We start from the raw sequence: 124473 nt of genomic DNA, 5'->3' as shown, positions 1-124473 counted from the left end.
CTCGTCTTTACGCACATGAGTGGTTTTCTTGTACACGTGGGTAATCTAAGCACTCGCTCCTTATTAACCTTATTCCACCTTCTTATCAATTAAAAGATGGCGAGCTACTGGATTGGACGTTTGGAACAGATGAATGGATGTAGAGATGGGAGCGCCAGCTGAGAGAATGCGTGAGATGTAAGAGATGCATATAAGAAATTGGAGGATGGCGTCGGCACAAATAATTTTGCGCTTGTGCCGAGATCATACACCTCGCGCGCAGCTTGCAATCAAACATCTCAAAATCGTTTAAGAGTAACATAACTGTAACCACCTCAACGAATGCTGAATAGTTTTTATCTATTTTATTTATTTCTATTTTATTTATTTTTTATTTATTTTGTATTATTTCTTTAATTTCAATTAATTCATTTAATTTATTTACTGAATAAATTGAAAAAACGGTGCCGATGCAGGTAGGCGACCTCCTGACCGAAAGTGGCTACTGCTTTTCAGTTGTGAGCTGATTAGAAACGCGTACATTATTTATTCACAGCTGCTAGCAACAAACAGGTGAGAGCCGGAATGCTGCAAAGGTTGATCACTGTGCTCAGTTCGCTTGAACAGCGTAGGGGCGCGGTCCTGATGCTTATCTTTATTTTCCCGAGCACTTCATAATAGCATGAACATCGCATAATTAAGAAAACTGGTCAAGACCATGATGCTGTTGTCGCTAACACCTTCAAGTTTTCTGTGAAGCTGCAAGCTCAGCAAGCCATTGACACGAATAATGTCACTACTTCCCGTGTGGTGTCGTACACAACCCGCTCGACTCACGCCAACTGGCGGAGTAAGCATAAAAGACCAGTGCGGCCTTCACTGGTTTTGCAGGTAGCGCACTGTGCAGGCGCTGCCGATTCCGCCCGCCACCTCTCTTGCCCGACAGCACGGGATGGCGCCGCCGCAGAAGCCTCTCACTCGAGGTGCTCTGACCGCGCCGAGTCACTCGCCAGATGTGGATCATCAACAGACCGGAGCCGGTCGGCACCAGTCGGCGGCAGCGCATGTAGGCCGACACTACGATTATCGATATAACCACAGGAGCCAGCGATGTTTGACGGACTAACGTCAGCCTCGCTCGGCGCTGGCTGCCGGCTGAGGACTTAATCGGCCCCTGCGCGGCATTCCTGTCTGATCGGCCGGGAGTCGGGGCCGTGAAATAGGTCACGAATCCCGGCCGCCGCCGCCCTTCACCGTCGGCACCAGGCCTGCCCCCAATTACCGGCCGCCGTCCCGGCCGTTGACACCGTGGCACCGGGCGGGTCGGGTCACGGAGATGTCCCGCTCGGGCGGGCGCGGCCCATCTGCTTCACGACGCCATGGACGCCGGAGGAGTCGCCCAACCCTGCCAGCTTCGGAGAACGATACCAAATGTGGGTTCGCAATTCAACAAGCGGTTAAAGTACCGTTGTACGTACTCGTCAGGTTCTGCAGTTTTGCAAAGTGCTGGCAGAGCGCGATACGTTAGTCGTTCATTTCCGCGCACGGTATACTGTAGCAAAAATGATATAAATAGGTTTATAATGGGACTTGCTTGCAAGTTACCAAATTCACTGTAGTTCGTGATGCGATATGTGTCGTCTACTTAAGTTGCTTTGAGCCACGACCACTTGGGGAGTTGAAAGTAAGCCCTTCTTAGTTTCGGAAACCCTTTCGGAACCGTACCATGTCGGTTTACCAAATTGGCTCAAGGAGGTCGAGGAAGCAATTATGTCATTACTACTGCATCGAATAACAACCATTGTTATTTATTGTTTAGCCCTTTGAGTTTCTAATTCGATAACAGTCAGGAGCGTTGTCGCATTTTTGGGGTTATTAATAGATATTGAGTTCTCGGGGATTGAATATTAGTGTAGATTTGAAGCGGGACCAAACAATTTTATTGACTCGGCCAGCCAAATTGGGTGGGGGTGTTTGTTCTTTCTTTAGAATCGATTTGCGTAAAAATTGCACAAAAGAGAAGAGTGTTCAGCATGCACTTTAGCTGGCAGCTTTAGAATCGCCAACACCGACGACGGGCGTTGCTGTCTCCATTGGACATGGCGTGGGCTGCCCCAGCTAACAGCAGACGGCGACTGACGGCTGGGTGGGGGGGTGGGGGGGAGAAACGTCTCAGGAAGAGCGTTTCCATGCATCGAGCAAACCTTGCCTTGCGTTCGTGCTAGTTTCTGCTTCCCGTGCTGTCGGCTGAGAGTACCATTCACAATCATGAGCCTACAGTAAGGGAGTGATGTGGCAACGCGAAGCAAGCTATGTGTTCGATCGACGGTTGATTCGTGACAATCTGTTCTTTGGACAAACAGATAGATAGATAGATAGAGAGAGAGAGAGAGAGAGAGAGAGAGAGAGAGCGAGGAGAGAGAGAGAGAGAGAGAGAGAGAGAGAGAGAGAGAAGAGAAATGATAGATATATATAATATATTCTATTAATATTATATATATATATATATATATATCTTATATATATTTCTATATATTTGTGTGTTGTGTGTTGTGTGTGTGTGTGTGTGTTGTGTGTGTTTGTTTTGTTGTGTGTGTGTGTGTGTGTGGTGTGTGTGTGTGTGTGTGTGTGTGTGTTGTGTTGTTGTTGTGTTTTACAAATTTAACATTTGACAATTAGAAAAAAAAATTCATTAGTCTTGATAATCTTCAACGTTTCACACCCTTTGCATATGAACGGCCCGTTTTGCCGCACAAGTTCTCACGTACAAGACAAAAATACACCGTAACTACAATTTCACTCATTGCTTTCAGTCATTCAGCTGTTAGACAATATCACGAAAAAATCATATTCGGATTCACTTCGTTAGTCGTGACACGGCTCAAGCATCGATTCAGCCCTAGCGTTATGAGGCAGGAGCCCTCCACCGGAGCGGCCAGCGTCACCGCGCGACTATGTCACTCGCAGCGTGGCCGGGCGAGCCCTCCACCGGAGCGGCCAGCGTCACCGCGCGACTATGCCACTCGCAGCGTGGCCGGGCGAGCCCTCCACCGGAGCGGCCAGCGTCACCCGCGGTACGATTTCACTCGCAGCGTGGCCGGGCGAGCCTCTCCACCTGTAGCGGCCAGCGTCACACTCTCGACTATCCACTCGCAGCGTGGCCGGGCGGCCCTCCCCGGAGCGTCCCTCTCCCTCGAGCGCGACTATGCCACTCGCAGCGTGGCCGCGGCGAGCCCTCCACCGGGCGGCCAGCGTCACCGTGCGACTATGTCACTCGCAGCGTGGCCGGGCGAGCCCTCCACCGGAGCGGCCAGCGTCACCGCGCGACTATGCCACTCGCAGCGTGGCCGGCGACCCTCCACCGGACGGCCAGCGTCACCGCGCGACTATGTCACTCGCCGCATGGCGGGCGAGCCACCCACCGGAGCGGCCAGCGTCACCGCGCGACTATGTCACTCGCAGCGTGGCCGGGCCATGACGGCGACATGCAGGCGGCGTCGGCGCGTCTGGGTGTCGTCGTGGCGTGACCAGGTTGATTACAGACAGGAATTGGTACTCAGGGCGCAGCTGCGGTCGGAGCTCACCACGCGACGTAAGTAAGTCCATAAAACGTGGGAACGATTTAGGCTGTCTGAATAGGTAACCCCACTAGTAGTAGGCAACATAATTCTCAAGCAGATTAACATACCTATATGCATGCACCTCTTCTGTGAGAGACACGCTAACAAGTGCTCATGAACAGGGGCAGATACATCATCAGGGTTAGACACATCATCAGGAGCAGGATACATCATCAGGGAAAGATGCATCATCAGGGGCAGACACATCATCAGGGTCAGACACACCATCACGAGCAGATACATAATCAGGGACAGATACATCATCAGGGGCAGGTATATCGTCGAATTTGGGAGGGGACTTAAGTCTTGACCCAGCAGCAAGCTCGGTGACCGAGTCATTGATGAACCATCTCTGGCCTGTTCACAGTCCAGACCTATTGCTGCTGGACTTCTGCTTGAGGTCTGGGGTCCGGGCAGAAGGCCGGCCAGCCTGCCGACTACGACGGAACGGGCTGAGGAGGGCCGTGGAGGAGCGCACCACGGCCCCGGGCCGGAGCAGACGTTATTGGTGCCGTCCGGAGCCTCCACCCTCCCCCGCCGCGCCGAGACGTCCGAACAGTGCAACGGCGCCGCCGTGGACGCTGTGTGCCCACCGCAGGGCGAGTAACCCCAAAAGTAACCCTGTTCCGGCATTGGTTTGAGCTTGTCTGAAAAGGTGCTCACAGCAAGCACAGCACAGTGCTTCCCAACGTTTTTCAAAATGATCAGTTCCAGCGAATAGTCACTGAAGGCGTCGCCTGCGTTTCGCCAGTAGAGGTGGGGGGGGGGGGGGGGGCTGTCTGATGCGTACACACTGCCGGTCACATGGGCGGCGATGACGCGACGTGGCTGATGCCGATCTAACCACGCCACCGGCGCCGCCATTATTCCGAGGCCGCGTGAACTGGGAGGAGGGTCGGCGGACGCTGCCACGGCTGGCCGATGTGCGCGACGGGGAAAGTCTCGCTATTTCCGTCGTGGCTGGACAAGCAGGACTATCAGCCTCATCTGCCGTAAACAGACAAACACGGTGGACTCGCCGCATGCCCCTGGTAAGAACTGGTTTTGCGCTTGCTTGATTGTGCTGGACTCAAGGTAGGTGTGCTGCGAGCTTGGGAGCAAAGGGGGCAAAATGAGCGACATTTGGGAGAGCTTCAGCTCACCCAGCTGTGGAGACGGCACCACCGCCCACGACGCAGCAGATCGGGTTGGCTGCGTGCTGCGGACGCCTCTCGCTCGTCATGTGAGCTCTCCAGTGTGACGCGTCCCCTTCTGAAGCGCGCAGCCCAGCCCCAGCGAAGGGCCGCGAAAGAAAACACGCCATCAAATAAAAACGCCATAGACGCACCTACCCAAGGACGGAGGGGTGTGCTAATGGGACATTCTCGTCCCCGTTCCACATGTGCCGGTTCCAGACCTTGGGCATGGCACGGGTCGACGAGACACCAGCCGAATACCACGCGCAGGCAGAAGACAGCGATATGTGACGTCACGAGCGCAGTACCGTAAAAGCACTGATCGGAACAGTCACACGAGACAGAGGAAACTCAGCACGGGCGCAGAATACTTGCTCGAACCGCATCGCCCTGGCTCGGGAGCTACCGTCAGGATCTCAATACTTGCCCTATGAGATAGCTTGAGATGGAAATCCGCTCAGAGTCGATACACTTTGAACCCAACTTGGCATCTAACCCCAGCAATCATGACTGACTACCATGAAACTCAATCCTTATTGAGGACAGAATTGCTAGAAAGCATGCACTGCAAGCGTGAAAGCATGTATCCCATCTAGCAGATTCTCATTGTTACTCAGCTGTATATTACGTATGAGAACATAACGTGGGTGACGGATGTAGCAGTGCCGGTCGGCAGTGACACCTGCGACCCGCGGTGGCCGCACTGCTGTCCCACAGGCGCGTGGACGCCGTTCCAGTGCCTGTCACCCCACGCCCATGCGGCACCGCGCTGGTGCCAGTAGACGTCCTCACGCATGGAGCCGGCCTCGACAAGCCCAGTCACTCTCACGCCGCCGGAGCGGCGCGGCGAACCGGCGCACCTCACGCACCGGCGCGCCGCTGACGGCGTTTTTGCGCGTGTGAAAACGTGACCTGGTCGCCCATTTGGTGCCGCCAGCTCTCTCCTCCCGCCCGCGAGAATAGTGCGAAACAAACAGAGCGACGGCGAGCGGCCCATTTGTTTGAGCCACGGACGATGGAGAGCGATCCGTTTGTTTGAGACACGAGCGACGGAGAGCGGTCAGTTTGAGCCGCGAGAGCCGTAGAACGGCCCGTTTATTTGAGCCATGACCGACGCAGAACGGCCCGTTCGTTTGAACCACGAGCGACGGAGAGCGGTCAGTTTGTGTGAGCTACGACAGACGTAGAACGGCCCGTTTGTTTGAGCTATGAGCGACGGAGAGCGGTCAGTTTGTTTGAGCCAGGAGCGACGTAGAACGGCCCGTTTATTTGATCCATGGGCGACGCAGAACGGCCCGTTTGTTTGAACCACGAGCGACGGAGAGCGGTCAGTTTGTGTGGGCTACGAGCGACGTAGGACGGCCCGTTTGCTTGAGCTATGAGCGACGGGGAGCGGTCAGTTTGTTTGAGCCACGAGCGACGCTAAGCGCTCCGCTCCTTGTTGCGGCGGCCGCGGACACGCTCTGCGGGCGCAACGTCCAGAAGCAACTGCCCAGCGTCGCTGTATAGGTTGAGCAGTGATGCCCCAGCAATACTCTTGATCGATGATTTCAATGTCATTGTTGCACTGCACCAGTGCTCTCGACGATAGCGCGAACGTGCTCCGTCCCAGTTGCCCTGGATCTGGTATGGAGACTAGGTAAGTGAGGTCCCCGCTGTAGTACCTCCGATCATACTTTTCTTCCATAATCTGAGCCAAAACTATTTTTTCGGGTTGGTGCACTTCGGTAAAAATCTGACAGTGGCGCACTTCACCGGATGTGAGAGCGCGCTCAGGGGCAACCGGCATGCGGTCATTATATTTAGGGGATGCACGATCGAATTAAAACAATGCGAACAGCAAAATCCCGTCGCAGCACGCACAACTACGACAGCCAACGAACGACAGCCGAAACACGCAGGGCCCGTTAATCTCGGAGATGGCTTGCCTCCGCGGACGCACGGAATGTAGGCCCACGTCAATGAAGACAAGGTTAGAACACAGCCACACCGTTTTGCGGGAAGCACAAGTCTCTCAACGGCGACGTTTGGCACAGCACTGAGAACCAACGCCGCAGACAGGCGCAATCCTGCCATGCATGAGAACCGTATTCCTGGCTGCCCCCGACAAGGAAGAAGCTGTCCGGTAGGCGCATCGCACAGGAGGCCGCTGCGCCCTCTAACCCGCTACTGGTTCAGGCCGACAGCGCCTGAGAGGCGAGACTGGCCCCCTCCTGCAGGCCGGTCAGCTGCTCGCTCAGCTGCGCCAGCCGGCGCATGAAACTCCTCCTCGGCCGCCTGAGAGCCGACGGGCGGCGGCCGCCGGCCCTCGTCCCCGCCGCCGCCGCCGCCGCTCGACGGCTGTTGCACACCGCTGCCGTCGCCGGGCGCCCGCTGGTCTCCACCGGCGCCGCCGCTGGCCGGGCGCTGGCAGCCTCTGCCGTCGGCGGGCGCTCGCCGGTCGCCGCCGCCGCCTGCGCCGGCGCCGCTGCTGCCGCTGGGCCGCCGCTCGGCGTCGCTGGCGGCGGGGGGCGGTCGGCGCCGAGCCCGCCAGCGAGCCGAGCGAGATGTCGGGCAGCTCGCGCGGGAACGGCCGCGGCGGCAGCGGCTTCCGTTACGTCCAGGCTGAGCAGGCTGGCCTCGCGGCCGGCCCAGAGCGACGCCGGCCGGCCGCCTCCGTCGCCGGCGCCGTCCGGTCCTGGCCCGTCGGCCCTCGGCAGCGACTGCAGCTTGGACACGAGCGGGCCCAACGCCGGCAGCTCGGCGCTGGCCAGTTGCTGCAGCTGGCGTACGGCCAGGTCGTGCAGCGACCTGCGCACGCGGAGGCGAACCAGTGAGGCTGACGGGGCGCCGGCAGCTGGCCCGGCAGGCCAACGCACAGCTGTGAACGCGACTCGGTTTCAAGAACGCAGCGAACTGAAAATATCAGTTTTCGTATGCAAGTATCCGCTGCAATTAGTACCAAACTTATGTAAGAAATCCAACAGGTCGCATTGTTACTAGTCCCCGCTCGTGTCCTGGCCACCAATCTCCTCGCCCCCGTCCGGTACGCACTGGTTGAGGGCGGCGAGACGCTCCACCTCGGCGTCCCGCTCGGCCAGCGCCCGCCGCAGCTCGGCGTTCTCCTGCGCTCGCTGCGCTAGGCAAAGCTGCACCGCCTCGGCGTCCTGGGTGGGCGAGAAGCGCCGGTCACAGTGGCGCCGCAGGTCGCAGGGAGGGAGGGGCGCCGGCGCAGCGAACCGCCGCCGGCACAGCGGCGCCGCAGGTCACAGGGAGGGAGGGGCGCCGACGCAGAGGACCGCAGCCGGCACAGCGGCGCCACAGGTCACAGGGAGGGAGGGGCGCCGACGCAGAGGACCGCAGCCGGCACAGCGGCGCCACAGGTCACGGGGAGGGAGGGGCGCCGACGCAGAGGACCGCCGCCGGCACAGCGGCGCCACAGGTCACGGGGAGGGAGGGGCGCCGACGCAGCGGACCGCAGCCGGCACAGTGGCGCCACGGATCACAGGGAGGGAGGATCACCGGTCACGACGGACCGCCGCCGGCACAGCGGCGCCACAGATCACAGGGAGGGAGGGGCGCCGGCGCAGCGGACCGCCGCCGGCACAGCGGCGCCGCAGGTCACAGGGAGGGAGGGGCGCCGGCGCAGCAGACCGCCGCCGGCACAGCGGCGCCACAGGTCACAGGGAGGGAGGGGCCCTGCAAGGTCATGCAGCGTGGCCGCAGCGTCGATCGTCACAACACAGACAGGTGGGCAACACACGAGACCTATCTGCGTACTTCATACAATCCCAGGAGATCGGCCTGCAACGGCGGCCGTTTGCCGTCTACTTGTCATGCACTGAGCGCACCAAGACAAGAAAGCATTTGAGATCACATATAGTGAGATGGCAATTGTTCTTTCAAGGGCGCAACAGTCAAACGGCCTAAAAATACTCGCGCACTTTACATCACCCCACATTACACACTTTTGTCTGTGCATTGCGGCTTGTGGACAAGCCACCACAGAGCTCTAAAAATGATGGACTGGAGGAGTCCTTGTGAACAGAGAGACAGCGATGACTTACGGCACGAAAGGTACCCAGGATCTCTGTCTCGCTGGTGACCTGCGCCAGCACCTGGGACAGCTGCGTCTCGTGCTCCTCCCTCAACGCCTTCAGTTCGGCCGCGTGCGTGTCCTCCATCGTCTGGCGGGGGAGGGTCGGTCGTCAACGGAACCACGAAGGCCAGAGAGCCAGATGTCCTAGCAGGTGGACAGCCAGACGTCCTATCAGGCCGACAGCCAGGCGTCCTATCAGGCCGACAGCCAGGCGTTCTATCAGGCCGACAGCCAGGCGTTCTATCAGGCCGACAGCCGGGCGTCCTATATCAGGCGGACACCCAAACATCCCATCAGGCGGACAGCCAGACGTCCTATCAGTCGCACAGCCAGGCGTCCGTCAGGCCGAAAGCCAGGAGTTCTATCAGACAGACAGCCGGGCGTCCTATCAGGCGGACACCCAAACATCCCATCAGGCGGACAGCCAGACGTCCTATCAGTCGCACAGCCAGGCGTCCGTCAGGCAGCCAGCTATCAGACACAGCCGGCGTCCTATCAGGCGGACACCCAAACATCCCATCAGGCGGACAGCCAGACGTCCTATCAGTCGCACAGCCAGGCGTCCGTCAGGCGGACAGCCAGGCGCCCTATCAGGCAGACAGCCAGGCGTCCTATCAGGCGGACAGTCAGGCGTCTCATCAGGCAGACACTCAGGCGTCCTATCAGGCGGACAGTCAGGCGTCTCATCAGGCGGACAATCAGACGTCCCATCAGGCGGACAGCCAGGCGCTCCACGCAAACGCCGACAGAGGCTCCCTACTAACTGGAGATTCGCGACTCCTTCGCCTGCTGAGCGAAGGACATCCTACAAATGTCAGGGGCAGTAGCCAACCGAGTTGTTTCTGCCAGAGGGATAGAATTATTACGTCTATCTGCAAACTATATATGGCTTCACATTAACACCAATTCTTAAATAAGCGGCCAATGGCAGGCACTCATCAGACCAGTAATATTTTCCCCACATCTGGCCACGAGGGGGCGACCTTTGAAAGCCCCACAAATTTTGAAAGTCAGGAATGGTGGAAAGCGACTGTCCAATTGACTTGATTGGTACAACGTGCACTGAAGAACTGATTAGTCCATGACCACATATCCATGCTCATGCTCAGAGCAATCTATACTCATGCTTAGAGCAAGGGAAAGACAAGTCACTGTTTCCCTCATCAATACACATACATCCATGACAGCAGGGACACCAACTGCTCCCAATATCACAAGTAAGCTAACTGCAAGCCTTCTCGGTCAGCCAGCGACCCACCTGTACAGTGGAGAGCAGGTTCTCCTTGGTCTTTTTCAGCTCCTTGGCGTACTTCTTATACTTGGCCAGCTGATGCCGCACGTCGGCCAGCTCTGCCGAGCGCACCTCGGCCGCCGCGTCGCCGTCCGGCTGCGCCTGGCCGGCGTCTCGCTGCGCCTGGCCCAGCGTTTGCCGGTACTCCCGCATGGAGGCGCTCAGCGTCTGAAACTTCCTGGTCCCGGGGGCCAGCCGTCAGTGGCGCGGCGGAACGAGCACAGAACGCGCCTCGGAAGGGCCGGCTGGGCCAGCCGTGTCAGCTGGCCACCACGAGGGAGTCGTGCATAAAGCTCTAGGGTCATCTCACACATAGTTACACCAGTTTGCAAGACTTGAACAATGCCTGCTCCAATCCAAATGAGCGAAGGATGTCGTATTTCAATTGGCGTCAGGAAAACAAAATACGCTAGCAGCTTTGCAAGTAATTCCAGCATTATTTATGTATATTAGTATCCCCTACTGGGTATACACTGCACATCCAATGCCCACAGAAACAGCTATTTCTGCCTTCGAGCGGACCCCACCGGTTCAGGGGTCCCTGGGACCGCGCACGAGCAGCGCTCCCGTTCCGTCGGCGTCACCTCTGCAGCTCCTCGTTCTCCTCCTGGATCTCCTCGAGCCGGCGGCGTAGCAGGCCGTCGTCGCTGGCGTCAGAGGCGGAGGCTGGCACCGGCGGCAGCCGCACCGTCTCCTCCAACCGGCTCAGCAGCGGCCGAAGGTGCGCGATCGCTACCGGGTCAGACCGGACGCGTCAGCGAGCGGACCAGGTGAGAGATGCCGGGTCAGACCGGACGCGTCAGCGGGCGGACCAGGCGAGCACCGTCGCCAGCCCACAGCTTAGACGCTGCCACGTCAGCCGTCCGAGAGTGATGTGGCGCAGCAGCGCGCCACCATCCAGCCAAGGCAGCCGCACTCATCAAGGCGTGAAAGAGCTTGCGGAATGTTAGAAGTGTGGAGCAGTGGATGTATGTAATAAGACAGGTAGCACACAGAGCTGTGCGATGCGGGGAAGACGAAACAGTACTCGATGCTGAGTTGCAGGTGAAACCACACAAAGTGTCTCAGCACCTCCCACATCTCAAAATTACTTGCTGGCCATGTTACTGCGCGAAGTCAGAGATGGTATAAAAACACGCGCCCAAAAAAATCAAGCCGAGAGCTGGCAGTCACACATACCAGGGCGTTTCTTGATCTCCTGCACAAGCCGGTTGAGGTTTTGAGTCCACGTCCTGAACTCATCCGGCGTCACCTGGCGAGCGGGTTCGGCCGGCGGCACGGGCTGCTCCGGGGAGGCGCGGCCCGTCGGCAGCCGGGCCGTCGTCCTGCGCTCGGGCGGCGGCGCCGGCGCCTGGCCCCAGCCCCTCGTCGGACCGCGCGCCGGCGGCGCCGGCGGGCCGCCGCGGCCGCGCCCGGCCTGTGCGGCCCGGGCCGCTGGCGCCTCGGGCGAGCCGGTCCGCAGCTGGCGGCCGTCCACCGGCTCCAGCACCGGCTGCCAGCTGGGCAGCTGGCGGCCGGTGTGCGGCCGGCTGGGCAGCTTCATTGACAGCGGCCGGCCGTCCTTACGGACCGGAATGGCTGCGGGCCAGGCCGGCTCAGTGGTGGCTGATGGGCGCAGGCCGGCACCACGCTGCCGTGGTGCCTTCGACTTGATGAGCACCTCAACCAGTGTGTTAGAGTTCTGGTACACTGACCGGCGGATGATGTTTCCCTCGCCGGGTGGCACAATGGCCGTCATATCTGGAACACATGGTGTTAAAACAACACTGAAATCACACTTGACATCTGGGAAGATAAATTTTAATTTTATTTGCATGTCATCTCCAAGCCATTTGGTTTTAGTTTGAGCTCTGCAGATCATAATCTTGTATAATATTAATAATATGCTACCAAAATCTAGCAGTTTACCAAGGCACTTCATTGATATTTAAACACCAAAGCTTGTTTGCAAGACATGACTAACTTGAATAAAGACCTTATATTTCGAGCAATTTCATGATCACAAGTCAAGTGACGATGACATTACAAAGTCAAGTGATAATTAGCAAGTTACAGGAAGCAGACCCCAATCATGCCTGAAAATTATCACTTATAACATTACACAAGACATGGGATCAAATTCTCTTTGTATCTTCCTCTCCCACTCCTCATCTCCAGAATAGTAGACCTGAGTTAGCTACTGGTATGTCCGTATGCTGGCATTACGGTTACAGGCCGCGTACCCATGCAAGTTCAAACAATCCGAAATCAAATGAATCTAGTAAAAAAACATACAGCAGCAAAGGCACTGCCACTTATTGTACCACGTCTTTCTCACCACTTACCTTCCTTGTCCTCTGTGCAACGTATTAACAGTAAATACTCTTCGCTGACAACAGCCAGGCCCCTCGGTCAGGCCCCCCTTTCGAATCAAGGGACGCCAACATATTTGCTCAGCGGTTGCTAGATGTATGCAACGGTAGTGGAGGCCAAAAACATTTTCAAGTGCAGTGACGTCATAAAACCACAAAGTATTTGTCAGCCAAGTAAGAGTATACTAAACTAAGCAGCTACAGTTTTAAACTGCCTTTCATGCAGTCAAAGTGACAAACACAAGTCACTGATATGCTTGGGTGCGTGGAATTGATTGGGAGACAAATAGAATAAACTAAGCTCATTTCTGTCAAGCCTGCATCGTTCTCCAATGCCGGCTACAAGACCGAGGAAGCTGCAGCTACGCAACAGAAGGATAGGTGCTGAACCTTCTCTGTCACTTGAGCGGCTCATATCACGAAGACGGCCGATTGTGACTGAACCTCACGTACTGTTTAGATTGGCTTGAAGACCCCCTTGCAAGAAGTCAGAGTGGGCTTCCGAATGAGCTACTTCACACATACCACAATATTTAGGCTCTTATTTTATTACTGTAGTGGTATAAAAATTAGCTAACGGCTCGAAACTTTCATTCAGGAGCTCGTCACCCGGCTGGTAGTTTATAATGGTCTTGTGACGTTTCTTGCGATCAGCTGAAAGTGTTAAAGAAACTCACCAGTGCAGCATGATCAGCTGAGAGTCGCGCCGCAACTGGCGTCGGTAATACATACGGTCTTAGTGGGTGAGCGGTTTGGTCGAGGGGGGTATTTACTATTAGCATTGTATGGCACAGACAGGTAAAGCAGGGGGCCAGAGGAACGCATGAATCCTGGGCCATGTTTTATGCAGATGGGGTGTGATCTGCTTACTGGACTCGGTTGATTCGTTACATGTTGAGAGGTGCGAAGCCATACGCCGGGAGCGCGTAATGAACACCCCCCCATGACGTGCAATCATACACGCTTAAAATAGACTCAAGGGGAAATGTTGATGATGACTACAAAAGTTTGTTCTTGGCTTGAACTGCACGTGAAACATCACTCAGCTGCCTGTCATGTACTTAAATTGTACTGTTGTGGCCTGAAGGCCAGGTGATTGTTGGACAATCAGTTATTGTGCTGCTCTCAAGCTTTTGATGTATGCCCTTCCCATTTCAGTGGGTCTTCATTTCCAGATAATTTAAGGAATAATGCCCCAAAAGTATGATGTTGACGATGAGCCAATTGCAAAACAGACCACACCATGCTCAGGATTGAGGGAGGAGCTGAAGACATGCATTCTGGAGAGTCAGTGTGTGAAGGTTAGCTGTGGGGATGTTGACACATTAAGGTGTGAAATTACTAGGATAGCTCACTGATGGCATGTATGTCATGAACTGTTATATAGTGTTGCATAAATATTCCATTAAAATTACTTGTCAGTGTACTCATTGCTATCCAAATATTGTCTGACATATTGTAGGTAGTACTCTGTTCAACCTATGTCAAGGAAGCTGCTTTTAAACACTTGTTTTGCTTTTGCCAGCAATGCAACTTGATGTTTTGATCACTGTGTTGGGTACCAATGGTGGCTTTGCTCCAGGGTGGCAGATTACCAAAGGACTGTCTAACTCATCCAGACCACACTGTTCCTGATGAGTGTCTTCAACTCAAGTGGTCCTTCTTTGAATGCAAAAGGTCATTGGTAAGTAGCAGCTCTGGATAGATCAGGCACAGTGACAGCCTGCCTCACTTGGCACCATGTGGGGTGTGTTTTGCAAATGTATCGGAGTCTTCAAAAGAGCGTGGGAGAAGTTTGATAATGTTTGTGAACTTCCCTACCTGGATAGCAGTCAGTGGGAAACAGACACCCAAAGCTGTCTGCTGTAATACATTTGATGTTTTGATCAGGACCAGTTGGATAAATGTAACAGTAGTTGAACATATTTATTTTTTGACTATTGCAAATAACTGCTCAGATTGTCATAAACTTTATTATTATTATATCACTTATATCACAAGTGCCCTGTGTTTGTCAGTGCTCCTCATGGTATCTAAAGATGAGCTGATTGTTGGCATGTTTTCATTAGCTGTCCTTATTGCCTGAAGTCGTTCAGGTATCTGTTCAGTTGGCAGCTCAGCTGCGCCGCCTGAAGATGTGAGGCACGCTTACCACCTTCCTTCCGCCAAACCGCGCCGGCCGCGCGTGAAACGACCAGCTGATGGCTTATATGTACTGACTGTCATAATTTTGGGCATGAACCGTGGTTATGGTATTTGAAGAGTGTGGGTACTGCGATGTCAGGCGTGTTGGCCGCTTACTGGGCGTGTTGGCCATTTACTGGGCCGGCACCACCGCTGGGTGCCGGCTCTGCTGTTTCCTGGGGCCGGGCCGTTTGCGGTTTCCTGTATAGATGGCGCTGCAGTCGCCAGCACGCAGCAGACTTCGCTGTGGGATTTGTGGTGCGTGTGTGTGCGTGCATGTGTTTAAAATGGGCCCTAGAATGTCACATCAAAACGTTATGGGTGTTTGCTTGTTTTATTGAGATAGATGTCTGTTTCCTGGTGATTCCATAGGGGAACGTCAAAGTTGCCAGACGCGTCGTAGTTTTTAGTATTACGTATTACCAGAACCAGTGGTACTTTTGACTGCCGGTTTTCATGTTTTGACTGGGACGTTATGGTTGGCAAGCCTTGCAGGGACCATAGGCTAATGCAGCGAAATTATCTATTAGTACGCCTTTGAAACACGAATGAAGGATTTACAGTTGTGGTGAAGTGGTGCTCTTTAGATTGTTTATTAATGCGTGAAATTGCCCATTTCATTGGCATATTAGCCACTAGATTGGAGCATCCGTAGCATTTTGTGATAGTCTCTGTGTTTGGTTGGTTTGGATTCCAATCTAGATAGAGTCGAGTAGATTGCAATGCTAGCGGCGAAATGGCGAGATTAGAATAGATTGTAATGTGCGCGGCGAAATGTTGAAGTAGCTATCATCATGCGACGAAACGAAGGACGACTGGTGGAGAACGGACGTATGCGTCGTGCACTCTGTTTCTCTGAAGGAAATGTGGGCACAGACATGGGGTGTCAGTTTTGTAGATCACCGGAAGGAGGCCGAACCGAGGGTCCGACCACCTACCCCTTCCCCCATTTTTGTGTCAAACGGATTTAGCGCAGTTTTTTGTGACAAAAGGTAAGTTATCTCCTAATGTTTCAATAATTAAACTGTCAGAGACATAGGAGTCACGCAGAGAAGGATATGGAGGGGATGGGGGCACCGGAGGCACGTACCCCGTCTGATCAGAAAAGAGAGGCGCCCCTCTAGAGGTCGTACTGAGGCACTGAAGGCACTTCTACGGTGATCATGGGCGGCGACACGTGTTTTTTGTTGTGGGGACGGAGGCAAGGTTAGCCACGAAGGACTAGACATTCCCATACTCCGGAGCTTTTCATTTTAAACTCTCGGACCTTTGTGCGTCTCAGGGCGCTAGATATGTAAATTTGATTGCATCGTTTACCTGTTCAGTAGCGAGATTTTAACCTAGCGGTGAGAGCAAACGCGACTTTTTATTGTCAGAGGAGGGGGTGCTCTAGTATCAGTAGGTGAACTGCTCTGCACGACAAAGATAAGTGTTTTGTGTCTATAAGGCGGCGAACATCTGGTTACATTAGCGGACCCAGTTACGGGCTTCGGGGCTAATCCGTTTGGCCAATTTACATAACCCACTCATTGTTTGTATTGTATGTATTGTACTCATGTATTTTTCCTTGGATGCAGGCCACAGCCCTCTCGTGTAAAACAGTGCTGCTTTACTAAAGTTGTGATTTTTGCGTTGCACGCTTGCGGTGTGCGAAAATGTTGGTCTGAATTTGGCGCCGTAACACATTTTTCAGTTCAACTGTCGTGGCATCAACAATTATGTTCAACAACATAATCATAATGAGCATAACTCAACAATACTCAATTATGTTCAACAAGTGCTTGTTGTATGTATAGGATCGCTATATGCATTTTTATGACTATTTATTTTTGCCTGAGATGCGTGTAAATTTCCGCTCAATGTATATATGTCATATGGTGTAAGCGGTTTTTCATTTGATGTGGGCTGGCTTTTCATCAGCATAACAAAGGGGTACATGACCCCCAGAAATAAGTTTGACTTGGATGCGTAAGACTGCGCGTTATTAAATCGCATCATTATCTGCTCCACACGGCGGTACACCCTTGCAGTCGGAGAGTTTGAGTTAACCCCGAATCGTTAAATTCCTTACAATGGTAAACGAGCACAGATAAAATATTGAAACAAATTGGCCACAGGATTCCAGATTGAGCTGAAGCCCTAATATATTCTCGAAATTTGTCCCTAATATTGTCCCGAAAAGCGTGAGAAATGTCACAAATAATACCACTTTCAGTTAATGGTGGCATGCATTTATCCGCGTTTTCCATGTGTGACTGCTGTCAAAGCCACACGCAATAGCTCTTAACAAAAATAGCTAGTGAATGAGCAGTTATCAGACATGGCCTTTCTCCGAACTTGTTGGCTGCAATGCGAAAAAATGTTCGCAAAAAGAACGTATATTGGCGCGCAGACACCCAATCATCGGTAGAAGCCCTACCTTGGCAAAGCGCTGAGATTATACTGACCGCAGTCGTATTGTGGTGAAAAGCCTGGAAGTCGGTTCAAATTCCACAGTAAGTTCCCGTATGTAGCTGGTCAGAGGGCCGTTTGGCCGTCGGCTTGATAGCGTCAGCTTGGTTACAGGGCGGCCGACCGTCGTGTTGTCGCATGGCACGGTCAAGGTCCTTGCGTGTTAGGATAAGGGAGCGAGGCCTAATGGATTTGTTGAACATGCATTTTAGTAATGGGATGGTTGCTTCGGAGTGATGGGGTGCCGCTAGTGTGTTGGTTAAGCCGTGCGTCTGGGAAACCAGAGTTACGGGGTTCAATTGCCTGCGGTGCCCGTTCTTCTTGCCTGGGTGAAAGACAGGCGATGCCGAAAACCATTAGCAGCTGAATGTTTCTTAAAGCTCCAATGACGCTTACCTGCTGTGCCCATCTTTGTTGTCAGGCTGAAAGGTAGGCGATGCCGTATGGCATCAGCAGCCGAGTGCTTCTCAAACCCCCAATGGCGCGCGGTTCGGAGGGCTAGCAGTAAATTATGTTAAGCATGGAATCAGAATAAAAGTCCGTCTCAGCAGAATTTTCGTTTCCCGTATTTTTTCTCATTTTGTAGCTGAACTGGATCTGTGTTTTCTTAATTTGTTTTCGTACGGGACGTTATAACGAAGCAACTCGGGTCCCGGCTCCAAGTAAAACAATCTAAGGTTCGTAGCCCACCATGGGACAAATCACGTGTCGCTTGGTATAAAAGAGTTTGCAAGATTGGTGAATCAGCTGCGTCAAGATCATGCCTGGGTGTGTGGGGTGGGGCGGGGGCAAAAGGCGTCTCGGCTTACGTGTGAAGGATAAAACAAAACAAAATCCTATGATGTAAATGGTTTGCATCCAACGTGCAAAGGTGTCCCTCACTTGGGGAAACAATTTTGACGTTGCAGGGTCAACTTACCCCGCTGCACTCTCCATGGCAACGTAACTATGATTAAGAATCAAAGAAGATAGTCTTTACGTGATCAGCTTTTTTCCTACGCTTTTGCAATATTTCGGTCAAAAAGGCGGGGGCTCAAGCCAACATTAGGGGCTCTAACTGAACATTGGGGGCCAGGGCCTTTATAACAATACAAGTCGACAACCGTAAGTAGACAGTATATTATACATTTATTTGTATGTTTAAATCATGACCTTTAAAAAATTCATTGAAAGCTCCTGGCAGACTCCATGACAAAGATTCAGAGACAAAAGTTGAGGGACAAAAAGTCAAAAGGAGAAAATTCGAATGCAAAACGGCAAGTACTGTACTCAAAAAGTCAAAATGGATAGGGACCAAATAGACAACGGCAGAACAGGATATCGATTAAAAAAAACACTACTTGGCTGTTCTTGGCATGTTTCAAAAATGAAGGCTACTTAGATGAGTTCCCAAAAAAGCACCTCATGGTAGTCCACCAGACATTGTAAAACCAAAAATACCACATGGCAGTCCAGCAGACATCATTCTAAAACAACAGAAAAGTCCGATTTGAGAAGAATAACTAAGTACACAATTTGGGCTATGGAGATAAGCTTCCACATAGCAGTGCAGGTTAAAGGTGGCCAATGACGGCTACAGGCCATGCCAGAGATGTAACAATCACGAGATTCCTTATGAATGAGGGCGCTTTACAATCCAGCAAAGTGCTTACTTACCCAAAAAGGACACCCTGATCCATAATAAGAACTTCCACATGAAGATTGCTATCTAACTTTACTACATGTTGTTCGTGCCTTACACTTGATCTGTGTTCCGGACTTTTTGTCCAGTTACCGTTCTGGCATGCGAATTTTGCGTATGAAATCAAAGCTGGGGCTCGTGTTGGATAAAGTAACAAAAGTGATGTAGCTTGACAAATGTGGTGCTTTCGCTCCGAGTGGCGTGTAATGCTCTTAAATGTGATGATCAACATGCACGTTTGGGGCGACAAACCTGTTTTAATACGTAAGACATATGTAAGCGTTTTTGTTTTTGTTTTGTTTTTTTGCCGTTCGTTCCGCACTCGCCCTCAACTAGCGATAAATGGCTCGAGCAAAGGTAACGAAGGAGCTGCCCGAATAGCCTGGAAGTGATGGCGGAAGTTGCTTAAGATAGTAAAATACAGGGCGGGGTGCATTCGTATTCGCAGGTTCATGGACAGAGGTCGCATGTAGTAAATGCGGCAACTACTGATGCCTTACTTACTTAATGTCACTGAGCACAGCTAGTAGCATTCGTAGCAGTTACTGCCATGCTTCATCGCCACTATTCTTCTCACGGTCATGTTTGGCTAATAATTCATGATTGACGGTGTTGGTCGAGACTCGGGGAAGACCGCCGACGCTGGACCGGCCTTCCCGGCTCGGCGCGTCCTTTGCCTGGCTCTGCTCAAGGCCCTAGGACCAAGGCCCTGCTCAGTCCTGCTTTCCGACCACTCACCGCGCGCATGGCGTGCTTCTCTTGATTGGCTGGGGTGTTTCGTGTTCCGAAGTTTTGCTGCGGCACGAACGAACGTGTAAACAAGGGCACACAATCAAAACCGTGAATAGTTAAGCACTTGCATTCCGACCTGCCGTTTATCCCTAGATACCGCCATGTTTGGTGGCCAGGCCCTATCCATTGCTAGAGCAAGTCGATCGTTGTTTTGTCCAGGATGCCCTAACTACCAGACACACGGCGGTGCAATAAAACATGGCTGTGTTCATAAACCCACCGTCGTGACCTGGCCCAGTCACCTTGTGCATTAACAACCAGTCTGTTTCCATAAACGTGTATTGGTGATGAGCTGCGTGGCGACCGCCTCGAAGGCTCGGCGGACTGCTCCCGCTGTGCCTCTAATCCGGCCCTGCTGCGAGCGGCCGCTCCGGTGGACGCGTTGATTGTTAATAGCCGGGGGCGGGTGGGCCGGCGGTGCGCGTTGATGTACGGAGTCCCGCCTTCTGACTATAGACTTGGCCGCGAGGAGGCGCGCCGCTGTCCAAAATGAGTCCAGCGAGGGAAGGACATGCGGGGAAGACCCGAACTCTTCATTGCTGGTATCGAAGGGTTTCGGCGCTACGTTTTCTCGCCATTTGTTTTACGCGTGCCGTTCTTGCTTTACGATCGGCAGCCTCACGGGGACTGTGTGCCGCGGAAGGCACCGTTTTCCCGAGCGGGAACTGCCGCTACTGCTCGCTGGGCCTGCTCGGCTGCGGTCAGCGGCGCTCCGTGCGTCACCGGTTGGTTAGTTCCCGCCATCGACTCGCACTGCCAACAGGGCGGCATTGTGTTCTCATTACGAGCCGCCGTCGTCCACACGGCATGTTTGTGCCGGGTGGCGGGCCGTCACGGCGGCGTGTCGCGATCCCGTGGCGTGGCACCGACCTCTTCTGGGAACACGGACGCCCTGAGCCGGCCGCCTCGAACCATCCCCTCCACCCATCCCCTCCACCCATCCCCCCTACCTATTCCTTCGCTGTCTTAATGAATTAATTCGGTGCATGCTGTAGAACCTGAACGTGAGGTTTGAGCATGCAACATTTTGTAAGCGCGATGCCGGCACGAGTCCGGATGTCGTGCACCGGCAGGGCGCCTGTACTGGTACGGGATGCATTCATTCAGCACTGGCCAATGCTGCCCGGTGCCGTCAGGATTCCACTCCAGACAGCGGCGTAAACCGCCGAGCACCAGCTGTCGGTGCTGCCGTACCGAGGGCTTGCATCTCCAGTTTAAGGCTGTGTATGCGCATGTCTGTCGGCTGTCTCGACGTCTGTCACGCGTCTCTCGGCTCTCCCAGTTGGCGTCTGTCACGTGTCTGTGGGCTCTCCCAGTTGGTCTCTGTCATGTGTCTGTCGGCCCCCCCAGTTGGCGTCTGTCACGCGTCTCTCGGGTCTTTCAGTTGGCGTCTGTCACGTGTCTGTGGGCTCTCCCAGTTGGTCTCTGTCACGTGTCTGTCGGCTCTTCTAGTTGGTCTCTGTCACGCGTCTGTCGGCCCTCCCAGTTGGTGTCTGCCACGCGTCTCTCGGGTCTTCCAGTTGGCGTCTGCCACGTGTCTGTCGCCCTCCCAGTTGGTCTCTGTCATTTGTCTGTCGGCCCTCCCAGTTGGCGTTTGCCACGTGTCCCTCGGTTTTCCCAGTTGTCGTCTGTCACGTGCCTCTCACCCCGCAGTTGGACGCGCGGCAGAGGTTCCGCGGCCGGAAGGGCTACTAGCTGCCGCCTCGCGCCTGGCGCCAGATCTCCGTGGTCTGCGCTGGTCGGGGCGCACGGCTGTGCTGGCGGGCCGCTGGACGGCCCGGGACAGCCGCGGGAGACGCTCCGCCAGCCTGTGGACTGGGCAGCCGGCGACCGTCGCCACCAGTCGGAGAACACCCGCATGGATGCGTTGTTGAGTCATTTAGAGCTTGTTTGTTGTGGTCGGAGAATCCGTGCACGCTTGAGTTTTGAGTGCCCGGAACATAGCCACCTGCTGCGTAAGAGAGCTGTGTGATGTGACTGAAATAAAGGCTGCTGTTTGTAGAATTATGTGCTCATTTGCGCCACTCAAGCGTGGTGACTGTGCCTACACTGAAGAATCACGGATCGGCTCAGTTTTAATTCGCCTTAAACCAGACTTCATCGGAACACTTGGCGGAAGTCATCTGTGAGCACGCACGTGACCTTTGAAGGTCAGCCACTTCCCCGAAGCACAGCTGGTTGATCTGATGCTGGCAAACTGAGATTGCCTGCATATGGCCAGTGTGAAGCCAGGGAGCGTTTTCTGATGAATGTGGCGTTATCCTGACTGAGTAGCGGACGGTCATGGGCTGCTGCTCCGCGGGTGTGCTGTATTCCGCTAGCGATAGAACCAGTCATTTGTACCGATCTTACCGCGGTGACGATGCTGGTACATGCATGCATAAGAAGGCGGAGGCCAAACGCTGGGAGTCCAGTATTATGAAAACAGTGGCGCGAGCTTCAGGCTGCCTATGACGTCACCTTCACCGGAGCACCGCGGCGCGGGAGCTAGACCGAAGCGGCCGGCTGTATGCGGCGGTCGGGTTTCGGTTGATCAGCCGGCTTCGCGGTGCAGGTTGGATCGCGTGTAACGCGGATGACTGACTGGCGTAAACTTAAGTCGTGACAGCCCGGTAACGTCGTCGTCTTTGACTGATGACGATGGTGACGTCCGTTGTCGTTTGCGGTTTCCTCTCCCCGCCGTCAAGGTCAGGACCTACGAGCGCCCATGTCTCGCCGGACGCCGTCCCTATCATGTCGCAGTGTCGCTGTGACGCGCCCACCGTCAAGGCCAGGACCTACGAGCGCCCATGTCTCGCCGGACGCTGTCCCTGTCGTGTCGCAGTGTCGCTGTGACGTGCCCGCCGTCAAGGTCAGGACCTACGAGCGCCCATGTCTCGCGGGACGCCGTCCCTATCATGTCGCAATGTTGCTGTGACACGCCAGTTGTCTCCAGAGCCGTCGGTCTGAGCACATGACCATCACAGACGGAGCTTCCTGTTCAGCGACGGCACCTTGTTACTCCCCTCTGGCCAGCAGCGCAGGAGGCGTCTGCCTGACTGATGAAAACGCTCCTGGTTTGGCAGACTGATGGATGCGGCAAGTGCTGGCTCGTTGGCAGTCATTTTCGGGGTCACCGGGGCGTGGGAAAATCCGCAGGCGCGGAACGTCGGCTTCTGCGGCGCCGTTAACGCACGGCATCAGTTGTGCATTACTCAGTTGTCCATGTTCTCGGATGTTGTTTTTGCTGTACGTGGCATTTACGTGGCAGTTGTACGTTATTGCTGTACGTGGCAGTATGCATTTATTTATTCACCAAACGGGGTGGAATAGGTGGGATAATTCAGCATCAGTATGCGAAAACACTGACGGTACTACTGACTTTCTGGGATGGAGGGTTTTCATTGAACCCGGTATTCAGGCTGCGAAATAAACGCGATTCCACCTTTCCTGTTCGATTGATATGGAAACTGCGATAAGCGGCTGGATCTGCGATGTGCTTCTAGTGCGAAACAGTCGTCCTCAGGCTAAGGCCGCAGGGCTCTCCCAATGTGTTATGGCCTGGACTGTAACTATCAATGTTTGGTAATGCCAGGACAGAATTTATGTTTGCATACACTTTGTAGAAACACCCACGATGGGGAAGCTTGTTACATGCTTCGATAGGCAAAGCAACTGTTAGAGCTCGTGACTGATAGCCAACTGTTTTGAAATGAACCTTTTGTGGTTAATAGTTCAAGCATATCAGACCATACAATTCAGTACAATGTCGGCGTCCTTGTATCTCAAAGTCATTCAATACGCCTGAATCCCTAATCCCCCTGACTGAGGCCTCCCCGCGATTAGGACAAGTGCTCCACTCACTCGTGACGAAGGCATTTCCCTGGTCATGAAGGGAATAGTTGCACAGAAGGCCTCCTGCCTCACTACGTAGTGGTGACGAGGGCCTTCTGTCGTACCGCGGACATAGCCAGTCAATATTTCTAGTGTCTCCTATCATTCGTGACAGGGGCCTCCTTTCGGATCTTGGCAGGGGCCTTCTGTCGGGTCATAACAGGGTCTCCTCTCGGTGCATGACGGGCCTCCCCCACGAGTCACGACAGGGGCCTCCTGTCGGGTCACGACAGGGGCTTTCTATCGTGCCGCGAGCCTAAACCACCCACCATGTCTCGGGCCGTCTCTTGGCCATGACATAGGTCTCCTTTTGCAAGTAAATAGGACCTTTTAGTTGGAACACGGGTCATTTATCTGTCCCGGTGGCTCAGTTGGTTACAGCGCCTGCATTCCGATGCACCCACCCGTGGCGGGTGGGGTTCGAGTCGCTTTAGGGCGCTCGCTATTTGCACTTGACAGGTACGGCCTGGGGCCGGTGGCAGCGGTCGCGCTAAAGGTGAGTTGACGTCAGAGGGCAAGACGGACCGTGCCGAGCATCTCGGACGTTAAGCTTTCGCCACCAAATTCTGCCGTTGACATGGAACTGCGCGATCGGATGGTAGGGGTCATGGCTCACACAACAAGCACTGCTTAGCGTGAGCTCTGATCCCGGAAATCCATCCATTCAAAGGGTTCGGATCAAATCTTTAAAAAAATATGTTGAACGGCGACTTAAAACCATCCAACTCGCCTGTGTGACTAAGCTGTCTTCTGTACTGGCTTGTAGATTGCGCCGGCTATGCGGGGCCTTCCATCTGTTGAACGGCGACTTAAAACCATCCAACCCGCCTGTGTGACTAAGCCGTCTTCGGTACTGGTCTGTGGATTACACCGGCTATGCGGGGCCTTCCGACGTTTTCGGCCACAGGTTACGGCAGACCTCCTCGCATTCACGATGGTTGGCTGGAGGCTGTTTGTCACGCGATCATTCGCGACCATATCCGAGCCGTCCATAACTGGAGCACCCTCCCGAACATTACGGCAGGACGTTGTTGCTAATGGACGGACCTCATGACCGCTTAATTGTTGCCGGCCATGGATACAGATGAGAGCTGCTATCACTTGCGGGATCTTCCGAAAATGACAGGATGGCAAAAAGTATATACGTGGCGCTCTGCCTGCCCGCAGGTAAAAGCAGTTTCGGTCAATGAGTCAGCAGTTTAAAACAGTCAAATGCTCAGTGCGCGGGAGCGCGGACAGCCGCCTCAGACGGGTGGCGCGGAACGGCGATTGCCGCTGGATGGTGGTCAGTCGGCACGCGACAGATGTGATCAGCCGGTGCCGCCCAAAGCAGCCCGAGTTGGACGTTGGGAAGACTGCGTGCGTCACGAATACAGCATGCACCGCATTCGAGTATTCGGGGATGTGCAGTGCCCTGCACACAATCCGGCAGACCCGGTGGTGCACATGCTCACGACACCACGCCAGCCGAGGGTTTCCAGAACGGGAGAAATGTGGTCGATGCGACGGCCACCACCCACTAGCCTGGGCGCCAAATACACCATACTGTGCACCTTGTCTACGCCCTAGCTTTATTTTCTTGGGCACACCTACCCTTGTCTCACTGCGTGCATATGGTTTGAGACAACTAGAAAGAATGGCACGGTAATTCGCACGAGTTAGACCATCTGTAAGCCACAAGAGTATCCGTAAGCGTAGCCGTAAGCGGTGCTTTGCTCCACGGGGCGGGATGCTCCCCGCTCCTTGGTAACGGGCGATAGCGGCTCAGCATGGCCCCCTCCCCCGTTACGCAATTAACGCGTGATCACGTAACGTAAATTCGAGGGGCAGTTGGTGTGCGATTTTGGAACCTGCCGACACATTCCTTCGCAACAGGAACTCGGAGCGCGAGTCTGCGAGTTCTGATTAGTTCCGTGTATCTGAATTCAATTAATCCACGGATTAATTCCACCACGTGCCCTCATTCATGGCTGGAATCAATAGCGCCTCATTTCGCGGAAGTAGCGCCAGTAAGGCGCCTTGTGCATCTTGTGACACGCGGCCAATTCACGAATAACATTAACAGATAACGGCTGGCTGTGAGCCTAGTCTTGGTAAGCGATTTCAGTTTCTTTCCGATGGATTCCTAGCGCACCTGCAGGTCAAACAATTTTGAGACGCGTTCTTAAATTGTTTGGGTACATTTGCATACGCAGCGCGGATAGCGCGGATGGCATGTTCTCATCTGTTCTGGCTGCCGACAAACGACATCCATCCTTATGGAAGGTGGGAAGGACCTATCGCTTGCGCATGAGATCGCATGACCGCCCGCACGCACCGGTCCGGAGACGTCGGTCAGTGCGATTGTCCGTTTTCCTCTCGCCAAAACCTGTAATCAAATCGCTGCGGCAAATGTCGCTAAGATCGAGACTGAGCCCAGTTTTTCTTCACGTTTTTTTCTTCAGTTTTTCAGCAAGCTAACGATTTTTTGCTTTTCATGCGAATCGAAAAAGAGAGGTAGAATCCTGGTTATGCTGCGACGATGCAGGAGAAGTATGTCCCGTCAAACAGCTTGCATGTCAATACCAGTAATTCAGACAGCACAATTTCCATGTAAGTGCACTTCAAGTTGTGGAAAACTTCCAAAACCTATCAGTAGTGGCTGCCAAGGCATTAGTTTCCGGAATGCGTGAATGTATGTGTAATGCATATGTGTGCGTGTCTATGTACGGTGTTTTCTTGCACCACCAGGCGCAGAACAACCACCACGTGGATGCGCTTTCAATCAAAATAAATAAAATGAAATGAAAATTCAACAATTCACCTGTCAGCTTGGGTCAAACAAGGTCAACTTACGTTCTTTGCCGTCTTTAGTAACTTTTTTATACGTCCGCTGAACAGATCCGGTGAAATTCAAACCATGTCAAAGTGCGCTCTCAAGGTCACCTGGGGCCATTCAATAACCTCTGTTGATCTCGATCGTATGTGATATTGCATGCATGATCTCCGTGCACGACGGTGATGTCGCCATAATGTGAAAATTCTGCTAAAAATGTTACGTATTTTCTCAGATTTAGCCTGAAGTGACCTTCAGCCTAAATGAACCTTACACTTCACTGGCATAACTGAGCCTCTCCGGTTCGTGATATACCGGGCTCTATGGTAATCTTTTTACGCAGTTGGTAAGGTTTCATTTTGCGCGGTCCTTTACCCCGAATAACACCAGGAAAAGTCACAGCATTTTTGACGTTCACGGTATAACACTTTTACATGTTGAGAATCAATTGGCAAGAAAATATCGTGCGCGCGGCTGAAAATGAAATTTTCACATTTCCGTGATGCAGGCCATTGAGATCTCCCGAACTGGGGCACCATTAAGACTCATGACCTTTTCTTACTCACCTGATATGCACGCCAGGTGCAAATCATAAGGTGCAAACTCAACCGGCCAGAATCGTGTCATGTCACATTGAGCGGTTTCGCGCGATACTCCCGAGCAATCAAAGATGTTGCAAGAATTCAAAGCTTAGGCGAGAGTTAGATCAGAAGAATTACTTATTATCTTTCCCATGCTCTCTTGTCGTCCTTCCCCCACCTTTCTTTTGACCAAAGTCGAATGACCAAATGCACGAAGCGGTGCGCTGTGGAGATGTAGGAGTGAAAAGGTGATGAACCGCAAAAAAGCAGAACGTTAATGTGTCATAAGTACGTGTCTGTCGTGACCACGCCCAATATTCCAACAAGCATCCTGGTCGGTCTGAACAAACGTCACTTGTTATAGAGGCGAGATTGTCGGTCAAACGCTGCAGCGCTGCTGGGAGTAGTTTTAGTGCGAAAGATGCGTTACGTTATGCTTAGACGACCCTTCTGACCCCATCGTCATAGCGTTGGCATGAAATCATCAACTTCAATATGGGTGCTAACAATAGTAACTGCGCTCGACCCCAGCATGGAGGCTGCCGTCGCCTCCGTCTGGGCTCAGGTCAGGGCGTGCGGCCGCGCTTGCCGCCGCCAGTCGGCGCATGCGCAGTGGCCGGCGTCGATCGCGGGGCGGCCAGACCGTCGTCGGAGCCGGGACTAGCCGGTGTTCGCGGCCGATGAGGCGATCCGAGTGAGATTCGGCGGAGTGGGCCGACAAACTTCGCCGCGCGCGAGTGAGCTGCTGACCCGGAGGTGCGCCGGAGAGCACGGCGCTAGCAATGGCGCTCGGCGCGTGCTGGCCGCCGCTGCTGCTGCTGCTGGGAGCGGGGCTGGGCGGCGGTGAGTACGGCGGTATCCGGACTGCGGCTAACGCAGCCAATCGCCGCAATCGAGCTTCAATAGCCGCGCACTCTGCGATAATGTGACGAAAGTGGTACGGCCGTACGGCGACGAGCAAAATACGTCCGGATCGAACGCTGAGCAGCGTTCCATGGGACAGGGTGCGGGTCGCTGATAGGCAGAGGTCAGATATTGAGTGTCACGCAAAACAGCTTCAGAACCAGCCGATTTCCAGTGAAGTTTGGCAACGAACGAATCGTCATAGCTACAGCACCAACATGCATGCTATTTTTGGATGCATATACTAATGTGTGTACGCTTGCAACATACAAACAACAATTTGGCGCACATTGTCTGCTATAAGAACAAGATGACTGCCTCAGCAATCTAAATTCGAAACAATTATCTTTAGCATGGCCTTTAAATGGAAGTGCTATGAGCGGGAGTTGCCGCACGTGAGGAGACCGTACCTCTGAGCCGTCTCAAGTCACGATCTAGGCTTGCCTAGACTGGCTGACAGAAGACGAACCCTCTGCTATCCCCCACTAATCACAAGACAGCAATAGTCTCTGATAGCCCGGTCAGGCGGCCGATAGGACAATGCTGCCCTCGCTGACGGCAAAGCACTGGAGGAGGGCTGTGTCTTGGCGCTCCACGCCAGCCTGTCTGCCTGTCGGAGCGCGGTAAGTGGCGCCTCGTGCCAAAAGGCCCCGAGCGCCCACGACTGCGCGTACTTGGATGCAGTGCCAAACATCCCCTCACCAACGAGAGCAAGTGAATCACTGTTCAGAGGGTTCAGGTGGAAGATTTGTCTCGAAGAGGGCGGAGGCACCTGCTTGGATTTCTTAACGCTGTCCTCTGGTGATGTGGTGGTTTGTTTAGACTCCGATGTGATAGTAAAGAAACATGCCAGCCCGGCCCGACACGTTGGGCGGACGATACTGGGCAGCCTGCCTAGCATAATGGTTACATCGCCGTGCTTAACTGTTCCCGTGTTTATTTACCTGGTTCACAGGACGCAAACGGTTCCTTCCATGTGGCATGTGCTGTCGCTAGAGCGCTGTCCATTGAAATGGGTGCGCGGCTTTCTATTCCTTAATGATCGACTTCGCCTCAGCTTGGCACCGCGGCCTTCATTTGGCAATGGACGACTTGTCTCGAGCGGCCCTTAATATTGATGGCGACTTTTATCTCGTCAACCGCATCGCGAAGCCCGCTCATTTTTCAGCGCCCCAGCAGTCTGGGCCGTCTGATGCCTTTAAGAAGGGCGTTCCGACATTCTCTCGGCCCTGAAGGAGGAGCGGCAGCGGAATATCGACGGCAGCGCGCGTCGCCAGTGACGTCACCGCGTGACGTCATCCGTCATTCTGTGGACGGCGGTGCCGTCATCAGTGATGTATTGCGAGGCTCTTTCGCTTGGGTGCCGCCAGCAGCTGCACAAGCTCACCGCCAACAAAATAAGGGATGCTGTGCGATCTGAGAGACGCTGTCTGCGAGCAGGAGGGTGCGGGATGTGAGGGTGGTTCGGCACTTCACGCAGGAGGGTGCGGGATGCGAGGATGGTTCGGCTGCGAGCAGGAGGGTGCGGGATGTGAGGATGGTACGGCTGCGAGCAGGAGGGTGCGGGACGTGAGGATGGTTCGGCACTTCACGGCGAGCAGGAGGGTGCAGGATGCGAGGATGGTACGGCTGCGAGCAGGAGGGTGCAGGATGCGAGGATGGTTCGGCTGCGAGCAGGAGGTTGCGGGATGTGAAGATGGTTCGGCTGCGAGCAGGAGGGTGCGGGATGTAAGGATGGTACGGCTGCGAGCAGGAGGGTGCAGGATGCGAGGATGGTTCGGCTGCGAGCAGGAGGTTGCGGGATGTGAAGATGGTTCGGCTGCGAGCAGGAGAGTGCGGATGTGAGGATGGTGCGGCACTTCACGGTATGTGGCCCGAATCTGGAAATTTCCGGCGGCTGGGAGAGGACCGTAACAGACTTACGGCGAACGATAGCTTTCTCACAGAAGGAACGTCTGAGTTATTTTATTAGGTAACAATGTTATTGTGCCGGTGCTGACGACCGTGCCAAATCCTGTCTTTTTATGATCCAACATGAAACTGCTGCACCAATTTTTGTCTCGTTTAGCAGTGCCGTCGTGCGACATGCATTCACCTGTCAGGTCAATCTGCCATTGTTTGCGGGTAGCAACACAGCTGTTCCAAAGAAATGGATGATGATACTGTTACAAAACCCTGGAACATGGCTCAGTACCCGATTGGCGTGAATGGCGATCATCATGAATGATTGAGCGGCCCGGGTGACGTACTGACACCTCAGCCTGCCGCTGCACCACCGGCCCACAATGCTGGAGGGCGATCGTCGGCCGGCAAAGCGGCGGTTTCACCGGGTCGTTGGAGGCTTGACGATGTGCCGTTAGGCGGTGACCGGTCCTCGGTGTACACTGCCCGCCGCCGTCCGAATGCATTACACGCTGGCGGAACGAGCCGTGACCGGGCCGTGATCGAGCCGTTTAAATGCGTTACGTCCCGCATGCCACTCGCGCGAAATGGACAACAAAACCAGCAACTCGGTATATTGTGATCTTCCCTTTTCGGCGACGCTGGACTTTCGAGCAACTGGTTGAGGGCAGACACGTGGCCATTGGCCATTTCACCAGCGGCCTTTCTGCGTATGTGTCGTTCGTATCTAGCGCATACTCTGTCGGGAGCTGTAGGCCGTTCCGCCTGGCGCACGCTGAGTCCTCCCCTAATGGGCTGATCAGCCAGAGGTGCCCCCTCCGCCCAGCGAGGCCGCGGTGTTTGACGCACCCCCGGCGGCGGCACGCTCCCCTCCTTTTTCACTGACGCTCGCACGGCACCGAACCTCCGTTAATGGACTCAAGAGGGGTGCCACGAAACTGGGTCTCCGAAGCTAATGATGCGATGGCCCGTTAGCCGGGGGCCGGAGGGGAGCCCGCTGGGGTTGTGAGTCTGGTACTGTGGGTGTGTTTAGTGTCATCACAATCCGACCGACTGCTAGCGGCTGGATGTGCGTGGCGGCGATCCGTCAGCTGCTCTTCCCGTTTGGGAAGGTTGACACTGATGAGCGCTGAATGGTTATGAAGTTACACGCCCTACGAGCAAGCGGAAATTCAATCAAATGTCAGCAACCGTTGCGACAATCTGTGCGGAGTCTTTCGCGACGACACCGTCCAAAGCTGTCAGGCCAGCGGAGCCGGTCGGGGACGGCCGCGGCATCCACACTCATTCGTCATGTCAGGGAGCCGGGGCAGCTGTACTGTCGGGGTTGGCTGTGGTCACCATCCCAGGGAGCCGGGACAGCTGTACTGTCGGGGTTGGCTGTGGCCTCGTCCGCAGGCATTTCCGGCGCGCCCTTTGTGGCTCCGAGGCATGCAGCTTACGCTCGTCGTTTGGTCGCGTTCCAGCGTATGACGCGTGAACACCCGAAGTTTTCCTGTCACATGTCAGGTCGCCTTGGCTCTCGACTCGCGTACTTATCCGTGATCACAGCTTACCGTCCACTTGCTTCTTCAGTTCTCCAACCTGCTTCCGCTCGCAGCCTGTCTCTCAGACGGAAAATTTGTGAAACTCATGGCTCAACAATGGCGTGGCTGTATATGATTTAGCCTGTCGTCAGACTTCTGTTTCTTCGGCCGTAGCTTCGCCGTCGACATGATCACATGATGCTATGGTCCATGTCTACTCCCAGCTTGACCCTGGCTCCTTGCTAGCGCTCAGTCCGACCCCGCCCAACTGCATCCCTCTGTTTGCCGTACCGTTCCCTCCCAGTGCTGCCCTCCCCCAGTTTGCCGTGCAGTTCCCTCCCGGTCCCGTCCTTCCGCGGTCTGCCGTGCAGTTTCCTCCTAGTCCCGCCCTTCCGCGGTCTGTCGTACAGTTCCCTCCCAGCCCTGGGTCGGTGCCGTGCACGTTCCTCCCAGCCCCTCCCTCCCTCGGTGTGCCGTGCCGCTCCCTCCCAGTCCCGCCCTCCCTCGGTGTGCCGCACCGCTCCCTCTCAGTGCCACCCTCTTTCGGTGTGCCGTGCAACTCCCTCCCATCCCTGCCCTCCCTCGGTGTGCCGTACCGTTCCCTCCCAGCCCTGCCCTCCCTCGGTGTGCCGTGCCGCTCCCTCCCAGTCCCGCCCTTCCGCGGCCTGCCGTGCAGTTCCTTCCCAGTCCTGCCCTCCCTCGGTGTGCCGCACCGCTCCCTCCCAGTGCCACCCTCTTTCGGTGTGCCGTACCGTTCCCTCCCAGCCCTGCCCTCCCTCGGTGTGCCTTGCAGCTCCCTCCCAGCCCAGGCTGCGCCCGCTTGTCGGCACGCCCGAGCGGCCGGCGCGGCCGACGGAGCGTCGGTCGGCTGGAGGCGGCAGGTCGATACAGCCGGCGGCGTCGCCCCGGGCGCCGCCGACCTAGGTCGGCCGTCGCCGGCCGCTCGGCCCAGCACGCTGTTGAATGGCGCTGCATCGTCGAATCGGAGCCAATGGGGCTACGGGATGAGAGGAGGCGCCCTGGAGCTGCCGATGAGGCCTGGATGACAACGGCGGGCTGGGAGGTACCCGTGAGGTCTGGATTAGAGCGGCGGGGTGGGAGGTGTCCGGCAGCTGCCGGTGAGGTCTGGATCAGAGCGGCGGGCTGGGAGGTGTCCGGCAGCTGCCGGTGAGGTCTGCGTCAGGGCTGCGTGTGTTGGTTTACATTCACTGACAGCGTGGAAACTTAGTCGGATCTCGTCGTGTAACAGAAGACGGCGGCCGAAGCGATGGGCGAGATGTTTACACCTGCTGAAACAGGTCTCACGAACCTCGTTCAGGAACAGATCGCTCCTACCGTTGGCACTGCCTCCACACGCAAGCTATGCGGCCCACTGTTTGCAATTTAGCCGTGATATCTGGCAGAGCTCCCGCGCCAGGTGCTCACTTCCTCACCGCCGCTCTACAAGTCCGGCAGCCGGACCATCCACAGGAAATGCGATTCCGGCTCCGGCTTCATTACTGCTCCCCTTGCGTAACCTGAATTGGATTAGGTGCCTTGGACGAGACTTGGTCGGAGGAGGCCCAGCGACCCGGCTGGGATTCAGCGTTTAAGCTTGCCGAAGGTTCATTTTCGCTCATCAGCTGGCAAATCGTTCAAGTGTGCGAACTCGTCATGAATGAAAGGGATCATTGCAAACAACTTTTCGCTTCAATTACCTCTGAACCGCCTCAAGTTTTTTCAAATATTCATCCAAACTCTGGCAGGCTGGTTGGAACATTAGAGCTTTAGTGACTTAAAACACCCTTATATAAGAAACCGGATGTCATTGGTTTCTTCAGCTGCATAATGCGTACCGCACTGGTTGCAAGCCAATGGCAGGGCTTCTGTGAGAATGCAGGGCATTTGGCTCGCTGCCCAGGTTCCCGCCCTCACAACTTCCACCGAAGGGACGCGAACCATGGATGGCATCACATTGGAGGAGGAGCTCGAGCCCGGTAGGGTTGTTGTCCTGTGAATAAGACAGACAGCCAAACCGTAGTACTGGTGATCTCACAGCAACACTGATGAGCGACTTCCCTCCGAAACACACATCCGAGGGCCGGGGTGACAAGCATTGCAAACACCACATGACCGACGCCTTTCCGGACTCGCCTCAGTGGTCCGTTTGCCTGGTCAACAGCGGCGCTGTATGTTTGTTTGCCTGCGGGCTCGGCGCGGTCGACACGCCTCTGAGTGCTGGTCCGGGCTCGGCGCGGTCGACACGCCTCTGAGTGCTCTGAGGTCGACACGCCTCTGAGTGCTGGTCCAGGGCTCGGGGGCGAGCTACACTTTGCCACTGGTGCAGGAGGCCTTCAACACCCGGTGTCGGGGGCTCTAGTGTTTTGAGGCCGATCGCCTTCACCCGCACCGAGTCCCGCCAACCAAGATATAATACCACTGACATACTTCCTTAAGCCAGGCAAGGGTGCCCAACATATTTTCAAATGTTACGGTGCCGACCGCATTCTCCCCCTCCTCAGACGCTGCGGCTCCCGCGCCAAAGCACGCGCCCTCTCCGTCATCCGTCAATGGGACGATCGCGACGCTGCCCCTCCTCGCGCATCGCACGCGAGCTGGGCCGCGGCCGGCCCTCGGCCGAGGGTCCGACAGGGTGACTGACACGTGGCAGCGGCGGCACGAGCCGGGCGCGACCGCCGCCGCCGGAAACGGACGCGGGCCGGGCCGCCGCAGGCAGGCGCCATCAGCCAACGCCCGTAGAGCGGGCGGAGGTCGCCACGCGTCCAGAGGACATGGAACGCCATTCGCTGCGCGGACACCCGTCGAATCGGTACCCCTCTTCCGCCGGCCGCCAGGGGGCGTTGTTGGCTTCCGGCCGTCCATCGCGGTGCTAATGTATTCGCGATGATCTGGAGGGGAGGATCGCTTTGTGCCGGGCTGTAGTCCAGCGCCGGGAACAATGGGTACCAGCAGGCGTACGCACGCTCGCGGGGCTTATCCCCGTTATAAGGTCCGTTTGTTTGGCTTCTTCAATGGACGATTGAAGGAGACAAGCGTCGGTTCCGGTCTATTTTTACGCGACTTAGTTGAGTTGGAATGGGATGTGCTGGAGTGGTGTGGGTACGAGTAGTCAAAGATTTTGAGTTGTGTGAATCGCATTCAGCAGTATCTCATGGACCGTTTTTCACTCGTTTTACAATCACCTGCTGCCATAAACAACGAACAATGCAAATTACGATGCTACTTTGGCGAGTGATATTTGACCTGCTGCAGGTGTTTTCTGCGTGTAATCAGCAAGATGATAGCAGGTGGTGGGTGTTATAGCTGCGCAGATGACACCAGAACACCAATAAATGGATCCGGTGGCCTTGGCATGCTTCATACATGCGTTATCAGTGATACAAATACCACTCTCATGTATTCAGCAGGCAAAGGTTCACTGACGTATGATGTCATTGGTCAGGTTGCAAATGAGCGTTGAAAATGGGCTGTAGTCATTTTCGGCAATGCTGAGGGGCTTTGGTCGACGATATTGACGAATCTAGAATGGGCTAAATTTCAGTAGCTCCGGCAGAAAGTTGCAAACACGCATGCTTATTTTGGTCTCAATGAACTAGGCAACACACCCATGTATGTGCTTGGCTCGAGCCGACGCTCCTATGGATCAGACGCTGTCAGGCTCGCTTAGTGTTCTGTATAAATTACCTTCACCTATAGTACACGGTTGGCTCTACATCTTCAGCTTCTCTGGATACCCAGGTCTGGTATCATCCCTTAAAATCGTCCCTGAACGGGCGGCTCCATGATGCGTGTCAGGCGCACGCGACCCTCCCCCTGCATCGGCCCGTGCTCCCGCCAATACTCGGCCCGCACCCGGCCCTGGCCCCCGTCGAAACGTGTCAGCCACACGTCGACACCACGCCGGGTCGGGGAGACCTGGACCTCGTTTTGACTTGTGCCCCTCAGTTCTTACGTTTGTAATTCGAGTAGCCAACAGTTAGCCTGTGAATGGAGTGGTTAGGGCTAACTTTTGGTACGGTGGAAACGTTGCGGGAAATCCCGGTGCTATCAAGCATTTTACATGCAAGTTTCCTGAAACTGTAGCTGCACGGATCTTTCGTGGTTGTGCTACTCGTTGCTGAGAACTTAATGGCGATATAGCCAGCTTCTGCAAAGACAAAAGCCTGTTAAAAGTGTGACTGAACGAGCCCGTTTCATCTACTTGTCCGAGTTGTCGGTTGTTTTGTCTTAAGGCTGAACAGGCCTGTGGTATTATTCAGGGTAGTGTGCTACAGTGAATGGTACCATAGTAGAATTAGATAGCGTTTAGGTGATTTCGTTTTATTTGGAGTGGTGTGGACGTGTTCGGCTTAAACTTAGCTCATGATATCTCAGTTATCATCTTTTCAGCCGAGCTTAGCCGTTTGGGCGCATACGCCATGCCCTTATGCAACATGCACGACCCATTTAACGATCACGGGTATTTAAACGTACGTTACATAATTATTGAGCCTTCCCAGCTCCCTCCGTCCGGCTGACACCGCAGAGACAGGTCGCGTGCGTCGCAGGATGGGCGTCCACGCAGATGGCGTGCCGGCGCCGTGCTCTTAACACAAGTGGCGCACGCTACCCAGCTGACAACGAATACGTGAGTGATAGCGTGGCGATGTCGTAACTCAGGACTATTTAGTTTAACAGGAACGCATGACTTTCTAGGCGACTAGGTTTCTGATTAGCCGTATCTATACATGTATGCGTTCCGGGACAACGTATCCTTAGTGTGAGGAACACGAAAAGATAGGTGAGATTAAGTACCAGGTATAAAACAGAAAGAAAGAGCCAGCAGAGGAAAGAAAGTAAACGAACAAGAGACGAAAAGAAATGGGAAATAGGAAGAGCAGAAAAAACTGCTATTTGAGAGCGCTTCACCCGCTGGGCCCTGTTACAGAAAAGGAGTAAGAGGAGATGAAGATCAATTTTGATAGAAACAGCTTTAAGAAGTCGTTGAATGATTTTAACAAGGCAACATATCTATTACAATTCGACCCTCACCCGAACCTTCACACCACGTCCACCGGTCCGGACCTACCCTCTGCGCCGATGCGAAGCGTCAAAGAGGGGCCTTTGACGCGTAACTTTGACGCCTCCCCGGCGTACCTGACAGCCGCCACCTGAGCTCCGCCGCAGTCGTCCCCGGCCGAGCCAACGCGCTGCCGGGCCACCCCAGTCCGCGCGGCTGCCGTGCCGCCTCGGCCGCAGCTATGCCCCGCGGCTGTCTGCGGTCGTGTCTGAGGGGAGGGGACACCGCGTGGCACGCCGGCGATCTGCGGCCGGGTGCTGACGGTGTCTGCCGGTTAACCCGATACTGGCTGCCGACGCTCGGGGCACGCTGGCTGTCGGCCTAATGATGGAGCCGGACGCACGCGAGCCGGCGCGTCCCGCTGCGCGGCTGGCGATGGCCTGGAACCGCCGACAGACGTTGTTTTGAGCCCGCTGTGTGCTGGTGCGCTTCTGGGACAGACGTCAGAGATGCGCGGCGGCTGCAGGCGGGTGGAGCTCATCACTCATGCTACTCCTCCAGGACAGGTTCTAACCGCCCCCGTCAACGCGCCGCGTTCCGTGACCGTCTCGCCCCTCCCCGTGCGCGCCTGGCGCCGCCCCTGCTCCTCCCCGGGGTGGGTCTCGATCCGCGCCTGTCGCCGTGCCAGCCAGCTGACTGCGCGGTGACCGTGCCAAATCGCCCCGGGCCTCCCGGGCCGCCCCAGAATTACGGCCCGTTGCGACGGCGCGGGAACCGTTCCGGCGTCGGTGCCGCTGCCGTCGGCTCCTATAAACCTTTCCTGCGCTGTAGCAGGCGGGCGACCGCCCGCTGCCGCGTGGATTGTGGGGCGGACTCACTCTCACCGTCTGGTATGCCTGCTGTAAGCTGCAGCCGCACCCGTGACGCACCCTCGCTGTCCGGTGTGCCTGCTGTAAGCCGCAGCCGCACCCGTGACGCACCCTCGCTGTCCGGTGTGCCTGCTGTAAGCTGCAGCCGCACCCGTGACGCACCCTCGCTGTCCGGTGTGCCTGCTGTAAGCTGCAGCCGCACCCGTGACGCACCCTCGCTGTCCGGTGTGCCTGCTGTAAGCCGCAGCCGCACCCTCGACGAACTCTCGCTGTCCGGTGTGCCTGCTGTAAGCCGCAGCCGCACCCTCGACGAACTCTCGCTGTCCGGTGTGCCTGCTGTAAGCCGCAGCCGCACCCTCGACGAACTCTCGCTGTCCGGTGTGCCTGCTGTAAGCCGCAGCCGCACCCGTGACGCACCCTCGCTGTCCGGTGTGCCTGCTGTAAGCCGCAGCCGCACCCGTGACGCACCCTCGCTGTCCGGTGTGCCTGCTGTAAGCCGCAGCCGCACCCGTGACGAACTCTCGCTGTCCGGTGTGCCTGCTGTAAGCTGCAGCCGCACCCGTGACGAACTCTCGCTGTCCGGTGTGCCTGCTGTAAGCTGCAGCCGCACCCGTGACGAACTCTCGCTGTCCGGTGTGCCTGCTGTAAGCCGCAGCCGCACCCGTGACGAACTCTCGCTGTCCGGTGTGCCTGCTGTAAGCCGCAGCCGCACCCGTGACGCACCCTCGCTGTCCGGTGTGCCTGCTGTAAGCTGCAGCCGCACCCGTGACGCACTCTCGCTGTCCGGTGTGCCTGCTGTAGGCCGCAGCCGCACCCGTGCACATAACACTGACACACATTGGACGGGTAAGGCTCTATTTACTTGAAGAGCACAGATTTCGTCGTTGTGCTGTGGGCTGTTGGCAGGGTGTCAGTTTGTATGCTTTCGGGGTGGGCCTTAGCCCGCCTCCTCCCCGCTCCCCTCTCCTCCATGCTGACATGAGCCACTGCGATCCTCTTGAGTCCCCCTCCCCCCCCCCCCCCTAATGCATGTGAACAAAAAAGGGAATGCTTTCGCCAGTTACTGAAAACGTAAACAACTGAACATACATCCACCTTGATTAAAACTGCCCAATTCTGGCAGGCGAAAAACCAACTAGTTTTCTAGTCATGTCCTTTGCTGATGTGTGCAAAAATGCTAAAAGAATATTACACATGTGCCTGGAAAAGTCATCAAAGAATGGCACTCCAAATCGTGGATAGGCCCCTTTTGTGAAAGTTCCAAAACACGGCGGGTTCCATTCACTGATGTTTTCATGTCATCTGCAAAGTGATTACTTTCATGTGGTTTCTTAATCCGCTTGTGCCGTGTCGCAGGAGGATTTTGGTAGAAGATTAAGTAGTTAATGGACCAAATAAGCATTCCTAATTAAGGCATTGCCTTAACCTTCCGATGCGCATTTCGCAAGGTGTGTAACTGCTCAACGTAAGCAAGCCACGCGCCAGGCGCTCTCACTCCCCGTGCCTCTCTGCTACGTATTTGGGACCGAGCTTGGAGGGCTCGGGTCGAGACGGCGACGCTGAAGTGAAGTCCTGTTCCGTTGTCGAGCCTTGGCAGCCTTTGTGGCGCTTCCGACCCTCTTCCGGCGCGGCCAGCGGGGCCCGGGTATGTGTCGCGAGCCGGTGGGAAGCCACTGGGGTGGAAGCGGACCGATGTGTAGAGCTACTGATACTTTGACAGCGTGGTGGATCATTGAGCTGTCTTCCTTCCAGGATGAAACGTTTTGTTGTGGTCACACTCGTGGTTCGCGCCGGACTCCGGGACTCCTGGTAATGAACTCCGGGATCAGGCCAATTTGCATCTAGTTAGTGTGGAATCGATTCTCCTGAGGTCTGTCTTGTGAGTTACGGTCGGAACTGAGGCAACCAAGCGGCTGGTGAATTGACCCGGATGTTTTCTCAACGTGATTTGTTTGTAGCCTGGCGGATACGTGTTCAAGGAATGGAACACAGTTATATGTAACTGTGTTGTTATCAAATGAATGTCCCTTCGGTCTTTTATGAAGGCCGTAGAGCCGGTTATCTTCTGCAATGCTATGATTAGAACCAGCTACATCGGAGTCAATTCTCGAACCGAGCCATATCTCCCTGGGCCGGAATACGAGCTAACTCCAAGCGCGCTAAGCTGCTCAATGTCAGAATTGGAATCAACCCCGTGTGCCGTGAACCAGGGTCGAAATCGATTTCGCTGAAGTGCAATCGAGTACCATTCTGGTTTGGGGAGGTAAGCAGGGGAAAATGGGAACTACACATATTCTACCAGTCGCAGTTGTCGCGTATGTTGGCTTCACTTCCAAGAAAAACGGACCATAGACCCAAGATGTCATGACGTCATAACGTCGTGTTCTCCATCCTACTTTGTCAGTACCGAAGTCGTAAATTTGCATGGTAGCGATTGAAAAGATGGCAGGATTGTAGGAGTATCTTCCACGTATGCTGAAACTCAAACGAGACGCGAAGTGCGTGAAAGTATGTCACTTTAAAGATACCAAAACCCCACTTAATCAGCCTATACATTGTGGACACACAATAAGTGCGTTTTGTGCAAGAAATAGGTAGGGTCGTGTTTTTAACCCTGCTTTGTTACTTCCACCAATCGTTCACGCATAGACAGTGAAAAGTTATTACTCATGACGATAAATTTGGTACTTTCTCGGTATGTAAATCAGACGCCTTCTTGCCTCCGGGCCACTAAATAAAATCGGGGATAAACAGCTATTGTAAACAAAGCTCAGGCATTTGTGCTTCAGTTTGTTAGGAGCTATCGCATCCATAGATATTTGAGGGCCTTCTGGCGTTACGAAGGGCCTTTTGGCGTCATGGGGCTGTCCTCGCCAACAGTTCAAACCGTAACTTTCAATAGCTACATTAACATAATCCACTCCCGCCCGGAGCGTTGTTCGTATCGCGAGTTTCAGGAAACATATAGCGTTCAGGATTTGTTGCTGGTCATTAGATGAGTGGTTGGTGCAGGAGGTGTGTTACACATCTGTCGGCTGCCTTCCTGGACTGATCTGATGCCCAGCGCTATTCGCTCGTCGCTAACGATCGCCAGTCATCGCTAGACCCCGCTGTTCAGGGGCACATGTCTCCTTATTGAGAACCGGGGTCCTCCCATGCGGTGTGGATGGTCCGGGTAGCGCTTCCCTGATATCTCGTAATCTCTGACGGATCGACGTGGACCGAGCGGATGATGACCCATGCACTACCACACGCGCTTATAACGCGGCATTTCAGTCCAGGACGTCCAGCTTCTTTCAACGTAGGCTATTCAGTTTGAAATCCAGATATCAGTTTGTCGATTGCATTCTTCCCGTTCTCCGTAGTCATCGCAGCGTGACAGAGGCAGGTGCGAGCAACGCCTTATTCACGAGCAGTAATCCGGTTCTTCATAAGGGAACCTCCGGCGAGTGGCCTCTCTGACAACACGACGGGGCGCATCCGAGGGTGACGCCCCTCCCCTCCTCCCCGTCACTCCGCGCGGACGCGGAATGATCCGGTAATGTGGAATCAATGCTGCCATGTGGCTTGATCTGTTTCTGTCCATGATCGATGCCGGCTGTCGTCGGCTCCCGTGCAGCGGCGCCGCGCATGTGAGCCCGGTATGGGGCGGCCAAGAGACGAAAATAAACAGCTCGCCTGCGCCCAGTTTTCAAACTTAATCCAACCCTAAACACGACCGGCGAACAAGGGATTGGGATCTTAAGGCGCTTACAGCGTGTTCGTTTGTGAGCCGTTGTCGGCCGGCGCGTGACAGGTCGTTTTTTACCGCGTCAAATTTCAGAAGAGGCTTCTTTCATTCCTCCCATTCCAAATGGAGTTGCGGAGCACAAATGACGCGCCAGGTCTGTCAGCGCAGCCAAGACCCACTTGGCACGCGCCAGCCCTGGCGTCAGACGACGCCGGCGTTCGGCGTGCGGCGTGAGGCGTGACGCCGGCCCGAGCCACGCCGACTCGTGGCGTGCGCCTCCAGCGCTGATCGGGACCGGGTCCCAGCGGTCCCAGCGTCGGACAGGGCCCAGACCCGGCGCATTATCATCGGGAGCGGCGGCGACGGCGGGCGCGGCCCACATTCCGGCGTGCCGTCCAATAAGTTAATGGCTCTCTATCTGGCAGGCTTCGGGCGAGCTGCCATTTGTTGTGGCGCCACTGCCGCGCTGGTTTGGGGTCAATGCTAACTAGAGCCCCGCGGGCGCCCGGGCCCGTCAATACCCGATTGGTGCCGCTCGGTTGTTGTTCTCCGGGGCGGCCGACGGCGGCCGCCCCGGGGATGGCGGCTGGCTTCTGTTCCGCCGCCGTCGCCCTCATCATCGGCAGCGGGCGCTGCGCTGGAGGATTTGGTTAATGCGGGGTAGCCTGCGCGGATGATCGAGACGTGGGGAAGCGGTGGAAGTGGGGCGCTAGTAAATCGGGAGGTGTTGTCGTGCCTGCCGTCTCATTGGCGTCACCTGGTGAGGTATGGGGCTGTTTTGCTGCGCGAGAATAGAAAGAGGTCGTGCTCTCTTTGAGGGTGTGGTGATCACTCTTTTATCGGTTTCAGGCATTGATCTCGTGATAAGAAAACCAGGTTAAGGAGGGCCTCATCCGCATGATAAGTGCAGTGAGGTGCACTTCATTCGCGAGCAGCAATCCGCCACTTCACATGGGAGTGTGGGGTATTGAGCGGCGCCTTTAATTTGAGATGATTCCTAGTCAGAGGCCAGCTGCCGACTCTCGCAAATAAGATTCTGTATCTTGTGATTTGAACTCAAAGCTGTTTGATGGGGTAATATCAACATTCTTATAAACAATGTTCGTAGCCGCTTTTCTAACTCGCCAAAAAAAAAATCAGAGCTATGGCGAAGTGATCCATGAAATGGGCAGGAAGTGCTTTAAGCATAGGCTTTGACGTTTTGTCTGGGTGATTTCAACGTGCCGATGCGTGAAAGTGAATCGGCAAGCTCCTGCACTTTGTCTAATGCGGTACCAGGTCCATAGACGCCATGACGCTGATTGTGACGATTTTCGTCTTTATAAAGATAATGCGATTGGCGCCATCACCCAGTATACATCCGTCGCAGTCTCCAGGTTTGTTCGTAGTAGCGGTGTTAACCAATCAGATCATCCGCCGTCCGAGTCGTGCTACCAAGCCGGTCCGTCCCCATACAGCTGATGTAGCACAAACAAGCGGTTACTGGGTACAGCAATCACTGGGGGGGGGGGGGGGGGGCGTGGAAGAGTACGCATCTGCGGGATCAGTTGGCGTCACTTTGTTGTGTTCCAACATGTGTTAATGAGCATACTGGGGCGTGGAAAATGTGCTTTTTAACACAGCTGATATTGCCCGAAAATGAGAATAAATTGCGATTTGCCGAAGAGTACGGATGAACATGTTGCTAATGCTCTTCGTCCAGGTCAAACTGAAGCTTGTAAGTTAGTTAACTTCGGCCAAGTGTAGCGCACGTATCCGAGATCCGCTTGAATGCCAGGATGGTACCGTTTCCTTAAAACATGCATGGTATGGGTTGACTTCAGATGATGGGCAGCATGGGCACCTGTGACTAGCCTTCTGTTGTGCTGTTTAACGATATCATTTGAAGTATATGCATGTGAGATTTGCTTGATGCTAGCTATCCACCAGAACCCTTTATTGTCGGAAAAACATGCTATGTGCCACGGGAAGCGCGAAGTTGTGTGTTGATCGCAATCATTAACAGCATCAACATGTCACTCGCGCATATTGCATTCATAGCTTAAACGAGCCTGTCCCGCGCAAAGGATAAAACCACGGCGCCACGGGCGATGGTGGAACCCAGAGTCTCATGCTGCGGTCCTCGTTTTGCTGGCGCATGCGACAAACTCGTTAAATGGCAAAATTTGGACACGGGTGAAGTCCGTGACTTAAGCGGATTCGGTTGGTCGTGAAATACGTCATCTATATTCAGACCAAACGCCGTGAACTTTTGCACAAACCGTCCGGCTTTGCTGATCCGCGGCCTACTAAACTGGTCGATTCGGCCAAGGACTCCCTGCTGTGCGCCCGGTGAGGATTACGGACGAAGACCCCTGGTGACCCTCGGCTTCGGCTTCTCCAGGCGGAGCCGATGGAGTGACCGCCCAGAGAGGGGCGAACGTTCACTGATGGAAAGCGCGGCCAGCCTGGTCTGGCTGGGTGCTCGAAGACATGCTGCAGTGGACAGTCGAGAGGCGCGGGGAAGCTTACTCTTTACCAACAGCGGTGACTATTGCACCAATTTGAAGATGCGTAACACGATGAAGAATTCTGGCGTACGTTTATAAAATGAGTTCTATGTGCTGGAATCTGGAGTGCATAAATGCTGGAATGTTAGAAATCCTTGGGAAAAACGGTGGAATCCTCCTTGGATACGCCAGTGCTCCCGGGCACACAATTATTTAGAAGCGGTTTATTATATCTGGAGGCTCTTTGCAAGTAAGGGTGCGATAAGAAGTACGTCTTTGCCTTTGATAACTGCCATGAGATTGTGATTATTTGAAAGATGAAAGAAGAAATGAAATCAGCTGGAAAGCAAGGATGTTCGTCGAATTCGAACAAGCCATTGTGAGGCCGGTTGGACCAGTGACAGATCGTTCCGTTCACGAATCGTGATTATCACTGCAGCTTTCTTTAGATGCAGCTGACGTCACTTTCGACCTCGCAGACCGGAAGTAGGGTGCCCAGTGCCAGCGCGGTGATTAGCTCGCGCATATCCCCGCCTCCACGTCATTTTCATCTTGGAACTTTCAGTCGAGACCAATTAAGGCGAAGTAAATGAAGTGCCACATAATGGGCGATAGCTGCAGTAGGGGAAGATAATGAGCGCAATTTCAGGCTGAAAATGTATTATTAGTGTCTTTGCTCGAGTGTTGACTGTTCCCTTAGGCATAATATCCTATCCCAAACCACAACGAATTTAGTTTATTCTCATTTCAGTCTGTGGCACTGCTGCTGCAGTTTTGCTGAAAACTCGGTTTAAGATCAAGGCCCCAAGGCTGAATGCATTCCATCTCAGACGATTTCAATGCAAGCCATTCTGAGCATCGGGGTGTCTCTATATATACTTTTTATAGAGCTGTGATATTGCTTCTATTCGGGTCCAGAGACAGCGGTTGAAAGGAAATAATCTTACCTTAACGCTTTTAAAATGTAGTTTATACCACAACGTTGAAACGCCGCCCAGGGTAAGCACAAGTCCAGGCCTTCGTCCGTGTTATTATCTAGCCAAGCACAGCTGCGGTAACCAATCATGGATCGTTCATTGATCATGAGGCATAAAGTCGGATGCATTATGGTTTGGGTGTATGTGGCCGTTCGTCTACTACCTGCGTCAGATTGTTGTCCATGAATGATCATGACGTCAGTGATCTTGACCAAAGTGGGATTTCAATCCCTATATGTGATGGAACAATGAAAAGACCTTTTTGGCGTCTCTTCAGCCAAACGATGCTTCTCGTCAATCGGCTCTAGGGGAACTGACAAGAACGTAATCCGAGTTCACGGACTGCATAAACCGCAAGATGCTACCATTGACTTGATTCAGCATTAATGACATTGGGTTACGTATTGAGCACCCCTGCGTAACTTAGACTGAAATTCAAGATTTTTATGATCATCAACGCCAGTCTGAATATTTGTTTAAGCTGATCTGTTTGAGCTGTTCTTTTTAAGCTGGTCTTTTTAAGCTGGTCTTATGACATCATCCCCTCCTTTCACCATTATTAAGTGCTTGGCCAATTTTATACGTTAGTCATCACCGAGTTTTGGTACCCAACGTATGGCGTTTCTAGACGCATTTTATCGTTCAAGCATGGTGCCAATTTTGAGACGGAATTGGGGCTCTTCATCCAATGGAACCCGCTGTCCCCGTACACTTCTTTCGTCAGCCTCCACCCCCATCCCCACCCCCACCCTACCCACACAGGTCCGCGGTCGATTCGCCTTTGACCTCAGGCGCGCGCCGCATTCGGGGCGTGCCAAAAACGACGGCCGGCGCCTCGGACTGCTTCAGAGACGCCGGTGGCGATCACGTGGCTACGTCCCCGCCATCAAGTGACCCCTAGATGGGCAGCTCGGACGACGCTGCACGCTCGATCCGTCATGGGTCGATGGGTGGAGCCGTGGGCAGGGCCTCCCTAAAGAGGCTCTGGCCCTTCCGCTGTTGGTCCCAGGTCGTTATTGGAGGTTCGGGCCATCCAGCAATCACCAAGATACTTTCATGTGCGTGAAAAGATTGCACCAGTAGTGTTTCGCCTGGCTCTGCATGTTGAAAACAGGCTTGGTTCGGCGATTATGACAAGGCATCAAAATAAACGAATGACGTAGAAAAGATGGCCCAGTGGCCCATCTTCAGCGCTGCTTTTGGACGCCTGCCGCGCCCCGGCGGCTGATGTCACCTACGTAAACCGTCTTTCAGCGCGATCCGACTCTGATTACCCGCGCGGATGATCGACCCGCGTGCTGGCAGGCAAACAGACCTCCTCAGCTAAACACGGCGGCGAACAAAGAGGCTAGCTGAGCCGGCCGGCGCTCAATCGCCTGCGGATGACGGTCGAGATGACTCCGCCCGGGTGCTTCTGAAACTCACCAGGGCATGACGCCCGCTTCGACGTCCGAATCGACGCATCTGAGGCGATCGAGTGCTGTCTATCCGCTCCCCGAACGGGCGGGTGCGAGGCCGATTCCACTCAGCACGACGAAACGCTGCGGTAGCGAATTGGAGGCGTGATGGTTTATCTGCGGAGTATTGGCACTAGATCCGCCTGTGATGTGCGTCCCCACGCCAAATGAGAGCCTCAGTGACGACGTAACAGCCCCTACTGCATGTATTGTAGCCAGCTGTCACCGTCAGTAGCTTTACATGCTCCGGGTTCATAGTCAGAACGCTTTTCCTATCGAGTGGTCTAAAATCTGGTGATTGCAATGCATTCCGGTCCTGATCGCTGGCCTGTTCGGCATCACCCTTCGCCACGTGCTCCAGTCTTCACGCAGGGTGTCTCTGGTGCACCTGGGAGGACTGACCGCAGTTCGTAAACAAACCCTGCCGCGGTGCCCCCCCCCCCCCTCCCCGCACCTCCGCGGAGCTCAGATGGCGACCACCTGGGAGATCGGGGTGGGGGTGGGGCACGGCTGGACGGAAATGGTGTCAACGAGACTCCAGCCAGACTGGTTGACCACACGCTGGTCCAAACGCGGCGCGGGGACGGGGAGGGGCAGCTTCAAATCATGGAATCTGAGCGATGGAATATGTTTGGGGTGAGTTCGTGCGGGCCGAATGCATAAACCTCACTTAGAATGTCGGTAAAACCACACATGTTCTTCGCTTTGCCACCGATAGGATAGTAAGCATCAACTAGTGTCAACAAGCTTGTGCGACGTGGTTCGAGCGCGACGCACAATCAAGCAGTCTTCTTCTGATTTGAGATCAGTGTTCGTGTTCCACAGTGTTCGTGTTACACTAGCTACACGCACATACCCAGAAGGCTTTAGGGGTTTACCGATGTCGAAGCAGGCAGGTCGCACTTGGCAACCATTTTACATAAAAACACATCGCGATATCCATTTTGTCCTCCCCAGCAACGCCTTGTCGCGAGCTGGGCAAATCACGGGCGTGCACGTGTAGACCTTGGGCTTGCGAACAATCACAAGGTAACGAATGCAACCCATCGCAATTTGCAGCGACGTTTAGCTTGCTAGTATTAAGTGCACAGGGCCAATGAACCCTGATGTGCAGCTACATATTACATGCATTGGCGCAGTAAGCAGCCCGATAGCATTGGGTTCGAGTGCCGAGCGCATTGGGTTCGCTACTCCCGACACTTCAGTATCACCACGGGTTAAGTGTTAAATTTTACCCACTACTGGGAAAATTAACAGTCATTAACGAGGGAGCATTTGAGGGGGAGGGGCCGGTCAGCTTTCAGCACGTAATGCTATGCATCCGCCTCAGTCCACCTCTACATAGGACAGCTTAGGCTCACCGGAAGCCGATTCGCCCTGTCCCGGCAGATGGGCCGAGATTCTCAGAACTCTCGGCTTGCGGCCCTCACGAGCCGGCCCTTCGTTGCAGATCACGTGGTCGCCGGGCAGCTCCAGCTGTCACCCAGCCGGCGGGAGCACGTGGTGTTCGACGGCAAAGCGTTGTTCGTCAGCTGCAAGGGCCGCGACCCGGTCGGCATGGTCTGGCTCGACCCCGGAAACAAGGACATCGTCGAGAGGAGAGGAGCGTAAGTGGACGGAGGCGTCGGCTGCGGGCGCAGCAACAGAGGTCGAGCGAGACGGAGCGTCTTGTAGGCCTCACGGAACGCACGTTTTCACGTTGGGATTGTGTGTGGACCATTTTACAGATTGTGCGTGTTTCATTGCATTGGACATCAACGAGCCTTTGGAACATTATTTGTATAATCTTGCTTTCTGACAGGTAGCATGTTGTATGTAATTGCGTTATCTGTGGTTGATTTTATGAAATGAGGCGCGTTTGAACGTTGCTGAATGAAATGAAATTCACTTAGGAAGTGATCGGTTAGCTGACAAGCGATGCGTTTCCCATTCAACACAAGTGTGTGAGATGTGCGCAGTTCAGCTGTGTCTTTGATCTAAGAGGTGTGTGATGTAAGATTGGGACGCGTTTCAGTGTGTTTGAGTCTCCTGATGAGGATTTCACCGACTATCATCATATACGGTAACGGGGAAGTGTGGCTTTACCCTATCAACGCAGTGGTGTTCGCTTTAGCTCTAATAGTGACTCAGCCAAAGACCGATACTCACCACATCCGTAACATCTCCCGAGACCGAAAAATAATCCTAGCTTTAGCTTACTGGCTACTCGAACGTCGATCACGCACATTTAGCATCCAGAGCAGACTGAGTGCCGTAATAGTCTGGTAAGGAAGGTGTAGGGAAGTTTGCATTTTACCCTCAGCTACTTTGAGCATAATCCATTGCACCGTTCCACAAAACAGGACAAACCTTCACTCACTGGCTCTGGCACAACCAGATTAAGTTAAGACAGGGCACTGGGCGTTGACAACGCTTGGGTCAACAGTTCCCTGAGGCAGTGAATGCCCTCGCCACGTCCGTGACGGCTGCCCGTTGCCATGACGACCGCAGCGCCTAGTCGAGCCAGTTCACCAGAAGCCGTTACGAGGCGTGCAGCACTCCCGCCGCCAGTGTTCGCCACGGACGGCAGCGGCATTACGAGCCGCTGCTCACCAATGGTGTAGCCCTGTCGTGACTTGCAGCAATCGCAGGCGAAAATGGCCGCCCAGCGACGCCCGATCTGCACGCTGTGACTCTTGCAAGTGAGCTTCCGCTGGAAGGCAGCGTTTCTTTAGAGGCCTGCGCACCCCCTCGTGCCGGTTTGCAAGTTCCCGTGCCAACACCAACCTGACTACTGACTCACGGCTCGAAAGCCCTGAGCGTCGGACGACTGTAAAGTCCGCCCCGGACACTCCTTGGCTGGTGTCTTCCTTGGACTGGCGCCTGCCTTGGGGACTCATCGGACACTGATACTTGTTTCGATAAAGGCATGTAGCCGAAACATGAATCCATCTTTCTTTCCATTCTCCTGGTTATGCTACGAGGAATAAAGCTATTGGTACTGTCTATCTACGCGCATATTGTTCCTCACAAAGGCAATTAACACCTTACGTACGGAAAACCGAGCGTGTGCGCAAAAGCGCCGGCTGGGAACGCCTGCGTTGAATTATTGCACCATTTTGAATCGGTCGTTCATTATGTAGATGAATGGGCCGTCGAAATGTCGGCGGAACATGAGGAACACGGTGTGCGGAATGTGATTGATTAACACTCGAAGGATAGCGTCATGAGTAAAAACCTTGTTTTAGATTTAATCCGAACCATTTGAGTCGAAGGATTTTTGGGATCAGAGCTTACGCTAAGCAGTACTTGTGTGGGTTCTGGCCCCTACTATCCGATCGCAAAATTTCAGGTCAACGGCAGAATTTGGTGGTGGAAGCTTGGCGCACCGCAATGCTCGGTACGGTCCGTCCCACCTTCTGACGTCATCCGACCTTTAGCGCGGCCGCCGCCAAAGGCACCTAAAGCGACTCGAACCCACCCCGCCACGGGTGGGCGGATCGCAAGGTTTGCGCTCTTACCATTTAAGATATTGGGACGGACAGTGATATCACATCACGATGTGATTCTGCTTGCATTTTTTTAAGGTCAGCATGAACTGAATTTTGCTGAAGGCCTGACCTTAGTTCGCTTGGTTATGATGTTCGGCGACGTTGACATTGTATTCTCAATTTACCAAATGCGGTTAGTTTTTGTTATCATGATGCCAAACATTTCCATTACGTTGAATGACGTTTTTTATGATGCGTTCATTTCTGTCAAACTGAAGACAAGTCAAAAGTGTCGCCTTTGTAAGTGACTGTCATCTGTTAGACCGTCTCGTCAGGTGGTTTTCGTGTCTTTATTTTGTTCCAGCCTCAACAGCAAGCTCTCTTTTCTAGAATTGTATCAAACTTGTAACAGTCAACATAGCATGTGATCAAACCATTCTAAAATGCTGGTGAAGACGAGCCTCTCGGGATCCAAATGGGTCTTTGCTGACTTGCGGAAAATGAGCCTGGAATTGGTTCACCCAAGTCATGTGTTAATGCTGACCTTGTGAGCATACTGGGTGAGCATTAGCATGTTCGAAAGTTTTCCTAGACCTCCCACCTCTGTATAACGGCATCACCTTTACGAACCCTGATCACTTGACCTTCATGAGGCCTAACCCTTAATCCATTTTTGAGCGCACATGCACCGGACGACAGCCAGCAGCTGCAGCATCTCGTGCGCGGCATTACTGCGGCCGTGACTAGCGTCAGCGGCTGGGACATCCAATTAGTGAGCGGCGGCTTGAGCCGGGCGCGCCGCGGCCGCTGTTGGGCCGCCCCCGCCCGAGGCGCCGGCCCGCCGCGCGCGGCGCCGCCGGAGTCGGGAGAGCGCCGTATTGATTCGGCCTGTGACGTCACCGTTCAGCCACCGACGCCCGAGGTCTGACCTACTGTCTGAGAGGAGCAGGCTGGTCCACCGGCTGAAGGGTAGGCCAGTCTGCCGGCTGAGGGACAGGCTGGTCCGCCGGCTGAGGGACAGGCCGGTCCGCCGGCTGAGGGACAGGCTGGTCCGCCAGATGAAGGGACACGCTGGTCCGCCGGCTGAGGACAGGCCGGTCCGCCGGCTGAGGGACAGGCTGGTCCGCCAGATGAAGGGACAGGCTGGTCCGCCGGCTGAGGGACAGGCTGATCCGCCGGTTGAGGACAGGCTGGTCCGCCAGATGAAGGGACAGGCCGGTCCGCCGGCTGAGGACAGGCTGATCGGCCGGCTGAGGACAGGCTGGTCCGCCAGATGAAGGGACAGGCCGGTCCGCCGGCTGAGGACAGGCTGATCCGCCGGCTGAGGACAGGCTGGTCCGCCGGCTGAGGACGGGCTGGTCCGCCGGCTGAGGACAGGCTGATCCGCCGGCTGAAAGGAGCGGTCTCACGCAACGCCTGAGAGGGAGCAGATGTCCATTGTTCGAAATGAAGCAGTCTGACTCAGAGTTGATGCAGTCTGCGCTGCTATCCGTGATTGAAAAATCAAAACCAATGCCAGCGCGGTAACAAGCTCGCGCTCCTTTCCGAAGAGCTATAGTCCTAGGAATTGTTTGACGCACAACTGAGGTTGGAGTACGCAGCTCTATTATTTGATTGTTACCAGTGTGTTCGGATTCGCCATAACTTCTGATAGAAACCAACCCGACTCATCCAATAAGCGAGTGACTGAAATCGAGCTGACTCATCCAATAGAGAAAACGGCCTACCTAAGCGGCGTAGTTTCCTGTTCAGTCGAGGGGGAAGAGGGACTCAAGCTCTCCACCTTTTATAAAGATTGGACCGATATGGGATTCAAGTCCGTCTCACTGTCTATGGGGAGTAGGTTTAGCCGTTTTCCGTACTTGGCCCCTCCCTACGTACATTTTGTAGAACTACGAACCTGAACCGTACTCTAGTTAGCCTTCGATTGTTGTGCAGCATTTCTGCAGGACTCGCCGGCCCCAGGGATGATGGCTCCCCTCTTGTCCCTGGGGCCGACCCGGTCAGTGCTCACAGCCGGTGACGTGCCGGTCATTGTGATGCAGGTGCTGCCCTCACTCGGCCGCTCTAATTGACTGGTTTATTGGATCACAACCCGTTCAGAGCCGGAGACATGACTAGCGGCTCATGCTACGCGTAGTCTGGTCAGATCAAGGCTCCGGGCATGCAAGGTCAGGTACTGGAAGTGGGTCTTTCGCTGTGCTGTTAGGAATTATTTTTCACGGTTAGGCCGCACGAAATGCGCCGCGGTGGCTAAGCGCCTATTGGGGATTCACGAATGAGAAGGGCGCCGACGAATCGCAGTTGGAAATCCACTGCGTTACATATCGTGAGCTGAAATTTTTGGTGTTTTCCACAACAGGAGGAAACAGAACCCTTTCACCAGCTCACGGTGGTGGCCCACAGCGATTGTTGCATTTGTATGTTGAAAGAGACTATGAATAAGTAAAAATCACCTATTGTTAAGGCTCTGCAGCTGCATAGCACGCTAAATGACAGCCGTTTCCTTGTGGCAGGGCAACTGTTCCTGTCACGTAGGTATTTCCTTGTGGCAGGGTAGCTGTTCCTGTCACTTAGGTGTTTTCTTGCCCAACCGGCGGCGGACGTAGAAGCGCTGCTTACCTTCTAACGCTTGTAAGGTAATCTGAAGGCTCCTATTTTCCGAGGTGTGCACTCGAAACGCCTGGAGGACTTAATAACGCCGAGGAGATGGTCGATGCAGGTTAGCGATGCCTGATATTAGTCGTTTGCACCATAGTGTGACGTAAGAGTCTCACTAGGTCTTTCCTATCGCGCACCTTCCACAAGTTCGTCGTTGCGATGAGACTAGTGAAATACAAAATGTCTGGTAGTGAAATCTGGTACCTGATGACATTTCATGTTTTGGCGGGAGTCGGCAATGTGAAATTCACTTTGTTTACCATTTCAAAAAGTTTCATTTTTTCGGAAAAACCGTGTATGAAAGAAATGTTCCAAGTAGGTTCGCCCTACTTCGTCTTGTTTTGAACAGCTTACCTGGCAGGAGAAGTCTGTATTGCGAGACATATTCACTTAAGATTGTATAGATATCAGAGGACAATTTTCGGAGCATAACTGTTTCAAAACATTTCATACGGATTGCCCTCGTGGAAACGGTTAATGCCTCCGACGCAAAGCGTTTCTGACTCTTGATGCGGCAAGCGCACCAGCCAGCATGGTCTTCGACCAGGGACGACATTGTGAACCGAACTCCGATCAGTGACAGCTCCGGTCCGGTGCAGCCGACCAGGGACGAGATTGTGAACCGAACTCCGATCAGTGACAGCTCCGGTCCGGTGCAGCCGACCAGGGACGAGATTGTAAACCGAACTCCGATCAGTGACAGCTCCGGTCCGGTGCAGCCGACCAGGGACGAGATTGTGAACCGAACTCCGATCAGTGACAGCTCCGGTCCGGTGCAGCCGACCAGGGACGACATTGTCAACCGAACTCCGACCACTGACAGCTCCGGTCCGGTGCAGCCGACCAGGGACGACATTGTAAACCGAACTCCGACCACTGACAGCTCCGGTCCGGTGCAGCCTATCTTGCTGAGGGCTTACCTCCGCATTTAGGCAGGGTGGGTTTCTCTGCTTCCCCGGCCTCCCGATAGTATGGAGCTGTTGAACTCTTCAACTTCGGGCTTCGCACAATAGTTTAACGCTTTGGTTGACCCATGCCCACATAAGTCTTGGAAACACGTCTCATATTCCGTGCCTGTCATGGACCATACAGGTTATGCTTAGGTATATGCCATGCTAAGGCACTGGTTCCTTACGCATGGTTCTTCTGTTTTTATGTAACTAAAGAGCAAAGCGAGATACGAAAAACAGTAACTGGACTGAGTGATGATCCTACGAGTTGGAGAAGGTAAGAAAGAGAATGAATTTGGAGAAGGTGATGGAAGAGAATGAGGGAAATACAATGAAAGCGCAATAAAGGAGAGGACTGACAATGAAGGATGGAAAGCAAGAGAGCGACAATGGCGCGATAACGTTTCAAGGTTCAGTTCACATCCTGCTGGGCGTGAGAAAAAAATACGATGTAAATTTGCGTGAAACCAACCAAGTAGCAGACCTGTCCGAAAAGTCGCAATTATTACAACGCGTCACGTCTTTACTTTGCAACTCATTATATCTCCTCTAACTATAGGATTTTGTGTTCATTGGCTTTAGTATTGCCATAACAATGCTTGAGCATGGCATATTGTATCATATTTATTAGTTGTTTTTTGTGCTCAGAAGATTAACCTAAGCTCATGCTGCAAACCCTCGTTAATTCTAGTTGATGGTGTTTCATTTCCCCTCCCCCGCACCTGCCAGAGACATTTTGCAGCTTTTGCAACCGCTCTAAACCAGACGTATTTAGAGTGGGTGAATTTAACATCCGTCGAGTGCGAATGCTTTGAAACGCCACACTAAACAAAACTAAAAGTTTGAGTTTAGTTGACATATATATATATATATATATATATATATATATATATATATATATATATATATATATATATATATATATATATATATATATATATATACGTGTGTGTGTGTGTGTGTGTGTGTGTGTGTGTGTGTGTGTGTGTGTGTGTGTGTGTGTGTGTGTGTGTGTGTCTCACGAGCCCTCCATTTCCCCTCCGTTCTGTGATGCCCACTCATGGCGCGACCCCCTCCGCCTGACGTCGCTCACGTTCCGCCCATTGTGCTAAACAGTCCAGTCATTCATCGGTCTGCGAGTCCGTCCGCCAGAGTTTATCCTGCGCTCACAGCGTGAGAGACGCTGATACCGTCCGTCTTGCGCTGCCACAGGGCTGACCATGAGGTCACCGCCCGACGCTACCTGCTGACGAATCACTCTTTCCATGCGTCAGGTGTAGTGATGAAGTTCGTCCGCGTGCTCGTCCTTTGCGTTGGTACCATTCGCTCGTTCTCTGACGTTTAGCAGGTGTTGACTGTGCTAATAGCGTGCGTTCAGCCCCGTCCCTTCCCATCCACCCGTCACGTGCGTGTCCGTCGTGCGTGCGTGCGTGGGTGGTGCTGACCGCCGCCGTCGGCCGCAGGGTGCGTGTGGAGCCGAGCCGAGACCGGGGCGACGGCCGGACGGGGGTCGACCTGGTGCTGAACCCGGTCAAGCGCAAGGACCGTGGCCGCTACACCTGTCGCGCCACCGTCGGCGGCGCCGAGCAAGAAACCAGCTTCAACCTGGTGGTCCTCAGTGAGTGCGCGCGGAGGTCGCAGAACCGGAGGAGGGCACCGCATGAGGGGAGCGGGAAGTGGAGACGGCGGCGACGCGTCCTCCCAGCAGTCGTGGCATTTTATTTTACGCATATGCAGGGGTGTCATTTTCTGAAAATGGTTGGGGGTCAGCTGGCAATGCTCACCCAACTTGTCCCCGAAATCCGATTTCTCCTCGGATTTATGCCACTGTGATCTGCGTTCCGGGGTTTTTAGGAGAGGTTGCTTGCTTATTGTGGATTCAAAAATGTTTTGCTGCTGAGCAAGCATCGCATTTTATTTTGTGGAAGGATAAAACAAATTGCACCCGACCTTACAAACAGCGAGTGCCCCTGTTGCACTGTTACCTTACTGGACGGTAATTCATAAACAGTGCGCGGGCCGGGTCAGGTCACGCGTGTCCCCCCCCCCCTCGACCACGGATGTTCCTGCGGTGGCAATGTTTGAAGACCAGGCACCAGCGAGCTCATGTTTCACCGGTCTGGGGCTGTCTCTGTGATGGCAGTACCTCTTGCTGAGCGCCGGTGTTTTGCAGCAGCAAGAGAAGTTATGGGACAGCTGGCGCGGTCCTGCTTTTCTGGCACAATCCATGCACGATGGCATGTTATGTCAGTTTTGGAAGTGTTCATTTAGCTCTACAATTTATTTTTCAAAAACGCGGCGTGCACTTATTTTGCTGTGCGCAAATTTAGAGTTACATGTGGTTAAGCTGACACTTGTCAGCCCTAATTATAACACATCTCTGGGTGTAAAAATGCACTTGCTCCCAGCCATTTAAACGTTCCGCAAGACGGCACTGTACGAAATTGCGGCGAGCAATATCCGCTCAATCCATGGCTAATACGATGGCTACGTCGGATTTTGCAAGGACAGAGGCCAGGCTTAGCTTTTCGTTTTTAGAATTAAACGGATGGGGCCGACAGCATTTTAAATGCCCAGTCAAGCAAAAGATTTTCCGAGTTAAGCATGTTTATTCTCATGGTCGTGTCAACCCTGAACTATCCATTCTGCGTCGTTCTTTGCACTAGTATGTTTCTCTTTACTGCCGCAAATGTTCAGTGAAGTTTTGGCCCAAACCTCATTTCAATAGAAGGTGAATACTTCTAACTGTTCAGCGATTTTTTCATTATGTCGTTGGCCCGATGTTCCTGTATTTCTTCCATGATGTGCTAGGGTACATGTATGCACATATTATTTGGCATGCTAATAATAGCACTGAAATGCCCCCACCCCCAGCCCCCACCCCTCGTCCATTCCCGGAAGTCAACCAGTGGCGCCAGTCTTGCGGCGCGGGAGCGATGCACGGCGTTATCGCCAGCCGGAGGAAGTTAGCTGCATTTGACACGGTCTCACGCCCCTGAGGTTGGCGCCTAGTGCTTGGATCACGCGTGGCTGCCTGGCATGTGCAGACGGCGCGTGAGAGGGGTGTGACACGTGTTCTCGCCAGCTGAGGTTGACGCGTGCACCCGTCGGATGCGTGTTGCGTGGAGTGCGTGCGTCCGCCGGTCCTTCCGTCAGCCAGGCCACACGCCGGTGCCGCGCTGGCAGACGGCACGCGCTCCATCAGCTTTACCTGGCGATTCAGCTGCCGCAGCAGCCCGCGACTCGCCCAGCAAAAACTGCCCGCAAGGCATTTGACTCGCTACGCGAAGGGTGTTTTACCGGCTGTAGCGCTGACGCAGATGCTAAGAGAATCGCGTGCGTGGCTTTGACACTGTTCCGTATGAGCACGTACCCTTATTTATGCTATTAATCGTAATTATTCGGAAGTGGCAGCGTTTGTAATGGAAGTACCTGGATGACTGATGTCGCGGATGAGTGAGATAATTACTCGGGCTGTCATCCTCGTCTAGTGTCAGGTAGTATGCACAGGAGACTGCAGCTGAAATGGTCCATGACTAGCGTCCAGCTCAGTTTGGCCTCTAATGGGCGTTAAACTGCGAATGGGGCAATAATTCCATATGCATTGGAAACGCATCAGTGGGAGTGCCACTATCGAAAGCGCATCAGTGGGAGTGCCACTTTCAGAAGTGCACCAGTGGGAGTGCCACTATCGGAAGCGCATCAGTGGGAGCGCCACTATCGTAAGCGCATCAGTGGGAGTGCCACTATCGGAAGCGCATCAGTGGGAGTGCCACTATCGAAAGCGCATCAGTGGGAGTACCACTTTCGGAAGTGCACCAGTGGGAGTGCCACTATCGGAAGCGCATCAGTGGGAGCGCCACTATCGGAAGCGCATCAATGGGAGTGCCACTATCGGAAGCGCACCAGTGGGAGTGCCACTTTCGGAAGTGCACCAGTGGGAGTGCCACTATCGGAAGCGCATCAGTGGGAGCGCCACTATCGGAAGCGCGTCAGTGGGAGTGCCACTTTCGGAAGTGCACCAGTGGGAGTGCCACTATCGGAAGCGCATCAGTGGGAGTGTCACTATCGGAAGCGCATCAGTGGGAGCGGCACCATCAGAGCGCATCAGTGGGAGCGCCACTATCGGAAGCGCATCAGTGGGAGTGCCACTATCGAAAGCGCATCAGTGGGAGCGCCACTATCGGAAGCGCATCAGTGGGAGCGCCACTATCGGAAGCGCATCAGTGGGAGCGCCACTTCTATGTATCACTCGATCATTGAACTTTCTGACGTCTGCAATATTAATATAGAGCTGATTCCGACACCCATGGCGGGGCGGTAATTGGGATATTGGCATCGCCTCTGCCAATACGACCCTCCCGGACGGCGGGTGAGTCTCGACTCACCTACCACGACTACGTGTACACGCGGCACCGAAGGGTCTGAAGACGCGAACACGCATATGCATTTGAACGTTGCGGTGAGGTGACCATGGCTGAGACGACGAGCAGAGCTGGCTGAGGCAGACAACATGGTTGAAAAACCGGGGCTCATGGCTGTGAGGTTGAGCCTAATGGGTCCATCCATTACCGCTACGAAAAGGTAAAGAGTGTTGGGGTGACCGATTAAAACTATGCAGACCAATGGTAACTTATTGACCAAAATAGAAAACAAGCCATCACGTGCTGAGCACGGCTGTTTTCACCTCTTGAAAGCCTTCATTCGCAATTTACATGTGGTGTGCGAAGTCTAACAATCTTTGAAAAAGACCATGAAGCTCACAATGTTGAATGCTGCCTTTCGTGCGCTAGAATCGTCCAAGGCTTCGAAAATGAGTGTGCACGGCATGGCAATATGGGAATGTTGTTAAGAGAAGTAAGAAACCCAGTGTTGGTCTGAGATGTTGACCGCGTTAATCTGGACTCAAAAATAGATAAATAAGATCATAATATCCGAATCTGTAGCATTCTGTAAGTGATTTCGTTTTGCGTCTTATTGTGATTTGTATGAATGAAAAGTTCTTAAGGTTAGTTCACCAGATTATGTTTTCCGAAAGATGTTCTAAAGGTTGGACTGTCGTTGTTGACAGAACAGGCAATACAAGTGAAAATGGGAAATGCCATTGATTCCGTTTCACAGCGCATGACCTTCTGCACACCTGAACCCATGTGTGCTCATGCGTGCAGAGCGCATCTGTGTGATGGTACGACTGCATGCTCTTTTCTCTGTCGTATTGTTTTTCGTTCCGTGTTGCTACGACCCTCGGCTGCTCAGTGCGCAGTCACGCGCCTTTGGAATATATATGTTGCGTGAAGGACCTTCAGTACAAACACGCAACTGCGCGGTTAAGTCATAGCCAGCGGCAGGTCGGCGAACGGGCTGATTTTTTTTCGACGAAATTCGCAAATCCCCGCCGGGTCGCGTTTCGGACTGCTGTTGTTTTTACGCTTATCTCCCACTCGGTTTGGGCGACAGCGGGTTGTTTTCGAGATCGGTTTCAAAAAACGCGACATTGATCGCTTTACGATCGATTGCTGACGTCCCGTCGGATCGGACAGTGTTGAGCGGCAAAGGTGGTTTGTAGACTGCGCATGTGCGTACATTTCGCAGTTTATTTCATAGCGGTTGCGTGCATTTGGTGCATGGTCTGCCGAGATCTGGCGTAAATCATGTAAAATGTCTAGAAGCTGCTGGATCCGTGGTTTTTGAACGAGCGCACGAGGCCGTGCCCACGCAATAACCTGCGATGTTGCCAGTGCAGTAGTCGTTTTTGTCGGGCCGAAATATTTTGAAGACACTAATGAAGCCCGCCGGTGTTATTCTACGAGAAGGGCTTTTGTTATCGTATAGGAAATCATATATTATATCACGCTTTATAAACGATGTCGAAGCTTCTTTCAGTTGGATATTCCCTGGAAGTAAACGATTCATGGGGAATGCACAGCGTTCCGTTCCAAGCTTCTCAACACATCGATTAGAGACACGTTGCAAAAGCAAGCATACCTGGAACACTGTCAGCAGAGGCATGGATATGAACTGCGACAGATGGATGACAGAGTTTTCTCTTGGATGAAAAATTTACGCGGAAAAGTTTTTGAGCGGACCATGGGGAACGGCAAGCAGCGGTTGGAGCACGAGTTCAATGCCTTGGTTAAACGGCAGTTGGTATCCAAGCTCACCACCCCTGAAGAGCTAAATCATACCACCGGCAACGACGTAGGAGAGTACACCAGCATTTCTGCGCGCAACGGATAAGAAATCCATGGAGAGACAGGAAACCGAGCAAGTCAACCGACTGACAGTGGTCATACAGGTATGAAAGCAACCAAACATGGCACCGATATATCAGCCGTGACTCTGTCGCCTAGTGTTGTCAATTTGCTTTCCAAAGGGACCCAAAATCTGTCACAGCAAACTTCGCAAGACGTAGAAGCAGGAGTGAAGCGTTTGGCCTATGGTAAAAGATGGAAATATTTCTCTTAACGTAACTTAAACACAACTGACCCCAAAACACCTTACTCGTGCTTCTTCCACCTGACAACCATAAGGTGAGTAACATAGAAAGAGGTATGCTTCTTACTTCTGAAACTGGTCTCACAGAAAACATTTAAATACGAAATGGCATCGATTCTGCCGTGACCCCAGACTTGCGTTGACCACTTCATCAGAACGCACATTCTTCCCCCCGGCACACCACGAACCGGCATTCCTCACAAAAACGAAAAGCGTGTTAACAAGCACGTCTTACACACTAAAAACAAAACTCATGGGACTTTCATTGGTAACCATTTTCTTTCTGCGCACCAAAACGATGAAATTCGGGGTAATGATACCCTTCGCTGTTAAGATTTTGCAAAAGAGAGCACCCCCATCGCAAACTTTGTAAATTAATCCACATACACAGGCTGACACTTCTATAAATAGAAACTTTTATCTGGAAAATGATGTAGTCTTCATCTGTACAAAGCTAGGGTATTTTATCGCGCTTGATTTATTGTAATATATTCAGTTTAAGTGTGGAAAATATGTGTCATTTGATCGCGTGTATGCTGTGAAAAACCGCTGTCGACACCGGCGAGCATCTGGTGTCCGCTTGATATTTGAGCTTTTCGATTCTGTGAGCAAGGTCGGTGCCCAAAAATTCCTTTAACACGCGCCCGGGTGACCGGCTAGATGCCCTTCGCCCAGGTGAAGGGGGGGGGGCAATTTACCCCTGCGATCTCGGGAACTAAGAAAGCTAGAGACACCAAATTTACAAGGTGTGTTGACCTGTACGTGAGCTTACTTAGGTCAAAGTTTTAGGTTCCCAGATCTTGGCCTTTGGGTCAAAAAGTTCAGACAAGGTCAAGTTCCAAGCTTGTCTCCAAAGTGCCACCAGAACCTAGATAACCGTTTCTAAGCAAAAGGTCATGCTCATTCAAGGTCAGTGACCTTATTTGACCTTTTTTAGGTCAAGGTGACCAAAATCATATAAGATTGCTTTGAGTTTTGCATTTGACAGTGACAAATATTATGCTAGGCAGTACGTTCCTAAAACAAAATGTTGACCCGGTTCATCTTAGGTCAATGACCTGTTTTGACCTCTAAGAAGTCCATTGGAGATGAATAATACGGTCCCTGCCATCAATAAATTCGAAATGAGTACCAGAAACTATGCCATACAGCAAGCCCTAGAGTAACAAAACGGGTTGGTTTTGACCTTGGTGTGACCTGCACATCTAACCTTTGGTCAATCTTATTTGCTCATTCAACCGTTGTGTTGCCTAAGAAAGCATCCCAGAGATGTATGACTTCGTCTAATACTCCGTTGTTGGATCAGATTGAAGGATTCCCTTGAAATTGTCTTCGTCGAAATCATGGTCTGACTTTGACCTGCCATAGGTCAGCGATCTTGCAAGGTACACTTGAATGTTTAATGTCAAACGATCCGCTATTCGATTGTCTACAGCTATGCAAAATTTGGCGGGGCCACACTGGGCCGTTCGGAAACTATTCTGGAAAAACTTCGTGGGTCAATTTTACCTTCCCCACCCGAGCGCGTGCTGAAAATGCAACTTAATTAAATAATATCACGTTTATAATCATTGTAAGGAGGTCATCTCAATATTCTTTCAAGAAGGCGCAGTTCGTTGCTTTGAAAATTGCATGAAACAGCAAAGCCGCAATGATGTGATCATTCGAATGGCGTTACGGTCAAACGGCGTCGGGTCGGGCTGGGACTGGGCTGGAATGCCATTAATCAAGTTTTTCCGCTGCCCAAGACTACTCTGGTCTCCCGTCATATGCTTTCATTGAATTTCAACATTTGCATAGTTTAAATTAATTCGACATATGGATGGTGTGGTTTGCAGAAACTCAGTAACATATCTCTTCTGCTTGGTCTAAATTGGTAGCCTTTGATGTTTATAACGCATGGATATTGATACAAAACACGCATACACTCGTGTACTTACATTCATAAAAGCTTCTGAACTTGCTGCATTGATAAAGTATTAGTCCGCGCTTGAGTCCACAATACCTGTTGGGTTCAAACACGCATGCCTAAAGCAGCTCCGCCTGCCGCCCCCGTCATGGCCTTGAGCGCCGGCATAATGTCGTTGCCTGTTCCTATCCTCGGGCTATTTAGAGCGGGGTGAAGACGTTGTAACCATGTGATCTCACCTCCGGCCGGAAGGATCGTATTGACAGAGGTAATGCTAAGATCCTGGATTACCTGCCCCGCCGCGGTGTGTCGGAAGAAGCTGCCACATCCACTATTATCGATATGGCAGACGTCTGAAGGATCCAGTATTTGATGATGCATTAAACTGATGCTCTCATTGGTGTACTTCCAATGCATGTTGAATTTTGGTCCAATTCGCAGTTAAATGCATGCTGGAGGCCAAAATGTGCTGGACCCTAGTCATGACTGCTTTAACTGCTGCCCCTCGTAAGTACCGCTTCTACCAGTCAACGCTGCAGCCGTCGACAGATGTTATTGCGATCCGATAGGGACTAAACTAAACTGTTCGACAGAGATGTCAAGATGTTATTGAGATTCGAGAAGGACTAAACTAAACTATTCGACAGAGATGTTAAGATGTTATTGAAATCCGAGAGGGACTAAACTTCACCGTTCGACAGAAATGTTAAGATGTTATTGAGATCATCCCAGAGGAACTAAACTAAACTGTTCGACGGAGATGTTAAGATGCTATTGAGATTCGAGAGAGACTAAACTCAACTGTTCGACAGAAATGTTAAGATGTTGCTGAGATTCGAGAGGGACTAAACTCAACTGTTCGACAGAAATGTTAAGATGTTGCTGAGATTCGAGAGAGACTAAGCTGTTCGGCTTTCAGCCATGCACACGTCGCTACCCGAAGTTTGTTTTCTTTAAGGTGCTTTGTTTCTCCAATTCGAAGCCTCTTGTGGGCCAGCTGTGAGGAAGTGGCGAACAAGATTAGTCGGAAGAAGGCCGTACTTTCACGTGGAAGTCCCTGTTGCGACAATCGGCTATCCTCTGTGCACCACCGTAACTGTGCGTGATACGAGTGTTATGATGAGACGTGATGATACACATGATAATAAGCTGGCCTTTCGTCATGACATGATCCAGCATTCATACTCCCCGCGTTGAGAGCTAGATGATATGTCCCCTGCGACCCATCGATGATCACCGCTGCCGTATCGCTCCCAGCTCCTTATTGGAATGGCTATCGATGTCGTCACATATTGCCTCTGCCAGGGACTAGATATCCGTGTGGAGGATGTGAACATTCCCCATATCTGATTGCAAGAGCGGCACCCATCGTTTATACGCACGAAGCGTACTTCGTAGACTTCTTAAGCAAGGACGAAGATTTATGTATGTATTTATTTTATTCTAGTTACGTATTATATATATATATATATATATATATATATATATATATATATATATATTATGATTTATGAATGTCCATAGTATTTTAAGCGAAACATGCGGTTACATAACATCTCGCAGATGATCTCCCATGCTGATGTTTAAAACAAGCATCATTTCCATAGATAGTCATACTTAATCTTTGTCCATTTTTAACTTCAAACTAAATACATGATAAAAGCAGGGAGCAATCTTATTCACCAAATCATACTGATTCACTGAGGCTGACGGGTTATGCAAACCCTGACTTGTCGGACGTGTTATGACAATCTATTTTTCTTATCCAACATTTAAAGCGTCTTCAGTGTGTGCATAAAGCGACTGATGTGCATTTTTGAAAGACACCCTGCGCCGTGTCTGATATTTCTAATGTTGGAAAGTATGTCTGGAAATTGGGAAAGGGAATGAGCCGTTTGCACATTTTGTCGCAGTTATACAATGTCTTAGGCATATCACAATAAGCTCAGCTAGCCTGGTAGCTGTACAGTTTAGAGACGCGGCGTGTCTAAAGACGTGATAATTAACTGGAAATCTGGCTGTTGTAAATATCGCCTTCTTTGCGTTGTTTCTGTTCCTTAACTAAAAGCCATTCCTGTGATTTCATGACCATGTGACCGAAGCTTGGTGCAAATTATTTTTGTTGTGCACAACTTTCCGTGACATTGGAATCTCATAATGAAACAAAGCCTGATGCATGTGTAAAGCGACTACGGTTCTGTCGCGAGGGACTTATTGCGTGTCGATGCAACCGGATTTGACATATCGCATCCCCGTGCCTGTACTGGTAGGTTGCGCCGCATGACACGTCATCATGGCGGCACAGTCCGGATCAATCCCGGCGGCGGAGCGGTGACGCAGAAATGGCCTGTTCAGCCGGCTTACTCGGTCAAGATATGCATTGTTCATGTTCCTGGGCCTGTATTGCGTGCCTTGTCTTTGGCTCCGTCCGATGCGTTCGTCATTATTCTCCGCATCAGTCATTTCCCACGGGCCCATGCTCTCGGTCTCTTCGCTTCTGTAAATAGCCGTTAGGCACGCAAATTGCCTCCATCCGCTAGACATGTTGCGTAAGCTAATGAGTGGTTTTCCGAACGTCACTCACACCGAGTGTGAGCGAGTGCCAACAACAATAAGTGCCGCCTCGGGCTGTCATGTCAAACTCCTAACAGTCGGCAGCACTGCGCCCAATTCGGCCTCTTCGCCACGCACCAGGGCTGTGAAAGGAGCGTTAGGACGAGAAATGCCAGAGCAGGTTTGAACGCCGCCCTCCCCCCCCCCCCCCGTCCTCCCCTCAACCGGCCCTTTCAAGACCTTACGAACACAATTCATACGCCGCGAAGGTCAGAAACCTTAACAGATGCGGCAAAGCATGTATATCCCAATCACACTTCATTATCCAGGGCGGTGAAGCACGCGCCCGTCCCCATGCAGCGCCCGTGCCTACCTTACTTCAACGTGTCCTCAGCGACGGTAGAGTCACATATATCTCACTCATCATGTGTCCAGCACCAGCAGATCCAACCGTTTTGTTCTCCCCGCGCGACGTGCCGTCTCCAACGCCGGTACGGACCCGCGGCCATTCTCCGCGGCCGCGGCCGCCCTGACCTCGCCGGCCTTTTTCAGAGCCAATCCAGTTCGACGAGGACCAGCTGACGCAGTTCGCGGCCGAGGGGAGCGACTTCACTGTGCGCTGTGACGTCACTGGTGACCCCCGCCCCGAGGTGGACTGGAGGGGCGTGAGCCAGCACCTCAACTTCGGAGAGGGTGAGCGCCGACGAACGGCCGCCTGCGCCGGCCCGATGTTACGGTGTTGACTCCATGGTGTGACTGTTGTGTGTTCTAGTGGTGTAGACTCTTACAAGCTCCTGTGTGTTGAATATGGTGATCCACACATGTGGGAAGCGTAAACGCTTGTGCAAGCCCTTCTTCCTGATTTAACAGGCCCGATTTGTGTGGAAGGCTTGCCTTTGAAGGCGAGCTCCCTTAAATTGAAGGCTGGAACGCTGATGAGTCGTGAAATGATGTTGTTACACCTGTAAGTGGTCTAGTATGACGGTGCCATTTTGGTGTCGTGCGAGATCTCGACTGCAAACTGCCCTCGATGAAAACAGGCTTTCTGCTGAAACGCAACCCGGCATTGACAAACCAATACCGCAGCTGAGCAGCTATTGTGTGAGAAGGTAACAAAGGAATTATCGTGATGATGCCCACATTGGTGACGCGCGAAACAGAGTGGCCGTGTCCACCAACAGCCGGTTGTTGACAATCAGACATGCACTGGAGTTATCGCTACCAGCAGGAAAATCAAAGGCGTTTATTTCCCGGTAGAAAAATTAGGCACTGAATATGATGATGGAGCTTTGATAGTAGCTCAATATTATAACGGAACGCTGAATATGGGCATATTACACAGCCAGCCAACGCTTCCAAAGGGGCGTTATGGGACGCTCTCGGCAATTATTCCCATAGGTAGACTTCTGTATGGACTTTGTCAATTATTCCCATAGGTAGACTTCTGTGTGGACTTTGTAGTTGGGTGTGTAAATGGTATTGGTATCCCGCAATATTTTTCCTGTACTGTGTCTGCTGCCGGTATCCCTAGAACACCTATAACTGGACAATCATCCACGGAATATGTGTATATCCACGCACCGTATGAATAATGCAAAGAGACTGAGCCAAACGGCATGCAACGAACCGAGGCCTAACATAGCTGTCATTATTTGCTAATATATTCCCATTGCTCCAAATACCTTTTCATTCAAGCAGTTATCTCAATTTCATTACTTCCCAGCTATGGACGGCTGGAAAATACCAGCAAGGGACCAGCTCTTGACAATATAATTTGTGTTATTGGATGCATCACAATCAGTCACCATCGCTGTCAAACATTCCTTTGGAAATTCGTTAGATTGCTGTTTGTCTTGTCAGGGCGTAGTATTTTATCACGAGGACACGAATGGTTTATTTGGACGCACGCCTTAGATAATTTGAATCACTATCACTTGACCATCATCAACTGAATCGTCACCACTTGTTTTCTTTCCTTGTGATGACGGCCGAGTGCAGGTGATAGTCACTTCGTGTGTTTCTTTCCGCGAAGTGATGGCTCGCTGCGACGCGGGCACAGCGGTACCGAGCGGGGCACAGTGCAGGCGGGCTGGCCGACCAGCACCGAGGTCAGGTGGACAGGCTTGCCGGCACCCTGGACGGGTGTGGGTGCGCGAGACATCCAAATGATCAGCAATGGAAGGAGTCAAGTGAGGATGAGTCGCATGCTATAGGTTTGGACGAATTCGGCTGATTCTTACAAATTTAGAGATCCAAAGCCATGCCTGTATAATGAACTGAACCAGCTCAGTCTCCCTCGCAGACAGGGACTAATGCACGCGGTCCTTAGCCCTGCTTTCTCAGATGGGTACTTTGTCTACAACAAAGCTCACTGCTCACTTAAAGCCCCCGCGTACACGAAATCTGCTCTGGGCTATTGGAACAAGCGTTCCAGCACCCTACCGGGTCCGGATTTACTCTGATCTATCCTGACATCTGACCTTTCCCACCTCATCTTGGTGCTAGTTTGCGAAACGGGCGCTGCCCACGCCCCCCCCCCCGCCCCCCTTCTGCACTGGGTCGTCCGTCTTTTGGATGTCGAAGGCAGGAGGGGTCATGGCCAATGTCATTAGTATTGATTCTACGCGGTATTGATGGCGTCATATTTCAGTGAAATGGGTTTGGAATCGACGGCTAAGGCGTTCGTGGTAATAGCTGAGGTTCTCAGTAGCGTCGACGAAGGCATTTTTGCAAGACATTTAAAGAGAGCTGTTGTGATTCTTGTGTCCTGTGACTTTCGTCATTTCAGGATTTATTAAGGCAAATGGTTTTCCGAGAAAAAGCTGGTTTGGAATGTAAGCACAGGGAAAGGGTTGCATGGCTGCATTTTCAAGCTGGAGCGATTCGTGCAAGTAATAATTAAATGAGCACAATGACATCAACTTCACGAATGACCAGTCACGGCAAGATGCAGTGATGGAGAAGTCTTATCATGCTGTAAAGGCTTTGCAAGCTATTTGTCCCTTGGCGGGTAAATGCTTAACGCGACTTTGAACTTCAAGATAATGTATGATATGGCACGGGTACACGTTGGAAAATCGAGCTCATGCTTTGCAGTTCTTTCCTTTACCAGACCTGTAAGATATGCTAGAATATGTCGTATCTGTGCACAAAAACTCTATGGTCCAGGCAGTCATGGATATAAAAGGTTTTGTTTAAACTAGTGCACATCAACACATGCCAGCACGTGCCAGAGCCGTTTTCAACACATTCAGTGCATTGGGTAGGACCGTTTCCATCACTTAAACAGCAGGTCGATCGCTAGGATGCTTTTCTAGAAGCCAATATAATTTAAAAGTTATCGGTTTGCCGCCAGACTCTTCTTAAAACAATAAAAACTGCGTGCAACTCGTGATGAACGTTCAGTCTTCCTGCACTTTGGTATAAAAGCAGTACTACGCTGTATGTGTATTATCTCTCTCCCTGCCTTTCAGTCGTCAGTCAGGCCTTCATGCCTCTCAGAAGTTGGCATGCCACGTGGCGTCGACATTCGTGGTAGAAAGGCGACCGGTCACCTCCGCCAGAGGCGTCACTCATTGGTCACCTCCGCCAGAGGCGTCACTCATTGGTCACCTCTGCCAGAGGCGTCACTCGCTCGCGGTCGGCTGTCGGCGCGTCAGTCATGTGCGGGCCGCTGTGCCGGCTCCTCATACGCGACTGTCAGCCCCGCTGGAGACATGCCAGTGGTGGCAGGTGCGCCGTGCACATCTGACGGCAGACAAATAACGGGCACGTTCAGTCGAACTTCAAAACTTGCCCAGTTTAGGTCAGGTTAGGTCAGGTCAGACGTGTTTCCGGTTTCGTGTCTTCGTCAGCTGACGCGTCAGCTTATTTTAATTTGCAAGGAAGTTATGCCAATGCCACGGCCTAAGGCCTGCTTTCATTGCCTCTGTATCCCACCTCAAGAATCTACCGAAAATATCGAGATTACGGTCTCCACGATCCACAGATCGTCGTCATCGACCATTGGGGCCGTCTCTCGCCGAGCACGAACGCCGTCGCTCCTTTGGGACGGTGGAGTAGTATTGATGCATGCAGCGACACTCCGGCTCGGCTTCCGCCTGCGCTGACGGCGAGACGAAGCGCCCACCATCTTGTGTTGTGATCGGGTTTCCAATCCAATCTTCCTATTCGATTATCATGCAGCAATCGACAATGGGGCCGTAGAGCGAGCAAATCGAATTTAGCTCAGCTCTATCGTTTGATTTAAGCGATGTCGTGGACGTAGCAGCGGAATCACAAGCAGCAATAGTAGCAGGAACACCAACCATGTGAGCGACAGGCAAACACGATATGCTCGGATGCCTTTGTCTTGCAAAATCTGCCTTACACTATACACCATAGAGTACGGCATATTATAATATCCTTGCCGGCTTTTTGTACAGCGCAATAGACTTTATCTGTAATGTACGTAATGCAATTACACCTGGGCTATGATTCAGCAGGTAAAGCTTGACCCATGGAAATGTGAGATTAAGCCATTCTTGACAGCAAAATTAACGATGAGCATTACACTGCAACGCCAAGTTTCTTGGAGTTGGATGTACAGCAATATTCTGACTATTGACTTTCACGCGCCAGGGTTGCGAGTGGAGCAAGAGCTGTTTAACGCGGAAGATTTGACGCTACGTGCCGGGACGTATGCAGCATCTAGTCCGTGCCAGGAATTCCAACCCAGCCTCCTAACTGTAGATGGCTTTGCTCGCCGCGTCGTAATGTGTCAACTCAGTACATTCCTCACATGCATATTTAAAATGCAATCGCCTCTGTCTGCGGCACATGGCACTGCACGTGGTGTCTCACACGTCGTTGAACCTGCCACAGAGGACCCGACATTGTCGGGAACGACGGGATCTCGGCCGTCCCGCCTTGTCCGGCCATCGCCATTTGGCTGCCTAACCGCGGGCGCGGCGGAATACGCCTACGCTTCCCGCCGCGGCCGCCAGAGGCGCTGCGGGTCGGCCGTTTATAGCCGGGCAGCTCGGTCAGGTTCGGCCGCCGGCTCCGTCGCGTAGCCGAGCTGGCGGCCTCCCGGGGACCGGCCGGCTGTCTATTGATTCCAGCATCCGCGCGTGTCGGCCGACCGGCTCGCCGCCCGTCGTCAGCGCTTCCCCCAGGGTCGGGGGAGGGGGGGGGGGGCGGCCGTGACACCCAAGGTGGCGGCCGCGGGTCCGCCTCGTGCCGCCGCCGCTGACTCCGGCCGATCCATATCGTGGTCGGTGCGCTGGCCGGCTGATGCTGGGCCCTGGTGGGTGGCTGTTTACGCGGCGCGCTCGTCGGCGGCGTCGGCGGGGTGTGCTTCCGGTGGATCCGACCGTTCTCGGAGATATGGGGTCAGGCGGCGGGCGGTCCAAGCTTTTCAGAGCTGTTTATGTTGGGCTGGTCTGACTCCAGTTTGATACAGGAGGGGCTGGTTTTCCGGCAAGTTTGTTTTCATTGCGCATTCGGTTTTGCAATAGGCCGCTTATGAGTTGGGCTTTAATCAGCGGCTTAGGTCAAGGACAAGCATTGTTGGTAGGCATTGCGTCCAAATTGGTGAAATGTGTTCAAACATTTCGGCGCTGTCCGAATGTGTGGTCTTTGTTTAAAATTGCTCTTTGGTGTTTAATTTTGACGCGACGGGCAAACATCGCATTCCAGTGGTTTTCATCGAACTCCACGCCCCAGTTCCCAGCTGTCCTTCCACTTGCTACCCGTCTGTCACCCGCCTGGGCCAGCGACTCCCTCCACGCGCCTGCGCGTCGGGTGCGGTGAGCGTGCGGCGCGCGGCGCGGCGGATGCTTACTAGCGGAAGTGCGCAGCGCACGACAGGTCAGAGAAGGAAATGACCTACTCACCCTCCCGACCGGCCGCGGGTATGAGCCGACCTCCCTCCCGCCCGCCCGACGCCGGAGAAGCATCCGGCGCTGAGGTGGCCTTCCAGCAGACCGCCATCTGTGAGCTCCGAGCGGGCGGCGTCCGCGCCGACAGGTCCTCATGAGCAGATGACGAACGGTATTGAGGGCTTCTCTTTCCCCCGCGCACACGAGGTTAACCCGCAGTTGGCTGGTGGGCGCCCTCGCTGAGGGCGGAGGTCCGACGGGGGTCACCGAAGCGGTGACAACGGTGACCTTCGCCGCCAGTCGTATTTAGCCGAGCCCCGCCGGCTGGTGCGTGCCGTGCCCAAGCCGTGGCGTGTTGTCTGCGACACTCCAGAGACCGCTGCGACAGACTATTTGTGGACGCAGCGTGTCCGACGCGTAGGAGGATTATTGACGTCTCCGAACGCGATGGCGGCGAGCAGTGACGCCCCATTTGACAGCCGCGCCGCATTTGGCACGACCACGCTGGCCGGCGGACATGCCTCGGTGTTAGACGCGGCGTGTTCGGACAATGACGTCACGTCTACAGCTCCGGCCACAAACAGCCCGAAAGAATGGCGTGTTATATTGGCATTTTGCGTATATATATATATATATATATATATATATATATATATATATATATATATGATTCCTAACATCACAGGCAAATGCAAGAGAACCATAAGAAACCAACATTTTCAACAACGGTGGTAGCGTTTTGCCTGCGAAGATCACTGGTGTCTTGGACCGTCAGCATGACAGAGACCTTTGTTAGGCTGGGTGATCAGCATGTTTCACTGAGTGACAGGATATATCCTCAGACGATCAGCTGGTCCCTGAAGCTTCAAACAATTATGCATCCTGAAAAGGAGGACTTGCTGCAAGTTATGCCAGTATTAGAAAGACAGACAAGCGGTTATTTAAGTTCCTCCTGTGAGGGGCTGTGGTGTTCTTTGACGAGCTTGAATTCTTGAGACCGGCAAGCTATGAGTTTTTGGGGTCATGCGATGCTGTAAGCTGCAAGGGCCATCGCTGTGTGTATCTGACCTTGACTTGACTTTCATTGCCTCTGTTTGGTGACATGTGCGAATGGCGCTGCTGTAAAGAATGCATCATTATTCCTTGTGCGTGGAAGAAAAGCATGCTGTGTTCTCTGGAATACTTTACATTTGAAATTGGCTTAGTGCCCACATTTTCACGGTAACTAGATGTCTCACGCTTCAGCACATTCTAACAACCGACAGCAATCTTGCTGACATTTTATTCGCTGTTGGGATGTTATGGCGTCTGTTTGTTAGCCATTAGTGCCTTGTGCTTACTACAGGTTGCTGTCAAGCTGCTTCCAAACAATTCGCCAGTTTGCATTTGCGCACGGTCTTTTGTAGGTGGCCATTCTGAGGCAGCCGTTGCTTTCCGCTCCTCGTCTTTCCATCATTAGTGTCCGTCCCACCTACTCGTGACCTACACGTGTCCCCACCTAATCTTCTACACGCCGCTCTTTCGTGGGCTGTCCGCTCCTCTTTTGTCTGTCCTTTCCTGCCGGCCCCGCCCATCCATAAGTTGCGGCCTGTTTGTGAGTCAGATGGGGATGCATGGCACTTGATGCGTTGGTGAGAGGGCCGTTAATCCAAAGTGTGGTTGTAGCATCCAAAAGATTGCCGAGCGATAAAGACGTTTAGCCTTTTGAAAGTAGCACCAGCCGGCATGGAGCTTGATCCTTTCAGTTTCGTTACCAGCCTCGACTTTTTCAGGTAACCGGTTAAGCGGCCGCGACGGCTCCAAATTGCATCCTCAATTCCATCCCACCACCTGCAAACACTGTCCAAACCGGGGCAAAACATTTCCTCACGCCCCGGCTGTGGCTCTGGGCGTGCAGCAGCTGGAGGGGAGCGGCTTTGTCTCGGCGCCGCCCGGAACAGCCCCCGGACGAGAGCAGCTCGGTCCGGGGCCGGGAACAGCCGTTGAGCAGTCGGGCTCGCCGCCGGCCAGATTGTCCGAAGCTTGAGACCTGAATTAGCGCGAGCGCTGGCCAGCCGGCGATTCGAAGAACACCGGCGGTGGTGAGCTGGTTGTCAGGCGGACCTGGCGGATGCGGCAGCTGAGGCTGACGGCTGGCGGTGGGCTGCGGCATCCCGGGGCGACGGTGGGCGCTTGCTGACGAGGTGGCGGGCGGCGCCGGCCATCTCGGTGTTGTCGTGTCGGGCCTCGTGGCGGGCAAGGGAGTCGTGTTCGGAGCAAGGGGCCAAGAGGGGAATGGAGTCACTAATCGCGTGGGAATCCTCTCTCTCATCACACTCACTGGTCCGCTCAGCGAATGCCTGCTTTGTCTGGTAAGTCAGCACATCGCCAGGCTCCGTCGTGGCTTAGACTGGCCTCAGTGGGGGTATCCAGACAGCCTCTGCTGTCACGACGGGCCGGTGAGGCGACACAGGCACCCTTCTGTCTGCCGCGGTCAGCCACCTCGGCCGTCTTGTTGCAGATAAAAAGTTCGACATCGACCCTGAGACAAGAGGCCTGATCATACGGGGCGTGACCCGAGCCGACGAGGGCATCTACCGCTGCAAGGCCACCCAGGTCAACACCAAGGACTCGGACCTGCGCACTGCCGACATCCGCCTCAAGGTCCAGTGTGAGTACTCCGACGGCCAAAGCCGACATCCGCCTCAAGGTCCAGTGTGAGTACTCCGACGGCCGAATGGCAGTCGTAGCCAAATCTCAAACGCTGGAGCCCGAACGCCAGTACGGCTGTCGTTTTCCGGGCAGAAGCATGTGCATCGGTGGTGTGACACACGCGTGAGAGCAGGGGCATCCGAGGTCACTTACAGTCCTTCGCCTCTCCGCTTACTTCAGTAAAGCCTTACATTATACCAATATTCTTAAATGATGTAGCAATGTCGACGTGTTTCGGGGGGGGGGGGGGGGGGGGGTAAAGATCGCCTTCATGTTTTGTACAGGTTGCATCATTTCCGTAGTTGGCTATACCGATTCTAAACGTGCATCTTAAGTGGCATCGTGATATCCGTTGCCCACTTCCTCCCTGGAAGTGGGCACGGCGACCACGGCGTGCCGGGCCCAATGGCCTTTGTCCCTGGTCGGGGCCACGGCGTGCCGGGTCTAGTGGCCTTCCTTCCTGGCCGGCGACCACGGCGTGCCGGGCCCAATGGCCTTCCGCCCTGGTCGGGGGCCACGGCGTGCCGGGCCCAGTGGCCTTCCTCCCAGGTCGGGGGCCACGGCGTGCCGGGCCCAGTGGCCTTCCTCCCTGGTCGGGGGCTACGGCGTGCCGGGGCCAGTGGAGCTTGTTGAGTCATAATTGCACGATGAGGTTAGTTGAAGACCATGATAGGATTACCTCCATGGATTTTTAACGAAGGCTAAACCACGGCGTTTCATGTTTGCGGCGTACTGTTTTTATCAGCTTAACATGTTCATCAGGTTTACATATTCCGTTGGGAATCAGTGCATGTTCTTAACAAATTCATCAGGTTCCCATATTCCGTTGGGAATCAGTGCACGCGTAGATACTTGTTCGAAGCCGGCTGATAAGCAATCGGCGTCCTGCACATTTGGTGATCTTAGGGACAGATGTTAATTAATGTCAGAGAGATCAAGACTAGGGAATTAGAGCTCCGACAGCATTTTTTCCGACAGCATCCGACGCATTTTTTACTTATGCATACGCATATGTTGGCTTGTGCAAGCAATGCAAAGGGACTCGCCTCGTTTTCCATTCAAGCACGGGAGGTAGTAAAATTGTGTTGACTGGCACTTAAGAGGTGCCGTTGCTTCGTACAACTATGAAATATTTCAGGCATTTGCGAGGTAAACAGGAGACAACGGCGAGATCTGAAGACAGGTTTCAAGGGCCCCTGGTGCAGCTGGCTATGCTTGCTGATCAGAATCATCACCATGGACCTTGCTACCCTGTAAACGTCTCAAGGCTGCGCAAAAGGTCCGAGGCCACTGAGGTCCGAACCTTGCCGACCCAAGTGGAAGTTATACCCATGGTCAGCACAGCTGCCAGCTAAGTGGCAGTTATACCCACGGCCAGCACAGCTGCCAGCCAAGTGGCAGTTATACCCATGGTCAGCACAGCTGCCAGCCAATGCACCAACATTTCAGGTTGCTGCATTCATCCGAGTTAAAACCCTGACATTTCACCGGCATCGCGCACACCAAGCTGCAATAGCGTGATTTCTTTACAGAATTGGCGTTGGCACCTAAACCCTCATTTAAGCGTCAGTGAATAGCCTCTCCTGCCCCACCAGTCATCAGCCCACAACGTCACCAGACCACTAGGCCTTACCAGATAACGAGACGTCAACAGACTATCTGTCCACAACATAGACCACGAGATCCCATCAGGCCGGCAGTCCACAACATTACCAGATCGACCCCCCCCCCCCCAGACCAACAGACCCCACCAGATAGCCACCAGGCCCCACCAGACCCCACCAGATCACCAGACTCCACTAGGCTATCAGATCCAACTAGACCACCAGGTCCCACCAGACCACCAGACCCCATCAACCCATCAGGCCCCACCAGACACACCCAGCCCAGAGAGCCTTCGGGCAGCCCCTCGCGGCTTGACTCCCGCGTGGCCTTCAGACGTGTGAGGCAGGCGGCTGAACGACACTCGATGCCTCCTCCACACAATCCCTGGGCGCTGGCGATGCCGGCGCGCCGGCGGCCCATCGAGCGGAAGCCACGGTGCGCACCTCGCGCCCCATCGGCTCAGCGGAGACGGAGAGACGGCGGTCCGATCCGAGGGGAGATGTCAGGCGCCTGTCAGACGCGGGCAGAGGTAGCCATCAGCCGCCGCGAGTGGTCCAACGCTTTCAGTGTGCCCAGGAGGCGGATAGTCCGCGAAATCACGCGAAATTTAGTCATGTAGGGTCTGATGATAGGTCCATTACGAGTGCATGCGAGCTACACCCGTTTGGGTTTCGGAGACGGTGTGTGAGGAGTTCATTCGAGCTGCTTCACAGGAGTGACGACTCCACAAGAAGCACGTTTTTCCACAAAGGACCACCAGGCGTTTGGGGTCTGCCCGGACCCAGCCTGCCGAAGAGAGAGATCAAAGGTCATGGGATCGTATACGGGAGATGTGAGCGGTTGGCCCAGCCGCAGATCCAGGTGGGAGGGCTGGTGGGTAGACAACTGTGTCAGCGGCAACTCGGTGAGCTTCGTGCCGTGTTTCGAGATCAGCCGGAGCGGGCCCGCCGTCTCATAGGCTATGCCGGGCCCCTGGGAACCACAAGCGGCCTGCCGCCTATACTCAAATCGTTGAAACTCACAGACAGATGGCTTGCTTTCGCTCACAGAGCACGTGGAACTCATATAAGACCCATCTACGTGGACGGAGTTTCAACGACGCACAAGAGTCTATATATTCTGATCAAGCATCTGGAGCCTACCAATGGTCTTCCTTCTCTGTCAAGGCCCGCGAAACCAACCGACAGGCGACCTTTTTGGTCAAAGAGAGCTTCCAGAAGCCGCAAATGACTGGTCTACCCCAACTGAGCCCTTGTGACCCATCCAAAGGAGGTACTATTTCTATTCTATATATATATATATATATATATATATATATATATATATATATATATATATATACTCCGCCTTCTCTTGCGGAGTCTGTGGGACCGACAGGTGACCTGTCAGAGCTTGGACACAGCTCCTTGGACCACAGGCGGTCTCCCTGGTCCGGCCATGCCTGTGGGCTCCGCTGTTTGGCCATGCCGGCGGACCCATGAGACCCACAAGCGGTCTGCCGGCATCGATACAGCCGTGGCCTACAGGCTGTTCCGTCTACTCTGACAGAAGCTGTGTGGTCCGCAGGTGGCCGGCCAATCCTCAGGAAATCCGTGGGACACACAGGGCGACATTTCCAACCCGACACAACCAATGGGGCCCATGCGGTTGTCATCGTGGGTAGACGCCCCCCCCCCCTCCCCCCAAGGGGCCCATGTTGTCATCGTGGCGGATGCCAAATGTGACAGGAAAGACCACTCTCGCACGTCTCCCGCGTGAGCTGCGGCGATCGCGTCACACGGCGCGCCATGAATGCCAGCAGCGCGAGTGGCGCCATGGCGCCGACGGCAAGTGACTGTTGGGATGAACGTGATGAGGATCACACATCGTCGCCAGGTCACCACTGCCACCCGCACGGTGACAAATGACGGCAGCGTTGTTGAGTATGGGCGCTTCAAATTGCACTGTTAGTTGAGGGAGTATACAAGCTGCCGTACATCTTCGGCAGTGTCCGTTTTTTACGGAGGCACTCGATTGTAGGAGGCTTGTTGTGGAAGCGGTGGGAATGGTTTGCATGTTTGATTGTTATTTTCCGCTCGGCTAATGTAACTGGAGTGTATGTAATGTGATAAGTAGGAATGAGGGACTCAGTGTCGGATTGGCTGCTAGGATATGTAGTTATTCGGTAATGCAGACGATTGGATATTTGTTTAGATGCAGAAATTCATTCAGATTATCACGCGATCCCTTCCTTATCAGTAGCACACGTGATAGATTCATCCATGGCTCGCATGTTATGTGGGTTTCTACTACACCTCAACCTAATCTATATTGGCTTGGTTCTGCGTAAAACAGAGAGGCAAAACGAGTAATTCAAAGAAAACATTGCAACTTAAAGCTTTAGTATTATTTCCACTCGAGTAGGTTCCGAGCTATTCCGGCGTTGATACGTTGACACGCTCCTGACCCGGCCTTTCAACAGTCTGCCAAGCTGGCGGAATTCAGCGACTTTAACAGAAGCTATTTTCACATTTTGCCTTCGCTAAGCAGCAGAAACCCGAGCTCTCACATAGCGAAGTGGAGAGAAATATTTCTCTGAGGCGGTCAAAAAGGTTGACTGTAAAGCGCATTGAGATGGGAAATCTGGATATTGGATGCGTTTACTGCTTGAATTCCTTTGCCTTTTAGGATGCATTCAGTGTCAACCAGTCATACACGTAATGTTGTTAGGGATTTTGTGTGAGCATCACGTATAATTGGGGTAGCATTGCTAAGATAAAAACAAAATGATAGGTCATAGACCCGCTTTGTTCGTTTCCCTTTCGCGCTTCAAGTGCTTCGTTGCATCCCATATTATGTTCGTGTGCTGTCAGTGATTTCAAAACGTCACTTGCACTTCTCATGCATCATAATCTTGCCTTTAAAATCTGTCCTGCCTTTCATCTCGACTGCAATGACTGATGAATGACAGCGAGCAGGCCTCCCACCGGGCTGTAGAGGCTTCCATAAAGTACCAATAAAGGGCTCAAGTTTTGGTTTGGCCACATTGCATGCATTCGCTTTTCGCTGGGGAGTCTATGTTTATGCCCTGTGTGTCGTTTTACTTCACATCCCTTTGAGATAAGGCCAATGCAATCTCGAGACCGTAAAACGAAATTGTGTGCGTGTTTTTACAAAAGAATGCGACTTATACAATAGAGCAGTACAGTCTAAAGATGTTTCACGCCCCATGCGTCATCTTGCGCAGAAAAGTACACATGCATTTTGCCGCGATGGGCACGCTTTTGCTACAGTGCGCATTGTGACACCGCCAAATGCACGGCGCTCCTTTCAGCGCACGTTTTTGTTCGGGCCGAGAGCGGATATTGCTGTTGTTTTATGTTTGCTGTTGTTAACAAGCGTTGAGCGGTGTGGCAGTCTGGGGAAGGATAGGCAGATAATTGGGCCGCGAACCAGTGTATGAACAGCTGTCTGCAGTGCAGTGGTACAGTGAGCAGCGAAACAGTGCATGTGTACATTACCTGCTAGTAGCCCGCTGGGATGCGGTGAGAAAGCCCTGCAGGCTCACACACATGTGTGCGTGTGTGTGTGTGTGTGCGTGTGTGCGTGCGTGCGTGCGTGCGTGCGTGCGTGCGTGCGTGCGTGCTAGAGAGAGAGAGAGAGAGAGAGAGAGAGAGAGAGAGAGAGAGAGAGAGAGAGAGAGAGAGAGAGAGAGAGAGAGAGAGAGAGAGAGAGAGAGAGAGAGAGAGAGAGAGAGAGAGAGAGAGAGAGAGAGAGAGAGAAAGAGAGAGAGAGAGAGAGAGAGAGAGAGAGAGAGAGAGAGAGCGAGAGAGAGAGGAGAGAGAGAGAGAGAAGAGAGAGAGAGAGCGAGAGAGAGAGAGAGAGAGAGATAGAGAAAGAGGGAGAGAGAGAGAGAGAGAGAGAGAGAGAGAGAAGAGAGAGAGAGAGAGAGAGAGAGAGAGAGAGAGAGAGAGAGAGAGAGAGAGAGAGAGAGAGAGATCATGAGTTAACGAGAACCAGTAGGGACGCATTCCCGATGACATTTATATTGGTCCAGCGGTCGTCGTTTTCGACATTGAGCCAAGTCCCCAAAGCTGGACCGGATGAGAAAGACGTAAAACATTGCACTATACAGGAGTTATCTGTTCTCTCCACTGGTCTTCTTGCTGGGCCAGACAGCGGCGCGAGCCTCGCCTTGGCCCCGTACCTCCGTATAATCGGCCGGGACGGTTGCGCCGGGCTAGTCGGGTGCCAAGTGCCTGTCGTGTTTATCGGACCAGTGGCAGTGGAGCCGATGGCCAGATCACGCGTCACTCTCCGGCGGGTCAGGCTGCTAGAGCGACAGTTGGCATCCACGGGCTCCGAGCTGAACCACGATCGGGGCGAGTTCATCCGCTTTCGATTCAGCAGCGGATATCTCCACGAGCTCTGAGCTGAACCACGATCGGGGTGAGTTCATCCGCTTTCGATTCAGCAGCGGGTATCTCCACGGGCTCTGAGCTGAACCACGATCGGGGTGAGTTCATCCGCTTTCGATTCAGCAGCGGATATCTCCACAGACTCCGAGCTGCACGATCGGGGCGAGTTCATCCGCTTTCGATTCAGCAGCGGGTATCACATACGCGGGTAAAACGTCGCCACGTCATCGCTCCAAGGAGCCGTCCCTCAGGTCATGTTTGCGGGGAGTATATGGTAACCACGTTACTTTCCGTGTGGCGTGGCGCCGGTCGGCGTGTCGCCAGCCCCGTCGTCATGTGGCGTCACTTGTTCCCTGGGTGTCGGCGGCCGGTGTGGAGGTCATGGCCGCCAGGTGGCAGGTCGGACGGCGCTGCCCGTGCGCCCGTCGTGGAGCCGTCGGAGGCCTGACGGGAGCTTGGCGGCCGCCCCACGCCGGCTGACTGTTTTCGCCGCGTCTGGGGCCGATCGGGTGCGGCTGGAGGCGGACGGGCTGAGCCAGCCCCAGCCGGCGGCGTCTGCCCGCTGCGCCAGGGGCGGACAGGAGACGCGCCCACCCTCTCGGGACCGCTCCACCCCTCTCCGATTGGTGCCTTGATTGGGGGCTATAAACCAGTGGGGAGGCGCCGATGCGGAGGCAGATGATTGGCTGAGCTCGGTGCGCATGCAGCTTCAGTGGTGAATACGTTGGTTGGGTTAGTATTGAGTTATTACGCAGCGTCGTTAGATCAAATGAGATTCCCTGCTATTACCGCAGCGTCGTTCAGTACGGTAGTAGCATAGAAAACATAGCCTGGGGAAAACATAGCGGCATCTAGCTTGATTTCATGAGTGGCACGATGCCCCAGCTGGTTGTCCTCCGATCCGCTCTCACATGGCGCACTGAGTTTGGAGTGAGTTTGGAGCTCAGCACGATGCCCCAGTTGGTTGGACCGTCTGTCCTCCGATCCGCTCTCACATGGTGCGGTGAGTTTGAGGCGTTGTCCTATACCGATGAATAGACGCTCGCCTCCCCTTGACTGGGACGACCTGGAGCCGGTGGCAGCGGCCGCGCTAAAGGTCAGCTGACTCAGAGGGCTGGACGGATCATGCCGAGCATTGCGGCACGCTAAGCCGTCGCTGAAAAATTGTACCGTTGATCCGGAATTTTATGGTCGGATTGTGGGGCCAGGGCTCACGCAACAAGCACTGCTTAGCGTGGGCGCTGATCCAGAAATCCATCCAATCGAAAGTTTTAGATTGCCTTTTAATGATACTTTTGGGTGCTGGCACAAAGGACGTTTCTTACTGCTTTCGGGTGATGTTCGAGCCAGGTCGCAGACAGACGTGGTCCTCCTTTGTCTTGCCACATAGCTCCCAGTGGCAGTTGGGAAAGAAACATGGTGCCCATTCTGGTCTGTACGGGTTTTGAGACGCAGGCCGCTGTCTGTGGCTTTCAGGAAGAACTCAAAGCTGCTCATTGTGCGTGTATCACCAACATCTCATCTCCAGTTCGCATCTCACCTCTGAACAGATCCTATTTGAGAATATCTGTAGGGAAAGCCGATGCACTCCCGGCCCCTGCGGTTCGGTGCCTGGTTTTGGGAATCCGATTACAGTGTCGCTACGAGCATTGTGTACGGCACGGTGAGGCATCTGGCAATGACATTGTGTACGGCACGGTGAGGCATCTGGCAATGACATTGTGTACGGCACGGTGAGGCATCTGGCAATGACATTGTGTCGGTACGGCACGGTGAGGCATCTGGCAATGACATTGTGTACGGCACGGTGAGGCATCTGGCAATGACATTGTGTACGGCACGGTGAGGCATCTGGCAATGACATTGTGTACGGCACGGTAAGGCATCTGGCAATGACATTGTGTACGGCACGGTAAGGCATCTGGCAATGACATTGTGTACGGCACGGTAAGGCATCTGGCCATGACATTGTGTGTGGCACGGTAAGGCATCTGGCCATGACATTCTCTGAATTCAAGTGGGCACTTTGCTTCTATGGACAACTGTGATACGTTAAAAACTTTCCGAGCTATGGCTATGCTTGAAAGTCAATCCCTGACCCCTGACCACCCACCCCACTATGAGGACGTTGTGGTCAAGATGCTGCCTAGCGTGTCAGGCGTGATAAGACGCGATAGCTTGGATGACACAGCATTGGGTTCTACGTGGAGGCTTCGTTGCAATTTCAGCTGGTGCTAAGGCCGCGGTCCGCTAATGTGACCGTCATTGTACATGAAAATTCACCTCCAGGCATGTTCGCAGTCATTCTTGTGCTTTCAAATAGCATTCAGTCGTTTCCTTGTTGCATTGATCTGGTTCCTGAGACTGTAAAGAATATAGATTTCAAAAAATAGGAGGGCTCACATTGCATGGAGAATGCACAGTGAGCAGCCGTGGAAACACGGTTAATCCGAGGTTAATCCGAAGCATACTGCATGTAAGCTCCCGCTCATTGCATGCCAACCGTCAAAAGCATATTGACATAGCGCGTGCTCGCCAGCGTGTCATTCGCCCGTCCGCCATCACCCCGAACACGCGTTAAATAGCGTATATCACCTGCACGACTGCGCATTAGCGCACCAGCGAAGCGAGTGAAGGCGTTTATTGGTGTTCACATTCAGACAGCGCGCCGGGCACGGTTGTATCGACCGTCATTAGCGTGTGCGCCCGCCGGAAGATGGTCTTTCTGGCAATCACGTCCGGACGATTTTGCCGCTATCTTTGAGACCGTCATTGTTGTGATATGAGACTTTGGTTGCCAAGCAACAAACGGAGTAAAAAGGTGATTGGATCTGATGCCGAGGCTTATTACGATGGCAAGTCAGTTGGATGGACCGTATTTTCCTGACCTGCCAAGTATTTCTTGTTGTGCCCTCATATGTTTACGGCTACTTTTAGATGTTTCCCTGTAACATCAGAAAATAATTTATTTATTGAAATGCATTTTGTGACGCTTTGTCATTAGATGATGGTTGTGTCTGTGGACGGGCTATACGCGTAATTCTTCGGCACATGAGATTTTCGATATGCCTGTTTTCGTGTCGTGAAATTTGATCATCTTGCAATTATAAATCGATCAATGCTATAAATGATTTAATGTCTACTCTATCCAGCAGAGGGTTTGTAGTCATCCATATGTTTATACATGAAGGGGAGTCTTCCACATTTGTATGGGGTTTTGAACCAAAAAAGCTATCTTGAAGACCATTCAGTGCAATTCATAGCTATGCCCTAAAAGACCTGAACCCGTCTAGTATCTGAGTTGCATGACTGCGAAGATGTGCAAATCATTTTATGCGCACTATTTCAAGGTGATCCAGGCATCTGTGACCGCATAATAACGTCCTTCAATCTGTTTTCCATTTCATTCGTCATGTGGTGACCAAGGCCAAGACAAATATAATTGTCTGGTCGTTGATATCCGGCGTTGGAGAACATGATGCCCTGATATAACGGCCGTCGGTTGGCTTTCAATCAATGTTTTGTAACGTACCGTCAAGCAATCAAATAATAACGCATTGAGGGGTGTATTTACTAAACAGAGAAATTGTGCTCTCTAGGGCAGTATTTTTCACTTAATTGTGTACCAATAGTCGTAGGTGAGTTTATTTCATCATATATGATGCTTGCTTCATCGTCTTCAAATGTGGAACCTTTCCTTTAGGAGCCCCGAACAAATGCAGCGTCACTAAATCAACCACATTTTCTAATTTCGACAAGCTATGATATTGAACTTATAGTGAGCTTTCCACAACTATACTGAACATATTCAGATTGCAACGGTCCTGATGCACACTGAGCACACAACAGGCGCTCTAGCAAACACTGCAGACGCATCTTTCACCGATGGCATACGAACACGGGCAAACGACTCGCAAGTATACATTCTTGATGTATGGATTCGCGTTCAGTGTGTACGCCTGTCAGTATGTGTGTGGTGTGTGTGTGTGTGTGGTGTGTGTGTGTGCGTGCGTGCGTGCGTGCGTGCGTGTGTGCGTGCGTGTGTGTGTGCGTGCGTGTGTGCGTGCGTGTGTGCGTGCGTGTGTGTGTGTGCGTGCGTGGTGCGTGCGTGCGTGCGTGCGTGTGTGTGTGTGTGTGTGTGTGTGTGTGTGTGTGTGTGTGTGTGTGTGCCCATGGTTGATAGTGACTTCCATTCCACTAGCCTTCCCACATAACCAAATAAACAATTTTCCTAGTTGAATGCATGAATGAATAAAACTTTCTGGGGCTGAACAGCGTCTAAATTACATCCCTGAAATCACTGATATAGTTGACACGGGATCTCTCATCCCGAGTGTCCAGTTCTGAAACCACATCGCACCCTAGATAATGCAGGCCTGGCATCGCGTATACCCCTCGAATCTCAACAATTGCTTCACAAGTCGTCAAGGAAAGTTTTTTTTTTTGTTATTTCGACTTCAGTTAGGCCTTTTTTCGGAAGTCCGGAACTATCGGAGGAGAAAGCTGTGTGGTTGTGTTAAACGCAAGGCCCAGACCAACAGGTCGTACAGCAACATGAAAAATCACGCAGCGGGATATTGTTCTTGTTGGTAATGTTCAACAAACAGAACTAGCTGTGTGTTTTTTGGCCGATGAATGCCTCTCGTTTGTCCACGTGCTCTAAAGTCGTAAATCCAAGCCAACAGCAGAAAATTCCCCCATCCAAGCTCCTCCATCGCAGCGGCCGGACCACCGAGCGACCGTTCAGTCCATTTTGCCGTCCGTGGTCGGACCGGGTGGGCCCCGTTCCGGACTGGGGTCCGTTCCACCGCGCTCGGCAAGCGGTCGGCAGCTATCCGTGCTCCGAGCGGGCGGCCGTGGCAGCGGGCGCCGTTTGGCCGTCGGTAGGCCGCTGCCGACAGCGATACTCGCTGCAACGAACGGCGCCCGGGCGGCGCCTGCGTGCTCATGAATTGGTGACGCCCTCGACCGGTGCGTGATAGAGAAATGCCGCCGGCGCCATCCACAGGAATCGCATCAGGAAAGGTTTGGAAAAGCGTGGCGTTCGAGCTGAGAGGCATGGGATGTGGGCGGAAGAAGTCCGATCAGCACACGTACATGTCAGACGCGTTTCCACTGTGCTCTCTCCCCCCTTAACGACTCAAACGCCGACGCCTGCCGCTTGCCGGTAGCAGTACGCCGCACCCCGGCGCACCCATCGCCCGACCTCTGCCCGATGATGCAGACATCGACGTCGGCCGCCAGCCGGCGCGTCCCATCGCCCTTCCATGCGGCGGTGACACGCCGCCGCCCCGATAGCGGTGCGATGGCGCCCGAGTCGATGGCGGCCTTATGACATCTGCGCTGAGATTGGGTGGGCGCCGGGGAAAGCCGGGCCGCGCGCCGCCCGGCCGTCGGACGGTCGATGGTGACGTCTGTCCCATGACGTCACCCAGATCTCCCCTCTCCCCCTTCCCTATCCTCCTCCGAGCGAGACGTGCTGTCTGGGCCTTAGGAAAATGGGAGATGAATGGTAAACAGGCTTAGATGAACAGCTCAGGCTGGTCCTGAGCTTCTGTATCAGTATGACCTGTAAGGCGCAAGACGTCATGCAGACCTCGTCACATATATAAGGCTGGACAGTTGAGCCAATGATGTGCACTCATTTGTGTGTCCACGAACAGGCAGCGTAGAGCTCGAGTCCGGCGCAGGCTCTGAAAGACCTGCGCACTTGCAATAGATAGAAAATGTATGCATTCCGCAAAATTAACGCGCCCTGTGGTGCTCACTCCGAAATGTAGACAGATAAATTCATACGAATAGGGACTGTGCTGGGCTCAATCAAATTTTCTCATTAAATCTCATCTCATCTCATATCATCTCGTAATACCTCATAACATCTCAGATCATCTCAAATAACTTCATATCATCTCATATTATCACATCTCATTGCAGTTCTTCATCGCATCGTATCATCTGTTCTTGGGAAGCGCTTCAATTAAATAAAAACTAAAGAAATAGAAAAATGGCATTATACCCGCCTGGCGCCTGCGTCCGGTTTGCCACCGCCCTGGCTGGCCGGGCGGCGAGGCGGACCTGACCCGGGACCGGGTCGGGGCGCCAGTGAGCTACGTCCCCCGCCGCGACACCAGGGCGGCAGCGCGCCGCCGCCCTGGCTGGCCGGGCGACGGGCGGGCCTGACCCGGGACCGGGCCGGGGCGCCAGTGAGCTGCGTCCCCCGCCGCGGCACCCGAGTGGCAGCACGCCGCCATCCGAGCGAGGGCGGGACTTCCGGACCGGAGACGGCCGCCGCTGGGGCGCCGCCGGATCGGGAGATTCGCTTGTCCGCTGCAGACGCTCCTGCGGCGAGCGGCCGTGTCCTCTCGGCGGAGCGCAGCACGGCCGCGCCGGGGAGGTCTCCCTGTCAGCAGAAACACAGCCTGGCAGCTGCATGGCTGGCCAGTTTGTTGGGCGCTAAGCCACTTCAAAATTCAGTCCAGCACAGTCTGCGACGTGCATAAAACCCGGCCTACACTCTATGGGATGCTATTGGCAATCATAACACAAATGCTATGATAAAAGAATGCATAAAACTGGAAAAACGCGATGAGCTCTATACTTTCTTTCGGTGCTTAAAACCGACAGACTGTGCTACCCTGATGTGCACGAGCCCGACAATGGTGCCTCCGCCCGCAGACAAGCCGGAGTGGTCGGGGCCGACGCAGAGTGAGGTGTACGGCTACCTGCTAGGCCGGGCCAACCTGACCTGCCAGGCCGAGGCCTGAGCCGCCGCCCAAGTTCTTCTGGTACAAGGACGACCAGATGCTGCTGGACAAGCCCGACTACCAGCAGGTCAACACCGACAGCAAGAGCGTGCTCAAGGTGAGCCGACAGAGGGACTGCCTGCGATGACCGCATCCATTGGCCGTATCGGATGTCCCGTGACCATGTGCCATGTGCCATCACATGTGCCGCCGCCCGGCTTGAGCACCGATATGCGAGCGGAAGGCTGGAGCACAAATGCGAGGCGAGGCGAACGCTTTGTGCATTCGGTATGTGGGTCAATGGAGCGCAGCAATTTGGCAGCTGTATCGCACGCCTCCATGTTTGTGCGGACGTGGCCTTTTAAGTCCATCGGCTGCCTTTTAAGCAAATGGCCTGAATAGTAGTACTGGAGTGGGCGAGGTGTCATTCTATGGCCGTTTGCAGTTTGTGAGTGACATATTTGTCAGCTGCCTTGCAACGATTGTCCAAATGCTCACCATTGACAGCGGACCTGGTAATTTTTGTTGTAATTTGAGACCGATCTGCGCACCGATATCGTCATTTGACGCGAGCCTAACACGACGCGCCGGGCTTTGACAGCAGCGTTGCGCACGGCACCGCCGCAATGTGGCGGCGCCGTCGGAGCCGCCGTCGCGGGCCCCAGCCGCCGCCGCACGTAAATTGGGTCTCAGAACCACACGCAAGCCAACGACTGCGCTCAGCCTCCCGGTGCCTGGCCGTGGTTTCGATGGGATATCGATTTATTGTGATCACGAATGTCTGTTGTTATGCAAGAAAGAAGTAAAATGGCAACAGTCTGATGTCATCAAACATAAATTCGGTGTCAAAAGTAAACTCAAATTGCCCATTGGTGTGAGAAGAGTGGGAAGGGGCATCCCCACACATAGTTCTCAATGTGGGTAGGCCAAGAATATCAAACCCCTTTACATAACTGATCGATGTTTCGCTTACTTCTCTGCTACCAAAAGCCTGTGTGCTCATTTACCCAGTCCACCAGCCATATTCTTCAATACCCATTAGACAGAATTGCTTCATATTGTAAATGGCAACTCCATTTGCTACCATTTACAGCGGGCGACTGGAGATGTTTGGGCACAAATTTCACAATGCTCCAGCATCTAAAGCTACGTTCTGTCTCTTTATAGCTCTGGTTCTTCTGCCTGCCCACTTTCGGGGCTTTCAGGATAGGTTCCTGATGTTCAAGATGGATATGACGCAGGCGTTTGGCGTAGCCTGCTATTTCGAAAGACAAGGGTAGGCATTTTCATATAATGTCGGTGTATCATGTTCGCTTCGTAAAATTACCATTATTGCGCTACTTGCCAGAAATTTTTGAGCGTTACTTGCAATGGCCGCGAGATCGCCGGCGTTTTTGGCATACTCCGTTATTGCGTTATTTGCCTGACGAATATAACGAATGTTCAAGACGGATGTGGCGTAGGCGTTTGGTTAAGTCCGGCTTTTCAGACAAAGGTCAGCTGTTTCATATAATGCCCTGCGTTTCATGACCATAATCATGCATATGCTTGTTATGCATTTTATGAAACTCCAGGAGAATGCTGAACGTTTCAAGCCAAGCCTCACTAAACTGAGGATCGATTATGTAATGTACCCGCTTTATGCTCGATCAGCGTCAGTTGTTCACTGTGTTGTCTCGCAGGACAGAATAACTGCACTAGCTCTTCATGCGTCGTTCATGTGGTTCTCAGCCATTTCAAGCACACGATTCATCCAGAGTAAGTCTTCAGGATAGTGCCAGTACGTCCGAGTATGTATCGGCAGCCGCGGCGGTTAATAACGGTCATCAGAGAGCCATGAATGTACGGCGGGATTTTATCACGTGGACATTTAGAGCAGGGCAAAACAGTGCAGCACATTGGGCTACATGTGCCACGAAGCGCGCGCAATGTGCTCGGCCGAGTGTCTCAAATCTGCATCCCGCGTCAACAAGCAGCCTGACGCAAACGGCGAAGTTTGTTGGTCGCACATCATCAGCGCTTTCTAGGAGGTTTGTTGGTCGCACATCATCAGCGCTTTCTAGGAGGCTTGTTGGTCACACCTCATCAGCGCTTTCTAGGAGGTTTGTTGGTCACGCATCATCAGCGCTTTCTAGGAGGTTTGTTGGTCACACACCATCAGGGCTTTTTCAGAAGTTCGTTGCCCTTCCATTATTGTCTTTGAGTAGTGCTTGCGTTTAGCCCCAATATAGACACATGTCAGTGCCTGCGAGACTACATCTTTTTCCTTTCCATTGTATTCCCTTGTTTCATCTCTAATTTTGTGTTCTCACTTTCTTATTTTGTCCGAACGGCTTACAAAGATAACTGCATGATGCTGCCATTTTGCCCAATTTGACACTTAGTTTTGCCTGCACCTGTATGACGAACTTTTCACATGATATTCACTGCTTCAACGCAGTGTTGTGCATAGCATCGGGCAGCCCTCTCGCCTCCCGCTAACTGCCATTTGCTGGGTCAGCCAGTCGCCTTGGGACTCAGCCCCAGATGCCTGTCACGTGCTGAAGTGGGGTGTCTGGACCGCCCGGCCACGTCTGTGGGAACCGGCATGAATATAAATAAGTGGGGTGATATATACCCCAATGATAAAGCGCACCGAATAGTGAACTTGAAACAGCTGGGAACCACGTGGTCGACACAAGGGGAGTTGGTGCAATCGGCATCACAAGAGGCAAAAGCTCAATGAATGACATTGATTATTTAATTAAACACTTAGAATGAAAGGGCTATATAAAACATAACATACATCACGCACGTGTGTAATGGTGTCGATCTACAATATGGGATAAAACAGTCAGTTGATCTGCGTGTAGCCAGTCAGGCGGATGACCACCGTCGTCGACCGGCAGCGGCCAAGACAGGGTGGCCACCGCCATCGAAGTCAAGCCAGGGTAGCGACCGCCTTCGGCCGACAGCAGCCAAGACAGGGTAGCGACCGCCGTCGAGGTCAAGCCAGGGTGGCGGCCGCCTTCGACCGACAGCAGCCAAACCAGGGTAGCGACCGCCGTCGGCCGACAGCAGCCAAACCAGGGTAGCGACCGCCGTCGACCGGCAGCAGCCAAGCCAGGGTGGCCACCGCCGTCGAAGTCAAGCCAGGGTAGCGACCGCCGTCGGCCGGCAGCAGCCAAGACAGGGTAGCGACCGCCGTCGGCCGGCAGCAGCGAAGGCAGGGAAGCGGCCGTCGTCGGCCGGCAGCAGCCAAGACAGGGTAGCGACCGCCGTCGGCCGGCAGCAGCCAAGACAGGGAAGCGGCCGTCGTCGGCCGGCAGCAGCCAAGACAGGGTAGCGACCGCCGTCGGCCGGCAGCCTTCAAGACAGAGCGGTGGCCGCCGACGGCGATGGGAGGAGGGCGGGCGCGAAATATCTCAAGGTCATTTATTCTGTGACTATTATGTCATTAATTTTATGGTGAAATTCCACCCAGCCGGAGCCCAAGACATGTTTCTGCATGTCCACTTTGGAGGCAGGTGTCTCCCCAACGATACTTAGTATTTTTCGACTTGGAGAATCTGGTTTCCCCATTGGACATGATGCTGAGACCCATGAGTGGTTCTAGGAAATTGGGCACGTAATCTGCTTCCTGAATGGTAAGGATGGGTCGAGAAGATAAAGTCGTGCACCAGGGTAAAGTAGAGGTAGTTATTATTCAGCATAACAGTTAGCAGCTAGGAATTACCCATTGAATTATCCAGGATCATTTACTAATCTCAAAGCTATTAAATGGATTAGTAGCGGACAAATCCGTCCATCTCCTTCCCTTTCCCAGTCGCTGGGCTTTCCTCCCCCAGCACAAGTTCTTTAAATGTATGCTTAGACTCCCCCTTTTGAAGGATTCAGCGTCTATAAAACGCCCAGTATAATTCGTCCTGCGCTTTGCCCTTATATAAAGGTTCATCGGTTGTCACAATAATTGAACAGCTGTCAAACAATGGAAGGTATTTCAAAGGCAGCACTTTCCAAGCCCTGAGGCCAGAATAATTCCCAGGTCGACACATGCTGTAAATTTAGGGTCTGTCTTGTGGCTCCTGTGGTTACAATTACGGAAATTTCGGGAAAGGTTTATGCGAATACTACCACATCTGCCCCACCATACTCTCCCCATGCCCAGACCGAACATCACTGGCGTCCACAGCCGCCACAACGTATTGTCCCCATGCCCAGGCCGAACATCGCTGGCGTCCACAGCAGCCACAACGTATTATCCCCATGCCCAGGCCGAACATCACTGGCGTCCACAGCCGCCACAACGTACTGTCCCCATGCCCAGGCCGAGCATCGCTGGCGTCCACAGCCGCTGCATCATACTCTTTCCATGCCCAGGCCGAACATCGCTGCCGTCCACAGCAGCCACAACGTATTATCCGCATGCCCAGGCCGAACATCGCTGGCGTCCACAGCCGCCACAACGTACTGTCCCCATGCCCAGGCCGAACATCGCTGGCGTCCACAGCCGCTGCATCATAATCTTTCCATGCCCAGGCCGAACATCGCTGACGTCCGCTGTCCATAGCGTTCCTCCGCTGTGAAAGGCGCTGGCGTGCGCTGTCCATAGCGTTCCTCCGCTGTGAGAGGCGCCCGTGTTCGCCATCCAGTGTTCCCCGTTGTGAGAGGTGGCGGTGTTCACCGCCTACAGTGTTCCCTCGTTGTGAGAGGCGCCAATGGCAGCCACCCACAGTGTTCCCCCGTTGTAAGAGGCGTCGCCTGACATCGACCGCAGAGTGTTGTTGCGACGCGGCGCCGTCTTCGGAAGCCGGCTCAGGCCGAGTTCCGGCTGGAGTTTCGCTGAGACGAACAGTTTTATCTAGGCGGCGCGGCATCGAGGCCAGCAGCTTTCGAACGCCGGCGGCGTTAGCCTCAGGGGGAAGGAGCGCGCGATAGATTGGAGATTAGATCTTGATAGAGATGGGGTCTGTGTTTTACTCGTCTCTCACGTGACAAGCAGAGGATGGCGCCGGGTGTCGACACTACAGCTCGTGGCGGGGCTTTCGTGCCTGTGGGAGTTTGGTTGGATCTGACTGGTAAATTGAAGTACGTGCCAAGACGTGACTACTTTTTGTCATGCTTTTCATGGCTTAATCTGTATTTCTTTTTTGATAGGATATCATAAATCATAGGGTGTAATATGAGGAGCATGGGTTCAATAACATGGCATGACATGCAGCCAGGAGTTTTTAGACAGCAACCGCAAAGCCCAGCCGGTCCTTTGCTAATATTTGTCAGGTAGCAACATCGTGGTTTGATGTCTTAAAGGCTTCTGTAAGCAGCCGTTGATCTCAACGGCTTCTGTAACCATTGATACGCCGTGCTTAGTACACGGGGTATCAATCGCGTTGTTTCACCTAAGTTCCCGCGCTATTCCATATGTTGACCTTCGTACTACACCAGGCGCATCATATTTGAGTCCCAGGTGTCCCGATGGCAACATATCACGCTCATACCGTTACTCTCACCATCCACAGATCCGATCTCTGAACAACAGTACATTCGGCGAGTACAAGTGTAAGGCCCAGAACCAGATCGGCTCCATACACCAGACCGTAGTGCTGAAGGAAGGCGAGAAGCCCGACATCCCGCAGGTAACGGGCAAGCGGGCGCACGTATGTCGTATGGACTGAAATAAACCCATTGCATTGGTCATTGTCTTATATGGAATGTTGCCTACAGTCCAGCCTGTTGTTTCTCACCGTCATCAAATCCACTGTGAGGAAAGCAAAGCACAAAGAAACACAACACCAGGTTGCGGTCTTTGCCCCGCAATAGTTGAGGTGCCTTCGGCGCAAACTGTACCAGTGATTTTTACATCACTTCGACCGCCAGTCGAGTAACCGTGACTGAGACCCACGCATGGATCTTGGCCATAGGCCCGGACCGTCACTGGCACTGGGACCATGACCGTGACCGTGGCCGCGACCGTGACTGCGACTGTAACGGTGACGGTGACGCGACAGTGACGGTGACGGTGATGGTGATGGTGACGTAGACGGTGACGGTGACAGTGACGTTGACGTTGACGTTGACTGTGACGCGACGGTGACGGTGACGGTGACGTTGACGGTGACGGTGACAGTGACAGTGACAGTGACAGTGACAGTGACAGTGACGTTGACATTGACGGTGACAGTGATAGTGACAGTGACGTTGACGTTGACGGTGACAGTGATAGTGACGGTGGCATTGACGTTGACGTTGACGGTGACGGTGACCGTGATTTTGACCGTTGACCCGGGCCGGCAGGTGCGTGTGACCGACACGGGCAGTACCCAGCTGACGCTGGCTATCTCTATACCGCCGCCGGCGATGTCGGCGGACGGCTACAGAGCCCAGTACAAGCGGGTGGACTCGCAGTGGCGGGCCGCGCACGCCGTCCAGTTCAAGTCAGGTAAGGCGCCCGTACGCCCGCTCAGCACGACAAGGACGCACTCAGCATGCGCGCTGGGAAAACCACATGCTTTCTAGTGTTTTGGACAGAGGAAGCCGTCCAGGGCCGTCTGATTCCTGCGTCCCTGGCGTGCCCGTGAAAGTACCTCGCGGGTGCGGGGAAATCCATAATTGTTGGAAGCTAATGAGTCGCGATGGGAACAGCACAACAGCCGCGGAAATATGTGTTTATGTGATCGATGTGGTGTGCGTCACAAGTACGAACTTGTGATTGTGCTGTCGGTACACGCTGGAGGTAATTCACGCAAACTGGTTGTGCTATTTGCAGGGGCTAAGGGCGCACTTACGCCACGACTAGAATAAAACGCCGCCGTTTGACGACACAACTCGGGGAGGGGGGGGGGGGGGATTGCTGACGCTCATCTTGTTCATAAGCAAATGCTTTAAAAACAGGGGCATGTCGCAATGCGGCATCGATTGTGAAACATCTCTCGGCAGTGAAATGACAGGTTCTAAAAGCAGAGTCTCATGCTGCTGGTGAATTCGCCACCCCCGTCTTACCGCCGCTCCCTCGTCCCCTCCACCACCACTGACGCCTCCCCCTCCCCCTCCCGCCCGGCAGGCGGGCCATACGTCATCAACAATCTGCAGCCAGACACGATGTACGTGATCCGGGTGGCGGCGCGGAACCAGGCCGGCTTCGGCGACTTCAGCCCCAGCCTGCGCCAGAAGACGCTGCACCTCAGCACTGACAGCCCCTCCAACGGCGTCTCCCAGCCGCTGCTGCTCGAACTGCTGAGCGCGTTCATCATGGCCACGCTGCTCGTGTTATGAGCACCGCCATCTTGCCGTGCGGCGTGGCGCGCCGGCGGAGAATGCATTCCACCGCGTGTGGCGCGCTGGCGGACGGCGGCTCACTGTGACGCGCTGAGCCGCGGCGCAGAGGCGTCGCGCAGCAGCACCGGGCCTCGGACCGCGCCGGGTTTGCCACCCGGAGCTGCGGCGACTGCCGCGGGGGCCTCGGACCGCGGCGCGGCGCGCCGGGACCAGCCAGCCGCGCGGCGTGCGCACACTGCGCCGAGCCGGCGTCGCGTCACAGCGCGCGAGCCGCCCGGCGCCAGACGGGGTGAGGTGGGCGCAGAGTGCGGCGGCGCGGCGGCTAGTCTCATTCGTCTCGTCGGTGAGCACATGGACCAAGTGGAGCCCTTCAATCCAGTCAGCGGGAGGCGCGCGAGTGGTGGCTGGTCGACGCGGCGAGAAATCAAACTCGGCGCCCGGCGAGCGAGGCCGAGACTGCGGCGAGAGCCTCCGAGAGGGCGCGGCCATGAGCGCTATCCAATCTCTTCGTTTTCGGAGTGAAATGTTTCCTTTCCTCTTGTAGTCAACATGACCGCGCTGTATCTGTGACGGTTTCGCTGTTCTAACAAGTCCTTGTCCGTGCGCGAGAGAATGCGACGGTGCGACTGAACGGCGCATCTGTTTGCCACTCGGTGTTTGCTTGTTCCCTCGGCGAATTTCGAGCGAGCCCGGCGCGCGAGCGGGCGGTCAGAAGCACCGCAGCGATACGGGACACCACTGCAGGGGGTCCTCGCTGAAGATCGGCGCGCGCCCGCGGCCAGGGCTCCAGTGACGTCAGCAGATCTCGCGCCAGCTGTCGGAGGCGGCGACGGCCCGAGTCGCGGCAGAACGGTGTGATCGGACAGCACGTGTGTTTGGCGTAGTGGGGCCCGCGTGCCCGGCGCGGGTGAGATCGGATCGACTGTAGATCGGTGTCCGTACGCTTCACCAGTTATTCGTGTTTATTCCGCGAGCAGGCCAGATACCAGTCGGCGGTCGCCGGGCGCCCTCCGCGAGCAGGCCAGATACCAGTCGGCGGTCGCCGAGCGCCATCCGCGAGCAGGCCAGATACCAGTCGGCGGTCGCCGGGCGCCCCCCGCGAGCAGGACAGATACCAGTCGGCGGTCGCCGGGCGCCGTCCGCGAGCAGGCCAGATACCAGTCGGCGGTCGCCGGGCGCCCCCCGCGAGCAGGCCAGATACCAGTCGGCGGTCGCCGGGCGCCCTCCGCGAGCAGCACTCTAGCGTTGCCACGCCGACTGGCGCCTGGCTTTTCCGCTAACACGTTATTACTTGTACAATAAAACCAACCTGGAAAGGACCGCTGTATTAAACATACGACACATAAACACGAGTTATCTGCCCTTCCCCCAGCACGAAAAAGCATTGCGTAACACCACTACCCTTCCCGCGGTTTCGTCTTCTTCTTCTTCTTCTTCGACAGGGTCACCAGCTTGGGCAGCTTCGGTTTCCGCGGCGAGCTTCCTTCCATCTCCTGGCCCGACACTTTTAGCTTGGGCAGCTTCCGCTTCTTCTTGGGCGCCTCCGGCTCGGGCGGCTCGTCGACAATGAACTCCTCCACGATCTGCAGGTCATCCTCCTCGTCCTCGAACTCGTCGGCGGCCACGTCGGTGGCGTCGGCCGCCGGCTCCGCCTCGGCGTCGCCCTCTTGGGGCACGAGGCTGAAGTCGCGCCGCATCAGCACACAGTTCAGTCGTGACTTGAGGTACACCTGTCCGGTGAGGATAGCGTGTCACCAAAGCACTGTCCGGTGAGGACAGCGCGTCACCACAACACTGTGCGCTGGCCACAAGCACGCTTCGTGTTCACACGGACCTGTGATTACGTTGAAAGGTCGCAAGAACGCGAACTACACCAACGGGCCCTGGACACAACGGGTGCGCTTGGATGCTGTTGGCATCAATGCACCGAGTGACGTTAATATGTCGAGCGACAAGAGCTCAACCCGACTAAACCCCTGTTCTGAGCAGGTGCTAGCTTTGTACAAAATTACATTATTTCGCAAGCCTCATAATGAGGCTGTAACATACGAATTTCATAGCGTGGCGTGCTCGTTTCCTGACGTTGACAGATCGATCGCCTGCCTGGTGCACACAAAATTAATTATGAAAATGAAGGACACTGCCCGGCGTGGCAGCAACAGGAACAAAGGTTCCATAAACGTAACGGAGACACCACCTGAACGAAATCGTCCGGAATGAATGAGTCGAGGTAAAACAAAGCAGACGGTCCATTACGGATGTCGATCCAAGCTCAGAAAGGAGCATCGACAGTCCAGGCTCGGCCAGTTGCATAGTGCAATGAAAACGCACGGCATCCGTAGCAGAGGGTTGCCGCCGGTACAGAGAGCACCGGCACGGCAAAACCAGTGCCGGCAGTACCAGAACCGGGCGGTACTGCCACAAGAGTCGCCAGAACGCTGCACGGCTGGGGGACTCGCACCCGTATCGCTTCAGGTCCGTCGTTCCAAGATAAACGGCTGCTCACGACACGGCCCTATCACTCGGATGACGAATCGACGCTGAGCTGCCCGCGGTCCGCTGTACTGAACGCCAGCAGTACTCGTAAGTTTGGCCACGTCCCATGGCATGCATCGGGTTCGAATCTAGACGTGCCTTGGTTGTCGCACTTTGCGTCACCTCTTCCATAGGCATGCATCCCACCAGCAAGTATTTCTGGTCTCCAAAGCGCATACCAAGCTCACAGTCATCCCGTCGCCGTCAAACAGACGTCGCTGGACCAAGTTACCTTGCACGTGATGATATCCCGTCCATCAGTCCATGATGCCAAATACACCGCAAGCACTGACTATGACGACACGGGTTTGGATTTGCGCGTGCGGCGTATCCTCTCATCGATTCTCAGGGCACTGCTGACAATTATTATGCTGGCACGAGTTTAAATCCACGCCGACATCAGGTCATTTACGACGTACCGCAACTTCCATTCTCATCAATTACACTCAATGCCGTCATCACAAGACCCGGACTCGTGTGTACAAATGGGGTACCTCGTGCCGTTTGCCATTCCCCTTCCCCTAGTCATTCCCTCTCGACAATCCGGCGCATGCCTGCATGGTTGAAAAAGCCCGCCAACGCCGACCATCGCCGAGCCCAGCCGGCGCCCCGGTACCGCCGCCGCCCCCGGGTACCTTGTGCAGCAGCTTTCTCGTGTCGAGGTCGTGTACCAACAGGAAGCGGTCGAGTGAGACGCTGGCGGCGTACGGCAGCTGCGGGTGGCAGACGACGCTGCGCACGCTGCCAGCCAACCCCTTCAACGCCTGCAGCGAACGGCCCATACGCAGGTCGCACAGCTCCAGCCGGCCGCGGCCGCTGCCGACCAGCACCTGCCGAAAAGGTCAGAGGTCAAGGAGCGCCGCCCCAGCCAGTGGCCGGTTCCATGAACCCACACTGTAGCGGTTCACCTCAGCCATCTTAATAGCGCACTGTGGTAACAACGGTAACCTATGGCGCATTCGGGCTGGTTGCAACTAATTTCGTCTACGATTTTGATCTGAAGGTCACTGATGGGTAGGTTCAACCAATGACACTTCGCAGTTTTCGACCTTTATATTTGGACAATTTAAATTCCCAGTGAAACGCATTCAACTGCGTGAATCGAACGAGGTGATGGCATAAGTCATTGCTATCATATGATAAGTGAACATAAGCAAATGGAGCCCGTCGCCTTTGCGAACCCATACAGCTCTGATTCATATATGTGCTACAATTTCCTCTTATGAGAATGGCAGGCGCCGGTGTACGGATGTCACTGCTAAAATACTGGCCGGCTTGGAGCCTGCTGAGGTCCGGGAATTTGAATACAAATGTGGCAGATGAATTTGACGAGCTTAACATTAATGGTGACTGTGATGAAAGTAGCGAGAAAGTGTTCATGCTTGGAGTGAATATTGGTCACAATACACTTGGTAAGCATCTACTTTGTGTGAATCGGTCGATCCGCCCCGGGCCAAGTTCAAGTCCTGTTGTATTTGGGGCCGCTTTCAGAAAAGATGGCACTGTCTGCCTCTACATGCACATTAGTGGCGCGCATTAGCTGGACAGTACCCATATCGCTTTAGGATTGGTAGGCAGAGCATTTGTCTGCTCTGTGCGCCTGGTTTTCAGACCACACATGCTCTTGTATCTAAGAACTGAAATCAACACTAAAAAAACTAACTTATCGGTGGGCCCGTGCTTTAGGCAACACTGCGCATCACAGTATGCACGCACCTCACACTTCTGTCGGTAGGACTGCCTATTTCTTCTTCGCTAGCATAAGAAAAACTCATGTCGCTACGACACCAGTCGCCTAGATCTGAATCTGTCTCAGACCTGCGTTTTCCAACCTTGGCGCGATTTCTGAACTATTGACTGAACTAAAATATGTCTATAATAAATACACTACTAAACTATTTCTAACCTTTTTAAACAAATGGAGCGGAAGAATGGCAATAATATTGCATCATTGCAGAGATGCAATTTCTGTATCCCACATCTTGCATTTAAATGCCTGGGGACTTTTACAGCCCAACTTTCAAAGAATTGTTGCTGAAATTGTTACTGTTGCTTGTTGCTGAAAGCTTCATGACCATCCGGCGGGTGGTTACGAAAATATCACCCCATCAAAAGCTGGCTGCCCGGGCCGAGTGGCACCGCTGGAGCCACAACATTCTCGGTTAGCTCACGTTAAGACTCACCAGGCCTTCAGTCTCGCTCGTAAATAAACGGCACATGTCCCAGTGTTCTTTATGAAACTAGCGGGTCGGGCGTGGGGCATAAGAGCGGAGGTCAAGGGCGGCAGGCACCCCGCCTCGCAGAAGTACGGTGAAATGGAAGGGACGTCATGGACAGTCAGCGCGCTGGCCGCTGAATACTAGCAAACAGACGATACTGACTAGAAATCTACTCAATAGAAATACAGCGCTGAACAGAAAATGACAATTAATGAAAAACTACGCTGACTTGAAGCCTGCACTGAAGAGAAGCCATTTTCATATTCTGGAAAGAAATTGAAATGTTTTTGCCGTCCATCAAAATGCACTGACATACGAACAGAAATCCACTAAAAAAAAAACAGGACTGAACAGAAAAGGTAAATTAATGAAAAACTACGCTGAATTAAAACCTGCGCAACGAAGAGAAAACCTCACTTCGGAAACACATATCTCATTGAGACGAGCAAATCGTGAATGAATGGATTTCTTTCAGTTCCTTGAAAAAAGAAACTATACTCAAATCATGCCCAGAACAAAGGCAGTGCGTCCACAGAAGTCAGCACCAGTGCAAAATAATACAAACACAGAAAGCATTCCCTCCTCTCTTGGTCCACACCCCTCACGCGAGCTCCCCTGACTCGGCTGTGAGCAGAGGGCGGGTGGTGGGCGGCTGACCTGGTGCTGCCGGTGCGTCAGCGCCATGCAGGTGAGCGGCTCGTCGTCACCGACTGTCATCGAGAGCACGGGCCGCCGCTGGCCGCTGGCCGTGTCGTACAGCCGCACCTGTCGGCCCCGGGTGGCGGCCATCACGCGGCGGCCGCCATGCCGGACGCCGCGCACCTCTGCTTCTCAACGGGTCACGGCCAGTGGTGAACGAGTGATCGGAGAGTGGACACTAAAATATGCCAAATCGGCGAACCCATGTTTCAAATGCTGACGGGTGCCGAGGACGGGGACACTCAAAGTTTAACACCCCCAACACCGCCAGCGACTGTGCGTGGAAACTGAAAAGGCACGACACACGCGATTATGTCACCCCCCTATGCCCGGGGCCAGTGGGTCAGCGCCCCAGGGCGGACCGGCCAATAGACGCCCATAACTCACAGCGGAATGGCGGTGGCAGGTGGCGACCCGCCTTGAGTCCTCCATGAACGCGATGTCCGACACCCAGACGGGTACCCGGAGGTCAAGCATATCTGGACGGACCTGGCCAGTTACGGATACAGTCAAAGACGGGTCTTCTCCATATGAAATGAAGCATAATCTGATGACGCGGCATGTCCTCCTCCCACGACCTGCGTCAATTATATCAGTGGTGAGTCTCAAACCCAAGATCTCTTGGCCATGGATCCCGCACTTTATCTTTGGGCAGTCCGCAAATACAACTTATGCATGGACCATCACTAACAATGTACCTCTGGTGCTGGACTTAACAGCTCACTGAAAGCAGAGCACATTCACATGATGCTTAATGTGTCTTCTACAAGAAGTTTTATGTTATTACAATCGGAGGCCACGGCAACTTAAGCAAGAACTTGTGGCGATGTTTGAACGAAACAAATACGCGGAAATCACGCCATTCTTATACCGCTATGCGCTACATTTCTCCACCAAATGACTGAAAAGCCAGACAGCAAACAGCACCAATAAATTACGAACAAACCGCTTCACCTATTGGACTGACGTTTTTGGCCCTGAAGACCGGCTGCTCTGGCCGGCCGAGGTCCCACAGCTGGAGGTCGTTCTCCTTGCCGCCGGTGGCCAGCACGTTGGATTGGCCCGGGTTCTGGCGCATGCAGCAGAGGCTCTCCCCGATGGCCAGGGCGTCGATGGTAACCCGCTCTGACTCCTCGAACCGCCACAGCGTCACCGCACCCGACTCCACAGCGGTGATCACCGCTCTGGGAGGCGGGGCTGACTGTCACACTGACTGGAAATCGTCAGTCAGCTAACATAATCACAGGTGGCAAGGCCAGTCATTCACAATTTCTGCTGCCCTGAACACACAGAAAACAGCCGGAATATCTCACGTCATTACTTGCATCACTGCCTTATGAGAGGTAAATGGTCAGAAGCTGTCAGAACATGACTGAGCCTACTGCCCTGCAAGTGAGTAGTGGCTGGATATCACCCTATTGCAGATTATCCTGCCAGGTGGGAACCTCTAAGGAAGTTGCTCAGTGGTCATAACCATTGGAACATTTCATCAAATTGAAAGGTTTATCATGTGGCATTAAATTATGTTAAATATTTAAATTTATGTTACATTTAAATGCCATCTGTGGTCTGGGGGATCAGTAATGAGTCACAGAGTGAGCACATTGCTTGGACTGGGCTGAAATGGAAAGGTCAGTTGGCAACTTGCTGATGAGGTTCAACCCCACAGGTGAAATGGAAGAGGCAATAATCTGTGGAACTAGATGGCCCAATTTAGGTTATGGGTTCAGGTATATACAACATGCCATGCTCAGAAGGTACTCTAAACCCAAAGCCACTCATCCATGCCACTGGAGTAAATTGAAGTCTTGTTTGATAAATCCAGCGCACTGAATGCTTGCTAGAAATATGTATTTGAATAGCAAAATAAGCTGAATAAAAGAACATCTCAAGAGGGCTGGGGTGAAAGAAAGCATGGCTAAATCACCATATGGCAAGGCAGTATTTGAAGGTCTAGTTTGAACCATTTCATTGTATTGATTTCAGCCATCAGACACTACTTAAACAAGACACGGCTGCCTGGGCCATGACCTGCATCATCTAACCACACAAGTTCTCATCAAGCACTGAATTCTGTGGCACAGCATGCTAAAAGCCTAAGCCATAAAATGGCATTTAATGACCTATAGTACTGAGCACATCCTAAACTGATGTCACCAGACCATTGGCCAGACTGCTATGATCAGCCAAAGGCCATTAGGCCATCCAAATCAGGGCAAACAGAGGGGGCTTAAAGTGACCAGAGCCCACCCAATTACTGGCAGATGATTCTGTGTGAATCAATGACAGGTGTTGTAATCAAATGAGCCATCAAAATTTTGACGAACTTAAGTTGATTTTCATTCTTCATTCTTCACTTCTCTACTCAAGAATCTTACCCCTGATGTTTGGCAAGTCCGATGACAGGGCCGGACCCGGAGCTTAGCTGGCGGCACATTGTGAAGGCTGACTGCTCAGTGTCATACACTTTGACTTGTTGTGACCGCAAACCCAACAGCAACTGGTGCTGATCATCATCTCCCCAGCACATGCTGCATATCTCATTTTGCTGTTCCAGGGCAGTCAAGTTATGGAAATTTTTGGTTTGCACTTCACTTTCTGTTATCTGGATACCTGTGGAATTAGCTAAGTGTCAGAAACAGCATTCTGATATAGTGCATAATCTCTTAATGTCTGTGATACATGAAGGTCCAACATACACTCCAGACAGCCAGCTCAGATGTAATGCTTAGGGCCCTGCAAAATCACACTTGGCTGTTGTTCAACAAAAATCTCCAGATGACTTTAAGTAGTATGCTAATGACGAATTCCATATCATTACTCTAATAGCATCCAGACAGCACCCGGCTGCAAAGTCCCTACCAGATTCGTCTCTCCCTAGAAACACGTCCCAAGTCGCATGAAGTAGCATAGCCATGCAGACCGCAATACCATTGATACAATAGTGTCTAGTAGGTACCTGACTGCAAAGGCCTCACCCTTAAGTATTCCAGTCTCGGCACCAACATACACATTATGTCCCGCCATGATCTGGCGCATGGTTTCAACTGGGGGTCGCCATGTTATATTTGTTGACATTCGCCAAATACCAAGGAACAATATTTAAACTAGTAATCTTTGAAGTTCATGCTGCTCTGGTTTTTGATAGTTTTTTCTCGTTGAAATCGTAAAGCTTGTAAGTCTGACGGATATTTTTCCACGTCAGTTTTCGATTTCTATGCCTAAAGACGTACTGCTCCATTATTAAATATTTTATCTTACCAGCACTCTGATAAAAAACCTTAAGCTATTAGGCATATGATATAAGAAATAGGTTATTTGTTAAAGAAATGATGCCACTTTACAATAGTGAATTCAAGAAATGCTGTGTTGAATTTGTATGTGAGACTTGTACAACTATCCTAGATTTGTAGACCAAATGTTTGAGTTTTAGCCATAATCTGGCAATGATACAGTAATCGCGCGCGAGCGGTGCTGGTGTCGGGGGAACAGGGACGCGTTAGGTCCGTGTAAGGTTTGAGTGTTTTGGAGTACCGAAAATGTGTGTTTGATGTTAAAAATACTCACTGATCTAGCATTTACACCTTTTTCATTCTTTGAATAATTGTGTACTTTAAGTTGAAGAAAGTCTATGTATAATGTTTGTCGGAAGCGCGCTATTTTTGTCGGTTAAGGTGCTTGCGCAATCTGGGTTTGTGGCTTCACATGATTATTTGGCATCATCCCTGAGTTACCCGACTGTGAGGAGCTAAGCTTGTGTTTTGTGTATGCTGGATGCAATGAAAGTTTTGAAAGGCAACCCTGTAATGATGGTCAGGCTGCATGTTAGCCAAGTACTATGTTTGGTGTGAATATTCATGTTATTCATTCATGTTAGCCATTGCATCAATGTTTTTTGTGCCAAGGTGTTAAAAGGATACACACATGGCCTGATGATATGTGGTCAGTGTTGTGTGTTTGCTCAATGAGCCATGAATTTCAACATATTGGCATTGTGAAGGGTGAGCAAAAATGGGTGCTATTAGTTGCAAAAGATTCCTGGCACTAGTACACTGTAGTCGTTGTAACACGTTGTCACTGTAATACATTGTAGTCAACAGTTGATTAAATGACATGGACATATTGGCATGAAATGGGAAGGGGCATGCCCACAGGTTTTGAATATGTCACTATATCACAAACTCTTCTTCATAATGGCTTACAGATGGTTTTGTGCTTTATTTTCCAAGTATATATCAGTTGCTTCCACACTCTGTTGCCTTAAAACTGAACATACATTTTGAAGTGAGCTGTAGCATGTTGTTAGCAATCCTATGTGCCTATTTCTTATAATGTTAGGTTGGGAATATTGTGCTCTGCAACCTAGGAGGTCAGAACAACAATGTAACACTGATTTTTGCCAAGGTAGGGTATTGATTATGCTTGGCAATATTTCAGGCTGGTTTAGGTTTTTTCTATGTTAAGAAGAGTTCATAGAATTAACTTCTATGAATTTTCCCAGAGAATCTAAGTTGCAATTGATTTAAGTTTATATGTTTAAATGCTGTATCATATTGTGACCCCAATGACTAAATTCCTATATGTATGTACATGGCCATCAGTATTGGGTTTGGAAATTAGCATGTTATCTTGGAATTATATCCATCTGGAGAATGGCAACTGGGTATATGTGGCTCATTGCTTGCTAATTGTATATAAAGTTACTTTTTGAATCAATTCACAATCTACCTTTTTGTATAAAATGCAAGTCTTAGCATGGATGCAGCTCAATCTCAAATATATGAATATCCAAATATTTAGCAGAAGTTCAGCGCCCTGCTTGCATCTCACACTGATGAATTATGTAAGGGTTTTACTTACCAGCATTATTGAGGTGTTTTGGTGATGTGTGTCTGATTATCTGTGATTGTTTACATTTCCTTGTATAGTCATTTAATGCATCTGAATTCATTACAGGTGAAGATGCCTCTATTAAACAAGCAACCATTTGCTAAGAGCAAACTTCCACCAGATTTGGAACCTGATGAAGAAGTTTTCTTCTGTGAGCCTACCAAAGAAATCTTCAGGGACTATGAGTAAGTTTCAGACATCAAATGTTCTGAAAGATGGTTTCAACTCTGTTGAAAACTGTATGTCATCCTGATGTGCATATTCAATTTGGGCTAGATGATCTAGTGGGGCCAATTTTGGGTCATCCCCATATGGAGGTGGTGGGCCCCTGGGATTTAATTCCCTGGCTGTGTTGGGTTAGTTTATGATGGTCATCATGCATTTTGATATCATCAAAGGGTCCTGAGGCAGCAAGGTATGATCCCCAGCTCAAAATGTCCCACAAATACCAAACAAGACCTTTATTTGATGAGGGGTGGTAAGTGCATAAGATGGTATCCACAAATGCATCCTGTGGATGTGTGCTGGTTCATGACTTAAAGCCAAGGTACAATCCTTGTTCCTGCAGGTTCCCTTGACAAAATTGCACCTTGATTCTTGTTGGAATATCAGCCCATTGCCAATGCTGGATCATTGGCCTTGCTTGATCCCCAGTTTGACATCAAGGCAGTTCTTGGGTTTTCCTGGTTCTGCTGCCAGGAACCAGGCCCATATCTCATTATTGAGTCAGATGGTGGTGCACATTTTGGTGTAATTAAGATAGTACACATCTTCAGTGTATTTGAATGCTAAGCTTCAAACTAGCATTGATTGGCTGCTGCCAACATCACCCTGACATGATGGTGTTGTGTGCATTGCAGCAAGTTTTTTGAGAGGATGATCCTGTGTAATTCACTGCTGTGGTCCTGTGAGATGACTGGCAAGTCAGGTCTCACCTACCAGGAAGCAGCCGAGTCTGAGCGTGCTGCCAAACGCTCCCTCAACAGTGTACAAAAGGAGGTAAGACAGTGGCTGACATGTAGCTCTGTGGGTTTGGCTGGATACCAAAAAGTTCTGGTTGACATTTCAGTATGTTTCCAATTACTGTGGTGATCCCCTGGGACAAAATTTTGGGGGGTTTCTTCACAGGTACTGCTCACATCTTTCCAAGCTCAGTAAGCAGTTCCAGGTGTGCAGGAGTGATTGAGTGCAAACTCATGAGACTTATGATAAAAACAAACACAGCTGGTGATCATGAAGCTGGAATATTGTCAAAGCTATGTGGTAAATGTGTCAGTGCCATGCTGCAGCTCTGTGCTGTTTACGGCCTATGTCAATGTCTGGCGGCATCGAAGGTGAATGTGTGGATCTACATCATATTGAGAACATTTCGCCGAAACAACCCTGTCGCTGCACAACAATGGTCTCGCCCATGTTGCGTATTTGGAGCTGATGGATGGTCTGTTTTAACAATTACCTTATTTTTGCAGCTGAAGCGTGCTTTGCTTCTGCTCTGCTCAATGACAAGAAAAACAAGTTTCAATGAATTGTGTGTAGACATATATACGTACATTAAAGACCGCTACTTCAAAGGGGAAATGGTTCAAGTCAAGAGGGGAAGTCAGTGGTAAGTTTTAGGCTGCCCCAGTCAGTTTTGTGTCAATCGTATGTTCAGCTGCTGGTGGTAATGTTGTGTTCTTGGTTTGTGGTTAGGTCTCCTGTAACATTCCTTTAATTGATTTAGGTTGTGGAACATGAATGTCAAACTGTTCATATAATGAACATCATGGTTTTATGTCTGCTGTACCAAATTTTGCATTTCATGCACTGTTGAAAGTAAACTTTATAATACATTTGTCTTCCTCAGAAGTCAAAGGCATCTGCTGTAATAAGCTCGGACCATTACAGGATTGACTGCACAATTCAGAGCATGTGTGTCTCTGGTGATCCAGAGGCAACACCAGCAGTGAATGGCCACTCAGACCAGTAAGTGGTGCATCTGCTGCGCTGGGTGGCTGATATGGCGCCCGGTATTACAATTTCCAGGCGTTGCTGATGTGCGCTGGTAATTGCTGTGGATGTCCTGTGATGTGGTTTGGCAGGAGATGCTGGCAACTTACGTCGACGTCAGTTTCTCCGTCTTCGAAAGAAAGAACGCCAAACTAATTGGTCATTTTTTGCTTTATTGGAGAGAGTAAACATCCTGTTCGCCACTTCATAAGGCTTTATCAGTGTCTGCCTTCCTTCAGCTTCCTGCTCCCGGCACTCCTAAAGCCAGCCACCGCGTAGCACTACCCATTCAGCGCAGCCCAGCAGTGGCCGTTGCCCCCATTTATATTTGTTTTCCTCGCTAAGCTTCCTTCCGCCTCCGCTAGGGGCGCCGGTGACAGCCAGCGTCCATCGAGCCGTCTCCGCTCAGAGGGCGTGCCGGCCGACCGCGTGCTGTACCAGGTGCACCACGCGCCCACCGGCCGCCAGCTGATGGTGCATGCCGACGCGCTGCGTCGCGACAAGGCCACCTTCTCCAAGGAGCGGCTGCGTGTGCTGCTCAAGCACTCGTCGCGCGTAGACGACGGAGGCTTCCTGGTGGTGCGCGCGCCGGCCGCGCGGGGGCTCGGCCTGGACAGCCTGCAGTTCGCCGACGTGTTCGTGGGCGCGCAGCCCGTGTTCGTGCCCAACCGCGCGTTGGCGGCGCGCGCCAAGCCGACCGAGAAGCCTAAGCCAGCGCCGCAGCCGGCCAAGCCCAAGACCGAGATGGTGTTCGACGAGAAGTGAGTGCAGAGATCCCTTTCTGAACGTTGAACCTTCTTTGGCATTCATGAAAAAGCCTCTGTGCGGGAGTGTGCTCGAGCGCCGCAGTCCCCTCGCTCTCTGACACGAGAGCCGCAGTCCCCTCGCTGCCTGACACGAGAGCCGCAGTCCCCTCGCTCTCTGACACGAGAGCCGCAGTCCCCTCGCTCCCTGACGCGAGAGCCGCAGTCCCCTCGCCCCTGACGCGAGCGCTACTGTCCCCTCGCTCTCTGACACGAGCGCCACTGTCCCCTCGCTCGCTGACACGAGAGCCGCAGTTCTCTCGCTCCCTTTCAAGAGCGCCGCAGTTTCCTCACTCCCTGATACGAGAGCCGCAGTCCCCTCGCCCCTGACGTGAGCGCCACTGTCCTCTCGCTTCCTGACAGGAGAGCTGCAGTGCCCTCGCTCCATTTCACGAGCGCCGCAGTTTCCTCACTCCCTGACACGAACGTTGCAGTCAGTCCCCTCGCTCCCTCACACGAGCGCCGCAGCCCGCTCGCTCCCTCACACAAGCGCCGCAGTCCCCTCGCTCCCTGACACGAGAGCCGCAGTCCCCTCGCTCCCTGACACGAGAGCCGCAGTCCCCTCGCTCCCTGACACGAGAGCCGCAGTCCCCTCGCTCCATTTCACGAGAGCCGCAGTCCCCTCGCTCCATTTCACGAGCGCCGCAGTCCCCCTCACTCCATGACACGAGCGTTGCAGTCCCCTCTCTTCCTCACACGGGCGTTGCAGGCCCCTCGCTCCCTAACACGAGCGCCGCAGTCCCCTCGCTCCCTGACAAGGGAGCCGCAGTCCCCTCGCTCCCTTTCCCGAGCGCAGCAGTCCCCCTGACACGGGCGTTGCGGTCCCCCTCGCTCCCGGACACGAGCGCCGCAGCCTCCTCGCTTTCTCACGCGAGCGCCGCGCTCCGCCTGCAGCGACGATGAGCCGCTGTCGGCCGTGCAGCTGGAGATCCGCCAGCGCTGGGAGGCCGAGCGGCGCCGGCTGGTGGAGCAGCGCGTGATGGAGCGCGACCAGCGCCGGCACCGCAAGAAGCTGGTGGCCGAGTGGCTCAAGGACTGGACCAAGCCCCGCGAGGACCTCCTCTGCGAGGATCACCGGGTGAGTGGGGGGGGGGGCGCTTTGCCCGCCGGGGGGGGGGGGGCTGCTGCGGAGCTGGCCTCAAGTCAAAGGCCGGGGGTCACGGGCGCATCACTGGCGAGTGTGAGGTGGCATGCAGGATGGCTGATGGGTGAGAACTGATGCTGGCCTACCAGGCTGCCTCTCCATCTTTGCAAATGTTTGTTGTGTGTGTCTGCAGCTGGTGCGGTCGCTTCACTGCCAGACTGTATTAGCTGTTTATGTATATATATATATATATATATATATATATATATATATATATATATATATATATATATATGCGCATACCTTTTGCATGAATTTTTCAGCCATTCAACATTTTCCTCAACACCAGGCGCGGTCTATCTGACCTGTTATGCAAACCACCTGAAGTTTTATCAGGCAGGTCAGCTTGTTATTCCGCCCTCCCCCTTTGCCCCAAACGCTGCCACTGACACTGAAGCAGCTACTGATCATGTGACCCGCCTGCGCCCGCTCCGCAGGAGCTGCCGGTGATGCTGCCGGTGCACACGCGCGTGCCAGGCCAGCTGTTCGGCGGCTGCCTGCAGCTGCTGGAGTTCGTCAACAGCTTCGGCCAGCTGCTGGAGTTGACGGACACGTTCCCGCTGGGCCTGAGCCTGCCGCTGCTGGAGCGGGCGCTGGTCGACACGGAGGTGGCCGGCACGCTCAGCGACCTGCTGCAGGTGAGGCTCGTAGCGTGGCCCGGTGGCCAGCCGGCCAGCAATGGGAGACGCGCTGGCGATGTCAGGCCCTGTCGGTTCTGCTCCCCTGGAGAGTGGTTGACACGGACTCTGAGGGGCGTGCTTTCGTCGAGCGCGGTCCGCCGTAACAGTTATACTATCCACTCTGATTGGATAGGCGGGATGGGTATGTTGAGTTTTGCTGTCTCGTTAACCACGCCCTGATTTGAACTGCCTCTGCCAGCCCTTCTAATGTCATATGAGCCACAATAAGGCCTTCTGGGAGCTATTTGAGCTGCTCGAACCTGCTTGTTGAAACTGGTGCTCCAAAGCTGCAGTCTTGTCTCCGGCCAGACGTCGCGGCTGCTGCTCGACCCACAGCTCCTGCAGCCCTGCATGGTCACGTGCCGCTGCTGGAGTGAACTGCGCGGATCTGACCGTACCTGCCACCTGGCCATGCCCAGGTGCTGCTGCGGGCGGTGTTCGAGCTGCAGCGCGAGGAGGACGAGGAGTCTGGTGGGCGGAGCTCGACGGCCGCCGCCTCGGCCGCCGACCAGCTGGACCCGCTGACGCTCACGGAGGTGTTGCGCAGACACCTGATGGCCACGGACACCAGCGAGGACTCGCGGTACGCCCCCAGCCGGCCCCGGTCCCGTGCCGGCGCAGGGGAGCTTGGGGAGCGTGCTCCGAGTGGAGCGCCGACGGTCCGGCCGGAGTCGGCGGCGTGTGACGCCCCAGTACCCAGTGGGGTGTCGTTCTCGTCCGGCCCCCACGCCGTATGGGTGATGAAGTGCTATGGAATGTTTGTGATGAGATGTTGCTGAAGATGGAATGATGTGGGCTATTGTTTCTGTTATGGGGGCTATCACCCATCCAGCGTGTGCGTGTGAACAGTGACACCATTTTCTAGCCTTGCCTGTGAACAGTGACACCATTTTCTAGCCTTGCCTGTGAACAGTGATGCCCATTCAATGTAAGAACAATGACGCCGTTTGCGACCCGCAAGGCGAGTAATCCGTCAGTAAATCATCTGACCGTCCGCCGATGAGCCGACTCTTCTGATGTTCGGGTGCGGTCTCCTGTGTATTTGACATATACTGTCTGTGTGACGTTCGTTGATGTCTGGGCCAGTTGGCGGTACCAGCAGCGCGGCGGGTACACGGAGACCGACAACCCGACCGTGCAGTTCCGGCTTGACCACCCGGACATCATGGAGAAGCTCTCCACGGAAACCGTCTATGACCTGACGCCCGGTGAGGCTGCTCACCTCACCCTGCTTACCGTCCGCTCGGCTCATTGTCTGCCCTGCTTGTCCTGATCACCTTGGTGACCCTGCTCACCGTCAACCCTTCTCACCCTGCTCACTGCGCTCTACTCGCCTGCTCACTGTCTGCTCAGCTTATCCTGATCGCCGTGCTCACCGCCCGCCCTACTCGCACTGGTCATCGTCCGCCCCGCTCTCCCTGCTCTTTGTCTGCCCTTCTCGCTCTGCTCACCGTTCGCCCTGCTCACGTTGGCCATCGTCCGCCCCGCTTGGTGTGCCCACTGTCCGCCCCGCTCGCTGTCTGCCGTATTCACCCCGCTCACCACTTGCTTGCTTACCGCCGCCGTAGCTCGCCATCCAGCTAGCCGCCGTTGCCGCCACTAGCCATCCTGTTAGGCCAGCGCTCGGAGTTCCTTGCTCTCCTCCGGTCACTGTCAGTTCTCAGCTCGCCGAACTCTTGATCGCCGCCCAGCCCGCTCCCAACACGCCTCCTCGCCGCCTTCGCCACCTGTTGTCTGCTCCTGTCTGGCCCCGTCGGCGGCCGTGAAGCTCTGGGGTGTGGAGATTCACCGTCTGTTGTCTGCTCCTGCCTGGCCCCGTCGGCGGCCGTGGAGCTCTGAGATGTGGAGACAACCCCCAGTAGTAATGTGCTTTGCTGCCAGTGGACCAGGGTGGAGGGCTTACTGCGCAGGTACACCGTGGCCTCTCACTGCACCCGTTTCGATCCACGCCTTTCTGCCCGTAACTATTAAGGTGTGAAGTAGCGTGCGTGTCCTGGCGGATTCAGCGTAAACACTTACGGGAGAATATGCTGGTCGAAATGGGCGTGATCCAAGTCTATTTCGATTTGGAGTTTATGACGCCCTGTTGCATGACAACGGACGCATGGAGAACATGACTCGGGGACTGATGGCCATCCCCTTTCTCTTTTCATGCATCCCTTGGGCGCTTTTTGGGGACGGAAGGGGCACGTGTGATGACATCAGGTGATGCCCTGCCCCATGTGACGTCATTTGCCCAGGCCCATCCCCACCTGATCTCCTTCCTCGAGGCGGGCGGCGTATTAGCATTACGTCCACCCTGACGTAATGCTCCTCAGAGTCCGAGATGGCCATGCGATCTGGTCTATTGGTGTTTGCGGTGTGAACACGCGCCGTCGGCAGTATTTCTGAGGTCGTGCTCCTTGTCCTGGCGTGACGCGGCTGGGCTCGGCAGGCGAGAGGCTGGCCGTGCTCGAGTGTCTGATGGGCGAGATCCTGACCACGGTCACCGCCCGCGACGTCATAGAGGAGGCCGAGGGCAAGCTGAAGGAGGTGCGCGCCCAGCTGCGCACCCTCCGCTTCAACATCCTTGCCTACCAGAAGGGCGTCGCTGCCGAGAGGTGGGTGCCCGCGCCTTCAGAGCCGATGTGAAGCCTTGGCCATGGTGCGATGCGGCTAAGGCAGGTATATGGAAACTATATTTGATAGGCCGCAGTTAAGAAATGATCTACGGACAAGTTCGATATCATGTTGAATATGTTTGATAGGTTTTGCGGGTTGTGGCCTCCGTGGCTGTACTGAATGTAGGCTGCCGTTTTGTTTTCCAGCGACGACCTGCGCTTCACTTCGGCATGTCATGTAGCGGTCCTTCCGGTCAGGGTTTGGTGGGTGTTTGCCCAGCGAATGCCGGCGTGCAGAGTTGTCTGTTAGTGGTGGCCTCGGCCGCTGACGTGCTCCTGGTCTGGCTGCAGGGTGACAGAGCGCCGGGAGGACCGCCAGCGCCAGCAGCTGGAGCAGCTGAAGGCGTCGGCCGAGGCCGGCGATACGTCGGCCGACGTCGAGCCGCCGCCGGAGCCGGAGGAGCCGCCCGAGTCGGCGCCGGAGCCGGAGGCCGAGCGGCGCCGCCGCCGGCGCGAGGAGGAGCGCCAGCTGGCCGAGTTCGCGCGCCGCGAGTCGCGCCTGCTTGAGCAGCTGGCCGATCTGAGTCAGCAGTTCGCGCTGACGCCGCTGGGCCGCGACCGCCGCCTACCGCCGCTACTGGCTGGGCCGCGCCCTGCCCGGCCTCTTCATCGAGCACGACGACGACACAGTGGGCGCCTGCTTGCCGACAGCCACGCCCCACAACCGGCAGCTGAGCGGGGCCGCCGCTGGCGAGCGGGCGGACGTGCTGCGCGGCCTGCTGTCGGAGCGGCTGCTGCAGCGCGCCGGCGCGCCTGCCGCCACCGCCGCCGCCGCCGCCGCGCCCGACCACGGCAGTCCCAGCGACAAGGAGAACACGCCGGCACCCGCGCCCGCGCCCAAGACTTATGCCAAGCGGCTGGCGGCGCTGACCGAGCAGAATCAGCCGGACGGTAGCCGGGCGCCGGCGCCGGCCGAGCCCGACGCCAAGGCGCGCCTCGACGAGCTGGTGGCCGGCGAGGTCGACCTGGCGGCCGAGCTGCGCGCGCTGCCGCCGGCCGACGCCGCGCCGCCCGACCGTCGCCTGCTCGTCTGCACGGCCGCTGGCGACGAGTGTCCGGTGCATTCGACCATCCTGCCGCGCGCCACCTGGTCCTTCTGCCCCGACCCTGGAGCACCTGGACGTGTTGGTGGCGACGTTGAACGAGCGCGGCGTCCGCGAGGCCGAGCTGAAGGCAGCCATCGCCCAGGTGAGCTGGCGGTGGGACAGTCATGAGGGGTGCTGGTGCTTCTTTGGGGTGGTGTAGTGGTCCTGCAATGGTGCTGTGATGGCTGGATGGTTGGGTCTTATGGCTGTGGGATAGTGGTATATAAGTGAATGGGGTCAGTGTTAAACACTGCAGAATGGTACTGTGAATAAGCGTTGGCGAATTGAACTACCAGCGTGGACACAACATGTGTTGTAACACATCGTTCCCTTCTCAGGCGGGTGACAGTCTACGCCGCGGTGTGGAGCGCTGTCCTCGCAATGACCTGACACAGGGCACTGACCGTCGGCCGCGGCGTGACCCGACATCTACCGGTTCTGATCCCAACTATAACTTCCCGGCCGGCACACCGGCTGCCGAGATCCAGGAGCTGCTCCTGCGGGACATGATCCTGGAGTGTGAGGAGAAGATTCGGTTCGGCTGCCTCGGCACCATTCAGGTACCTTGCGCGGATGTTCGTTTAGGATTGCAGCGTTTCACCTCCCTCGCTGCCTCAAGCGCTTGCTGTGGGTTAATTATTGCATGCTCACCTCGGGCACAAGTCATGGTGTGTGTGCTTGTGAAATGTAGCGCCATTGGGAGACGTGGGAGGCTCGCAGTGTACGTCTCGTCACTGTCAGCGTGGCGCGCCGTTTGGTGTCCGTGACGCGCTGACGCACCTGTGACCGCCCACCATCACCCGGCCTCCGCGCCCGCCAGGTGTTCGACCTCAGCGTGTGGCGACAGGCGCTGGTGGAACGCTCCTATGACCAGCAGTGTGACAAGCTGACCTGGGGTGCCGACGGCGCCTGTTCGGCCGACAACGTGAGTGGCCGCTGTTTGCCGCCGCTGTCCCCCTCGGCGCACAGTCGAAGGAGTAGGTTTGACTTGGGTGTTCAGCAGGGTGGCCTGTCAGGAAACAGTGGCATGGCGGACGTAGGGGGGCCTGGCTTTTGGTGCGATCTGACATCCGTCGACGTGACTCGAAACAGTGATTTGTTTATCATATCGTGGTGCTGTGTGTGGCTGCTTGATTATTGTCAGGCATGCTGCAGCATCTGTGCCTGCCCGAGCCGCTGATTGCGTGCACTTTCCGACTTCATTGAATGCGACACGTCTCATCAAGCGCAGAAACTACGTGTTGTCCCCTGCCGATGCCCAACGTTTGATAAGACCACTGACCTTGGTCTTCGCGTATTGTGATTCTAACCCCGCACGGTCGTGAACCTGTACGTCCCCCCCCCCCCCCCCCCCGCTTCCCATCCACATAGTGTAGCGTCTAACGCTAACTGTCGCGGACTGGAGAACTTTCTTTTTAAATCCGACTCCCCCACGGAGCATGCCAGTGATCCACAGACTGGGCTTCTAGCCCTGACCTAGTGGGGCCATCCCCAGCTTGCGGCCCGTGGTCCCGTCCTGCCTAATGACCTTCCGACCCCGTGGAGGGGTACCGTGGCGAAATGCGGCATGACCCTGGCCTGCCCCAGCTCTGGAGAGTGCGACCTCTGGCCAGGGCCCTCGCTGGCAGACTGTTATCTGACCCTGGCCTGCCCCAGCTCTGGAGAGTGCGACCTCTGGCCAGGACCCTCGCTGGCAGATTGTTATCTGACCCTGGCCTGCCCCAGCTCTGGAGAGTGCGACCTCTGGCCTGGACCCTCACTGGCAGACTGTTATCTGACCCTGGCCTGCCCCAGCTCTGGAGAGTGCGACCCCTGGCCAGGACCCTCGCTGGCGGACTGTTATCTGACCCTGGCCTGCCTCAGCTCTGGAGAGTGCGACCTCTGGCCAGGACCCTCGCTGGCAGACTGTTATCTGACCCTGGCCTGCCCCAGCTCTGGAGAGTGCGACCTCTGGCCGGGACCCTCGCTGGCAGACTGTTATCTGACCCTGGCCTGCCCCAGCTCTGGGGAGTGCGACCTCTGGCCGGGACCCTCGCTGGCAGACTGTTATCTGACCCTGGCCTGCCCCAGCTCTGGAGAGTGCGACCTCTGGCCAGGACCCTCGCTGGCAGGCTGTTATCTGACCCTGGCCGTCCCCGCTGCCTCGTTGCAGTGACCTCTGACGCTGGGCGCCGCGGCGGTGGAGCGTGCCCCTGACCGACCTCGTAACCCTGACACCGCCGCGGCCCAGCCTGACCCCGACCGCCTGGCCCAGCCTGACCCCGACCGCCTGGCCCAGCCTGACCGAGGGGACACCTCTGATCACTCCGCCGCGGCCGGCAGTGTGACGCGTGACCTCTGACGCGACCTCGCCGCCGACGGTGCGTGGCCTGTGACGCTGGCGCCGCTCTGGCCGCCGTGGACTCTGACCGGGATTCGGACGCCGGCAGAGCGTGGACGTCTCAGGCACCAGCACGCCGGTGGCGGCCTCTGCCGCCGAGCGGCCGCCGTCGGCGCCCGAGCTCTCCCGCCGGCTGCAGCGGCGCCATCTGGTGCGCTCGCTGGCCTCGGCCATCCTCCAGCTGGAGCAAGGCATCGACCGCAGATACCTGCAGAAGCCGCTCGGTGAGGCCCGACCGCCGTCGGCGTCACATCAGCTGAGGCCACCGTGCGGGCGGCATGCTCGGCTGGCTACAGAGATGCGTGATTTGTTCATAGTTGAAGTTATGACTAGGAACGCTATCATTCATTAGGAACCGACGCGCTGTGATGATGGTGCTAGGTCATCACGCACCCGCTTTTGCCATTAACGCCCGCCTGGGCGATGTGCATGCATCGCATGTGGAATTCGCTTCGCAGCGACGTTTAAACCGGTTTCGGGTAGCGCTCGGCTGCTGTCATCGCCGGCGACGGCGCGTGTGCGGTGCTGTGTGGCGACGGCGCCGGTGCCTCTCCCCCTCCCCCTGACCCGGCCCGCGTCGGCGCTCGCAGGCGACCCCGGCTCGGCGCTGCAGCAGTGGGAGGCGTCGCTCATGGCCAGCTGCTCACTCTCCCAGCTGTTCGTGCACTTTGCGCAGCTGGAGTCGGCCGTGCTGTGGTCACGCTCGGCGCTCAACGCCCGCTGCAAGATCTGCCGCAAGAAGTCCGACCCGGACAAGATGCTGCTCTGCGACGGGTGTGACAAGGGCTTTCACATGTTCTTGCCTCACCCCCAAGATGAAGGTGTGTCTGCTGCTGGAGGCTTGGGCCTCGCGGTAGTTGCGCGATGTGGGTTGTTGACGTTACCTCCGTCTTATGTATTAGTGGCGTTGAGTTGTCAGGCTATGCACGACAATGGTGGGACGTTTCATCTGGTAACGTACTCGCTGGGTCACGAGGTGTCCTTGGGTTGACTATGGCGGAGGATAGCAGGCCTGCAACAGGCGGGTTGAAGCATCGTCGCCCTAAGCCCTACGCCTTACTCGGCGTAACGTGAGACGTGCGCGCTTCCGGCAGAGCATCCCGAAGGGTGATTGGTTTTGCTCGACTTGCCGGCCGAAGGAGAAGCCCAAGAGCCCGCGCAAGCAGCGGCGCGCCTTTCACATGGTGGACGAGTCGGTGGACGAGGACGAGGCGTCGGCGGACGAGGACCAGCCGGCCGAGGCGCCGTCGCCGTCGCCGCCCGCCAAGCGCCCTTCGAGGGGCGCGAAGCGGAGCGGCGGCGGCTCGTCCAAGAAGTCGACGCCGGCGTCGCGGCGGGCGCGCGAGGCGTCGCCGCAGGCGGCCGGCTCGGTCGGCAAGAGGAGGCGAGGTGAGTCCGCCGGAGAGGCCGCGCGAGGCGTCGCCGCAGGCGGCCAGCTCGGTCGGCAAGAGGAGGCGAGGTGAGTCCGCCGGAGAGGCCGCGCGAGGCGTCGCCGCAGGCGGCCAGCTCAGTCGGCAAGAGGAGGCGAGGTGAGTCCGCTGGAGAGGCCGCGCGAGGCGTCGCCGCAGGTGGCCAGCTCGGTCGGCAAGAGGAGGCGAGGTTGAGTCCGTCGGAGAGGCCGCGCGAGGCGTCGCCGCAGGTGGCCAGCTCGGTCGGCAGAGGAGGCGAGGTGAGTCCGTCGGAGAGGCCGCGCGAGGCGTCGCCGCAGGTGGCCAGCTCGGTCGGCAAGAGGAGGCGAGGTGAGTCCGTCGGAGAGGCCGCGCGAGGCGTCGCCGCAGGCGGCCGGCTCGGTCGGCAAGAGGAGGCGAGGTGAGTCCGCCGGAGAGGCCGCGCGAGGCGTCGCCGCAGGCGGCCGGCTCGGTCGGCAAGAGGAGGCGAGGTGAGTCCGCCGGAGGGACCGCGCGAGGCGTCGCCGCAGGCGGCCGGCTCGGTCGGCAAGAGGAGGCGAGGTGAGTCCGCCGGAGAGACCGCGCGAGGCGCCGGGCTCGTGGCTCGAGTGCGTCGCGCCCGGCGCGGTTCGCTGTTTATCCGGCCCCGTTCGCACACTCGGCATCGTCAGTCAGGTGACGTCCTCTGCTGTTGCTGATGCCGCTAGCCCTGCTGTTAGGGGTTCTGTTGCTCCTGGTCATGTCCGACACCCGCCTCCCTTAACTCTGTCGGACACGCGTCGTGCCGACCGTCCATGGCCTTGTCTGATCGTCGAAGTTCGTCTCGCCCGGCGCCACGTGATGTTTGATTTCCGTCGTCGGTCTGACGCGGCGTTGTTGCGGGTCAGGCGGCGCGGCTCCGGACGACCGGCTGGACACCGCCCTGCTGGCCGGTCTGCTGGACGAGATGAGGCGACATCCGGGCAGCGACCTCTTCCTTCGCCCTGTCAAGACCAGGGAGGTGCGTCATTGGGCTGGCCAGGTCTGGTCTAGACTGAGGCTGGGAGAATACTGGGCGCGCCGGGCGTGCGCAGGTCGTGGCCATAGCTGAGGTGAACCCAGACACTGTCCGGCGTTGTCGGTGACACTTTCTGCGCTTAGCACGCCTGCGAATGGGCAAGCGGTAATGGCCAGTCCAAATTCAGGTGCTAGTAGCCAAGTGAGTCGAACTTTGCTCTTTATAATGGCTCAACAGATATCACTTGTCATCTCCTGGCCTAAGATTACATTCGGCACACATCATCACTCTCTGGCGATGGGTTCCAGCCGGCCCGTAGCCATTGCGGCGTGCTGATTGGCGTAGTGCGTCACCACTGGCCTCATCCGCCGTGTGGTGGGATTGCGTTGCCCGTCCCCTTCCCCCGTCGGCGCTGGCCGCTGGCGCTAAAGCCCTATCTCCCTCCCCCGTCGGCGCCGGCCGCTGGCGCTAACGCCCTATCTCCCTCCCCCGTCGGCGCCGGCCGCTGACGCTAACGCCTTATCTCCTTCCTCCGTCGGCGCCGGCCGCTGACGCTAACGCCTTATCTCCTTCCTCCGTCGGCGCTGGCCGCTGACGCTAACGCCCTACCTCCCTCCCCCGGCGGCGCTGGCCGCTGACGCTAACGCCCTATCCCCCTCCCCCGTCGGCGCCGGCCGCTGGCGCTAACGCCCTATCTCCCTCCCCCGTCGGCGCCGGCCGCTGACGCTAGCCCCCTATCTCCCTGCCCCGTCGGCTCCGGCCGCTGACGCTAACGCCTCGTCGCCCTCCAGGCGCCCGACTATTACCAAATCGTGCGCGAGCCGATGGACATCAGCACGATGCAGCGGAAGCTGAGCACCGGCGACTACACCAGCACGGCCGAGTTTGTGGCCGACGCCGGCCTCATTTTCTCCAACTGCGCCATGTACAACGACTCCAAGGCGCAGATCTCAAGGTGGCTGTCAGGGGTAGACTTGATCAGGGACGAGGGGCCGAGACTCGGTCAGGATCAGGGACCAGGGGCCAAGACTCGCTCAGGATCAGGGACGAGGGGCCGAGACCTGGTCAGGGGCTAGTGGCGATCAGAGAACAGAGGCCGAGACTCGCTTAGGGGCTGATGGGAATCAGGGGCGGAGGGCTGAGACTCGTTCAGGAGCTGGTGGGGATCGGGGGTTCAGGGGCGCCGAGTGGCAGCTCAAGCTGAAATACCCTCAACCGCGGCCGCTGTCATCAGCATGAGAGCCTCCGTGAGCGTGTAGCGCGTTATACTAGTATGTGATCCCGGTGTGCAGCTTGTGCAGCCACGCTGGGTGCCGGTAGGTGTGGGTGTGTGGTGGGAGTTAGGCGTAGACGGGTGGTGCGTTCGTTCGTCAGCGAGCGTCAGAGTGCGTCAGAGAGTTGGCATGGCCGCGGTGTCCGGGCCGGCCGGCGTCCCGCCGCGCCGCTGACCATGCGTGCTCTCCGCTCGGCAGGGACTGCGAGAAGCTGCGCCGCTTCTTCGAGAAGCGCAGTCGCGAGCTCGGCATCGGACCGGTCGCCAAGCGCGCGCGCCGCTCGTACTGACTCAGAGTCAGCCCGACTCCGACCGCGAGTCGGGCCCGGAGCAGACGCCTTGGACTGGTCCGGCGGCGTGCCGCCGCGGCCGCGGCCGGCCGTCGGTGACGGCTGCTCTGGCGGAGGCTGCAGGCCGGCGCCGCCGCTCGCCGCTGGATATCAGCCGCCGGCCGAGGGGCGGGGCACGCCCAGCCGCAGCGCCGTAGATAGATCCGAGTCAGCCGGCCCCACTGTGTGGCGCGCCGGCCCGTTCCCCGCCGCCAGCTCATTGCGCCGGGAACCCCTCGGCGCCCCGTGATGACCCGAGTCGCATGGAACCGCCTGCTCACTCTTCACTCGACCAAGCACGTGTCGTGGAGTCGTCCTCGACCCGCCGCCGTCCAACTCATCCTCACGCCGCGGCACCGCGCGGCCGGCTCGAGCCGCCCGGCGCGGCGCGGCCACCGAGTCCGCCGAGCCAGGACGGCTGCTTAGTTGTAAGTCGGGGCGACCGAGCGGCCACCGCGTGGTGCCCGGGCTGCCAGCTGCCTTGTGTTCGGGGGCGCCGCATCTAGAGTAATTTCACGCTAGCTGTAGACGCGCGCCTGGCGCCCGACCACCGACTACCTCAGTCAGTTGGAGACGCTGGCCCGGCATGGCTGCGATGGCCAGGAACGTACTTCAGGCTAGCGACGACTCAGCCGACGCAAGACGCCTGTCGGCGCATGCGCAGACACTGGTTTAGAAAATGTTTGATTCCTCGATGTCGGATAGTGGAGAGTTTAGTGCCTGTTCTCGAAAGCTAGTTAGGTTGAATAAATTATTTTCTATCCAAAGCCCTTGGTTTCATCGGTTTGGGGAAAATGTTGGGGAATCGGAAAGAAGTACCCGCGTATACCGTCGTGATGAGTCCCCCTTCCCCACACACGCGAGAAGGAAAAACTTACGTGTTAGTGTCAGGGCGCTCGACTGCGGTCATTTCCGCAACGCCTGATGCGTAGAACACAACGGAACAGTCGCGGATAACGCGTGTTTAGCCTGAGAAGATCAGCTCTCCAAATTATTTGTTCTGTTCTGCGGTGCGGTGGTGAGTAACTTGTACAGGGATTTATGGGCTACGAAAGATGGAGCAGCTGGTATCTCCGGCGACAAAGGCCCTCCTATTACTGTTCGATGCCCTTTACCCTGATATTACTCGCATCTGATGATGGTAACGACTCCCTTTTCAACCGTCATGAATGCTGGTCATTCTAAGGATTGTTTTCCGGGAGCTCTATTCTCTGCATTTCTCGCCATCACATACTCCATGCTATCGTTCACACGTTCCCTGCCCGTAAAGCCTATTCGCGCAGGGTACAGCAAGTAGAACGACGAATGTAGCATGTTCAGCGCGTCATAACATCAGGCCACACGGCGCCACCGCGCTTTTCGTCTCAGATGACTGAAGAAATATATTAAATGAAATTCTCACATCGCGGGCTTCTTCGCTTCGGGGAGTCGGGCATTGTTTGCGACAGGGAACGGTTCAACGCATGACATTGGCGGCGCTCGCTCGTCATCATGTCCTGGAGAGTTTTCCCACCTGGGCTGGGTGACTGGGCTTGTTACAGCGTCTCGGTATGCCCAACGTCTTTGTGCAGCGTGTCTTGGGAGTTCCGGAGACGCTGAGTCATCCATCTTGCGCGGAAATGAGTTGAGCGGAAAGTTTGGAACCGCGGGCTTGCGTCTCAAATTGAATTTAATAGTTCGATTACGCATGGGTTAAGAGCTCTGTGAAGACCTCCTGAGAGCTTCTGGGCCTCCATGGAGACGCAGCGGCCATCTCACTTTTGGCTAACGGCACTAGGGATGGTCAGAGGGCGCCTTCTGCGGGGATGTGGCCTAACACTCACAAACGGCGTACGTTTTCGTCACTGGCATTGCTGATTACTTGAGTTACTAAGCGGCTTGAGGTACAGAGAAAAGTACTTTTACTTGAGTTACAGAGCAAATTGCTTGTTACTTGATTTGCGGAGTAAGTGACTTATTACTTGATTTGCGGCCTAAGTGACTTATTACTTGAGTTATATACTAAGTTACTTGTGACTTGGGTTACAGAACAAGTTACTTGCTACTTGAGTTACAGAGCGAGTTGTTACTTGTGACTTGAGTTACAGAGCACAGAGCAAGTTATTTGTTAGCTGCGCTAACCAGCGCTGATATTACTGGAGTTACAGAGCAAGTTGCCTGTTACTTTGACTTACAGAGCAAGTTACTGATTATTTGATGGACTGCGCCGAATCATGGAATATTAGCCAATATTGATATATTTTTCAATGTGAATGTAGTATCCATACAGCAGTAGTAAATCATTGGCTTCCTTCCGTCTCTTGCACATCTCTCTTCCGCTCATTGCGCTAATTCGCCTCTGGGGAACCGCCCTTAGCAACCTGCTAGTCCAGCTCTGGGGCTTCCCTGACCTTCAGCCGCGTCTGATCACGTCGGCGCCGGAGCGGTGGTCGCGGGAAAGTCAGGCGCCTGGCGCCAGACTGAGCCGACGCGGGCCTCCCGGAGAGATGCTATTTAGCCAGGGTTTTCGCTAACGATTTTCTGCAGTGGCTGCCGCTAGATTGATTTTCTGTCCGGCTCAGAGCTGGATAGCTGAATCGCCATGACTTGACGGCATCTGAGCTAAGAAGCGGTCGCAATGGCAGTTGTACTTGACAGCGGCTGGTGCAACAGAGGCAAGTTGAAATAAACTGGGTCCTCAACTGAGGTCACGAAAATCGTGCTCCGATGAGCAATTTTTGTAGCAGATTGTAGCAAATGCGCGATGTGGTAGACTGCGCTGTTTACCCTCGCGAAGACTTCGATCATTTGGAAACGGCTTCAGTTTGAACAGCAGCCAATTCAAGTGAATGGGACGCCGTGATAAAGGCAGCTTGCTGTATGCATAATTTAGCAAAATAGAGCAAAAAAGCATGGTGTGAGAACACACACTGGAGGCCCGAGCAGCCAGCTGTAGCTGACCACCGGAAATCGACGGTCGCCTGACCGCCCCTATCAACTCGGTGTTCCGCCCCGCCCAATGACCGGATGCCCATCCCGCGTAATTTGATCCACGCTCGCCGCCGTCCTCATCCATTAATCTCGCCCTCACCAGGTCAACGGCATAACGACGGACCCAGCGGGCATGACCCCGGTATGACCTGCCGGGTCAGCGGCCGGGCTCGCTCGTCGGCCCAGTCCCGGCCAGCGCCACAGTACTCCGCCAGTGGGCTGGCGTCCGTCCCGTCGTCAGTCACCGGCCGAACCGTCACCGGTCACAGGCCCGCGAGCCGTGACAGCCTCCTCGCCAGACCTGCCAGATCGTCAGGCCCAGACCTGTCCGACCGTCAGGCCCAACACGTGAGGCCGTCAGGCCCAGACCTGTCTGACCGTCAGGCCCAGACCTGTCCGACCGTCAGGCCCAACACGTGAGGCCGTCAGGCCCAGACCTGTCTGACCGTCAGGCCCAGACCTGTCCCGACCGTCAGGCCCAACACGTGAAGCCGTCAGGCTCAGACCCGCCCGACCGTCAGGTCCAGACTGCCTGACCGTCAGATCCAGACCCGTCCGACCGTTAGGCTCAGACACCGCCCGACCGTCAGGCCCCGACCTGTCTGACCGTCAGGCCCAGACCTGTCTGACCGTCAGGCCCAGACCTGTCCGAACCGTCAGGCCCAACACGTGAGGCCGTCAGGCTCAGACCCGCCCGACCGTCAGGTCCAGACCTGCCTGGCGGTGAGATCCAGACCCGTCCGACCGTCAGGCCCAGACCCGTCCGACCGTCAGGCCCAGACCTCCCGACCGTCAGGCCAACACGTAAGCCATCAGGCTCAGACCGTCCGACCGTCAGGCCCAGACCTGCCTGACTGTCAGGCTCAACACGTGAGGCCGGCAGCTCGACCCGTCCGACCGTCCAGGGCCCAGACCTGCCTGACCGTCAGGCCCAACACGTGAGGCCGGTCAGGCTCAGACCCGCCCGACCGTCAGGCCCAGACCCGTCCGACCATTAGGCCCAACACGTGAGGCCGTCAGGCTCAGAACCGCCCGACAGTCAGGTCCAGACCCGTCCAAACGTCAGACCAGCATGTACGACTGTTAGGCCCAGACCCGCCCGCCCGTCAGGCCCAACGCGTGCGACCGTCATACCCAGCACGTGCGATATCCGACAGATGAGCGATGTCCGTCACGACATCTCCCGCTGACGTAAACCATCAGCTGTTGCGAGACACGCGACATTTCTGCCCAACACCAGCCGCGCGAGACTGGCTTATCAACCGGGTGCCGCGGTTGGCCGAGCTTCAATCAATCCAGCCCCGGCTCATCTTTCATCCGGCATTCGTCCTCCCTTCCCTCACCGCCACCCCCCCCCCCCCCCCAAGATGCTCTGAATGTCAGCGCCTCACGACCAGACAGTCCGCCCAAAGCCCAGCCCCGCGCTTAGTGTATATTCAAAGGTAGGAAGTGTGTAAGAAGGTCTTTTGTGTGCAGGAAGGTCTTCAACATAAGCTATCTCGACATGCACCTGGTGACGACGGGCTCATGGCCTCAGACTAATCACCGATCCGCAGCGTTAGTTATAGTCTCAATATGCGCGTCATGGTGACGAGCGTAGGGGATTAGACCAATAATAAATATCCAACGTTAGTTATAGTCTAAACATGCATTCGTGACAACATGGCGACAGGCGTAGGCCTTAGCCCCTCCTAGCTCGTAGGAAAGATGGATTGCGAATAACAGTGCACAGTGTATTTCAAATAGTAAGCCAATAACCTCGCCGGTGACGTTACGTGCAGTGCTGACCATGATGGGAGATCATCAAAACGTCCAAGATCGTGAGGTACAGGAATCACGTCATGCAAAATCGCGACACTCAGTGTTGATAATATACAAAATAATCCGATACCGTGCCCATTGGCGGAGTTCATAGCGTCATAGCTTGCAACGTCCAAATTCATGACATGCCGATTTGATGACATCCAGTGATCATGACGTTCATTTGATAAGCATTGATTGGCACTCAACTTTTGGACGTCATGAACGTCGAATTTTTTTAGCATTGGACGTTGCGATGTTGGATGTTATGCGAGTTTGGATAGTGTAGTTGTCCTCTGTTTAAATTATCTCCATTCGGCGTCATGCACTCTAAATGTTTAAATACCAATCCAACCAATACCTCGTTCAATTTCCGCTTGGGTCAATTTCTCTTCTTGCGTTCTATAGATGCATCAGAAAATGTCTGTCGTCTATGCAGGCATGCTAAAAATTCTGGTCGCTCACAGCCCAACGTGGCTGTAAGTTAACCCGAGAAAATGAAATTGACATTCGCACTAATACCACGTTCTAATAAATTCATATTTCGATTTGGGATCTTGTTCGATGAGGATTTATTTAACAAAGCTTCATGGAGTCGTCTCATTCAGAAAATATTTGTCCATGGAAAATTTAAGGACACTTCACCTTTTCCGAACTGCATGTGCAAACATCCCCAATTTAGGACGACGTACGTCTGTAAGTTTACTTTTCATGAAACTAGGCTCGGGCATTGTTGGAAAATGTTGTAAGTATCCACATTCATATCTGGATGCTTCGATTATTACTCAAATACACCAGAGAAACCAGATCGTGGCACATTTGTCACATTCAAGGCATTGCCTTGTTTTTAAGCACATTCTGTGCGCACCATTTTAGTTGGAACAGGATAACCAATCCTGTCATGGCGCCGCTTAACGCGTCCCGGTCGCCGGTTAAATACTTGGGTGGGGGTCAATTTCATCCCCTGAGATGTAAAAAATTAAGGAAGCTAGAGGCACCAAATGTATAGGGTGGGTTGGTCTGTATGTAGCATAACTTGTGTCGAAATTTTAAGCTGTTGTGTCATGACCTTGGAGCCAAATAGGGCATGGCCGAAGGAACGTTTCAAAAAGTGGGGGGCCGAACTCGGGGTGTACTAAAGATCTTTTTCTGGAAAGCGAGCCCGATGACCGGGGTAAGGGGGGGGGGGGTAGGGATGAGGCTGTTATCGCTCTTTGTTCAAATATGGCAGCTGTGCTGGATATGCATCTAGAGCTGTTTATCGCTGGTGCACAATCTTGCCTATTCGCCTCACATGTCATTTGGCAAATAAGGCTATCCAGCTTCCCTAGATTATACGTCCATTTCAACATTGTCTTTCCTGGGGAGGCGAAATTCCACGAGAGGGTATTTTGGGTAATGAAGGAAGCATCTGCCACCACAGTGTAGATGCCAAAATACGGCCTGGATGTAGGCTGGTGATAATTTTGAAAGTGGATCGATCGCTCGCAGTGCGACAGGTTTTTCATGCGCCTTTATGTCGCTGGCTGCGCTTCAATAGATCAGAATTGTAGCATTTTAGGCGGAAACAAATTTGGGAGCTTGAAACTGCTAGAAACAATGTGGCAAAGCCATGAAACTGGAGATTTTCTTTTAAGAATCAAGCCACATAATAACGCCCATCTGTCATATGTTCCTTATCTGGGCCCTGCTCCTGTCCGCCGTCGGTGGCCACTACCCTGGCCCGGGTGTCTCCCACGTGACTGACTGCGAACTGATCGTATAGCTGCTTTGTTGCATACTTTGGACCAGCGTTACTACTACATGTTGTATGAAACACGTGTTGGACACCTGTAACAGCATCTTTTTCCGAATTATCATCCCTCACACCACACCATCGCAGAAAAGTAGCTTCCGGGAAGCTGTCTGTATTAGGTATGAGTTGGCCCAACGGGCACTTTATTGCCCATCATGCAACGTATATGACTTGATCTGCTTTTGTGTGTAGGCAGGGGCGTAGCCAGAGCCTTGTCGAGAAGGAACACAAGGTTGACAAAAGCCCATCCTATGGTGATCCCCCCAAATCCCCGGATATAGCTTGCTTGTTAACAAGTGGCACGGTTTTCTTCTTTTTATTGTTATTTCTACCTTGTAACAAGAACAGAAGCCAGGAGCTACCGTGAGCTCAATTCTATTTGCATTTTGAGATAAATGAGCTGCAGAAATCAGGCGTCGAACGACTGCATGGAAGAAATCACCGGCGCTCGTGATTTGCAACGGTTAGTTGACTCTAAATCGATGGAATTCAGAAGCTTTGTCAATTTTTTATCTGGGTTCCACA

At 54.1% G+C, this 124473-nt stretch overlaps 5 protein-coding genes across 8 annotated transcripts; 3 read left to right on the top strand and 2 right to left on the bottom strand.

Moving 5' to 3' along the window:
- Positions 1–6948: 6948 nt before the first annotated feature.
- LOC119093368 (uncharacterized) lies at positions 6949–10835 on the bottom strand. The gene is made up of 6 exons (XM_037216324.1): positions 10728–10835; positions 10111–10321; positions 8821–8940; positions 7808–7920; positions 7465–7564; positions 6949–7014 (listed from the first exon to the last, which is right to left on the bottom strand). Exons 2-6 carry the CDS (start codon positions 10294–10296, stop codon positions 6949–6951), a joined length of 585 nt encoding a protein of 194 aa, XP_037072219.1. The 5' UTR covers positions 10297–10321; positions 10728–10835.
- Positions 10836–13225: 2390 nt separating this feature from the next.
- LOC119093607 (cytochrome c oxidase assembly factor 5) lies at positions 13226–21606 on the top strand. Its single transcript, XM_037216582.1, has 4 exons — positions 13226–13292; positions 13653–13795; positions 14077–14178; positions 21256–21606. Exons 2-4 carry the CDS (start codon positions 13685–13687, stop codon positions 21295–21297), a joined length of 255 nt encoding a protein of 84 aa, XP_037072477.1. The 5' UTR covers positions 13226–13292; positions 13653–13684; the 3' UTR covers positions 21298–21606.
- Positions 21607–27526: 5920 nt separating this feature from the next.
- LOC119093169 (fasciclin-2) lies at positions 27527–90672 on the top strand. Of its 2 annotated transcripts, XM_037216082.1 has the most exons (8): positions 27527–27714; positions 47174–47330; positions 47738–47785; positions 54268–54422; positions 64314–64454; positions 72123–72272; positions 84991–85176; positions 90557–90672. In XM_037216082.1, the coding sequence occupies exons 1-7, from the start codon at positions 27654–27656 to the stop codon at positions 85077–85079; spliced, it is 801 nt and encodes a 266-aa protein (XP_037071977.1). In that variant the 5' UTR covers positions 27527–27653; the 3' UTR covers positions 85080–85176; positions 90557–90672. The 2 variants fall into 2 exon arrangements, with proteins under 2 accessions (XP_037071977.1, XP_037071978.1); XM_037216083.1 differs by lacking the exon at positions 47738–47785.
- A 2946-nt stretch (positions 90673–93618) lies between these two features.
- On the bottom strand, positions 93619–100882 carry LOC119093168 (WD repeat-containing protein 74). Of its 3 annotated transcripts, none has more exons than XM_037216079.1 (7): positions 100744–100882; positions 100144–100378; positions 98733–98949; positions 98153–98254; positions 97724–97831; positions 95483–95677; positions 93619–94042 (listed from the first exon to the last, which is right to left on the bottom strand). In XM_037216079.1, exons 1-7 carry the CDS (start codon positions 100841–100843, stop codon positions 93710–93712), a joined length of 1290 nt encoding a protein of 429 aa, XP_037071974.1. In that variant the 5' UTR covers positions 100844–100882; the 3' UTR covers positions 93619–93709. The 3 variants fall into 3 exon arrangements, with proteins under 3 accessions (XP_037071974.1, XP_037071975.1, XP_037071976.1); XM_037216080.1 differs by having other exon boundaries at positions 100725–100843; XM_037216081.1 differs by having other exon boundaries at positions 100776–100829.
- Positions 100883–115109: 14227 nt separating this feature from the next.
- On the top strand, positions 115110–117424 carry LOC119094006 (histone acetyltransferase gcn5). Its single transcript, XM_037217058.1, has 4 exons — positions 115110–115135; positions 115672–115784; positions 116573–116736; positions 117254–117424. The coding sequence occupies exons 2-4, from the start codon at positions 115731–115733 to the stop codon at positions 117342–117344; spliced, it is 309 nt and encodes a 102-aa protein (XP_037072953.1). The 5' UTR covers positions 115110–115135; positions 115672–115730; the 3' UTR covers positions 117345–117424.
- Positions 117425–124473: the final 7049 nt, after the last annotated feature.

Source organism: Pollicipes pollicipes, unplaced genomic scaffold (genome assembly GCF_011947565.3).
Source record: "Pollicipes pollicipes isolate AB1234 unplaced genomic scaffold, Ppol_2.1 Scaffold_4002;HRSCAF=4701_pilon_pilon_pilon, whole genome shotgun sequence".
In the NCBI taxonomy this organism is placed as follows: domain Eukaryota; kingdom Metazoa; phylum Arthropoda; class Thecostraca; order Pollicipedomorpha; family Pollicipedidae; genus Pollicipes; species Pollicipes pollicipes.
The sequence above is the reverse complement of the archived record's forward strand: the minus strand, read 5'-3'. Positions and strand labels throughout refer to the sequence as shown.

Bases quoted from the DNA above. Each gene is read 5' to 3' on its own strand.
- LOC119093368 (XM_037216324.1), bottom strand. From the start codon at position 10,296: ATGCGGGAGTACCGGCAAACGCTGGGCCAGGCGCAGCGAGACGCCGGC. The intron at 7,921-8,820 runs GTAAGTCATCGC...TCGCCCACCCAG, and splicing joins TCCTGGGTACCTTTCGTGCC to GACGCCGAGGCGGTGCAGCT. The intron at 7,565-7,807 runs GTGCGTACCGGA...CCGCGTGCGCAG, and splicing joins CGTCTCGCCGCCCTCAACCA to GTCGCTGCACGACCTGGCCG.
- LOC119093607 (XM_037216582.1), top strand. From the start codon at position 13,685: ATGCCCCAAAAGTATGATGTTGACGATGAGCCAATTGCAAAACAGACC. The intron at 13,796-14,076 runs GTTAGCTGTGGG...GCTTTGCTCCAG, and splicing joins TGGAGAGTCAGTGTGTGAAG to GGTGGCAGATTACCAAAGGA. The intron at 14,179-21,255 runs GTAAGTAGCAGC...CTCACCCCGCAG, and splicing joins TTGAATGCAAAAGGTCATTG to TTGGACGCGCGGCAGAGGTT.
- LOC119093169 (XM_037216082.1), top strand. From the start codon at position 27,654: ATGGCGCTCGGCGCGTGCTGGCCGCCGCTGCTGCTGCTGCTGGGAGCG. The intron at 27,715-47,173 runs GTGAGTACGGCG...CCTTCGTTGCAG, and splicing joins GGGAGCGGGGCTGGGCGGCG to ATCACGTGGTCGCCGGGCAG. The intron at 47,331-47,737 runs GTAAGTGGACGG...GACGCGTTTCAG, and splicing joins ATCGTCGAGAGGAGAGGAGC to TGTGTTTGAGTCTCCTGATG.
- LOC119093168 (XM_037216079.1), bottom strand. From the start codon at position 100,843: ATGTCAACAAATATAACATGGCGACCCCCAGTTGAAACCATGCGCCAG. The intron at 100,379-100,743 runs GTGAGGCCTTTG...CTAATTCCACAG, and splicing joins CGAGACTGGAATACTTAAGG to GTATCCAGATAACAGAAAGT. The intron at 98,950-100,143 runs GTAAGATTCTTG...CCCGCCTCCCAG, and splicing joins GGACTTGCCAAACATCAGGG to AGCGGTGATCACCGCTGTGG.
- LOC119094006 (XM_037217058.1), top strand. From the start codon at position 115,731: ATGAGGCGACATCCGGGCAGCGACCTCTTCCTTCGCCCTGTCAAGACC. The intron at 115,785-116,572 runs GTGCGTCATTGG...GTCGCCCTCCAG, and splicing joins GCCCTGTCAAGACCAGGGAG to GCGCCCGACTATTACCAAAT. The intron at 116,737-117,253 runs GTGGCTGTCAGG...TCCGCTCGGCAG, and splicing joins TCCAAGGCGCAGATCTCAAG to GGACTGCGAGAAGCTGCGCC.